The 144,179-nt window shown below is 41.9% G+C and overlaps 3 protein-coding genes and 3 non-coding genes across 10 annotated transcripts; 4 read left to right on the forward strand and 2 right to left on the reverse strand.

Moving 5' to 3' along the window:
• Window positions 1-658: 658 nt before the first annotated feature.
• KNL1 (kinetochore scaffold 1) lies at window positions 659-75,642 on the reverse strand. The gene is given in 27 exon segments (XM_021097610.2): window positions 659-858; window positions 860-956; window positions 1,696-1,818; window positions 2,729-2,847; window positions 3,134-3,243; window positions 4,409-4,477; window positions 7,554-7,654; window positions 8,674-8,775; window positions 12,383-12,422; window positions 12,589-12,666; window positions 16,880-16,967; window positions 18,903-19,019; window positions 20,362-20,452; window positions 23,062-23,177; window positions 33,187-33,285; window positions 34,029-34,096; window positions 34,770-34,908; window positions 38,016-43,073; window positions 44,620-44,672; window positions 48,811-48,848; window positions 52,508-52,541; window positions 52,784-52,836; window positions 59,181-59,242; window positions 65,772-65,831; window positions 69,188-69,227; window positions 70,554-70,606; window positions 75,585-75,642. Coding segments are annotated over 26 exon segments (7,011 nt in total). The 5' UTR covers window positions 70,589-70,606; window positions 75,585-75,642; the 3' UTR covers window positions 659-837.
• Window positions 75,643-75,969: 327 nt separating this feature from the next.
• On the forward strand, window positions 75,970-76,051 carry TRNAS-GCU (transfer RNA serine (anticodon GCU)). The gene has a single exon. It is a non-coding gene; the product is annotated as a tRNA-Ser (tRNA).
• A 4,398-nt stretch (window positions 76,052-80,449) lies between these two features.
• LOC146406398 (small nucleolar RNA SNORA26) lies at window positions 80,450-80,568 on the forward strand. The gene has a single exon (XR_014832422.1). It is a non-coding gene; the product is annotated as a small nucleolar RNA SNORA26 (small nucleolar RNA).
• Window positions 80,569-81,235: 667 nt separating this feature from the next.
• On the forward strand, window positions 81,236-81,371 carry LOC146406399 (small nucleolar RNA SNORA26). The gene has a single exon (XR_014832423.1). It is a non-coding gene; the product is annotated as a small nucleolar RNA SNORA26 (small nucleolar RNA).
• Window positions 81,372-87,132: 5,761 nt separating this feature from the next.
• RPUSD2 (RNA pseudouridine synthase domain containing 2) lies at window positions 87,133-93,824 on the reverse strand. 2 transcript variants are annotated; one of them, XM_084974240.1, is made up of 4 exons: window positions 93,200-93,824; window positions 91,192-91,488; window positions 88,898-88,987; window positions 87,133-87,981 (listed from the first exon to the last, which is right to left on the reverse strand). In XM_084974240.1, the coding sequence occupies exons 1-4, from the start codon at window positions 93,818-93,820 to the stop codon at window positions 87,964-87,966; spliced, it is 1,026 nt and encodes a 341-aa protein (XP_084830366.1). In that variant the 5' UTR covers window positions 93,821-93,824; the 3' UTR covers window positions 87,133-87,963. The 2 variants fall into 2 exon arrangements, with proteins under 2 accessions (XP_084830366.1, XP_020953272.2); XM_021097613.2 differs by lacking the exon at window positions 87,133-87,981 and having other exon boundaries at window positions 88,040-88,987.
• A 6,225-nt stretch (window positions 93,825-100,049) lies between these two features.
• On the forward strand, window positions 100,050-111,303 carry CCDC32 (coiled-coil domain containing 32). Of its 4 annotated transcripts, none has more exons than XM_021097621.2 (4): window positions 100,050-100,307; window positions 102,321-102,576; window positions 107,924-108,080; window positions 110,641-111,303. In XM_021097621.2, exons 2-4 carry the CDS (start codon window positions 102,333-102,335, stop codon window positions 110,777-110,779), a joined length of 540 nt encoding a protein of 179 aa, XP_020953280.1. In that variant the 5' UTR covers window positions 100,050-100,307; window positions 102,321-102,332; the 3' UTR covers window positions 110,780-111,303. The 4 variants fall into 4 exon arrangements, with proteins under 4 accessions (XP_020953280.1, XP_084830952.1, XP_020953278.1 ...); XM_084974826.1 differs by having other exon boundaries at window positions 102,326-102,576; XM_021097619.2 differs by having other exon boundaries at window positions 100,050-100,117.
• Window positions 111,304-144,179: the final 32,876 nt, after the last annotated feature.

The following is a 144,179-nucleotide window of genomic DNA, read 5'->3' on the forward strand; positions in this document are numbered from 1 at the left end:
CACTAATATTAAGTTCATTACCATTGCTAGAACTTGACACAACTGGTGTTTTGGGTGTGATATTGTTTGAAGTTGGTTATTAAATAAAAGGAGACTGAGAATCTTCCTGTAAAGCATCCTTCAGAAAGATGAAAACAGCCCAGGCAGAAGGGTATCTCTCTATACAACTCTATGTATTTCTATATATATTTCCTCACTGTATCACAAACACAACAATATGTATATTTACATGTACGTATTGGGCCAAAAATTAATTAACTTTCCCTCAAAATTATACTTATTAGGAAAATACTAATCGACACTATATAAGAAGGCAAGGCCCTCAAGAAAAGATCACAACCATTGCAACAGCCGAGCGCTATTGCTTTCTCTTAACAACATCTCTGGAATGGAGAAAAAGGAGGATAAATAGTTTGTAGATAGACATGTCTACCCCAGAAATACCTGGTAGGCAGAAGCCAGCAACCTAAAAGTCATAGACCTGTATATGGGAAAATGGCTAATGTTTCTGTCAGTGGTGATGCTTCCTGTTATACTTCGAAGTTACTCCTTAGGGCTTGTACTAAAGCAGACAACACAACTTTAGTTAGGAAAAATTTTCCCTAAGTGTTCTACTTCTTAAAACTTTGGTAGAAGGATGAGCAAGTTGATAGCAAGCTTTTTAAGGCCTTTCATCATTCCTGACTGCAGAGATTTAATAGTTACAAATTAACTATAACATTATCAAAAGGAATTTTACCAGGCTTCTGGAAACTAAAGATAAACAGCATGGCGACTCAGACTTAATATTCTTATCAAGTGTACTGTGCTTGATTGTTACAACTGTAGTCCACCGGTTTAGTGGTAGAAATGGCAATCAGTCCTGAAGCATACTTCGGTAAATTTCCTTGACTACATTCTTTAGGTAGTTGTCTTCCAGTGGCACTTTAGATAGAATGACAGCAATTTCATCTTGGCTGGAAAGAACAAAAGGTTAATTACTGTTTTTGGAAACTTGTCTTCATTTCAGTGGAATTCATGTTTTTGAGTATAGTCTCTGAGTCTCCTGGGAAGTACAAATAGGAATTTACGGAAATAATAAGGTTGTCCAGTTTCAACTGAGATTCTAAAAATAAGGCCTAAGAATCAATTCTGTGTGTAATTGTGAGATATCTTGACTTATCTGCTTTCTCTGGCTATAAAAATCTAAACTGTTGGTGTTTGCTGTGGATTTGAGGCAGGCATATTCTAACCTCTGTCATCTTGCAAACTGTCAGCAGTGTGTCCAAAAAGTCACAAACTATACAGTAAAAATTAAATATTTTTAGGTCTGTTTCCATAAACTAATTGAGAAAAGAATTACGACTGCATAGCTTTTTAAGTGATAATTCTGTTTTTAAGGCTATAAAACTTGTTCAAATATTTTTTGGACTAAGCACATGCAGAGTTTTTTTCCTTCTTAATTCCTCTTTTAGGTAGGAGTTTCAAAAAGTAGAGCAAGTATTAAAGAATAGACCAAAAGTCTCTAGCAGCCACTGGATATAGCAATGAAGGTCACTGATTTTAAAAGAACAAATTCTTCAAAATGAAGTCAGAGAGCGGTGACATTTTGCTTTCACTATGATATATCCATTTTCTAACCACTTTGTTATATCAAAAGATATAACAAAGGAAAAAAAGTGGTTGGAAACCCTTTCCTGAGGGTCCTTTACTCACCCAATGTTTCCAAGGTGATTTTGAATAGAGAAAGATAATGGGACAGATGGATAATGGGCCGAAAGAGACAACGTTATCTCAAACTTGGCAAATGCTGCTGAGCTGGAGAATAAAAGCCTCAATCTGTAAAAAGACAAGATCCTCAATTAAAAATACAAAATGAAATTAGAATGAAATACAAATAGTTTCCTTTTATACTAGGTTGGGTTGTGAAACTTTGGTATACATCATTTCTTGTCCTTATCAAATGAAGAGAGGGTAAAACATCTGGAACAAGGTATGATGATGGTTGTACTTTCATTATTAGCAATGAAACTCATTAATAAAATAATTTTAATATGTTTTTGACTAATTACTTACTGTTATAGGTTGATTTGTGTCCCCTAAATATTCATGCGTGGAAGCCCTAACTTGCAGTTCCTCAGAATGTGACCTAATTTGTGAGTAGAGTTATTACAGATTTAATTAGTTAAGATGAGGTCCTTCTGGAGTAGAGTGGGCCCCTAATCCAAAATGACTGGTGTTCTAATAAAGAGGGGATATTTATTTATTTTTTTCCTTAGGCCACACCTGCAGCATGTAGAAGTTCCCGGAGCTAGGGGTCACACTGGAGCTGCAGCTGTCAGCCTACACCACAGCCACAGCAACGCCAGATCCCCGACCCACTGGGCAAGGCCAGGGATCGAACCTCTATCTTCCTGGATACTAGTCAGGTTCTTAACCCACTGAGCCACAGCGGGAACTTCAAAGGGGAAATTTGGACACAGACATGCACTCAGGAAGAACATCATGTGAAGATGAAAGGAGCTATTGGGATTATATATTTACAACCAAGGAATGCCAAAGACTGCCAGCAAATGAGCAGCAGTTAGGAGAGAGGCATAAAACAGATTCTCTTTCACAGCCATCAGAAGGAATTGATCCGCAAACAGCTTGATCTCAGACGTCCAACTCCAGAACTGTGAGACGAGAAATTTCTGTTGTCAGCCACCCAGTTTGTGTTATTTTGTTATAGCAGCCCTAATATACTTACTCAGTGTTGTTCACTTCTATGTTCATCAGGTTATAATTTGGTCCCCATCGTTTTAAAAACTCAATTTCTTCTCCAAGGAGTTTGCAATGGCTTACTACCTGTGAGATTTCTTGAAGCATCTGGGAAGAATTGAAAAAAGAAAAAAAAAAAAAAAAAGTAAAAGATACAGCAGAAATTGGTACAACATTGAAAATCAACTATACTTTAAGAAAAAAAAGAAAAAGAAAAAAGATGAAAGTATGAAAACATTTAACTGGCTCTTTCATCCATGAAGAACCTCTAAAAGTTAAACAGTTTAATATGTTTATCATTTCAGGATCTACCATTACTTATATAAAATTTCATTTCTACATTTTTTGAGACAGTTAACATAATTTTCCTTTAAATATTTCAGTCAGCATTTACCTTGGGTACCTGATGCTGTGTTGAACATTTCTTCTTCCAGGATTCCTGTTGATCAATATACTGGAAAATAAGGTTATGAACTAAAAGGGAGGAAGGTGGAGCTTTATCCCCTAAGGAAAGGGAAAAAAAATCAAAAGGAGGGTATTACTTATTATTCATATATTTTATATACATATAGAAATATTAATGAGAAATACCTTCAAAGTACTAGATGTATAAGCATACACTCCATTTTATTTTTAAACACAATAAATCAACATATATAGTGAACACAAGAAGTTCTGATATAAACTCAAGCTTTCATCGCATACAGAATAGAAGTTAGTTAAAAGTATAGGCTTCAATGTGACATAATCCTGAGTTTAAATTCCAGCTTTCCTTACTTCCTGAGTGATCCTAAGCACAACACTTACTTTGCTCTTTTTTTTTCTCTTTTTCCCTTTTCTAGGGCAGCTCCCGAGGCATATGGAGGTTCCCAGACTAGGGGTCGAATCAGAGCCATAGCCACCGGCCTATGCCAGAGCCACGGCAACGCAGGATCCGAGCCACGTCTGCAACCTACACCACAGCTCAACCTAACCCACTGAGCAAGGCCAGGGATCCAACCCGCAACCTCATGGTTCCTAGTCGGATTCGTTAAGCAATGAGCCACGATGGGAACTCCAACAGTTACTTCTTTTACGCTTTAGTTCCCTAACTATAAAAAGGGGAGTAGTGTTGATATAAATAATATACACACCTGATACAGAGTAAGTACTCATAATGATAAATTTTTGGGGGGTCTTTTTAGGGCTGCACCTGTGGCATATGGAAGTTCCCAGGCTAGGGGTCAAATAGGAGCTGTAGCTGCCGGCCTGTACCACAGCCACAGCAACTTGGGATCTGAGCCAAGTCTGTGACCTACACCACAGCTCATAGCAACGCTAGATCCTTAATCCACTGAGTGAAGCCAAGGATTCAACCTCCACCCTCATGGATACTATTTGGGTTTTTTACCACTGAGCCATGATGAGAACTCTGGTAATTCTTAAAGTATAGAAATAGCTATTATTAATCATTGCTCAAGATCTAGTAATAACTTTAAAAAATTTTCTGTTAAAACCCACCCAATATTTGGAATAATTTTCAAGTAGTTTTAGGTCTAATACACATTTCTAAGAATAAATTATTAATGTTGTTTTTGTTTATATTTAATTTAGTATGTAAAAGAGTTCTCAAGGAGCAATTTGTACTTATAATTTCCAATAAAGATTAGATTAAATGTTTGGAACTTACCATCTAACAGAGATTGAAAATGCAGGTCAACAATCTTCCTATAAGCTTTGTCCAGGAAAGGAAGACCAACTAGGAAGAACCAGAATTACCAGAATTATTGTCTGATTTATTATTCTCTGTATTTTAGAATCCTACTCTTTCTGGGTAGTAGTTTTTTCACAGGCAGTTGGAAGTTTATCCTTGAATTATTTTATTCTCTGTGTATGGTAATGTCTCCCCTAAGAATGCTGAACTACACTGAACTACACACACACACACACACACACACACACACACACACACACACACACACACACAAATTTGGCCATGCCCATGGCATTTGTAAGTTCCTGGCCCAGGGAGCAAACCTGAGCCACAGCAGGGACCTAAGTCACAGCAGTGGCAACGCTGGATCCTTAATAGGAACTATAGGGGGGACTCTCTGAACTATATTAACTGGTAGGCCTTTAAAGGAACTTTAAGGTGTGGTACATACTTTGTAAATTTATCAGGGCCTCCTTCTTTGACCCCTAACTTCTCTCTCTCTCTCTCTCTCTTTTTTTTTTTTTTTTTTTGTCTTTTTAGGGCAGCACCCACGGCATATGGAGATTCCCAGGCTAGGGGTAGAATCAGAGCTGTAGCTGCCAGCCTACACCACAGCCACAGCAACACTAGATGGAAGCTGCATCTGAGACCTTCACTGTAGCTCATGGCAATGCCAGATCCTTAACCCACTGTGCAAGGCCAGGAATCGAACCTGTGTCCTCATGGATAATAGATTCATTTCCTCTGAGCCATAATGGGAACTCCTGACCCCTAACTTCTATGCAAAGATAATATTATTTTCAGGAACCATATAAAGGAAATGACTATGACTTCCCCATACCTATTACAAATACAGTGAAAATGATTTATGCTTCCAGCATTACAGTAATAAGTTTTAGGTAGCCCGGAGGGCTGATTGTTCTCCCAGACACCAGAGTTATCTCTTGTCTCTCAAATTCTGATTCTTTTCACTTGGTTGAATATTTGCTATTTGGCACTATGGATACAATAGTGAAACAGACATAATCAATCTACGTTCTCAAGAAGTGTACAGCTCAGGGGGACATACAGATAATTGCACTAATAAACACACCAAGAAGTACAAAGTGTAATAAGTGCTATTAGGAAAACTGTAGGAAGAAATGAGAACATAAATTAGGAGTTCCCTTCATGGCTCAGCGGTTAACAAACCCAACTAGGATCCATGAGGATATGGGTTCAATCCCTGGCCTCGCTCAGTGGGTTAAGGATCTGGCGTTGCTGTGAGCTATGGTGTAGGTTGCAGATGCCGCTCTGATTCTGAGTTGCTGTAGCCATGGCATAGGCTGGTGGTTGTAGCTTCAACTGGACCCCTAGCCTGGGAACTTCCACATGCTGCAAGTGTGGCCCTTAAAAAAAAAAACCCCAAAAAACTACCAGGAGAGGAAGCAGCAGAGGGAGTAAAAGGAGGGTCAGGGAAAACCTTCCTGAGAAAGTGATAATTTAGCTGAGCTTTTAAAGATTATTAGTAGACATTTATTTAGTGAAAAACAGGTGTTACGGTCTGAAAAGTCATATGCTGAAATCCTAATGTCCAATGCAATAGTATTGGGAGATGGGACTTTGGGGAGATGCTTAGATCATGAGGGTGAAACCCTCATGAATGGGATTAGTGCTCTTATAACAGAAACCCTAGAGAGGTAGCTAGGCCTTTGGTCATGTGAGGATACAATGAAAAGTGTGCAACCTCATAGAAGGCCCTCACCTGACCATGCTGGCATCATTACCTTGGACTTCTAATCTCCAGAACTGTGAGAAATCAATTTCTATTGTTTATAAGATACTCAATTTATGGTATTTTTTTTTTTTTAAATGCCAGCCTGGAAGGACTAAGACAGGAACAAGAACTTCCAGGCGTAAGAAACATCAGTATGAATGTCTTGAAGAGGATGGAATATGTCTGAGCATGAAAGACCATGATTTCTTAAAGAAATGAAATAAATCCACTGTGGCTGATATGCAGAGAACAGTATAAGATGAGGTAGGAAAAGGATGAAAAATTCAATTCATGCAGGGTCTTACAGGCTATATTAAGTATATTGATTATTAGTCTAAGAGTAGTAGGTGCATAATAAGATTTTCAATAATCACTATTGCTACAGGAAAGAAAAAGAACTGGAGAGGAAAAGGAGATGATTCAGAAAGACCAGCTAGAGTGTTACTGTAATCGTTTAGATTAGAGATGACTATTGACAGAGAGATACAAAAAAGCAGATGAGAGTTCCCCGGTGGCCTAGCAGTTAAGGATCTGGCCTTATCACTTCCATGGGTTGGGTCACTGATGTGGTACTTGTACAATCCCTGGCCCAGGAACTTCCATATGCCGCAGATATGGCCAAAGAGAAAAAGAAAGAAAAAAGTGGATGAATATTAAATCAAAATCAGTAAGTCTTATTTATGATTTAGATATGCTGGTGAGGAGGAAAGAGGTATAGAGTGATTCCTAAGTTTTAATTTTGGACTTGAATGGAAGTTAACGGTATTCATTTAGAAAAGGAACTTTTTTTTTTTTTGCCATTTCTTGGGCTGCTCCTGCGACATACGGAGGTTCCCAAGCTAGGGGTCTAATCGGAGCTTTAGCTGCCAGCTTACACCACAGCCACAGCAACGTGGGATCCAAGCCGCGTCTGCGACCCACACCACAGCTCACGGCAATGCCAGATCCTTAATCCACTAAGCAAGGGCAGGGATCGAACCCTCAACCTCATGGTTCCTAGTCGGATTCGTTAACCACTGCGCCACAACGGAAACTCCGGAACTTTTTTTTTTTTGGCTTCACCCGTGGCATGTGGGAGTTCCCAGGTCAGGAATTGTACAAGCACCACATCAGTGACCCAACCCATGGAAGTTACAATACCGGATCCTTAACCTGCTGTGCCATTAGGGAACCTCCTTATTTTACTTTTTATTTAAGAAAATAAAATTCCATTATCACTAATTATGGTTATTGCCTCTTTTAATATTTTCGGCAGTGCCTTCATTATGTCAATAGTTGTTATTATATTAAAATAAAGATATGAATCTTTAGTAAGTTTAGCCATACATTTATCTGCAGAGGAATTATTATACTCTTGCTACTCACCTGCTGGCTCTCCAAAGGTAATGGTGAGTTCTATTGTGTCATAAAGAAAGGTGAATATAGCTTGGTCATCACTCCACTCCATGATTTCCCATTCAGTCAAGCTGAAAAGAGATAAACAAGACAAAAAAACATTTTTTGAAATAAGAGGATTAACTTTTGATATCACCTGAACAGTAACATGAGCAGATGCTGGAGTTGTCTACTGGCTTAGGAAATAATCATTATTTTAATTCAAATATTGTGAATGTACAAACTTATGTGTTTGAAAGAAATAAGAACCGACTCAATCTTTGTTTGTATATCAGAGAAAAACCAAGAATAGGCAATATAAAATATTAAGTATTTTTAAATTATGATTCTTTTTTTTTTGGTCTTTTGTGTTTTTAGGGCCACACCCAAAGCATATGGAGGTTCCCAGGCTAGGGGTTCAATCGAAGCTGTATCTGCCAGCCTACGCCATAGCCACAGCAACGCAGGATCTCAGCCACATCTTCGACCTACACCACAGGTCACAGCAACGGTGGATCCTTAACCCACTGAACGAGGCTAGGGATGGAACCCGAAACCTCATGGTTCCTAGTAGGATTCATTTCCACTGCGCTACAATGGGAACTCCTAAATTACAATTCTATGGCTTTCCCACTTTGTATACTTTCAGCTCTTTCAGCTTAGTGTTGTGTATATTACCTCTTTTTTTTTTTTGTCTTTTGTCTTTTTGTTGTTGTTGTTGTTGTTGTTGCTATTTCTTGGGCCGCTCCCACGGCATATGGAGGTTCCCAGGCTAGGGGTTGAATTGGAGCTGTAGCCACCAGCCTACGCCAGAGCCACAGCAACGCGGGATCCGAGCCGCATCTGCAACCTACACCGCAGCTCACGGCAACGCCGGATCGTTAACCCACTGAGCAAGGGCAGGGACCGAACCCGCAACCTCATGGTTCCTAGTCGGATTCGTTAACCACTGCGCCATGACGGGAACTCCTTTTTTTCTTTTTGAGGATGCATTGTATTATAGGTTAAAAAATGATACACTTTATAAATACATGTCTATTGCACTAGTGGATTTACACAACCATGAAGGCACAGGATAAAACACAAATTAATGCCACCTGCTTTTCCTTACCTCAACTGATCCAGTAGCTCTTCAGTTCTGCTTATTTGTTTTTGCACAAAGTCTATTTGAGTAAGTGTCTGCTCTTTCTGTATCTCCAGTTCTAACAGATTTCTGCAAATCAAACCAGGTATTTACAGAAAGATAGAGCCATTGTTAGAAAATTCAGACTTCATTAAAATAAAAGCTTATGACAAACACTTGGAGTTCCCACTATGGCACAGTGGGTTAATGATCTGGCTTGTCCAGGAACTTCCAAGGGCAGCAAGGGCAACAGAAAAAAGAAAAGAAAAAGAAAAAAGAGAAAAAAGGAGCTGAGGTTAAAATCTTGTGCTAAATGGCTTCCTAGTGAGGTGAATGCAATCCATTTTGCATTGTTTGTTTGTTGATAAGCATTAAATTAGAAGTATGGGCCTAATTAGGAAAGGCCTAAATCTCAAATTGGGGTCCATAAAGATATCCTCAGGGGTTTATATTTCCTTTAAGATTATTATTAGACTTCCTGTGTGGCTCACAACATAACTACTCAGTGTTGCTTCTACAGTGGCTGTGGCTCCACCCCTGGCTCAGGAACTTCCATATGCCACAGGTGTGGCCACTTGCTTCAGATTCAATGAAATCCCTATCAAATTACCAAGAACATTTTTCACAGAACTAGAACAAAATATTTTAAAGTTTGTTTGGAAGCACAAAAGACCCAGAATAGCCAAAGACATTCTCAAAAAGAAAAATGGAGCTGGACGAATCAGGCTTCCTGACTTCAGACTCTACTACAAAGCAACAGTCCTCAAAACTGTATGGTACTGGCACAAAGACAGAAATATAGATCAGTGAAACAGGATAGAAAGCCCATAATTAAACCCATGCACCTACAATCAACTAATCTGTGACAAAGGAGGCAAGAATATACAATGGAGAAAAGACAGCTTGTTCAGTAAGTGGTGCTGGGAAAACTGGACAGTCACATGGAAAAGAATGAAATTAGAACACCATACACAAAAATAAACTCAAAATGGATTAGAGACCTAGATATAAGACCAGACACTATAAAACCCTTAGAGGAAAACATAGGCCAAACACTCTCTGACATAAACAACAGTAAACATCTTCTCAAATCCACCTCTTAGAGTAATGACAGTAAAAATAAAAATAAATGGGATCTAATCAAACTTAAAAGTTTCTGCACAGCAAAGGAAACCCTAAACAAAACGAAAAGAAAACCCACAGAATGGGAGAAAATATTTGCAATGAATCAACTGACAAGGGATTCATCTCCAAAATTTATAAACACCTCCTATAGCTCAATACCAAAAAAATGAACAACCCCATCAAAAAAACGGGCAGAAGATCTAAACAGACAATTCTCCAAAGATGACACACGGATGGCCAAAAAACACATGAAAAAATGTTCAACATCACTCATTATTAGAGAAATGCACATCAAAACCACTATGAGGTACCACCTTACACCAGCCAGCATGGTCATCATCAAAATGTCTACAAACAATAAGTGCTGGAGAGGGTGTGGAGAAAAAGGAACCCTAGTACACTGTTGGTGGGACTGTAAATTGGTGCAACCACTGTGAAAACAGGATGGAGATTCCTCAGAAAGCTAAAAATAGAACTACCATTTGATCCAGCAATCCCATTCCGGGGCATCTATACAGAGAAAACCATGACTCGCAAAGACACAGGTACTCTGATGTCCATTGCAGCACTACTTTGAATAGCCAAGACATGGAAACAACCTAAATGTCCATCGACAGAGGAGTGGATCAAGAAGATGTGGTACATATACACAATGGAATACTACTCAGCCATTAAAAGAAATGAAATAGCAGCATTTTTAGCAACATGGATGGACCTAGAAATTATCATGCTAAGTGAAGTCAGTCAAATATGAGACACCAACATCAAATGCTCTCACTAACATGTGGAATCTGAAAAAAGGACAGAATGAACTTCTTTGCAGAACAGATACTGACTCACAGACTTTGAAAAACCTATGGTTTCCAAAGGAGACAGGTTGGGGGTGGGGGGATGCACTGGGGTTGTAGGATGGAAATCCTATAAAACTGGGTTGTGATGATCATGGCACAACTATAAATGTAATAAATTCATCAAATAATAAAAAAAATTTTTAAAATAAGATTAAAATTTACATTTTCATTTTGATGTGAAAAATATAAGAATAATGTAGATGATAAGAATGTCCACTTTAAAACAGAAACATACCATAATTCTGGTGCCTGTATTTGGTTTTGTTTAGTTTACTAGAGCTAAGTAGTACTTTTATTTTGTTATTTTGTTAGCTTCAATTTAATTTTAGCCAAATCTTATCACCTGTCAAATAAATGTTGCCAGTTGGAATTTTTTTTTTTTCGGTCTTTTGTCTTTTTAGGGTCCCACCCACGGCATATGGAAGTTCCCAGGCTAGGGGTCCTATCAGAGATGTAGCCACTGGCCTACACCAGAGCCATAGCAACGCAGGATCGGAGTCATGTCTGTGACCTACACCACAGCTCATGGCAACACCAGATCCCCAACCCACTGAGAGAGGCCAGGGATCAAATCTGCGTCCTCATGGATGCTAGTTGGGTTTGTTAACAGCTGAGCCATGACGGAAACTCATGGAATTTTATTGGTTTTGCCATTATTTGTATTATCATTATCATTATTTGCTTTTTAGGGCAATACCCCCAGCATATGTAAGTTTCCAGGTTACGGGTCGAATTGAAGCTACAGCTGCCAGCCTACACCACAGCCACAGCAATACGGGACCTGAGCCATGTCTGTAACTTACATCACAGCTCACAGCAACCCCAGATCCTTAACCCACAACCTCATGGATCCTAGTCAGGTTCCTTAACCAGTGAGCCACAAAGGGTACTCCCTGTCATTATTTGTATCTGCTTTTAGTCTTATAGTTAAATAAGATCCATGAGTATATGAAATACATACTTCATTTTATATTTATTTATATATATATAATATTTATTTTTACCATGAAAACACAGTTTAATGCTAGGTTTATTTTCTTTGCTTTTCAGGGCTGAACCCTAGGCACATAGAAGTTCCCATGTTAGGGGCTGAAATGGAGCTAGAGCTGCTGGCCTATACCACAGCCACAGCAATGCAGGATCCAAGCTGCACCACAGCTCGAGGCAATGCCAGATCCCCAACCCACTGAGTGAGGCCAGGGATTGAACCCACATCCTCATGGATACTAGTTGAAATCGTTTCCACTGTGCCACAGTGGGAATTTCTAGGTTTATTTTAAGAAGCTCCTGATAGTATTCAAGTTTGAGACATAGTACCTTGGATTAATGTTCTGTAAACAATAGAAAATACTGTTGACTATATGGCTTCCAAGGTTAAGTTCAAAGTGGAACAGAAGCTCTGACTCACCCTTAGTCAATACTAATGTCCTCAATCTTATCAGTTTCTAGAGGTGGGAAGTCATTTATCCATGTAAAGCTTAGTACATTTTCTTTTCCTTTTTTTTTTTTAACAGCTGCACCTGGGACATATGGACATTCTGGGCTAGGGGTCAAACTGGAGCTGCAGCTGTGGCCTATTCCACAGCTTACAGCAATGCCAGATCCTTAACCCACTGAGTCAGGCCAGGAATCAAACCCACATGCTCAGAGAGACAACATTAACCTGGTGAGCCACAAGAGAACTGCTAGAATATTTTCTAACATTCAAACTGAAGGCTAACCTTTGAAGTTTTTCTTCCTCAGTTTTCAGCTGTCCCAGTTCTTTGAAAAAGAAAAAGAAAAACAAATCTATCAGAATGTACACATTAAAATATTGCTACAAAAATCACGTTTTATTGAAAAGTCTATCTCACTAATCTCACCTAAATAAACAAATTCAGAACAGAGAATTCACCCTCCCATTTATCTCCTTAATTAATTCAGTTACCTTTCTCGGCAGCTCTCACTTTAGAATCCCATTCTTCCATAGGAATGTTTTTCTGTTCATCCTCCAAACTCTTAGTTTCTAAAGTAGACAACATGCATTAGAATAACTCAGTCAAAAATAAACAACCAGAGATGAAAAGAAGAGATGGTCCCAAAATAAAGTGTTAAGAGTATTTTATAAACATTTGTCTTTTTCCACCTTTCCCTGACAAAAAAGCACTAAACTATAACAATAATACTTTCATATGAAGACCTGCTTATAGTGGCAGATTAAGAACTTTGAGCCATATGATGATCTCCAATAGTAGCTTCTCAGGGGACACTTTGAGATGGAAATTGTTTATATATAATTTACATATATCAAAGTTGTTAGGCAACCCCATGGACTAAGAAGGAACAGATACACATATACAATGTACACACACATTTAAATTTTTTAATTTGTTTCTGAAACCTCGAAATCATTCTTAAAAGCCCTATGTCTCTCTATATCCAAACCAAGTCTGGATTTTTACCACAAAAATATTTTCCAGATCTGGAGTTCTTGTTGTGACTCAGTGGGTTAAGAACCCAACTAGTATCCATGAGGATGTGGGTTCGATCCCTGACCTCACTCAGTGGGTTAAGGATCCAGTGCTGCCACAAGCATAGGTTGCAGATGTAGCTTGGATCTGGTGTTGCTGTGGCTGTGGTGGAAGCTGGCACCTGCAGCTCCAGTTCAACCCGTACTCAGGGAACTTCCGTATGCCGCAGGTGCAGCCCTAAAAAGGAAAAAGAAAAAAAATTTTCTGAATCTTTTTCTTCATCACCACCAGGCTCCCTTAATATAAGCTCTTGTCTTAAACATACTATTCCAATAACTATTTGCTCTTGATCTACTCAAATCCAGTATCTACACTGTAGCCAGTGCTTAACATCCTTCAAAGGATATTCCCTGTTCTTAGAAAAATTTAAACTCCTTAAGAGGTCCTCCTTGGCCTGGCCCCTAAAGCTAACATCTCCAGCTTTATCTCAGACTATATTCCCTTTCGTTCTCTCTATTCTAGACACATTGGCCTTATTTCAGACCCTTGTACTTGAAATAGTCTTTCCCACAAAAGGGCTTCTGCATGTGCTATTCATAGTGAACAGTCTGCTTTCTGCTTCCTTATACTGAATAGTCTGCTCTCCTGTTGATTCTTACTTTAAGATTCTTACTCAGTCTTCAGATCTTAGCTGAAATGCCATTTCCTCAGAGGGAAGCCTCTCTTGACCTAATTAGGCCAGATTTCTGTACCAGGAACTTAGAGTACCCCATGTATCCACTCTTCTACAGCAGTTAGCATAAAACTATGTATTTAATTCTTATAATCTTTTCTAGACTAGATGCTCCACAAGTGCATAAAGCTTTGTTTTTAAACACCGTAGTATTCTTAGCACTGGCACATAATGGGTACTCAATAATTTGCTCAAGGCACAATGAAGAAAGAAGAAAGAAATAGGAAGCCATTCAGTGGTACTCAGAGAAGGAGTGTGTTTTGGCTTTAGAAATTCCAGCCCTAATGGCTTCTATTATTTTAATTTTTTTATTACTTTAATTTATTTTATTTTTGTCTTTTTGCCTTTTTAGAGCTGCACTCTCAGCATATGAAGGTTCCCAGACTAGGGGGTCCAATCAGAGCTGTAGCTGCAGGCCTACACCACAGCCACAGCAACACCAGATCCAAGCTGCATCTGTGACACAGCTCATGGTAATGCCAGATCCTTAACTGAGCGAGGCCAGGGATCGAACCTGCAACCTCATGGATGCTAGTCAGGTTTGCTAACTCTTGAGCCACAATGGGAACTCCTATTATTTTTTCGTAAAGTGAAAAAGCAAGGTAATGAACAAAAGGATGGGACAGTTTAAGACTAAGGAATTCATATACTTATTACCAATTCAATGCAGAAAACATATACCAGGCACTTATTCTGTGCAAAGCATAGTGCTAAAAACTTTGAAGGACATGAGAAATAAAAGTGGATATTTCCCCCCATGTGGCTTACAATTTAATTAGGAAAATAAACTATACAAAGGTAACTATAATTACTTAATGTGATAGGTACTATAAGAAGTACTAACAAAATAGCCACAGTAGCTCAAGGGAGACAGGGAACACATCGTTTGGTAAAAAATAGAAGAATGCATGAGGCAAAGACAAAGTGGCAGGAATGCATAGAAATGACAAGATTTGGCTGAAATTAGTATGTGTAAGGGAATAATAGTATACCATGTAAGAAAGGAATATCTGAAAATGATTGTACAGAATGTTAAATGTCAAGCTCAGGAGTTTTGACTTTATTTTGTAATAAATGGAAAGACAGAAAAGTTTTCCAAGGGATAACAATGAAAACTGTCCTTCATAATTATTAATCTGGCAGAAATGTGCAGGTTGGACTGGAAAGACATAGAATGAAATTAAGAGTGTAGGAGTTCCCGTCGTGGCGCAGTGGTTAACGAATCCGACTAGGAACCATGAGGTTGCGGGTTCGGTCCCTGCCCTTGCTCAGTGGGTTAACGATCCGGCGTTGCCGTGAGCTGTGGTGTAGGTTGCAGATGCGGCTCGGATCCCGCGTTGCTGTGGCTCTGGCGTAGGCCGGTGGCTACAGCTCCGATACAGCCCCTAGCCTGGGAACCTCCATATGCCGCGGCAGCGGCCCAAGAAATAGCAACAACAACAACAACAACAACAAAAAAAAGACAAAAAGACCAAAAAAAAAAAAAAAAAAAAAAAAAGAGTGTAGAAAGATTAGAAGGCTTAAAATAGCACGTCAGAATTAATGACAACCTTAATGGGAATGGGAAAGAATACAGATGTTGAAGAAGCAGAAATGCAGAATTTGATATGAGAGACTCAAAAATAATAAAAGTTTTGAGCCTTTTACAATATACTAGAATGATGATGCCATTAATAAGGATGGAGAAACATCATAGAACTAGTTTTCCGATTTTATTTTGGAAATAGAAGACAATAAATTTAATTTTTTTTTTCACAAAATATTTAAGGTGCTTAAGGACATTTTTCTTTCTCGGCTTAGCTTGCAGCAACTTGATGTGGAATCTCAGCTCCCGCACCAGGGACTGAACCAGGGCTGCAGCCGTGAAAATGCTGAATCCTAACTATTAGACCACCAGGGAACTCCCCCTGCCCCCTTTTTTCCTTAAGAACATTTTTTTCTCACTTATGTCAATTTTTATTGTTATATATTCCAGATTATTCTATTTAGTTAACTTTTTAAAATCTTTTTTTTTTCATTATTATTTAAGTATAGTTGATTTACAATGTTGTGTCCTCTAAAAAAACATTTTTGCAGAGAGATTCAACAGGAAACTGGAAATGTTGTCTGGAACCAAAGATAAAGAGGCTAAAGACGCCCTCACCCAAAGTGACTGTGAGCCACTTAAGGGCAAAAATTTGTGTTATATAGTATCTTTTTTCTGATGCTAAGCATGGTTTCTGCCATGTGGTAGGTGCTCAACAAATGCTTGATGAATTTAACTAAATTTGGGCATTATTTATATAAACCTAATTGTTAAGGCAGATGAAAGCCTTAGGAGAGAGAATATAGAAATAAGTAGATGATAAAAATCTGTCCCCATACAAGGAGTTAGAGAAGGGCCAATAGACGAGCTAAAAGGTACAACCAGGAGAAAATAATAGGGTCAGGGAAGTGCATTATCATAGAGTTCAGGTAGAAGAAAGTGTCAGGAAAAAAAGAATAACCAGGGGGTTCCCTGGTAGTTTATCAGTTAAGGATCCTGCATTGTCACTGCTGTGGCTCAGGTCACTGCCATGGTGAGGGTTGATCCCAGGCGTGAGATGAATAACCAGCATTGTCAAACGCTAAAAGAGATCAACATGACTAAGGACTGAGAGCTATCAAATTTGATGATTATGTGAAACTTTATGATCTGTGAAAAAGCAGTTTCAGGACAATACTAACAAACTGGAATTATGGGAGGTCAAATTGAAAGGATAGATAATTTTCAAATAGAAATAAATTCATTTATTTAAAAAACAAATAAAAAAAAAACATAAAAACCCAACAACACAAGATTATGGTCTAGGTTATGAAGAGCTTTCCAAAGAGACTTATTCTCTTGGGCATCTCTTGTTGATTGTGATATGAATGACCACAGAAAAGGAGCTCTAATTTAATGTCTCAAACTGATACTACAAGCCTTCAGCATAGTACTACCAGCAATGTGTACTATAAGGAAGCATTTAGATACAATTAAATTTTCTTTTGGAAAAGTATTCAAGGTACTTTACCTATTTCCACCTCAGTGAGACAGTCATCCATCTTCTTAAGTATGTTGTCCATCTGGTCTATCCTTATCTGAAGTTTCTCCCTCTCATTCTAAACATACAATTTTACAGACTGTCAAGTTAAACCTCCAAACAAAACATTGTAACATTAAAAATGGTTCAAATTGCTAACATAACTGCTGTGTCTATATCATGAACAGACAAATCTTAAAATGAAGATCAAAGATTCAAGTCTGGTCTTAATTTTTTTTTTCTTTTATTTTTAAAAAAGGCTTCATAACAGATTGTGGGAGTTTCTGCTATGGCACAGTGGGTTAAGGATCTGGCATTAGTGCAGCTGTGGCATAGATCATAGGTCCAGCTCGGATTTGATCCCTAGCCTAGGAATTTCCACATGCCATGGGGACAGCCAAGAGGAAAAAAAGAGCCTTCATAACAGATTAATATAAATTCATTTTTGTACTTTCCTTTATTTCAGCATTTTCATGTAACATGAGCTGCTAATATACATTAATTAAAAAAAAAAAAAAAGATTTCAGAAGTCCCCATTGTGGCTCAGCAGAAATGAACCCAACTAGTATTCTTGAGGATGTGGCCCCATTCAGTGGGTTAAGGATCCAGCACTGCAGTGAACTGCAGTATAGGTTACAGGCAAGGCTTGGATCTGGAGTTGCTATGGCTATGGTGTAGGCCAGTGGCTGAGCTCTGATTTGACCCCTAGCCTGGGAACTTTCATATGCCACACCTGCACCACCTCCCCCTAAAAAAAAGATTTCATAAAAAATATTGTATGGCCAAACATGGGAAACACTGGTCAAATATAATTATAGCATTTTTTTCCTTTTAGACTAGAAAAAAAATTTTCCGACCTTAGATTATAATATGCTAGCTATTATATTTCTCCAAAAGGGGGACACACCATGTAATATTTCCCAGACTTATTTACCAATGTAAAGTTTTTTTTTTGGAGGAACTTTCTTAAAAGATGATCATTTTGGGAAATGCTACTTTATTTTTATTTCTTCTATTTATTATTTTTTCTGTGGCATGTGGAAGTCCCCAGGCCAAGGACTGAACCCTTGCCACAGCAGCAACCCAAGCCACTGTGGTGATAACGCCAGATCTCTAACCTGCTGCACTAGAAGAGAACTCCAGGAAATGTTACCTTAAATACATGAACACGCATACATAACCAAGTATGGACTATGAGGAAGATACTACTACACCATAGTCCTTAGCACTGGAATATCAAAATCGTATAGTTTTATTTCACTATGTAAAATATAGATAACAAATGAGATGAGGCGTAGAGCCATATTAGTAAATATATTGTAGAATTACTGAGGATGCCAGGATTTGCTACTTTTCATAAACTGAACCCCATGTCTAATGAATAATTTTTAAGTTTTTTGTTTATTTTTTTTATTTTTTGTTTTTCAGGGCCACAATTGCAGAATATATGTTTCTAGGCTAGGGGTTGAATTAAAGTTGTAGCTGCCGGCCTATGCCCGCAGCCATAGCAACGTAGTGTGTGAGCTGCATCTTCGACCTGCACCACAGCTCACGTAACACAGATCGAGGCAAGGAATCAAACCCACGTCCTCATGGATACTAGTCAGGTTCGTTACCACCACGTCACCATGGGAACTCCATTTTTTTTTTTTTTTTTTTGCTTTTTAGGGTCGCACCCGCAGAATATGGAGGTTCCCAGGCTAGGGGTCCAATTGGAACTACAGCTGCCGCCTACACCACAGCCACAGTAATAGAGGATCCAAACCACATCTTCGACCTACACCACAGCTCATAGCAATACCAGATCCTTAACCCACTGAGAAAGGGCAGGGATCGAACCCACAACCTCATGGTTACTAGTTGTTTCCACTGCGCCACGATGGCAACTCCGGGAACTCTAATTTTTAAGTTTTGGCCCAACTCTCATTCACATGTCTCCTAAGGAACATTCATCATATTCCACAACCACTATGAAGTAATTATAGTAGCTAAGCTCTTAAGTGTCTCGAATTACCTGAGCCGATTGTACCAGCTTGCTGTATAGAGCCACTTTTCCTTGATGAGTGAAGATTTTAGTTATCTTGGTAAAACGCGATTTTATTTTGTTCAGGTGAGTGCCAAAGGCCTTGAGCTGTAAGGCAAAGTTAAAGACTATAATTCATTAAAACAAATGAGTTAGAAAAGGCAAATAGTCTGAGAAGGCTGGTTGAACTGCCACATGCTAAGCTATGCCCATTCTAGACTGTGATTCTTTTTTTTTTTTTTGTCTTTTTGCCATTTCTTGGGCCGCTCCTGCAGCATATGGAGTTTCCCAGGCTAGGGGTCTAATCAGAGCTGTAGCTGCCAGCCTAAGCCAGAGCCACAGCAACGCTGGATCCGAGCCGCGTCTGTGACCTACACCACAGCTCACGGCAACGCCGGATCCTTAACCCACTGAGCAGGGCCAGGGATTGAACCCACAGCCTCATGGTTCCTAGTCGGATTCATTAACCACTGCGCCACGACGGGAACTCCTAGACTCTGATTCTTAAGGCTTCTAATTTGGCAATTTAATTCCATTGAATAATTAAAGAAGAGAAACAAAGATTTCAATTTTGATTTTTTTTTTTTTTTTTTTTTGGTCTTTTTGTCTTTTCTAGGGCCGCACCTGAGGCATATGGAGGTTCCCAGGCTAGGGCTCTAATCAGAGCTACAGCTGCCAGCCACACCACAGCCACAGCAATGCCAGATCCTTAACCCACTGAGTGAGGCCAGGGATTGAACCTGCAACTTCATGGTTCCTAGTTGGATTCATTAACCACTGAACCATGACAGGAACTCCTGATTCCTTCTTTTAATTAATTTATATTACAAATTAGAAAATGACAGGTTTTTAGCTAATAAAACCTTTGCATATATTAGGATAAATATAAATTGAGTTCCTTATTATTTAATTAATTAATCTATCCTCCATCTATCTAAGTGAAAGGCAAATAAGAATGAGGGAACTCTAAATAAATTTCAGGAGTTCCCGTCGTGGCACAGTGGTTAATGAATCCGACTAGGAACCATGAGGTTGCGGGTTCGGTCCCTGCCCTTGCTCAGTGGGTTAATGATCCGGCGTTGCCGTGAGCTGTGGTGTAGGTTGCAGATGCGGCTTGGATCCTGCGTTGCTGTGGCTCTGGCGTAGGCCAGCGGCTACAGCTCCAATTGGACCCCTAGCCTGGGAACCTCCATATACCGCGGGAGCGGCCCAAGAAATAGCAAAAAATACAAAAAAAAAAAAAAAAAAATTCAAATATATTTCATATATTAAATTGATCACTTAGTGTTTGAAAAGATTATATATTAACAATGACTCGTATATAATAAAACCTAGTTAACATATTACATCTGAGAAGTAAATTAAATACTCATCACTAATTACTAGTTTCACAATAAACATTGTTCAAAATGTCTACACTGATTCCATTCAGAAAATGAAACAAAAGTACCTCCTCATCAGAGCAGTGTCTCATTCTTTCCCACAGGTTCCTATTTACATCAGTCAACAGTTTATCTTGGTTCAGTGCAGAAAGCTTTAATCTGAAATACAGAAAAGTTAATTAGCATGGAGCTCAGAATTTAGCTATAATGAATCAACTTGGATCTGTAGGCGTACTTAATTTAATTTTTCCTAGTTCTTTTCTACATAAAGTAGGGAATTCACTCAGAAACAGTAGCCAGCCTGATTTGTTCTTTTTCTTTTTTTCACTTTTTTTTTTTTGAGGGCCCCACCAGCAGCATATGGAAGGTCCCAGGCTAGGGGTCTAATTGGAGCTACAGCTGCCAGCCTACACCCCACAGCCACAGCAAACAGGGATCCGAGGTTCGTCTTCGACCTACACCACAGCTTACAGCAATGTCAGATCCTTAACCCACTGAGCAAGGCCAGGGATTGAACCCATATCCTCATGGATCCTAGTTGGGTTCATTAACTGCTGAGCTGTGAAGAGAACTCCCGTGCCAGCCTGATTATTTCAACACTTGTAGAACAGTTCTAGGATGTTATGATTCAAAAATGTCTCTGCCAAATAGAAATCTCATCCTCCAAAATGAAAAAAAATTGTCTTTTTTGGGGCCACAACTGAGGCATATGGAAGTTCCCAAGCTAAGGGTTGAATCAGAGCTACAGCTGCCGGCCTACACCACAGCAACTCAGGATCCAAGCTGCGTCTGCAACCTACACCACAGCTCATGGCCACAATGGATCCTTAACCGACTGAGCAAGGCCAGGGATCGAACCCAGGTCCTCATGGATACCAGTTGGGTTCGGTAACCACTGAACCATGATGGGAACTCCAAAGTGAAAATATGTTGCTTATAAAGAATCCTCAGAGTTCCCATCGTGGCGCAATGGTTAACGAATCCGACTAGGAACCATGAGGTTGCGGGTTTGGTCTCTGGCCTTGCTCAGTTGGTTGGGGATATGGCATTGCCGTGAGCTGTGGTGTAGGTCACAGACGCGGCTCGGATTCCGCGTTGCTGTGGCTCTGGTGTAGGCTGGTGGCTACAGCTCTGATTGGACCCTTAGCCTGGGAATCTCCATATGCCGTGGGAGCGGCCCAAGAAAAGGCAAAAAGGCAAAAAGACAAAAAAAAAAAAAAAAAGAGAATCCTCAAGGCCTGCGAATGCATAATTATTCAAAGTTGTAGCTTTTATTTTAAGTAAAAGTTCCAATTCAGTTCAAAGTCTTATCTCACCTTTATAAGAATAGCATTTAAAAAAAGCAGCAATGCTATTTATTAGTCTCTTGTTAATAAGCAGAGGAAATAAATTTTTATCAGATGATCTTATATTCATGCACATAGGTGCAAAATCAAACAGTAGAGCACATTTAACAGACCTCATTGTATGCAAGATCTACTTATTCAAAACAAAACATTCTCAGACAAATCTTGAGACATCCAACTCTTTTAAACAACATGAAGATAAGAAATCTGTCTTGTTCATGATGAACCTCAGGACTTAGTACAGAGGCACATAGTAGGTGCTCCATATTTATTTCTTTAATAAACAAACCAGAATCAGGCAAATCAAATCTTCAGGACTTTAACAGCATCATAAATTTCTAGTTTTAAAGCTACTTAACTCCTTTAATTTTAATTTTTAATTTTTTAAATTTTTTGTCTTTTTGCCATTTCTTGGGCCACTTCTGTGGCATATGGAGGTTCCCAGGCTAGGGGTCGAATCAGAGCTGTAGCCACTGTCCCACGCCAGAGCCACAGCAACGTGGGATCTGAGCCGCGTCTGTGACCTACACCACAGCTCACAGCAACGCCGGATCCTCAACCCGCTGAGCAAGGCCAGGGATCGAACCAGAAACCTCATGGTTCCTAGTCGGATTCATTAACCACTGTGCCACGACGGGAACTCCATCCTTTTAACTTAATTTATTGAGGTAACAATGGCTTATAATATGTAAGTTTCATGTGTACATTATATTTTGATATTGCTCACCACCAAAAGCTTTAAAAATGATTCTTAAGAGTTATTCTATTTATTTTCAGTTTGTAAGATTCAACTTTAGTTCAGCAATTCTAGGTAAGTATGATATAAACATTATTTTGGGTTGCAAGTTCTGATTTACCTGCGAGAATCTGGATATATCTAATTTGTACTCTGCAGCATCTACTTATACCAAACCACTAAGCTTAGTCTGAGTAAACCATATACTTTTATAAATGTAAATTAAGGGCAAATGTGATAAAATCATGAACTCAAAGGCAATCATGAGTTTAGGCACATATAAATCTCTAACGGGTACTATCTTCTTTTAAAGATTTTTTTTTTTGCAATCAGTTTGTTATCATAACCTAATAATTATTGTTTATTAAGGACCTACTCTTTGCTAAGAATGGCATGAAAACTTTCATATACACTATTTCTACTGCTCATTTCTCCCTACTGAGTAGCTATTAATACCCTCAATTCACAGATGTGGAAATGAGGGTTAAATGACTTACATAAGGTTATACAGCTAATGCTATCCAAGAATGAACTTTCATCTGACTACAAAGCTCTTTCCCACATTCCATATGACACTGCCAATTAATGCTGTCAGTTTTTCCTATGCCAGTGTTACTCTAGTCAAACCCCGGCACACAAATTATTCACCCATCCAACAAAACATAAAAAAATGAAAACTTTCATACTCTTCAATCTTCTGGCGAAGAGCTTCACAATCTTCTCTATAAATCTGTATTTTGGGCCGGTAAACACATTGACTTAACATCAGGTCTTCTGGAGTAGGTGGTGTGTTTACAGTAAACTGGAAAAAAAAAAAAAATTCCCTCAAAAGCAGTATTTTGAGGACAAAACCATGCTCAAGAACTGTTTCAAGTCTGAGTGCCTATTTTTATTTATTTATTTATTTATTTATTTTTCTTCTTAAGGCTGCAGCTACAGCATATGGAGGTTCCCAGGCTAGGGGTCGAATCAGAGCCGCAGCTGCCAGACTACACCACTACCACAGCAACGCAGGATCCAAGGTGCGTCTGCAACCCACACCACAGCTCGTGGTAACACTGAATGCTTAACCCACTGAGCAAGGCCAGGGATTGAACACATGTCCTCATTGATACTAGTCAGGTTTGTCAACCACTGAATCCTTATGGGAACTCCTCAGAGTGCCTATCTGTAAAAATTATGCAGGAATTCTGTAGTGGCGTAGCAGAAATGAATCCAACTAGGAACCATGAGGTTTCAGATTCGATCCCTAGCCTCGCTCAGAGGGTTAAGAATCTGGCGTTGGAGTTCCTGTCGTGGCTCAGTGGTTAACGAATCCGACTAGGAACCATGAGGTCGCGGGTTCGGTCCCTGCCCTTGCTCAGTGGGTTAACGATCCGGCGTTGCTGTGAGCTGTGGTGTAGGTTGCAGACGCGGCTCGGATCCCGAGTTGCTGTGGCTCTGGCGTAGGCCGGTGGCTACAGCTCCGATACAACCCCTAGCCTGGGAACCTCCATATGCCGCGGGAGCGGCCCAAGAGATAGCAACAACAACAACAACAAAAAGACTAAAGACCAAAAAAAAAAAAAAATCTGGCGTTGCTATGAACTGTGGTGTAAGTCACAGACTCGACTCGGATCTGGTGTTGCTGGGGCGCTGGTGTAGGCCAGCAGCAACAGCTCCGACTGGATCCTTAGCCTGGGAACCTTCATATGCCCCAGGTGCAGTCCTAAAAACACAAAAGAAAAAAATAAATTAAAAAAATAATAATAAATAAATAATATACAAAGAAAAATTGGAAAAATTCCAATTTTTTTGTTTTTACGTTTTTTTTACAGATGAACCAGAAGCATATGGAAGTTCCCAGGCTAGGGGCTGAACTGGACCTGCAGCTGCAGGCCTACGGCAAGGCAGGATTCAAGCCTCATCTGCAACCTACAGTGCAGCTTTCGGCAATGCCATATCCTTAACCCACTGAGCAAGGCCAGGGATTGAACATGTGTCCTCACAGAGACAACATCAGGTCCTAATTAACCTGCTGAGCCATAATGGACACTCCCAAAAACTGTTAAGCTACTAGTTGGAAACTGAAATCAAGTCTCTGAGGTCAAAGTCCATTTCTTTTTCTCTCCCTCTCTCTCTCTTTTTTTTTTTTTTTTTGTCTTTTTGCCATTTCTTTGGCCGCTCCCGGGACATGTGGAGGTTCCCAGGCTAGGGGTCTAATTGGAGCTGTAGCCGCCAGCCTACACCAGAGCCACAGCAACGCGGGATCCGAGCCGAGTTTGCAACCTACACCAGAGCTCACGGCAACGCCGGATCCCCAACCCACTGAGCAAGGCCAGGGACTGAACCCGCAACTTCATGGTTCCTAGTCGGATTCGTTAACCACTGCACCAAGACGGAAACTCCCCAAAGTCCATTTCTCATAGATGTTGACAGAAACTGGATGTTTCACACAAAGTACTGAAAATGATTTGAAAATGACTACATGTTAACTTGTCAATTATACTTTGATAAAGCTGGGGAAGGGGGAGGAAAATGGCTACATAATATTCTTATAATATCAATACCTGAAAATTCAAATTTACCAGGAGCCTCTTCATTAAAGGAAAGAAAAAAGATGCCAATTTCCCAGATTATCCTTTTCTATTCTCTTTCTCTATTCCTGATCCTTACTTCTATCCTAGGTTGTACTCAAACTTTTCTGGCATATGTAAAGTAAGACAGTAAAAATTTGGTTATTTTTAAAAAGTCTTGGAGTTCCCATCATGGTGCAGCAAAATGAATCCAACTGGGAACCATGAGGTTGCAGGTTCGATCCCTGGCCTTGCTCAGTGGGTTAAGGATCCAGCGTTACATGAGCTGTGTGGTGTTGCAGACGTGGCTCGGATCTGGTGGTGTTGTGGCTCTGGCATAGGCTGACAGCCACAGCTCTGATTAGACCCCAGCCTGGAAACCTCCATATGTTGCAGGTGGGGCCCTAAAAAAGACAAAAGACAAACAAACAAACAAACAAACTATATATATATATATATATATATATATATATATATATATATATATTCATTTATAAAGGTCTTATAGCTCTAATACTATCACTTTTGGATGTCCTTGAAGCAACTGCAAAAACCAAGTCAGCTCATTCCAAATAAAAATCAAACTAAACAGGAGTTCCTGTCGTGGCACAGTGGTTAATGAATCTGACTACGAACTATGAGGTTGAGAGTTCGATCCCCAGCCTTGCTCAGCGGGTTAAGGATCTGGCGTTGCCATGAGCTGTGGTGTAGGTTGCAGACATGGCTCAGATCCCACGTTGCTGTGGCTCTGGTGTAGGCTGAAGACTACAGCTCCGATTCAACCTCTAGCCTGGGAACCTCCATATGCCGTGGGAAGTGGCCTTGGAAAAGGCAAAAAGACAACAACAACAACAAGTCAAACTAAACAATATCCCACAACTGTCCATTATTCATAGGCAGTGTGGCACGGAACAAATTGTTTTACCACTATGCTTTGGTCTTCTTATCTATAACATGGGCACAAAATTAACCAACCTATTAAGATTAAAGTAAAAACTGTATTTATTTTATTTATTTTCTTTTTTCGTCTTTTGTCTTTTTAGGGCCGCACCTGTGGCACATGGAGGTTCCCAGGCTAAGGGTTGAATCGGAGCTATGGCTTCGGGCCTACATCACAGCCACAGCAACGTAGGATCCAAGCTGCGTCTGAGACCTACACCACAGCTCACGGCAACGCCGGATCCTTAACCCACTGAGCAAGGCCAGGGATCAAACTTGCAACCTCATGGTTCCTAGTCAGATTCATTAACCACTGTGCCTAGACGGGAACTCCAAGTTGTATTTATTTTAAAGGTACCAAAGCTCAGGGCCTGCTAAAGTAATATAACAAATGTTAGTTTCCTTTTATTCTCCCTTTTTAGTTGATAAAATAAAAGGAAATACGAATGAAGTTTTAATCTGCTTTCTCTATCTATAACAAGCTTTCCAACAGATGTGCTAAGAAAGTATAAAGTGCTAAAAGCAAAACAAACAAAAAAAGTGCTAAGAGCAACTATAATTGAAGTATTTTTTAGGCAAAATTTATAAGCAAAAATCAAAGCTCAATGCTTCTCAAAAAGAAATGGCCAACAACTGGAGTTCCCATTGTGGCGCATTGGAAACAAATCCAACTAGCATCAATGAGAAAGCGGGTTCAATCCCTGGCCTTGCTCAGTGGGTTGAAGGGTCTGGCATTGCCGTGAGCTGTGGTTTAGGTCGCAGACATGGCTCAGATCCTTTGTTGCTGTGGCTATGGCGTAGACCAGAAGCTGTAATTTTAATTTTGACATTAGCTTGAGAACTTCCATATGCTGCAGATATGGCCCTAAAAAGCCAAAAAAAAAAAAAAAAAAAAAAAAAAAAAGAACAAAAGAAAGAAATGGCAACACTAGATTTCTTTCTTTCTTTCTTTTTTGATCTGAGGCATGTAGAAGCTCCCAGGCCAGGGATTAAACCTATGTCATAGCAGTGACAACACCAAATCCTTAACCACTAGGCCACCAGAGAACTCCAGATTTTCTCAAAGAAATCAAGCCTCCTTGGGAAATTGTCTGATTGTCCTTCATAGAGGAGCCAAATACTTGATAAAGGAGTATTTCTCTTTATATTAGTATTTGGACAAGAAATGAAAAAAACTAAGAAAACTAGGATATCATTATTTCACAAGTCCCAATGAATTACTGGATAGTGATCTTTTTTTGCCACACCTGCACCCTGCAGAAATTCCCAGCAACAGCAGTGACAACATCATATCCTCAACATGTAGAGACACTGGAGAACTCACAGGTAATGATTATTAATGGATGATCATCACATCATCACCAGATATTATCTCCTGATGGAAGTACAGATATAAAGTAAACTTGAAAAACAAATCATCTGATAAAGCCTCTACCAATTACAAAAAATACAAAAGACAGAGGAATGCATTGAAATGAAAGTTTAAGCAACAACAACAACAGCAGCAAAAAGACAAAAGCAAAAAAAAAAAAAAAAAAAAAAAGAAATGAAAGTTTGAATATGCACAATGGACAAAATTTGTACTTACCACTGGATAGAAAACCTGGTTTCAACATTAAAAAAAAAAGAGAGAGAGAAAGAGAAATACAGAAGAGGACCTTATACTTTAAAAGACAATTGAGAGAGAAAGCTATCAACTGTTTAAAATGTTTGGACTTCACTCAAAAAGATACATGTGCCCCAATGTTCATTGGAGCACTATATACAATAGCCAAGACATGGAAGCAACCTAAATATCCATCGACAGAGGAGTGGATGAAGAAGATGTAGTACATATACATATAGAATATTACTCAGCCACAAAAGGAATGAAATAATGGCATTTGCAGCAATGTGGATGGACCTAGAAATTAGCATGCTAAGTGAAGTTAGTCAGTCACAAACATCATATCCTATCACATGCGGAATCTAAAAAAAGGATATGATGAACTTATTTCCAGAATAGAAACAGACTCACAGACTTTGAAAAACTTATGGTTACCAAGGGAGATAGGTTGGGGGTGAGGGATGGAAATGTTCTAAAATTAGGTTGTGATCATGGCTGTACAGGTATAAAAATAATAAAACTCACTGAATTAAAAAATGTCGGGGAGTCCCTGTCATAGTGCAGTGGAAACGAATCCGACTAGGAACCATGAGGTTGCGAGTTCAAGCCCTGGCCTCGCACAGTAGGTTAAGGACCCAGCATTGCCGTGAGCTGAGGTGTAGGTCACAGATGTGGCTTGGATCTGGCATTGCTGTGGCTGTGGCATAGGCCAGCGGCTACAGCTCCAATTAGACTCCTAGGCTGGGAACCTCCATGTGCCACGGGTATGGCTCTAGAAAAGACAAACAAAAAAAAAAAAAAAAAAAAATTAAAGAAATAGAAAAAAATTTTCCCCTGTGATGAGAACTCTTGGATTTGCTCTTATAACAACTTTCTTATATGACATACAACAGTTTTAATTATATTTATCAAGTTGTACCTTCTATCCCTAGTACTTATTTATCTTACAATTGGAAGTTTGTATCTTTTCACTGCCTTGATCCAATTCCCCTTCTTTTCACCCATCCCCTTACCCCGCCCCTGGTAACTCCAAATCTGATCTCTTTCTTTCTTTCTTTTTTTTTTTTTTTAATTATCTTTTTGCCCTTTCTAGGGCCACTTCCTGTGGTATATGGAGGTTCCCAGGCTAGGGGTCTAATCGGAGCTGTAGCTGCCGGCCTACGCCAGAGCCACAGCAACACCAGATCCAAGCCACGTCTGCGACCTACACCACAACTTGGCAACGCCGGATCCTTAACCCACTGAGTGAGGCCAGGGATTGAACCTGCAACCTTATGGTTCCTAGTCAGATTCGTTTCCGTGTGCCACGACGGGAACTCCCTGATCTCTTTTATGAGTTTATTTTTGAAATAAAATTGACCTACAACACTATTATTAGTTCTTATTACACAATACAGTGATTTGATATTTCTATATAGAACCTTTGCTGGTGCTGCCAGCCCAGCTCCCGCAAACACACATATGGGTGCTGTACATTTGTCTATGAGGGCTGCTACTCATCCCCCACCTGTCTCAAGAAGACTATCCCCAGTTCTCCTCTAAAAGAAACTCACAGGAGTTCCCACTGTGGCTCAGCAGACTCTGACTAGTATCCATCAGAACGTCGGTTTGATCCCTGGCCTCGCTTGGTGGGTTAAGGTACTGGTGTTGTCATGAGATGCAGTGTAGGTCACAGATGCATTTCAGATCCCGCGTTGCTGTGGCTGCAGCATAGTCTGGTGGCTACAGTTCCAATTTGACCCCTAGCCTGGGAACCTCCACATGCCATAGGTGTGGACCTTTGGAAAAAAAAAAAAAAAATTTAAAGGAGAGTCCGTCATGGCTAAGCAGTTAACGAACCTTACTAGCATCCATGAGGATCCAGGTTTGAAATCTGGCCTCCCTCAGTGGGTCAAGGATCCGGTGCTGCCATGAGCTGTGGTGTAGGTTGCAGACATGGCTCGGATCTGGCGTTGCTGTGGCTGTGGAGGAGGCCAACAGCTGTAGCTCCGATTTGACCCCTAGCCTGGGAATCTCCATGTGCCTTGGGTGTGGCTCTAGAATGCCTACACGCATACACACACATAAATAAATAAAAAATTTTAAAAATTAAAAAAAAAAAAAAAAAAAAAAGACTCACAGTCATCCAAGTCCTGGAACAGATAGAGAAGCCCATAGCTGTGAACCTCATTTTCTATGACCCATGCATACTCCATTTCTTTGTCCTTTCTCTACTTTGGGATTTTAAAATTTCTTTCCTGATACAGCATGAACTCCCTTATCATCTTGATGGGTCTGCTCCCAGAAGTACTCCCCTAGCACTGCCTCCTCCTGAACTCTGCAAGGCCTGAGACGAAAGAGGAAAACTCATACCCTTAAAGATTAGCCCTCTTCTGGAGTTCCTGTCGTGGGTCAGTGGTTAACAAATCCAACTAGGAACCATGAGGTTGTGGGTTCAATCCCTGGCCTTGCTCAGGGGGTTAAGGATCTGGCATTGCCATGAGCTGTGGTGTAGGTCGCGGCGGCAGCAGCTCCAATCCGGCATTGCTATGGCTGTGGTATAGGCTGGCGGCTAGAGCTCCAATTGGACCCTAGCCTGGGAACCTCCATATGCTGTGGGAGTGGCCCTAGAAAAGGCAAAAAAAAGACAAAAAAAAAAGATTAGCCCTCTTCCACTCTACCAGCATCCTCTTTGTTCCTCCTTTTCCCCTGTGCTTTCTCTGGTCCTTAGGTTACTCTTTCTGCTTTTCCTAAGAAGGGTGTAGACTCTAAATGCATATCAAGGCACCTTTCTACTCCCCATCTACAGCTGAGGCAAGGAGATGCTAGTGAGAAGCGGCACTATGTTGATAAGAATGATGAGGTTGGAGTCCCCGTCGTGGCAAAGTGGTTAACGAATCTGACTAGGAACCATTCGGCTATGGGTTCAATCCCTGGCCCTGCTCAGTGGGTTAAGGATCCGGCGTTGCCGTGAGCTGTGGTGTAGGTCACAGATGCGGCTTGGATCTGGTGTTGCTGTGGCTCTGGTGTAGACAAGTGGCTACAGCTCCAATTTGACCCCTAGCTTGGGAACCTCCATATGCCGCAGGAAGTGGCCCTAGAAAAGGCAAAAAGACCAAAAAAAAAGAATGATGAGGTTGGGGATGCATGACTATCTTCCCAGTTTCCATCTTTGACTTACTTCTCATATTTAGATACATAATCCTCCTGCAACTGATTTTTCTCTAAACAGCTTTATTGAGATCTAATTTATACATCCTATAATTCACCCACTGAAATATACAACTAAACGATTTAAAAATATATTAACAGGGTTGTACGACATCAATCAAAAGCTAATTTTAGAGCATTTTCATTCCCCTAAAAGAAATTTGATACCAATTATCTGTCATTTTCCATTCTCCTCCAGTCCCATCCCAGCCCCAAGTAACCATTAAGCAGTTCACTTTCTGGCTATTAATAATGCTCGTGTACAAGTTTTTGTGAGGATATATGTATTCAGTTCTTTTGGGTATATGCCTTGAAGCAGAACTGCTGGATCATATAATAATTTTATGTTTAACTTTTTCAGGAAATATCCAACTGTTTTCTAAAGTGGCTACATCATTTTCAGTCCTACCAGCGATATATGAAAATTCCAATTTCTCCACATCCTTGCCAATACTTATTTTCTATCTTTCTGACTACAGTTATCCTATCAGGTGTGAAACAGTAACTATTTCATTTCATTTTTTTATTTTTAGGGCCACACGTGTGGCATATGGAGGTCCCCAGGCTAGGGGGTCAAATTGGAGCTGCAGCTGCTGACCTATGCCACAGCAACGCAGGATCCAAGCTGTATCTGTGACCTGCACGATAGCTCACGGCAATGGTGGATCCTTAACCCACAAAATGAGGCCAGGGATAGAACCCAAATCCTCATGGATGCTAGTAGGGATACTAACTTGTTACTGCTGAGCCATAAAAGGAACTCCTCAACTCATTTTAATTTGCATTTTCTTAATGACTAATGATGCTGAATATGATTTGTTTTTTGGTCATATGCATATTTTCTTTTTTTTTAATTTTTATTTACTTATTTACTTATTTTTGCTTTTTAGGGCCACATCTGCAGCATATGGAGGTTCCCAGGCTAGGGGTCCAATCAGAGGTACAACTGCCAGCCTACACCACAGCCACAGCAATGCAGGATCTGAGCCGCATCTGTGACCTACACCACAGCTCACAGCAACACCAGATCCTTAACCCACTGAGCAAGGCCAGGAATCAAACCCACAACCTCATGGTTTCTTGATTCGTTTCTGCTCCACGATGAGAATTTCCATTCGCATATTTTCTTTGGAGAGATGTCTATTCTGATACTTTGAATATTTTTTATTTTTACTGATTTTTGTTTTCTCTTCAGGACCACACCTCTGGCATATGAAAGTTCCTGGGCCAAGGAGTTCCCACTGTGGCTCAGTGGAAGCAAATTTGACTGGTTTCTATGAGGATGCAGGTTCAATCCCTGGCCTTGCTCAGTGGGTTGAGAATCTACTGTTGCCATGAGCTTTGGTGTAGGGCGCAGACACAGCTCAAATCTCACATTGCTGTGGCTGTGGCCTACATCAGTAGCTCCGATTCCACCCCTAGCCTGGGAACTTCCTTATGCCACAAGTGTGGGCCTAAAAAAGCAAAAAAAAAAAAAAAAAAAAAAGAAAGTTCCCAGGTAGACGTTGAATCAGAGCTGTAGTTGCTGGCCTATGCCATGACCACAGTAACGCCAGATCCAAGCCACATCTGTGATCTACACAGCAGCTCATGGCACCACCAGATCCTTAACCCAAGTCCTCATGGATACTAGTTCAGTGTTACTGCTGAGCTACAACAGGAACTCTGTATATATCTTTATTTTGAAAAATGTTTATTAAAAACTTCTGCTATAGTTGTTTTTTTTTGTGTTTGTCTTTTCTTTTTAGGGCCGCACCCACAGCATACGGAGGTTCCCACACTAGGGGTCAAATCGGAGCTGTAGCTGCTGGTCTATGACACAGCAATGCCAGATCTGAGCCTCATCTGCGACTTATACCACAGCTCACAGCAATCCTGGATCCTTAACCCACTAAGCAAGGCCAGGGATCAAACCCATATCCGACATGGATACTAGTTTGTTAACCATTGAGCCATCGTGACAAAAACTCCAGGTTTTTATAATAGGAAAATAATAGGAAAAAGCATGCATTCAGGAAAATGTATAAAAAACAAAATAGACGGCAAGAAATGACAACAAAAATTCACTTTTCAAAATTTGTGATTTTTTTTTTTTTCTTGCTTTTTAGGGTCTGCATATGGAAGTTCCCAGACTAGGGGTTGAACTGGAGCTACAGCTGCCGGCCTACCCCACAGCCACAGCAACATCAGGTCCAAGCGTCGTCTGCAGCCTACACCACAGCTCAGAGCAATGCCGGATCCTTGATCCACGGAGCAAGGCCAGGGATCGAACCCACTTCCTCATGGACACTAGTTGGGTTTGTTTCTGCTGTGCCACAATGGGAACTCCACATGCTATTTAAAAAAAATCAATTTTTATGCTAACTCCAAATGTATCTTCTGTAGGACACTTTCTGTAGGAATTATGTGCTTCCTTAGATTCTTTTTTTGTTTTTTAATAAATGCTTACTTTGATGTAGTTTAAAAAGCAAGTATAATATATTTTAACTAAGATAACTATTTTGCCAAGAAATTGAACTTACTTTGGCCGGGAGATTGCTCTGTCGGGGTTTCTGTATTAGAATGTGGACCTGAAGAAGTATGAAGAACTCCTTTATTGTTATTCTTCCATCTCTGAATTTCTGAGGAAAGAGAAAAAAAGTTTGCATTCAAGGTGAGGAGCTCATTTTGACTACAACCACTTCATTTGTTTCTAAATAGCTTAAAGTACTTTGCATATATTTGTGGAAATATTACCTAGAGAGTTGTAGGCTACAGTTGAGCAGATTTTATCTAATATTCTTTCTTTCTTTTCCGTTTTTTGCTTTTTAGGGCCACACTCGTGGCATATGGAGGTCCCTAGGGTAGGGTTTGAATTAGAGTTATACCCATCGGCCTACGCCACAGCCATAGCAACAGCAACTCAGGATCCAAGCCGCGTCTTCAAACCTACACCACAGTTAACCTCAACGCCAGATCCTTAACCCACTGAGAGAGGGCAGGGATCGAACCTATGTCCTCATGGACACTAGTCAGATTCATTTCTGTTGAGCATGACAGGAACTCCTAATATTATTTCTTAAGGTTATTCAGTAACAGTAGAATTGAGATCTCCCAATTGTGTTTTTTACTCCATATAATTAATTGCCATGTTGGGTCTTTATAAAAAAAAAAAAAAACCCTAAAAACTAGTTTTATGTATATTTGAAATATTTCATAGTTTAGTTCAGTGAAAAATGTCTTTGGTAATTTGATAGGGATTGCACTGAATACATAAATTGCCTTGGGTAGTATAGCCAAAAATATTTCACATTAAAAAAATTAAACAAGAGAAAATAAAATTAGGAAGTCAGTTGCATTAGAAATGAGAAATATTTTAACATACCTCCATCAAGCTCTGCTCACAAACAGTATCTCTGAGAAACTGTGATTCTATCTGAGTACTGGGGTGTGCTAAAAGTAAAGCAAATTCAGGTGAAGAACAAGTCAAAATTAAACTTAATTTTAGTTACCTTTTAGGTTTATGTATATTTCATGCTTTTTAAAAATTTTCTTTTTATGGCTGCACCTGCACCATATGAAAATTCCCGGGCTAGGGGTCAAATCAGAGCTGCAGCTGCTGGCCTCTGCCACAGCCACAGCAATGCCACATTGGAGCCACATCTGCAACCAAAGCCACTGCTCACGGCAACACTAGATCCTTAACCCACTGAGCAAGGCTAGGGATCAAACCTGCATCCTCACAGATACTATGTTGGATTCTTAACCCCCTGAGCCACAGTGGGAACTCCTGGTTTGTGTTCTTAAAGCTATCTACTAGGATCTTTTTGGAAAGACGGTTGTAAGACAGGGTGTATTACAGTTTGAAGGCTCAATTTAATGTTTCTATACTAATTCAAAGCTTCTTAAGAAAATCACTTCTATAATATGACACTTCTCAGTTTATTAAAATAACTAAGAATTAAAAATAAACTATCATTTTACTTATTGACTATTTATAACTCGTAAAAAGCTGTAACTTGTAAAAAGCTTATACAAATTTCAAATATCTCCTGAATTGAAATACATTTATTATTAGCCAGGTAAGCAGATGATTTCGATTATTTAGCCTTTTTGAAGGTCTTACTGCTAACGTCCAGAGAGGTCCCATCAGCTTTGATTGAATCCAGAGAACTGCTGCAACTAGATGGAGTCCTGCTCAGGCTTTTTATCAACACACTGTTAGCATTTTTATCTATATCCTCTTCAGCATGGTGATCAAAAATCTGAAATGATCAATAAATATCATAAGGATAAAGTCATAACACTGTATACTTATGATTAAATGTTTGTTGAATGCTAAGAGAAACACTTTTTTTTTTTTGTCTTTTTAGGGTCACACCTATGCGGCATATGGAAGTTCTCAGGCTAGGAGTCGAATCAGAGCTGTAGCTGCCAGCCTATATCACAGCCACAGCAACGCCAGCATCCAAGCTGCATCTGCGATCACACCACAGATCATGGCAGCACCAGATCCTTAACCCACTGAGCAAGGCCAGGGATTGAACCTGAGTCCTCTTGGGATCTTAGTCGGGTTCGTTACCCCTGAGCCATGACAGGAACTCCCAAGAGAAATACTTCTAACACAAAACTTATCCTCTGATCATATAAAATACCTTAGTAGAGAATTAGAATAAATTACAGCCAAATTATTAGGCTTTTAGAGTTTGAAGTAATTTTATTTAAAAATATATAGAAATAAATAGAGCTCCTTATAAAGAAACTGTCAAGAAAATGAATCTGACAGAATATTTAAAAACTTATTGATGTCTGATGGAAATTTCTGAAAAACACAATTTAGAGACAGTTCCATTAATACAGTATATACTTCCTCACAGTTTTCTATTTCCTTTGTTTTGTTTTTTTTATTTCCTTTGTTTTTAACCATCTTACAAAAATGTTCATTTAAAAGCACCCTAGCTCCTTAAGAGTTCTGTGGGATACTGGTTTTTTCTTTTTGAAGTGGTTTCATTTCACCAGTAACTAAAACTGGAGTAAACCAAAAGAAGTAGATTAGAAAAACACTCCTCAAAGCTGTTTCTCATGTCTTATTAGCAGAAAGTCTTCAAAACAGAATTCTTAAATTTTCCAGTAGATATTGAATTCACTGAGATACTCAAAGGAAATGAAACTTATTAACGTCAACAAAGCTTCATTAATTCACTTTCATGTATTTGCCATTAAATCAATTTATTATTTAAATATATATATATAGTAATAACTTCAGGCATTATACTGCATAAGCAAATGGTTTCTCAGAGGTATTTAGGTTACAGCCAGATCCTATGAGCTACCAAATGTTGACCCATTCAATTACTCAACTACTGGCCACCAGGGTCAGGGCTACCACACTGCAAAAAACCAGAACAGAATAATGGTTGTATATGGTGGCCTGTCTAGAATATAGAGAAGAAACTTATTCCCAGGCTTTAGTACTTCCTTCCCCAAGGGATCAAGATTCCTTTGGCTGAAGTCAAATAAGTCATATGGTCCCTATCATTTTAACCAATTGACTTTATAGGCCGTATTTATCTGCCTTCTTACGTTTTTAAGGACAATATAGTCTAGGATGCATGCTCCATGAGAATAGATTTTTGTTTGTAAATTCCCACTGGTGCATTCCCAGGACTTAAACAGAACCTAGGACATATTAGACCCTCAAAAAAATTTATTAAACAAAATAATACAATAATAATAATAATAAATATTTATTATACAAAATAATAAAATTATATCTATGAAATAATTTTCATAGAAGCTACTCAGTTATCAATTTCATATTACCGATACTACTTTCAAAGTTTCACAGATGAACCATTTCCTCAGGGCCTCACCTTATGGAACCACTGAAATCATCTTCTAAGCTTACTTGGTTCTCAAAAGTGTTTAAACTTTGTCTATGAACTTATGATACTTCCTAATCTTTATTTCTCCACCCTATAAAACAGTTTGAGTGATAGGTTGTATTCTCCCCAAGTTATCCAAATCATAGTGTTCCCTCAACATTAAAATTTTTTTTTTTTTTTTTTTTTTTTTTGTCTTTTTGCCTTTTCTAGGGCCGTTCCCGCAGTATATGGAGGTTCCCAGGCTACGGGTCCAGTTGGAGCCGGCCTACGCCACAGTCATAGCAACTCGGGATCCAAGCTGCATCTGCAACTTATACCACAGCTCACAGCAATGCTGGATCCTTAACCCACTGAGCAAGGCCAGGGATTGAACCTGCAACCTCATGGTTCCCAGTCAGATTCATTCATCACTGAGCCATGTCGGGAATTCCTATGTCTTTTTAAATAAACACAAAATCTCATTTACTTCACTTTGAGATACTGGGCTTGGTCTAGGCATTCTCCCTTCCTCAAAAGAAATGGACTCTCCCAGCTTCTATGTATCCTCATTAGCCAAGAAAATTCAGTCCAGCTTTTCTTTATGAAATTCACATCTTTACCCTCCAAATATTTTAACACTGAAGATGACTTTTGGAACTACACATACAATGCCTAGAGATTATCATATGCAAAGCAACAATAACAAATCATTAGAAGTGATAGAATATTTAGAATTACACAATTTCAACACTAATTTTTGTACTACTTTCCGTGTCATTTTTTTGTGCCCATCTGTCACTTCAAATTGTGTTTAAGTCTAGCTGCTGGTCAATTAATTTCTTAAGATTCTACATAGGGTATTTCTCTAGGCCTATAATTGAAAATGACCAATTCATACTTAACCAAGACTATAATTAAAATTCAATACTCATAATTTTTTACTTTTTTTTTTTTTAAGGGCTGCACCTTTGGCATATAGAAGTTCCCAGGCTAGGAGTCTAATGGGAGCTACAGCTGTGGTCACCACCACAGCCACAGCAATTCAGGATCTGAGCCGCACCTGTCATCTACACCACAGCTCAAGGCAACGCCAGATCCCCAACCCACCAAGTGAGGCCAGGGACTGAACCTGCATCCTCATGGAGCTTAGCTGGATTTGTTACCACTGAGCCACAAAGGAACCAATGCTCACAATTTTTTTTTTTTTTTTTTTTTTTTGCCTTTTCTAGGGCTGCTTCCTATGGCATGCGGAGGTTCCTAGGCTAGGGGTCTAATCAGAGCTGTAGCCGCTGGCCTGAGCCTGAGCCACAGAAACACGGGATCTGAGCCACGTCTGTGACCTACACCACAGCTCACAGCAATGCTGGATCCTTAACCCACTGAGCAAGGCCAGGGATCGAACCCGCAACCTAGTGGTTCCTAGTCAGATTCATTAATTACTGCGACGATGGGAACTCCACATAATTTTTTTAAAAAAGAACATTTCTTAGTTTTAAGACAGAGCTCACCTCCTGATCTTGTGCAGTATCATTAAACCTAATCTCACTTTTTCTGATTTTTTTCTCATTCTGAATATCATCTTCTTCTTCTTGTACCCAGGTTCTTTTCTGGCTATTGCAGCCTTCTTCCATTTTATTTTCAGATGGTGAAATCTCTTTTTGGTATGTCTCAGTCAAGGCGTTTTCCTCAGTATCTATGCTAATAGAATCTGACAAATTAATCTCACCAGGATATATAGGGAGATTTTCCTTATTTATATATTGAGAGGGACTTAAGTCCAGTTTAGCTGCAACAAATCCAGTGCCTGAATCCTTACTGGAGACTGGCTGAGTTTCCAAGTGATTTAAATCAGTTGTTTCTGCTGGAATCTGCTTCAGGTCATCAATACCGGTGACACTACAATTTCTCTTGTTTGGCAGTCTGGGCAAAAATATACCCAAAGAACATCTCTTCACTTTATCTTTTACAACTGTCATTGACGGTACAGAATTAGTTTCAGCTCTATTATGAGAAATTTTATTTTCTTCATCTCTATCATCTTTAACATTGCTAGACACTATGTTAACATTATGTATTTCTGTAGCTTGCACTATACTTATATCACTGTGCGCCTTATTTACTAATTCAAGTAATTGTTCTGGAGAAGGTGGTATATGAACTGGTTGGAAATCTAAAAATTCTTCATTTTTTCCATTCAAATTATTCAGATTTGGTTTGACAGTACTAAAATTTGCAGCATTTGATACCATTACAGGATCTGATGTCTCTCTAGGATTGATAGGAGTTAGAACTTGCTTAGTCAAGTCTGAGTTACTATGGAAATCGATAACTACATTACATTTGGCAGTTTGAATATTTTTCTTCAGTTCTTTTTCTGAAATAAACTGTTTCTCATTATTGAGCATTTTAGAGTCATTTTCACATGAAAGTACAGAAGAATTTCCTCTAACAATATTTACATTCTTATTTCCAGCTTTAGACAAAACTGATTCATCTTTATTGACAATCCTCTGTTCTTGTTGAGGTGAAGGAGGTAACTGGGTTGACCGATGCTGCTGAGAAGCAACACAAATATCATCAACAAAGGCCTCCATCTGATCCCTTGAAAACTTAAAAGATACTCGCTTTGAGTTAAGTTTAGTCATCTCCCCCAAATCTTCACCACCAAGTAAAGTTTCATTAGCTGGTAGATTTGAGGGCTCCTTAATCAGATCTTGATCTTTGAGCACTGTTATGACACGGTCTAACTGTCCTTGGGTATTAGTTTGAACAACTTTTTCCTTCTCTAACAAAGAACAGGGAGCAGAAAGAGGCAGTCCATCAGATTTCAAATAATGTTCACTGGCCAAATTAGTTGCACAAGCAAGATCATTTTGCACCGGGCAATAACTGGCTTTTACATTTTTATCACATAAGGACATGGCATTCCCCTCCAAATTATCAAAAAGGGAAGTAACATTAGGTAAACAGGAATAATTATCACCAGATCCAAAAATAGAAGCTGCAGGACTGTTTGTAAAATCCACATTTCTTCTATCTCTACTATTTAAGTGACAGCTTTCAATTTTGGGTTTTTCTAGTGTACAGGCCTGGCCTGCAACTTTCATGACCTTTTCATTGATAGCAGTGCTATGGAATTTGATTTCTGTTTCACATTGACCTCCAGACAATGTATTAGTAGGAACACAGGTTATCACATGATGCTTTTGCTCAGGGTGGAGAACAATTTTGTTTCCTACAGCCAATGTTTGTTCTTTAGTGATTTCTTGAACAGAGCTATCATCCTTGGGAAAAGAAACACCCAAGGTTTTTTCTTTTGCTGTTCCAAATTTAGGGCACTCTTGAAGTATTTTCTCTGTGGCTTGGCAATCAATGAAAACAGTGTGGGACTTAGTACCTTCCAGATCACTGTGATTATCTACAAACATTACAGTTTTGTCTGCAGGCCTAGTGGTTATTTTATCTGGTGAGACAGTTTTACATTCTAAGACAGTTGTGTGACTTCTGGTGATCTCCATGTCATCCTGCCCACATGTATACAAAACAGTTTTGGAAGTTCCTTCCAAAGGCACCAAACGGGAGTCCTCTCTATCTTCAGGAACACATTTGTTATTTATTTCCGTTGTACAACTCTGGATGACATCCATATCATTTTCATCATTCTTTGAAAATGCTATGGTCTTGTCATTCTTGAGGCTAAGGCTTTTCCTTCTCTGACTTTTGTCTGACAGGTGTTCATTCTGAAATCCAGACTGTTGTACATTTTTGTCATTTTTCCAAATGGCTGATTTATTAGATACTTCCACGTTATCATCAGCTATAAATGCTACAGCTTTCTCTAAAGGATGACTATTAGACCATTCCCCTGGTAGTAGCTGGATGACTTTTGCTACTGAACAATCATTTTCATCATTCTCTGGAAAGAAAACTCTCCCCTCAGCAGAAGTTGGCGTCACTTTTGATTTTCCTAGGCTTTTTCTTTTGGATAGTTCAAAGTTAGGTTGGTCTGGAAGCAAAGTTCTCCCCTTTGCTTGGTAGTCGATGAAAACAGTGTGGGATTTTGTCATTTCTAGTTCTTCATGATTATCTACAAACACTACAGTTTTGTCTATAGGCCTAGTGGTTATTTTATCTGGTGAGACAGGTTTACATTCTATGGCAGTTGTGTGGCTTCTGGTGATCTCCATGTCATTCTGCCCACATGTATACAAAACAGTTTTAGAAGTTCCTCCCAAAGGCACCAAATGGGAATCATGTTCATCCAATAAAGGTCTATGGTTTATTTCTACTGTATAACTCTGGGTGATATCCATATCATTCTCATCTCCCTCTGAAAATACAATAGTCTTATCAATTTTTAGTCTGCCAAGACTTTTCCTTCCACAAATTTTGATGTCTTGCTTTTCATTCAGAATTCCAGTTTTCTGTCTATTTTTGCCCTCAGATAAATCCATGGTATCATTAGAAATAAATACTCTTGTTTTTTCTATAGGACTTTCATTACATTTTTCAACTTTCACAGCTATCTGCCTATTTACTGTTGTTAGCTGATTGTTAGTGTCTTCTAAATTAGTCTTACCCAGTTCTAGAACTTCAGAAGGACCAAATCCAATGAAACCAGTGTGACTTTTGATTAAATCTATATTTTGCCCCTTCTTTGAACAAATAATTATCTCATTGTGAGAACAGTCAGGCATGGAATTGCCTACACTTTTCCTCAGTGACTCAGGCAGTTCAGAATTCTGGCCTGATACAGATTCCACTGTTTGATTGTTAACAGCAATATTATGACTTCTCATGGCAGACTGTCCTTTGGATGAAAATAATGGCTTTGTAGTAGGAAACAAAGATTGCTCACAAGAAATAGTATTTCTGTTATTTCCCAGTTGTACTTGTTTATCAAGACCTCCACCAGAGTATACTATACTATGGCTCACTGCTATGTCCTGGTGCATATCAGGTGACTGAGGAGAATTTTTATCAAGACAGGGTGCAATCTTCAAAACTTGATCTTTTTCCTTGTCCCAGGTATCAGTTGGTATGTTTTTAGATATTATGTTTGTTTTCTGAGATAATTCAATATGACCTTTGGTCATTTCTTCCCATTCATCGGAAGGACTTTTGCTATGAAAGTGAGATTTACTGACATTCACAGATGCCAAACTGTAAGAGGCAAGAGGTGACTGACTTCCTAAATTAGCTGTGTGACTTTTAGTCAACTCCATATCTTTATCTGTGAAGATTTCAGTCTTTTTGTCAGTCAATGAAATAAATAAAGGATTTTCCAAGCTCTGCTGCAATCTTTCCTTAGATACAAGGGGCTTTGAGCTACAATTTACTTTCATTTCCCCATCCTCCGACATAATTATATGATCTGGGGGCACCATTTCTTTTTCAGATACTGATGCAGCTGCTCTCTGTACATTTGTCTCATCTTGTTTAAAAATTTGATTGTCTATTGCAACTGTGTGACTCTTGGTAATGTCCATGCTATCCTCTCCTGAATAAACAGTTTTCTCTCTGAGAAGAGAGAAGGCATCTGGACTGGGATATATTTTAGAATAATTACTGTCATGCTTTAGCAATTTTTTTTCCTCCCTCATACTTGAGAGACACTTGGTTAGTTCCATTGCATCATTACAAGTAGAATAGAAACATGTCTTAGAATCTTGAATAGCTGGACTGGAACATATAGATCCTGGGATCATGTCCAATGTTCTGATATCTTGGTTGGATGTCTGTGTAACTGTCTGAATTTCTATCCCTGTAATATGACTTCTGGTAATACGTATTTCACCATTAGGGTTTAAGGAAGGGTCTTGAAAAGCATCATTCAGTTTATCCTTAAAGGCTATCTTCTGTCCTGGGGCTTTAGTTCCATAACCTGTTGAAACATCCATCATGACATTCTGAGTTTGATTTTCTATATCAGACAGATTACGTGTTGAAGGTAACTTCTGTATAGTGTGGTTAACTGTCAAGTCCATTAAGTCATTGCCATAAATTGTACCATCATCACCTTTAAATTCCCTTACACTGGCCTCACTTGATGTGGGAACCAAAGTCTGAATATTGGCTGTATGACAATGGGTAAAATTCATCTCATCATCTTGTTCTCTAAAGAATCTAGTCATATTATTGCTATTTTCATCTACACTAAGAGATACATGCATTTGATGTATAGAGGAGGCCCCATTTGAGTCTTTGGAATGAAAATCCATCTCAGAATTTTCTTTATCAGGTCCTGTAAAAGGAGAAGCATTCAATTTTCCTATTTTCAATTTTTTTACAAAATCATTGAAATTTCTTTTCTTTTCTGAGGAAGAGTTTCGATCCATGGGAAATTTTAATTCTTCCTTCATTTTTGAATCCTCGGTGTGGAGCTTTAAGTTAGCCAGAAATGATGTGGTATCTATCTTGGTGGACTTTTCACTTTTCGTACAATCTAAAAGGCCTTTGGTAATCATCACAGTGTGACTTGCTGTCATGTCCATTTGGTTTTCATCTGAAAAGATGACTGTCTGGTCATTTGCATGTTTCCTTTCATGGCTGTATTCTGTTAAAATCTACAACAAAAGCAACATATATCAGATCAAATGCTAAGTTCTAAAAAGGTATTTTACAACATGTACCATGTAGAGAGTATTATATAAATAATTCAAAATAATGGTTTCATAATACATTGGTTAGTTTGAATCAATGGTGTGGTGTATAGCAAATAATTTTTTTTTTCTTTTTCGAGGGCTGCACACACAGCATATGGAGTTTCCCAGGCTAGGGGTCTAATCGGAGCTATAGCCGCCAGCCTATGCCAGAGCCACAGCAACGCGGGATCCAAGCCTCATCTGCAACCTACACCACAGCTCACGGCACCGCTGGATCATTAACCCACTGAACAAGGCCAGGGATCGAACACACAATCGCATGGTTCCTAGTTGGATTTGTTAACCACTGAGCCATGACAGGAACTCCTATTTTTAGTGTTTTTACACAAATAAAAAGTTAAATTATATACCCATTAGAATGACTAAAAAATAAAAAGACTGACAGTAGCAAATGTAATTATAATGAAAATTCTGATTACTGTATTAGGTCATTCTCATTCTAAGTAGAAAAGACTTGGGGAGTGCCAGTCATGGCTGAGTGGTAATAAACCTGAGGATGTGGGTTCAAGCCCTGGCCTAGCTCGGTGGGTTAAGGGTCTGACATTGCTGTGAGCTGTGGTGTACATCATAGACATGGCTTGGATCTGGCATTGCTGTGGCACAGGCCAATAGTTATAGCTCCAATTCAACCCCTAGCCTGGGAACTTCCATATGCCGCAGATGTGGCCCTAAAAAAAAGAAAAAGACTTGGAAGGAATAAGTGCATGATGGCTAATTTAGAATATACTCTATACTCTTAGGGATTGGGTTTTCCTGGAAGATAGTGGTTTTAACTGTAAGGACATGATCTAACTCTTTGCTACTCAAAGTATGGTCTGTGGACCAATGCACTAGTATCACCTAGGAGACTGTTAGACGTATAGAACCTCAGGACCTATCCCAGATCTGCTAGATAAGAATCTATATTTTAACAAAATCCTGAGATGATTCATATGCCCATTAAAGTCTGAGAAGTCCTGATAAATTAAATATATTTCCCTATTATTTAAACTAGCAGTGATTTAATTATGCTTAGTTAACTAGAAAGCTGGGTAGTTTTTCTAACCTATGCTGGTCCACATTGGTAAGTAATCCCTAAATCATGTCATTACCTTTAATTTTTTTCTGTCTTAAGTTTTACTTTTTTATTTTTTGTCTTTTTTCTTTTGCCTTTTCTAGGGCCACTCCCGCAGCATATTGAGGTTCCCAGGCTAGGGGTCCAATTGGAGCTATAGTTGCCAGCCTACGCCAGAGCCACAGCAATGCAGGATCCGAGCCACGTCTGCGACCTACACCACAGCTCACGGCAACACCGGATCTTTAACCCACTGAGCAAGGCCAGGGATCGAACCGAAACCTCATGGTTCTTAGTTGGATTCGTTAACCACTGAGCCATGATGGGAACTCCTGTCTTAAGTTTTAACCATCAAGGAAGATTAAAATATGAAGCACTTGCATGAACTCATACCTCTTTCTGCTGCATCTGGGTCTGAATGGGAGCACAAAGCAATGTATTCATCCCTATTGAGTAAAAAGAAAAACAGTGGGTCAATGACAAAAATATGTATCACCAAGAGCCTGATTTTCCTTTTCTTGGGTGCTTCATCAGTTGTAAGTATTAACTAAAGTTTTTTTAGTTGCTACATCCTTCCTAAGGACTAAGGTATTAAATTTCACTAAGACTTTTAATTGTCCCATTTTAGAAACAGAGAGATCAATGATTACTGTATTTTCTGTGTGACTGAAATATTTTCAGAATGTGGTAGAGATTTTGAAAGGTGAGATTCTAAAGGTGGAAAGTATAAACTACTTATTTTCTTCCTTCACTTTTCCATTTATTTTCTGAACAGAAGTTACATAGTAAAGAGTACCGATAAGATTGAAATGTTAAGACTAAATTTTTGAAGTATCTTTTATACTATGTAAGGACTCTTGATGTTCCCTTTGTAAAATGAGATGTGCATTTTACAAAAATAATTCAAGAGAAAGACAAGAAGATAGATTCAAGAGAAGATGAACCAATGAGGAAGCTACTCTAACTGTACAGATACAACATGTTCAAAGTTTATGTTAACGCAAGAGACAATAAGAATGGAAATAAGAAATTATATTCAAGATACTTTTTCTTTTTTTGGCCACCTCTCGACATATGGAGTTCCTGCACCAGGGATTAGACACAAGCCACAGTTGCAACAACACCAGATCCTTTTAAACCACTGTTCTGGGTCAGGAATTGAACCTGCATCCGGCACTGCAGAGATGCCACTGATCCCGCTGCACCACAGCAGGAACCCAAGACATTTTAGATGTGAAATATAAAGGTTTAGGTGATGGGACTTTGGAAATAAGGAAGGGTCTGAAGATGCTATAATAAAATAAGAAATACATGCAAAATAAAGTTTAAAAGCAAATCTTCAGAGTATTTTAAAGAGTTTATGGAAAACTCAACTGAATATGATGAATTATAGGCTTTGAGTTTTTTTTGGCTTTTTAGTGCCGCACCTGTGGCATACAGAGGTTCCCAGGCAAGGGGTTGCTTCGGAGCTATAACTGCCAGCTTACACCACAGTCACAGCAACACAGGATCTGAGATGCGTCTGCAACCTACACCACAGCTTACAGCAACGCCGGATCCTTAACCCACTGAGCAAGACCAGGGATTGAACCTTCATCCTCATGGATGCTAGTCAAATTCATAAACTGCTGAGCCACGACAGGAACTCCCAAATTATAGGCTTTTTATTAAACATCTCCAGAGTTCCTGCTGTGACTCAGAGGGTTAAGAATCTGACATAGCGTCTATAAGGATGCAAGTTCAACACCTGGTCCCACTCAGTGCATTACGGATCTGGCATTGCTGTAAGCTGCAGCATAGGTCACAGGTTTGGCTCAGATCTGGCGCTGCCATGGCCATGGAGCAGGCCAGCAACCCCTAGCCTGGGATCTTCAATACACTGCAGGTATGGCCATAAAAAGAAAATGTCATATTTATAAATCAAGCTTCCCCTCAATTATTTAACAAATATTGATTCAGAATCTGTTATGTGTCCCCAAATTCAACTATATACTAAACCACAAAGAACAAAATTTCTAGACTTAAAAGAGTTCATAGTTTAATAAGAGAGCCAAAAGTAAATACCTAAAATATAGTATAATAAATGCTACAATAGACTGAGAAATAAAAGGGGTGTTGTGCGAGCATAAAACAGAGCGACTAACTCCGTGGTTTTATTTAGCAAAGGCTCAATTTAACCCAATACTACTTAATGTATGATGCGAGTCTGTGAACCACTTATAAGATAAGGAGCTTGAAGCTGATATAAAATTCCTTTCATGGAGTTCCCATGTGGCTCAGTGGTTAACAAATCTGACTAGGAACCATGAGGTTGCGGGTTCGATCCCTAGCCTTGCTCAATGGGTGGAGGATCCGGCATTGCCGTGAGCTATGGTGTAGGTTGCAGACGCGGCTCGGATCCCGAGTTGCTGTGGCTCTGGTGTAGGTGGGCAGCTACAGCTCCGATTAGATCCCTAGCCTGGGAACCTCCATATGCCATGGGAGTGGCCCAAGAAAATGGCAAAAAGACCAAAAAAAAAAAAAAAAAAAAAAAAATTCCTTTCATAAGTAAAGTTTTGCTAAAAAAAAAAAAAAAAAAAAAAAAGCCAGCTAACTAAACAGTAGCTTACTGTCTAGTGGATTTACATTCTAGTACAGCTCATTTTCTGTCATGGACCATAAGTTTGTGGACTGGCTACTTTGAATAGCACTAAAGTTAGAAGTGAAAACTGGAGTTCCCGTCGTGGCGCAGTGGTTAAAGAATCCGACTAGGAACCATGAGGTTGCGGGTTCAGTCCTTGGCCTTGCTCAGTGGGTTAACCATCCGGCGTTGCCGTGAGCTGTGGTGTAGGTTGCAGACACGGCTCGGATCCCGCGTTGCTGTGGCTCTGGTGTAGGCCGGTGGCTATAGCTCTGATTCAACCCCTAGCCTGGGAACCTCCATATGCCGCGGGAGCGGCCCAAGAAATAGCAACAACAACAACAACAACAAAAAAAAAAAGAAGTGAAAACTAAGCGAAAGATGAGAAGACTGTTAGACAAACTGGATTAGGAAGATCACTTTAGGTAGAGGAAATAGTATTTACAAATGGATACAAGCAGAAGAAAAGTCTACATGGGCATCTGCAAGCAGGTATTCATGGGCTAGAGCACAGGATACTTACATAAGACTAGAGATAAGGCTGGAGAAGAAAACAAGCCAAATTATTAAACGCTTTCTCAGTTTATGCTAATGAGTTTTGGTTTTAACCTGTAAGCAAAAAAGTGTCACTGAAGAACTTTAAGCTGGGAGGTAATATAATCAGATTCAGAAATATGTCAAATACATTAGAAGGATAAGAAACTAAATACAATAGCCCAAGAAAGAAGAGTGAGAACTTGAATTCAAATACTGACAGAAGGAACAGAGAATAAGTAACATAGGTGCAAGATATTTAGGAGACAGAATTGAAACAGAGTAGGGGCAAATGGATAGCAGAAAGAAAAAAAAATTCTTGACTTGAGTTAACGACTGAGCTAGTGGGAGTTCAAGACAGAGGACAAGAGGAACAGCAGGTGTGAGAGAAATATAAGTAAGTTTGTGACATTTTAAATTACAGATTTTGTATAAATATCAACACTCTTTCCATATATTTTGCTCATGGTTGTCTTACATATCACTTTTCAAGGAATCTAGATGAAGAAAAATATGTATGATAAGAAAATATTCTGATGGCCAACAAACACATGAAAAAATGCTCAACATCGTTGATCATAAGAGAAATGCAAATCAAAACTACCATGAGATACCACCTCACACCAGTCAGAATGGCCATCATTAATAAATCCACAAATAACAAGTGCTGGAGGGGCTGTGGAGAAAAGGGAACCCTCCTGCACTGCTGATGGGAATGTAAACTGGTACAGTCACTATGAAGAACCGTTTGGAGATACCTTAGAAATCTATACATAGAACTTCCATATGACCCCACAATCCCACTCTTGGGCATCTATCCGGACAAAACTCTACTCAAAAGAGACATATGCACCCGCATGTTCATTGCAGCACTATTCACAATAGCCAGGACATGGAAACAACCCAAATGTCCATCGACAGATGACTGGATTCGGAAGATGTGGTATATATACACAATGGAATACTACTCAGCCATAAAAAAGGATGACATCATGCCATTTGCAGCAACATGGATGGAACTAGAGAATCTCATACTGAGTGAAATGAGCCAGAAAGACAAAGACAAATACCATATGATATCACTCATAACTGGAATCTAATATCCAGCACAAATGAACATCTCCTCAGAAAAGAAAATCATGGACTTGGAGAAGAGACTTATGGTTGCCTGATGGGAGGGGGAGGGAGTGGAAGGGATCGGGAGCTTGGGCTTATCAGACACAACCTAGAATAGATTTACAAGGAGATCCTGCTGAATAGCATTGAGAACTATGTCTAGATACTCATGTTGCAACAGAAGAAAGGGTGGGGGAAAAAACTGTAACTGCAATGTATACATCTAAGGATAACCTGACCCCCTTGCTGTACAGTGGGAAAATAAAAAAAAAAAAAAAAAAAAAAAGAAAAGAAAATATTCTGATCATACTCACCAGTAATTTCACAATGATTTTCTTCTGGGTTGTTATTCCTAAAAATTGAAAAGTAATCTCAAAATCTCTAATTTGGATAATTATCAAGAATCACAACAGCTAAAAGTGTAGGGAAGGTTTTCACAGGGTGACTGGTAGACAACTCCAAAAATATCTTTAAAAAAAAGACTCATCTAGGAGTTTCCATTGTGGCTCAGGAGGTTAAGGACCTGGTATTCTCTCTGTGAGGATGTGGGTTTGATCCCTGGCCTTGCTCAGTGGGTTAAGGATGAGGCATTGCTCCGAGCTGTGGTATAGGTCACAGATGTGACTCAGATCCTATGTTGCTGTGGCTGTGGTGTAGGCCTTAGCTGCAGCTCTGATTCAGCCCCTGGCCCAGGAACTCCCACAGGCAGAAAAAGACTCATCTAATACTAACAGAAAAAAAATTACAAAACAATTAAAGGACCTTACCATTAAATTTTTTCAGAAATCAAAGTTGCAAGAATATTATAAAAAATGCCTAATACACATCCTGTTTATTGTCTTAAAATGGCCTATTAAGCAACTCATTTTCTAGAAATTTAGCTTTTAAAAAAAGGTAAGTAAAAGGAAACAACCTAAATATCCATCAATGGGGAGCTGACTAAATTGCTGGTGCAGACAAACAACAGATTGTAATAGATTGAGGACAGATCTGTATGTAACAACATTAACAAAGTGGTGTTGCCACAGCTGAGGTGCAGGCTGCAATTGCAGTGTAGGTTCGATCCCTGGCCAGGGAATTTCAACATGCCAGAGCTATAGCCAAAAAAAAAAAAAAAAAGGCTAAAGATAAATATGCACTTGGATAGGCATTCCTGTCGTGGAGCAGCAGAAGCATTTCAAATCTGACTAGGAACCATGAGGTTTGATCCCTGGCCTCGCTCAGTGGGGCTGAAGATCTGACATTGCCGTGAGCTGTGGTGTAGGTCAAAGACTCGGCTCGGATCCTGAGTTGCTGTGGCTGTGGCATAGGCCAGCAGCTGTAGCTCCAATTGGACCCCTAGCCTGGGAACCTCCATATGTCACGGGTGCAGCCCTAAAATGCAAAATAAATAAATAAAGACATAAAAAAATATACACTTGGATATACGTAAAAGCTATAATCCAATATAAACTAAAAATTAAGTGGAAAAAAGATAAACATGCACTTGGATATACAAACAAAATTTCTGCGTAGTTTCTGTCATAGCTCAGTGCAAACGAATCTGACTAGCATCCATGAGGATGCAGGTTCCATCTCTGGTCTCACTCATGGGGTTAAGGATCCAGCATTGCCATGAGCTTTAGTGTAGGTCGAAGACGTGGCTCAGATCTGGTGGCTGCTGTGCCTGTGGAGTAGGCTGATGGCTAAAGCACCGATTTGACCCCTAGCCTAAGAATCTCCATATGTCACAGGTGCAGCCCAAAAAAAGCAAAAAAAAAAAAAAAAAAAAGCAAAAAAAAAAGAAATCTGCAGGGACATCCAAGATACAGCAGTGGCTATCTATGAGGAGCCTAAGCAATATGACTTAGAGATCCTTCTGTATCAGCATATGAAGAGCATCTTTTTTTTTTTTTTTTTCAGCTCAAAACTAGTCAATAAGATGGAAAAATTGTTATTTATTTAACCAGTCCCTTACTGATGGGCCTTTAGAATCTTTCACATCTTTTACTATTAAAATAAACATTGCAGTGAATAACTTTATTTTTTTATTTTTTTTGTCTTTTTGCTATTTCTTGGGCCGCTCCCACGGCATATGGAGGTTCCCAGGCTAGGGGTTGAATCAGAGCTATAGCCACCGGCCTACACCAGAGCCACAGCAACGCGGGATCCAAGCCGTGTCTGCAACCTACACCACAGCTCACGGCAACGCCGGATGGTTAACCCACTGAGCAAGGCCAAGGACTGAACCTGCAACCTCATGGTTCCTAGTCGGATTCTTTAACCACTGCGCCACGACGGGAACTCCTGCAATGAATAACTTTATATACTCATCATTTAAAACACTTACGAGCATATTGGTAGGATAAATTCTGAGACATGACATTGCTAAGCCAAAGGGTATGTGCATTTAAAACTTTGAATGATACTGCCAACTGCTTTCTACAATTTATACCCACTAATTGCCAAACGCCTTCTATAATTTATACCTATATTCTTAACTGATTAGACAAAAAATTATATCTGAATATACTTAAGTTTGTATTTTCCTTATGATGAAGAAACTTGCTAAAAAAATTATTATACTGTATTTACAATGTTCTCTCAATTTCTGCTGTACAGCAAAGTGACCCAATTATATGTGTGTGTTTATATATATATATATACACATTCTTTTTTTCACATAAGCATCTTTTCATTTGTACAAGCCCTACTGCTATTTAATTTTTGTATTAACTTTATAATAAGAAAAAACTAATTCAATGAGAAAAATATGAAGACTTGGTATTTATCATTTTGTACTACCTGATGCATTTATTTATTTATTTGTTTTTGTTTTGTTTTGTTTTGTTTTGTTTTAGGGTCACACATGTGGCATATGGAAGTTCCCAGACTAGGGGTCAAATCACAGCTGCATCTGCAACCTACACCCCAAATCACAGCAGCACCAGATCATTAACCTACTGAGCAGGACCAGGGATTAAACCCAAATTCTCATGGATACTAGTTGGGTTTGCTACCCCTGAGCCACAACAGGGGCACCTAATGTATTTAAGGATTTACATGTGAAAGTAGAGTAATTCATCACTCTTAAAAGAATATACTGAATAATACACATACTTATCAGCTATAGCAGTATATTAAACTACACAAAGAATTTGCTTTCTTTTTTTGTGTGTGTGTATGTATGTCTTTTTGCCTTTTCTTGGGCCGCTCCCGCGGCATATGGAGGTTCCCAGGCTAGGGGTCGAATCGGAGCTGTAGCCACCAGCCTATGCCAGAGTCACAGCAACGCAGGATCCGAGCCATGTCTGCGACCTACACCACAGCTCATGGCAACGCCGGATCGTTAACCCACTGAGCAAGGGCAGGGATCGAACCTGCAACCTCATAGTTCCTAGTCGGATTCGTTAACCACTGCACCACGATGGGAACTCCAGAATTTGCTTTCTGAATTAATCCTAAGTCTCCCACATAAAGGAGATGAAAATAAAAAATAAAAATAATATAACCTTAAAAAACACTTCAAAAAGAGGAATACATAATTTCTTTCTTTTTTTTTTTTTTTTTGCTGTGCCTACAGCATGCAGAAATTTCCAGGCCAGGGATCAAACCTATGCCAGAGCAGTGACCCAAATCATTGTAGTGACAATGCCAGATCCTTAACCCACTAGACCACAAGAGAACTCTGGAACGTACAATATTTTTTTTTTTTTTTTGTCTTTTGTTGTTGTTGTTGCTATTTCTTGGGCCGCTCCCACGGCATATGGAGGTTCCCAGGCTAGGGGTCTAATCAGAGCTGTAGCCACCAGCCTACGCCAGAGCCACAGCAACTCGGGATCGGAGCCACGTCTGCAACCTACACCACAGCTCACAGCAACGCCGGATCGTTAACCCACTGAGCAAGGGCAGGGACCGAACCCGCAACCTCATGGTTCTTAGTCGGATTCGTTAACCACTGCGCCACGACAGGAACTCCCAAGGAACGTACAATTTTTAAAGAATAATTTGTATCACATTTTTCTTACTTACTGTATAATTAGAATATTTCCTCCTGTTTCTGTTTCTACAAATAAAGAAAAGATTAAAGGTTTTCAATAACACACCAATAGAGCATTAGAAAAATTCCTTAAAGACATTAACAACAATAAAGGAAATCACTAACTATGCACCTTACTTTCTGGCCTCCATGGCTCAAGTTACACTTTTTTAAGCAATAAGATGGATATTAAGTTATACCAATTATCTGCTTAGCCACTCATGATTATGCAGAAAACAGATTTAGCAGGATTATAGTAACAAACTTACCTGCAATTTCTGACTTTTTCACCATTTTCATGTGAGATTCTGTCTGGAAAACCCTAGAAAAAAATAGATTACTAAAGGAGTTCTTGCTGTGGCACAGTGGGTTAAGACTCCGACTACAGTGGCTCAGGTCTCTGCAGAGACATGGGTTCAATCCCCAGCCCAATGCAGTGGGTTAAAGAGCCAGTGGTGCCACAGCCATGGCTTAGGTGGCAGCTGCAGCTCAGATTCAATCCCTGGCCCAGGAACTTCCATATGCTGCAGGTATAACCAAAAAAGAAAAAAAGGGGGTGGGGGTGGAGGCAGATCTAAATAGACATTTCTCCAAAGAAGAAACAGATAGGAGGTCCTGTCATGGCTCAGTGGTTAATGAATCCAACGAGGAACCATGAGGTTTAGGATTCGATCCCTGGCCTTGCTCAGTGGGTTAAGGATCTGGCATTGCCATGAGTGTGATGTAGGTTGCAGACATGGCTCAGATCTTGCATTGCTGTGGCTCTGGCGTAGGCCAGCAGCTGTAGCTCTGATTAGACCCCTAGACTGGGAACCTCTATATACGGCAGGTGAGGCTCTAGAAAAAGACAAAAATAAAAAATAAAAAAAAGGAGAAATAGGTAGCCAAAAGGCACATGGAAAGATGCTCAACATCACTAATTATTAGAGAAGTGCAAATCAAAACTATAAGAGGTATCAGCTCATACTGGTCAGCATGGCCACTATCAAAAAGTCCACCAATGATAAATGTTGGGAGAGAGTTTGGAGATAAAGGAACCCTCTTATGCTGTGGTTAGAATATAATAAAGCCACTATGGAAAACAGTATGGAACTTCCTTAAAAAACTATAATCAGAATTACTATATGACCATGCAATCCCACTCCTGGGCATATATTCAAAGAAAACCTTATTTTGAAAAGTTGCATGTAACCCAATGTTCACTGCAGCACTATTTACAACAGCCAAGACGTGGAAGCAACCTAAATGTCCACTGACAGATAAATGGATAAAGAAGATGTGGTACATATATACAATGGAATACTACTCAGCCATAAGAAAGGATAAAATAATGCCATTTGCAGCAACATGGTGGCTAGAGATTATCATACTAAGTGAAGTAAGCCAAAGACAAACATCATACATTTGGAATCTCAAAAAAGTGATACAAATGAACTTATATACAAAACACAAATAGACCCACAGACACAGAAAACAAAAAAAAATTTTAAAGGCTATTGAGAGAGTTTCCATCCTGGCTCAGCGGAAATGAATCTGACTAGCATCCATGAGGATGCAGGTTCGATCCCTGGCCTCACTCAGTGGGTTAAGGACCCATCGAAGCTGTGAGCTGTGGTATAGGTCACAGACTTGGCTTGGATCTGAAATTGCTGTGGCTGTGGTATAGCCCAGCGGCTACAGCTCCAATTGGACCCCCAGCCTGAGATACTCTATGTTGCAGGTGTGGCCCTACAAATACAAAAAAAAATTTTTTTTAATTAAAAATTTAAAAATTAAAAAGTAAAAGTCTTCACAGCTAAAAAGTTATCTATGAACAAACAAGAGAAAAGCAAAGATAATTATAAAGTTATCCAACATATTAAGTTTCACAGCAAAAAAGTATTAAAACTAAAAAAGGTTGCTACGACACAATAAGAGGGAAGTTACCAATGAAAACTAATAATAACCCAAATTACATGTAAAGAAAAAACACAGAGGAAAAAAAAAAACGAAAGCAATATAAAGAAGGAAATGTGGAAATACATATATAGATGACTTAAGATCTAAATTTTAGAACACTACATATTAGGTAGGCAAAGAGGAAATTACAAATGTATACAATTTAATTAAAAAACATACTCAAAAAGACCAAAAAAAAAGAGTTCCTGTCGTGGCTCATTGGTTAACGAATCTGACTAGGAACCATGAGGTTGTGGGTTCAATCCCTAACCTCCCTCAGTGGGTTAAGCATCCAGAGTTGCTGTGAGCTGTGGTGTGGGTTGCAGATGCGGCTCGGATCCCGAGTTGCTGTGGCTCTGGCGTAGGCTGGCGTCTACAGCTCTGATTAGACCCCTAGCCTGGGAACCTACCTCTATATGCCACGGGAACAGCCCTAGAAAAGGCAAAAAGACAAAAAAAAAAAAAAAAAAAAAAGCTAGGGAGCTCCTGTTGTGGCTCAGCAGTAATGAACCTAAGGATGTATCCATGAGGATGCATGCTTGATCCCTGGCCCTGCTCAGCGGGTTAAGGATCCGGTGTTGCCATGAACTGTGGTGTAGGTGCAGACAAGGCTCAGATACAGTGGCATTGCTGTGGCTGTGGTGTAGGCCAGCAGCTGCAGCTCTGATTTGACCCCTGGGAACCTCCATGTGCTGAAGAGCAAAAAATAATAATAATACTAAATTTAAAAAATAAAAAGCATATTTAGGAAACATATGAAGACAACTAATGGAAAGGGCAAAATAATTCTTTCATTTTTCTGTAAATTTATCTTTATTATGGTTGTTCCTTATATTCTCACTTTTTTTTTTTTTTTGGCTTTTTTTCTAGAGCCGCATTCGTGGCACATGAAGTTCCCAGGCTAGGGGTCAAATCGGAGCTGCAACTGCCAGCCTACACCACAGCCATAGCAATGCAGGATCCAAGCTACATCTGCAATTTAAACCACAGCTCGAAGCAACCCTGGATCCCTGACCCACTGAGGATGGTCAGGTATTGAACCGGCATCCTTGTGGATACTAGTCAGATTTGTTTCCGCTGCAGCACAATGGGAACTCCCTTTGCACTCTAATTTTTTTTTTTTCATCCTACACAGTATTTACAATGTAAGGAAAGCATACAAAGGTATAATCTGTTACAAAAATTATTTATGAACTTAGAAAGACTTATGCTTTAATAACCCAAAATTTAAAGGGTTCGACCACACAAAAACTTTAAAATATTTTCTTCCATATTGCCTAGGTAGATGAGAAAATTTTTTAAAAAAATTCAAAATGAGAAGAAAAAAGCATACATGAAAAAAATACAGAAAAATAGTGATGACGGAGTACAAATTAAAATGACTAAGTCAAGGAACATTAATCAGCCATTAAAAAGAATGAAATACCCGCAGTTTTAGCAATTACCATGCTAAGTGAGGTCAGCCATACAATGAGACACCAACATCAAATGCTTTCACTGACATGTGGAATCTGAAAAAAGGACAGACTGAACTTTGCAGAACAGATGCTGACTCACAGACATTGAAAACCTTATGGTCTCGGAGGAGACAGTTTGGGGATGGGGGGATGTACTTGGGTTGTGGGATGGAAATCCTGTGAAATTAGATTGTTATGATCATTATTATACAACTACAGATGTGATAAATTCATTTGAGTAATAAATAAATTTTTAAAAAATTTAAAAATACAATGACTAAATAAAAAATCAATTAAGTCAGCTAAAAATAAGTGCTAAAATCTAATCTTTATATAGTGTCTTAGGAAAAAAGGTACATTAGTAGAAGTACTAAAACCAATAACAAAAATGTAATAATGACTACATAACTACCACTTTTTTTTTTTTTTTTTAAGACTGCACATACAGGATCTGAGTCTTGTCTGTGTCCTACACCACAGCTCAAGACAACAGCAGATCCTTAACTCACTGAGTGAGCCCTGGGATCAAACCCGAGTCCTCATGGATACTAGCTGGGTTCATTACCACTGAGCCACAACAAGAACTCCACAACTACGTCTTTTAAGCCTGGCTATTCTACTTTGGGGAATATAACCTAAAAAAAGTAACTCAAAAGAAAAAAATAATTTTTTTTTTTTTTTGTCTTTTTAGGGCCACACTTGTGGTATATGGAAGTTCCCAGGCTAGGAGTTCTATTGGAGCTGTAGCTCCAGCCTACACCAGAGCCACAGCTACTCCAGATCAGAGCCGTGTCTGTGACCTACACTATAGCTCAAGGCAATGCCAGATACTTAACCCACTGAACAAGGCCAGGGATCAAACCCAAGTCCTCATGGATGCTAGTCAGGTTCGTTAACCACTGAGCCAAGACAGGAATTCCTGAAAAAAAAAAAAAATTTACATAAAAATATCTAACACACCACAGGAAATAATCAAATCTTAACAAAAATTAAAAATTGTTATTTTTACCTTAACATTATTTCTAAAGCAAGCATATTTAAGAAAAGTCAGTCTGAAACAAATGGGAGAACAAATGAGTTATGACATCAAACCTCTGCCACACCTGTTCAAGGAGTACACAGAAACATTCAAGGCTTGCAATAGGTGTATGGATATACTGTGGAGATGGATTCATTAGGTTTCATAGCATGGTGCCATTAAACATTCTGAATCATTCGAGTAACTAATGGTTCAGATTCCATGATCAGAAAGCCATATTTACATTATAGTTTGTTTGTTTGTTTGTTTGTTTGTTTTTTTGCCATTTCTAGGGCCGCTCCTGCAGCATATGGAGGTTCCCAGGCTAGGGGTCGAATTGGAGCTGCAGCCACCAGCCTACGCCAGAGCCACAGCAACATGGGATCCGAGCTGCGTCTGCAACCTGCACCACAGCTCACGGCAATGCCGGATCCCCAACCCACTGAGTAAGGCCAGGGATCGAACCTGCAACCTCATGGTTCCTAGTCGGATTTGTTAACCACTGAGCCACGACAGGAACTCCTATAATTACTTCTTCAGTAAAAATGCTTATAAGGAATGCCTTGATCTTATAAGGAATGTCTTTTGATTTGCTCTTATTCATTTGATTTTTTTCTCACAAAATATTTAGTAGCAGCATTCTTATTTACACACAAATCTCTAGTGAACCTGTTTAGTTTTAAAGCCTATCTCTAAGAGATCAACCCATTTCTTGGAGGTCCCATTGTGGCTCTGCAGGTTAAAGACCAGACACTGTCTCTAAAGGATGCACATTCCATGCTTGGCCTCACTGAGTGGGTTAAGGATCCAACAGGGCCACAAGCTTCAGCACAGGTTGCAGATGTGGCTCAGAACCTGCACTGCTATGGCTTCAGTGTAGGCTGGCCACTGCAGCTCCTTTTCGACCCCTAACCCAGGAACTTTCATATGCTACAGATGTGGCCCTAAAAAGAAAAATAGTAATAATAATTTAAAAAACTACATATAGAACAATCATATGATCCAGCAATCCCACTCCTTAGCACATACCTGGACTATAATTCTATAATTCTTTTTTTTTGGCTACACCCACAGCATGTGGAGTTCCCCAGCCAGAGGTTGAACCCATGCTGCAAATGAGACCTGTGCCATAGCTGTAGCAACACTGGATCCTTAATGTGCTATGCCATGAAAGAACTTGCTATACAATTCTTTATTTTTATTTTTAGGGCCACACCTGCGGCATATGGAGTTCCCAGGCTAGGGGTCCAAACAGAGCCACAGCTGCCAGCCACAGCCACATGGGACCTGAGCCAAGTCTGTGACCTACACCACAGCTCAAGGCAACACAGGATCCTTAACCCACTAAGTGAGGCCAGGGATCGAACCTGCAACCTCATGGTTCCTAGTCAGATTTGTTTCCACTGTGCCACGATAGGAATGCCTCTTTATTTATTTATTTTTAATTAATAATATTTTTTTTGACAATTCTTAATTTAGCATCCTTCAGTAATGTTTTATTTTTTATACACTATTAATTAATTTACAGCAATAAAATATAACACAATGGAAAAAAGAATATTTCTCTGGTTATTATTTTTATATAGAAAATAAATTAATTTCCACATATTAATTGTGTATCTTACTACTTACTGTTAATAGAGCTATTTCAATTGATACTCTAGGAATTCCCTAATATTTAATCATTCAATCTGCAAAGGTAATAGATTTATCCCCATCTTTCCAATTTTTATAACTCCATTTTCTCTGTCTAGTATTTTTGTTGGTTAGCACTTCCAATAAGATGATAAGTAACAGCTGTCATGATTTTATAGGGGATGCTTTCCATGTTTCTCTTTTCAGTATAATGCTAAATAAAAGCCTTTTTTTTTTTGTCTTTTTCTTGAGCCGCTCCCTCGGCATATGGAGGTTCCCAGGCTAGGGGTCGAATTGGAGCTGTAGTCACCAGTCTACACACCAGAACAACAGCAACGCGAAATCCGAGCCGCATCTGCAACCTACACCACAGCTCACGGCAACGCCAGATCCTTTTACCCACTGAGCAAGGGCAGGGATCGAACCCACAGCCTCATGGCTCCTAGTCGGATTCGTTAACCACTGCGCCACGACGGGAACTCCAATAAAAGCCTTTTAAACAATAATTTTCTAATGTTTATCTAATAGAAACACAAATTATCTAAATCAGTTAGTACCAGCATATTTGGTATAACATAAAAAAAATTATCTGTAACATTATTTCTCATTTCAACTTACTTTATAGTATCTGCAAAGCTGACTCGACGAGAATTTTTCTTATTTCTGAAAGCATTGGATTCCTAAGGGCAGAGAACAGACGGTATGATTCTTAATGAAACCAGTCTCCAGAGTACTACAGACAGAGATCAGGTCTTATTCTAATTATTATGTTATTAATTTTGATAATTAATTTTATTCTCAAAAAAAACTCCATTATAGAAGCACTTAACATGAATATGATTTTCAGTGTGAATGATAATAAGCCCACTGACACAAACAACATATATTTAAGGAAGGTGATGACTATCTTTATTTTTCCTTTTTGGCCGCCCACAGGCATATGGAGTTCCTACGCCAGGGATCAAATCCAAGCCTCAATTTCAACCTAAGCCACAGCTGTGGCAACGCTGTATCCTTAACCCACTGTGTGGGGCCAAGAATTGAACCTGCATCCCAGAGCTCCCAAGATGCCACTGATATTATTGGACCACATCTGGAACTCGGAATTACTGTCTTTTTACTTACCTTTTCTCTTTACCATTTCTTTAAATGACTGGTTACTTTGCTATAAAATAGAAGAAAGACTGGAGACAAAACAAGCAATATATTACCTAATATGGTAAACTTACTACACTATTTTTAAGATTAAAAAAATTTTTAGGAGTTTCTGTTGTGGCTCAGCGGGTTATGAACCTAACTAGCGTCCATGAGGATGCAGGTTCGATCACTGGCCTCACTCTGTCAGTTAAGGATCCAGCACTGCCCTGAGCTCTGGCGTAGGTCACAGACATGGCTCGGATCTGGGGTTGCTGTGGCTGTGGCCTAGACTGGCAGCTGCAGCTCAGATTCAACCCCTAGCCCAGAAACTTCCATATGCTGAGGTTGCACCTATAATTAAAAAAAAAAATTATATTGTGGTAAAACACAATTAATATGAAATTTGCCATCTTAACCATGGTTTTTTGGTAGTATTTTTACTTTTTCTATTATAGTTGATTTACAATGTCCTATCAATTTCTGCTGTACAGCAAACTGACCCAATCATACATTAACCACATTTTAAGTTTATTTATTTTTTATTTTTTGGCCACATCCAAAGCATGTGGAAGTTCCCAGGTCAGGAACTGAACCCATGCCACAGCAGTGATCCAGGCCACCATAGTGACAACATCAGACCCTTAACCTGATGCATCAAAAAGAAATTCCGTTAACTATATTTTAAATTTTAAATTTTTATTTTATTAGGGTAAGAACACTTAACAAGATCTACCCTCTTAGGAGTTCCCTCTGTGGTGCCGTGAGATAAAGATCTGGCATTGCTACAGCTACAGCATAGGTCACAGCTGTAGCTTGTATCTGATCCCTGGCCAGAGAACTTCCATACACCATGGGTACAGTCAAAAAAGAGAAGCCAGAAAAAAAAAAAAAAAAAAAACCTACCCCACTTAACATATTTTTAAGTGTACAATATTGTTAACTATAGGAACAATGTTGTATAGCAGATCTCTAGAACTTATTCATCCTGCACAGGTGAATCTTTGTACCTGTTGATGAACAACTCCCCATTTTTCCCTCCTCTCTGCCCCTGGCAAACACTATTCTCCTTACTTTCTTTTCTTTTTCTTTTTTTGTCTTTTTAGGGCCACACCCATGGCACTTGCTATTTTCTGTTTTTTTGGTTTTTTTTAATAGTCCATCCTAATGGATACAAGTCGCTATCTCACTATGGTTTTGACTTGCGTTTCTGCAATGATTAGTGATGCATCTTTTCCTTATAATATGCTATTTTTATTTTCCCTCATCTTAACAAGGAAAAACTTTTTTTTTTTTTTTTTTTTAGGGCTGCACCTTTGGCATATGGAAGTTCCCAGGCTATGAGTTGAATTGGAGCTGCAGCTGCTGGCCTACACCATAGCCACAAAGGATCTAAGCTGCATCTGCAAACTACACCGCAGCTCACGGCAACACTGGATCCTTAACCCACTTAGCAATGCCAGGGATCAAATACCTATACGAATTGGATTCACAACTGCTGAGCCAATATGGAAGCTCCACAAACATTTTTATTCACATAGATATTAAATACAAAAAGCAAAAGATGAGGAATCCCTCCATGGCCCAGTGGCTTAAGAATCCGACTGCAAGGGCTTGGGGTGCTGCAGAGATGGAGGTTTGATCCCCAGCCAGGTGCAGTGGGTTAAAGGATCTGACATTGCTGCACCTGCAGCAGAGGTTACCACTATGGCTTAGATTCAATCCCTGGCCTGGGAACTCCTATATGCCTCAGGTACGGCCATAAAAATTTTAGCCCCCCCCCCAAAAAAAATCCATAGGGAATTTTACAGTGTTAGTTTGGGATAACTAAGCATAAGTTTTATCATAACAAAGAATCAGGAATGTTCATCATCTCTGTTAAGATCCTGGCAGACAATACAGGCAGCATTAAACCTAATAATAATAGGCTGAAATTTGTGTGGTATATTGGAAAAGAGCACTGAGTTTGAAATTAGGAGATTAGAGCTTCAATTTAAAGTCTGCACTAACTAGCTACGTGAGCTTAGACAAAATATGTAACCTCTCTGGACCTCATATTTCTCTTCTATATAATGAAGGAATTAGTTCCAAAATTACTATTGAGATTCTGTTAGTTTTAAAGCTCTATGGAGTTCCCGTGGTGGCTCAGTGGTTAACAAACCCGACTAGCATCCATGAGGACACAGGGTCAATCCCTGGCCTCACTCAGTGGATTAAGGATCCGGTATTGTCGTAAGCTGTGGTGTAGGTTGCAGACATGGCTGAGATCTGGTGTTGCTGTGGCTGTGGTGTAGACCGGCACCTGTAGCTCTGATTGGACCCCTAGCCTGGGAACCTCTATATGCTATGGGTGCAGCCCTAAAAAAAAAAAAAAAAAAAAAAGGAATCAATTAAATAAGCCAGTATACAGAAATAAAAGGGGGAAAATAAGTCTATTGTAAAAGCAACTACGAACACAAGGAACAGCAAAAGGTCAAACATGAAGAATGAAGATGTTTAAAAAGGACTTCAAAATCATAAAATATGGGGAAGGAAAGAAAATCTAGACTCTTTTTTTTAAGATTAAAAAAAGCCTATATGACTATCAGGCTAAAGCAAGCAGATATAGGAAAGCATTAACATACAGGGCAACCACAAATCAAAACAAAATATTACATCCACAAAATCTAAAAAGGACACAAGCATAAAACAAAATCATCCAACCAAAAAAAGGAGAAACACAGAATCAACTGGAAAACAAGGTTTAAAATGGCAATAAATATATATTTATCAATAATTACCTTAAATGTCAATAGACTGATCCAATCAAAAGACATACAATGGAGTTCCTGTCGCAGCCCAGTGGTTAACAAATCTGACAAGGAACCATGAGGTTGCGGGTTCGATCCCTGGCCTCACTCAGTGGGTTAAGGATCCGGCATTCCCATGAGCTGTGGTGTAGGTCGCAGACATGGCTCGGATCCCACATTGCTGTGGCGTAGGCCGGCAGCTACAGCTCTGATTCGACCCCTAGCCTGGGAACATCCATATGCTGCTACAGCGGCCCAAGAAATGGCAAAAAGACAAAAACAAACAAACAAACAAATAAACAAAAAACAGACATACAGTGACAGACTGGATAAAAAAAACAAAAGCCTACAATATGATGTCTACAAGAGATGTAACTTAGGGCAAAGGATACATAAACTGCAAGTGAGAGGATGGGAAAAGGTATTTCATGCAAATGGAAAAGACAGCAAGGCAGGAGTTGCAATACTCATATCAGACAAAATAGACTTTAAAACTAAGGCCATAAAGAAAGACAAAGAAGGACACTATTTAATGAGAAAAGGATCCATTAAAGAAGAGGATATTATAATCATCAATACATATGTCCCTAATATAGGAGCACTCAGATACATACAACAACTACTAACAGACATAAAAGGAGAAATTTATGGGAATACAATAACAGTAGGAGATTTTAACACCCCATTCACATCAATGGCAAAATCCTCTAGATGGAAGATCAATAAGGCAACAGAAATCCTAAATGACACAACAGAAAAGTTAGACTTAATGGAATTTTTAGGACATTACATCCAAAAAAATCAGAATATACCTTCTTTTCAAGTGCACATGGAACATTCTCAAGGATTGACCACATACTGACGCACAAAACTAACCTAAACAAATTTAAGAGTACGGAAATTATTTCAAGTATCTTCTCTAACCACAATGGCATGAAACTAGAAATCAACCACAAGAAAAGAAATGAGAAGAAAAAAAAAAAAAAAGGAGTTCCAGTCGTGGCGCAGTGGTTAACGAATCCTACTAGGAACCATGAGGTTGCGGGTTCAATCCCTGCCCTTGCTCAGTGGGTTAACGATCTGGTGTTGCTGTGAGCTGTGGTGTAGGTTGCAGACGCGGCTCGGATCTGGTGTTGCTGTGCCTGTGGCAAAGGCTGGCGGCTACAGCTCCAATTCAACTCCTAGCCTGGGAACCTCCATATGCCGCTGAAAGTGGCCCTAGAAAAGGCAAAAAGACAAAAAATAAATAAATTAATTAAAAAAAAAGAAATGAGAAAAAACTGACTACATGGAGACTTAAGGACATGCTACTAAAAAAACAATGAGTCAACTTGGAAATCAATGAGAAATTAAAAAATACCTCAAGACAGGAGTTCCCACTGTGGCACAGCAGAAACAAATCCGAAGAGGAACCATGAGGTTATGAGTCTGATCCCTGGCCTTGCTCAGTGGGTTAAGGATCTGGTGTTGCCATAAGCCTCTGGTATACGTCACAGACGCAGCTTGGATTCTGCATTGCTGTGGCTGTAGCTGTGGCTGTGGCCAGCAGTTGTAGCTCCAAATGGATCCCTAGCCTGGGAACCTCCATATGCCACAGGAGATGCCCTAAAAAAAAAAGGAGTTCCCGTCGTGGTGCAGTGGTTAACGAATCCGACTAGGAACCATGAGGTTGCAGGTTCGGTCCCTGCCCTTGCTCAGTGGGTTAACAATCCGGCATTGCCGTGAGCTGTGGTGTAGGTTGCAGATGTGGCTCGGATCCCGCGTTGCTGTGGCTCTGGCATAGGCCGGTGGCTACAGCTCCAATTAGACCCCTAGCCTGGGAACCTCCATATGCCATGGGAGTGGCCCAAGAAATAGCAAAAAGACAAAAATAAATAAATAAATAAATCAGTGCACTCACTAAAAAACAAAAAAACAAAAAAAAAACTCAAGACAAATGATAATGAAAACACACCCATTCAAAATCTATGGGATGCCACAAAAGCAATGCTTAGTGGGAAGTTCATAGCAATGGAGGCCTTCCTCAAAAAAGAAGAAAAATCTCAAATCAACAACTTAACCCACCACCTAAAAGAATTAGAAAAAGAAAAACAAACAAAACTTAACGTCAGCAGAAAGAAGGAAATCACAAAGATCAAAGGAGAAGCAATAAACATTGTGACACTTGAAAAAAATAAATAAATAAAAATAAAGATCAGAGAAGAAATCAATAAAATAGATATTCAAAATACAACAGGAAAAAAATCAATAAAACCAAGAGCTGGTTGAGAGAGTAAACAAAATTGAAAATAAACAAAATAAGAAATGAAAAAAAAAAAAAATGAAAAAAAAAAAGGAGTTCCCGTCGTGGCTCAGTGGTTAACGAATCCGACTAGGAACCATGAGGTTGCGGGTTCGGTCCCTGCCCTTGCTCAGTGGGTTAACGATCCGGCGTTGCCGTGAGCTGTGGTGTAGGTTGCAGACGCGGCTTGGATCCCGCGTTGCTGTGGCTCTGACGTAGGCCGGTGGCACAGCTCTGATTCAACCCCTAGCCTGGGAACCTCCATATGCCGTGGGAGCGGCCCAAGAAATAGCAACAACAACAACAACAACAACAACAACAAAAATAAAAAAATAAAAAATAAATAAAAATAAATAAAAAAAAAAAGAAATGAAGATGGAGAAATCTTAACAAACACTGCAGAAATAAAAAAAAACCATAGGAGAGTACTATGAACAATTATATGCCAACAAATTTGACAACCTAGAAGAAATGGACAACCTTCTAGAGACTTACAGCCTGCCAAAACTGAATCAAGAAGAAGTAGATCAACTGAACAGACTGATCACTAGAAATGAAACTGAATATGTCATGAAAACACTCCCTACAGAAGTTCCCGTTATGGCTCAGTGATTAACAAATCCGACTAAATCTAGTCACTTGCGATGGAACATGATGGAGGATAATGTGAAAAAAAGAATGCATGTGCACATACATACATACACACACACACACACACACACACACACACACACACACACACACACACACATATATGAATGACTGGGTCACTTTGCTATACAGCAGAAGTTGACAGAACAACGTAAATAAACCGTAATAGAAAAAATTAAAAAAAAAAAAGGATCCTGCCTTGTCGCAGCTTGGATTTGATCCCTAGTCTGGGAACACCATGTGCTGCTGGGTGGCCAAAAAAAAAAAAAAAAAAAGAGTAAAAATAAATTAAATCAATCAATCAATCAATTACTGAAAACAGTCATCTATAAGGCACTTGTACTTGAGACTTACCTGAATAGTTTCATTCCCACTTCTGAGGTCCTGAAGAGGGCTCCTTGGGGGTTTCAAAATCTAGAAGTAAGAAAATTATTCAAGAAAACCTGCCATATCTATTAATAGTCACCTCATTTCAAGTTATACCATGAGTAGAAAGGTAGAGATGCTACAATTCATGTAAAAACCTCTAAAACTCGTTATATTCATATTGCTCAGTGCTACACTTTGTGGCTAATTTAAATATTCCCTTCTTCTTTCCCACATTCCCCAATTACTTTGCCTACTCTCATTCTATGTAGTTGGGGTAAACCTCTACCCCAACTGTAGGGTTCAACAGTTAGCCCTGGCCAAGAAAAATCTGCACATGATATTCTGTGCTCAACAGTGACTGGTTTAGTAATGAGGACTTGACCCATATCAAGATAATTGAGCCAACACAATGCAGTCCTGAGTATTATGGGTTTTTCTTTTATCTTGAGGAAATACACACTATTTTTCATATAGAACTTAAAAGTTGGGCGAGCTAGATATACTGTAGTAATCACAGGCAGAAAGCCTGGAGTTCCTGTTATGGTGCAGTAGAAATGAACCTGACTAGAACCCATGAGGATGAGGGTTTGATCCCTGGCCTCACTCAGCGGGGTGGGGATCTGATGTTGTTGTGACCTGTGGTGTAGGTTGCAGATGTGGCCTGGATCCTGTGTTGCTGTGGCTGTAGTATAGGCTGGCAACTACAGCCCTGATTTAACTGCTAGCCTGGGAACTTCCATATGCTGTGGGTGCAGCCCTAAGAAGCAAAAAAAAAAAAAAGGTGGGGAGTTCCCGTCGTGGCGCAGTGGTTAACGAATCCAACTAGGAACCATGAGGTCGCGGGTTCGGTCCCTGCCCTTGCTCAGTGGGTTAATGATCCGGCGTTGCTGTGAGCTATGGTGTAGGTTGCAGACGCGGCTCGGATCCTGCGTTGCTGTGGCTCTGGCGTAGGCCGGTGGCTACAGCTCCGATTCAACCCCTAGCCTGGGAATCTCCATATGCTGAGGGAGCGGCCCAAGAAACAGCAACAACAACAAAAGACAAAAAAAAAAAAAAAAAAAAAAAAAAAAGGTGGGGAGAAAGCCTGTCAGATAATAGATTACCCAGAGAAAGTGATCAGAGTATAAAAAATAAATAAAAGGAGGAGTTCCTGTCATGGTGCAGCAGAAATGAATCCGACAAGGAACCACAAGGTTGTGGATTCAATCCCTGGCCTTGGAGTTACTGTTGTGGTGCAGCAGAAATGAATCCAACTAGGAACCATGAGGTTGCGGGTTCGATTCCTGGCCTTGCTCAGTGGGTTAAGGATCCGGCGTTGCCGTGAGCTGTGGTGTAGGCTGCAGATGTGACTTGGATCTGGCATTGCTATGGCTCTGGCCAGCGGCTACAGCTCCGATTAGACCCCTAACCTGGGAACCACCATATGCCTCGGGTGTGGCCCTAAAAGGACGAAAGGACAAACAAACAAGCAAAAAATCCCTGGCCTTACTCAGTGTGTTAAAGATCCAGTGTTGCCGTGAGCTATGGCTGCAGACTCAGCTCGGATGTGGTGTTGCTGTGGTGTAGGCCAACAGCTACAGCTCTGATTAGACCCCTAGCCTGGGAACCTCCATATGCCGCAGGTGCAGCCCTAGAAAGCCAAAAAAAATCAAAGGAAATCCCAGTATTGGTGATCATGTCCAGCACTTTCACTGTAAGTTATCTCCGTGACAGACATCTTCAGGGCAAACATTTTCACTGCATAACTAATTGCCCTATAGCAATTTTGCAATAAAAGAGGATATAAATAAAAGGATATAATGAGGAGTTTCCATGTGGCTCAGTGGGTTGGGGATCCCATGTTGTGATCACTGCAGTGGTTGGGGTTGCTGCTGTGGCACAGGTTTGATCTGTGGCCCAGGAACTTCCATATGCCACAGGTTTAGCCATAAAAAGAAAAAAAATTTGTTTAAATAAAAAAGAAAAATTTGGAGTTCCCATCGTGGCTCAGTGGTTAACGAATCTGACTAGCATCCATGAAGATGCAGGTTCAATCCCTGGCCTTGCTCAGTGGGTTAAGGATCCAGTGTTGCCATGAGCTGTGGTGTAGGTCGAAGACACAGCATGGATCTGGCATTGTTATGGCTGTTGTGCAGGCCGGCGGCTACAGTTTCAATTCAAACCCTAGCCTGGAACCCTCTATATGCTGCGGATGTGGCCCTAAAAATCAAAAATAAATAAATAAATAAATAAGAAAAATTTTAAAAAGAGAAAGGAAAGAATGTGTGATTCATGGCAATACTACACAAATAATTTATTTTATTTTGTGGGTTGTATTTAAGCACTTGTTTCTGTCTTTTGCTCACAGTATTTTATATGTTTTTAATTTACTGATTCATTCATTTTCTTCATTTGGCATCACACTTTTTCTTTTTCACTAAAACTTCTCCCTTCATTAAGACAGGTTATCACTTTCCAAATACTAGGATGCATATTTGTAACTAAGCTTTGTATTGCATTGTGAAAGCCTTCAACAATGCAGTTTGTTCTTGGCATACTGTTATATGTCTGTTGAGAGAGATTCCAAAATTCTATGGGAAATGTGGGTTCAACTCTGCTTTGGAGACCCTTGGCCTCTCTCAGATTCACGTAATATAAAAATGAAAGTATTGCATCAATGAAGAAATGAAACCAAACTGTCAATTAGTTACTTAACCTTAATGGCAAAATTGCACTATTGCCAATTAATTATGTGGCAAAAAAGCTTTGTGGCAAAGATGCTTACGAACAACAATAGTTAGAACCATTAGTGCTATTGTTGGAACACCTGGTCAGTTATGTTGTGCCTAACAACATCCCTATCTTTGGATTTTTTTTTAGTTTCTAACAATAAATTTTGTGCTTAAATCAGTTTGAATTATATTATTTTGTATCCTGCTACAGCTTTGTACACAAGTTCAAATATACATATATTATATGTATATATATATATATATATTTGTGCCACAGCAAGAATTCCAATGTTTGAGTCTTTATCCAGAGAGCAAGAGAAGCCAGTGGGGTTGGGATGGTGATACCACAGTCAGAATTACTGGGGTATAGGAGTTCTCGTGGTGGCTCAGTGGTTAACGAACCTAAGAACCCCGAGGTTGCAGGTTCGATCCCTGGTCTCGCTCAGCAAGTTAAGTATCCAGCATTGCCATGAACTATGGTGTAGGTCACAGGGGGGGCTCGGATCCTGCATTGCTGTGGCTGTGGCGTAGGCTGGCAGCTACAGCTCTGATTAGACCCCTAGCCTAACCTCCATATGCCATGGGTGCCGCCCTAAAAAGCAAAAAAAATATATGCATATATATTACTGGCATATATACTCATCATTAGATAAAAAGTAACAATTATTAGTTTAAATAAGTATTTCTTACTGAGGAATGTCGTCTTCTAACAGGTCTTTCAACACTGTCACTGAAAGAGGAAAAAAAATTTACATATACATCAGTAAAAGACTGAATTTCTAAAACTCATCATTACAACATCCCTTACACGCTTTTAAACTGGTCATCACTTTCATTTAATAAAATGTGAAAAGTTTACAGACTTAAACTCAGTATTTAGAAAGTCAATGTTTTAAAATACATATGGGGAGTTGCCGTCGTGGTGCAGTGGTTAACGAATCCAACTAGGAACCATGAGGTTGCGGGTTCGGTCCCTGCCCTTGCTCAGTGGGTTAACGATCCGGCGTTGCCATGAGCTGTGGTGTAGGTCGCAGACGCGGCTCGGATCCTGCGTTGCTGTGGCTCTGGCGTAGGCTGGCAGCTACAGCTCCGATTAGACCCCTAGCCTGGGAACCTCCATGTGCCGCAGGAGCGGCCCAAGAAATGGCAAAAAGACAAAAAATAAATAAATAAATAAAAATTAAATAAATAAATAAATAAAATACATATGGTATACCACTAGTACAATACTATTTACCTATTGATAAAAGTAAAATTATAAGATAAATAGACCATAAATCAAGAGACTATAAGCTCTAGTTTGACAACTGTGTGATTTTTAGACTGGGTTTGAATATTCAAATGGCAAAGAAGGGCCAAACAGATAATTTAGCAGCTGCAAGAAAAATAAGTGATGTTCATACTATAAAGGTCTGACCATCATGCTATGTTATTCCACTCAGGTTAACTGCTGCCAAGAAATAACATGAGCCCAGTAAAACTGTGGGCTGAACAGCCACCAGTTTGTAATGCCAACTTTAGGCAAATCATTTAATTTCCTTGGCCCTCAATTTTCTCATCCTTAAATTGAAGAGATGGGAGGTGGTCTCTAAAGTCCCTCTCAGATTTGACTCTAGATGAGTTTATATAAAGATATGGCAAGGAGTGCTGTTACTTTGTAATACTTACTTCTTTTCCCTGGAACAGAATGGGAAAAGGTTTCAGAAGTTATCAACATGTCTTACTAATTGAGAAGGTATCTTGGATAAAGAGTTTAAGGAGTTCCCATCGTGGCACAGTGATTAACGAATCCGACCAGAAACCATGAGGTTGCGGGTTCGATCCCTGGCCTTGCTCAGTGGGTTGAGGATCTGGCATTGCCATGAGCTGTGGTGTAGACTGCAGACACGGCTCGGATCCCGAGTTGCTGTGACTCTGACGTAGGCCGGTGGCTACAGCTCTGATTCGACCCCTAGCCTGGGAACTTCCATATGCTGCAGGAGCAGCCCAAGAAATGGCAAAAAGACAAAAAAAAAAAAAAGAATTTAATATTTTTAGCTGCATATCATGCACTTACTTTTCTTCATTAGCCTCTGAAGACATCCCATCCATTTCTGAAGAAAAATTTTTCTGTAACAAATAAACAGTATGAGAAAACGTGAAAAAAAAAATGAAAGAGAAATGATAAACTATGAAGAGATTAAGAGCAGAGTTGTGATTTCAGGATTACGTTCTGTGGGAAGGCCAAAAAAAGGAAGGAAGGAAAAACTTCACTATGGGGCTATGAAATGAGAAATTCTGAGTAGTTTAAAGCACTCTGTTACGGAGTTCCCATTTATGGCTCAGCAGTTAACGAACCTGACTAGTATCCATGAGGACATGGATTTGACCCCTGGCCTCGCTCAGTGATGGCTGGGATCCTGAGTTGCTGTGGCTGTGGTAGGCTGGCAGCTACAGCTCTGATTCAACCCCCAGCCTGGGAACTTCCATATCCTGTGGGTGCAGTCCTAAAAAGACAAAACAAACAAACAAACAAAAAAAACCTACTCTGGGAGTTCCCGTCGAGGTGCAGTGGCTAACGAATCCGACTAGGAACCATGAGGTTGCGGGTTCGGTCCCTGCCCTTGCTCAGTGGGTTAACGATCCGGCGTTGCCGTGAGCTGTGGTGTAGGTTGCAGACGAGGCTCGGATCCTGCGTTGCTGTGGCTCTGGTGTAAGCCAGGGGCTACAGCTCCGATTCGACCCCTAGCTTGGGAACCTCCATATGCCGCGGGAGCAGCCCAAAGAAATAGCAAAAAAAACCCAAAAAAACCTACTCTGTTATAATTACCACTTCTGGAAAAATTCTTATATTCAAGATGAAATCAGTGACTATTTCCAATTGTGAGGATAGGGATTTCAGTGGTTCAAATCAAAATTTGCCCAACTTTATAAGAGTTATGGATTATATAATAATTCAATCTCAAAATATAATCAATCAAGCATCAAAATAATGGATTTGCATAAAACGCAAATTTATGAAAATTTAACTTTACTCAGCAAAAAAAATTTTAAGACATAAAAATAACATTTTAAATAGCAGAGTTGATTATACTTACAATCCCAAAGCATATGGAAGTTTGAGGGTAGGGGTGGAAAAGGAGCTACAGCTGGCTGCCTACACCACAGCCATAGCAATGTGGGATCCGCGTTGTTGCTGTTAAGTCTGCATTGTTTTAAGTCCGAGTTGTTGTTGTAAGTCTGCAACCTATACCACAGCTCATGGCAACACCAGATCCTTAACCCACTGAGCGAGGCCAGAGATCAAACCCGCATCCTCATGGATCCTAGCTGAATTCATTTCCGCTGCCCCACAAAACTTCATTTGTAAAATGCTGTTATAGTTGAACTTTTGATCACTGCCACATTATCTGATTATTGACTGGTTCCAAAATTGTGCACCTGGCGCACAGGGAGGGGAGCTATAGCAGATTCACAAAGTATTCCGGGATATTTTAAATTTTTGAGATTAACAACAATTCTCAATATCTATCCAGCACTACTAGCTCAAAACAGTACTCATTCATATTACATTAGTTTTCATAACATACTATTGCAAAGCTAGATTTTTGGCAGTTGCTGTAATATAGAGCAAGTACATTTTACCAGTGAGGTACAGGAAATGAGGGTGGCGGTATCCAATCTGATTCTAAGATTTAAAAGCTGTTCAACAGACACACATAACCAATAATAAATAATTGAATAAAATAAAATACTATCTTTCCCTTAAATTTATGTGTAGTTTCAAATGGCTACCAAATGATTAGGATTGCCTAATAAAATTTTTTTTTTTGCTATCCCGGTGGCATATGGAAGTTTCCAGGCTAGGGATTGAACCTGTGTCACAGCAGCAACCCAAGCTACTGCAGTGACAACGCTGGATCCTTAATCTGCTGCATCACAATGAAATAAGAGTTTTAACTAAAGAACAACCCCCCCTTGGCTAAAGAGGCAGCTGCAAGCCTTTCCAGCTATGCTTCTCACTATACCACCCTCCTAGTAACAATGTAACAACTGTGTGCCCTATGTCCAAGCCAGCAGCACTGCTAATCATGTACCCAGCATTGCTTATCAGTTCTGCTTCTGCACCTTGCTTGCTCAATTTCTTAGGGAGGAACACTGTCTGCTTGGGGATGGGGGGAGGTCTGGGATGCTTACATGGGAAAATGAAGACCCTGTAGTGTATAAAAGTTAATGAGAACAAAGACCTGGTGCTCAGACTCTGGAGGTGACTCCTCTGAGCCCGCACCAGTGCTGAATAAACCTTGCTTTTCCATATCTCTGAGTGCTGTTTGTCTCCTTCCACTGCCACGGTTTTTGTGGTTTCCACAACAACAAGAGAATTTCAATAACAACTTTTAAAATTGTGTGGACTAGAGTTCCCATTGTGGCTCAGCAATTCCAAACCCGACTAGTACACATGAGGATTCCGGTTTGATCCCTGGCCTCCCTCAGTGGGTTAAGAATCCAGTGTTTCTATGAACTGTGGTATAGGTCAAAGACATGGCTCAGATCCCACGTTGCTGTGGCTGTGCTGTAGGCAGGCAGCTGCAGCTCTGATTCAGTCCCTAGCCTGGGAACTTGGGTGTGAAACTTAGCCTGCGGAACTTACGCCGCAGGTGTGGTCCTAAAAAGCAAAAAAAGCAAAAAAATAAAATAAAAGTAACAAATTTAAAAAATATAAAATTGTCTGGACTTAATCACTTAATAGATGCAACTGTTAAGTATTTCTTTTGGCCTAAGGGCACCGCGAGCCAAGAAAGTTTGGGAACTGTTAGTCTAAATAATCCAGAGGCCCACAAGCTGTAGCTGCTAGGTCAAATGTGCCCTTAACAGCAGCGTTTTACATTTTACATGGGTTGTAGACAACAAAATGAAAAGCAAAGAAAGAAGAAATGTGATGAGATCATGCAGACTACCGAGCCTGCAAAGCCTGAAATATTTACTAACTGGCTATCTGTCCACTCCTTCATTTACACTACCACTATCTAGAGACAATATGCTTCAGTGTCCAGTGATAGAGGCTCTAGACTTGTGGTGTTCAAAACAGTAAAACAGTAGCTATTAGCTATTTAAATTTAAATTAATTAAAAAGAAATAAAATTTAAAATACAGTTCTTCAGTCACAATAGCCACATTTCAGTTGCTCAACAGTAACATATGACTAATGTATAGTGCTGGACAGTACAGAAATAAAATATTACCATTAACATTGAAAGTTTTATTGGATAGCACTGTCCTACTATCAATTATCTAGAGTATCTTCTACTATCTCTTACTTAGCATTAAACACATCAACACTACCACTCCCACTCCAAACATTTTTACTCAGTTTACATCTACTTGTCATCTCATAAACATTTCCAGCCATTCAGAGTCAAGGAAAATCATATTGCTTTGAACCCAACCTTTAATTAGCAAAATCTTACAATGCATTAACTCCCCATCTCTATAAATCATTCTTCAAGTACCACCTCAAATGCCACTGTCTCAAGAAACCTCCTTTAGTCTCCAATGCCAAAAATCATCAAATAAGCTCCCCTATTCTGTGCTCCTATAATCCTTTAGAATATCCTACAATCCTTTACATAGTCTTGTCTTATAATTACTTGTGCATATTAATTCTTTGCTTTCTGAACTGTAAACTCTAGATGAGGGACTGAATCATCTGCTCCTGGCCCCAGTACAAGACAACAAGGAACCCAACGCATATCTGAGGAATTCGATTGCTCCAATTCAACTGAAAACTTCAATCTTAATAACTAAAGAAAGCTCTGCTTGGAGTTCCCATCGTTGCTCAGCGGTTAACGAATTCAACTAGAAACCAAGAGGTTGGCGGTTCGATCCCTGGCCTTGCTCAGTGGGTTAAGGATCCTGCGTTGCCATGAACTGTGGTGTAGGTTGCAGACTCGGCTTGGATCCCACGTTGCTGTGGCTCTGGTGTAGGCCGGTGGCTGGTGGCTGCAGCTCCGATTCGACCCCTAGCCTGGGAACCTCCATGTGCTGCGGGAGCGGCCCAAGAAATGGCAAAAAGACCAAAAATTAAAAAAATAAAGTAAGCTCTGCTTTTGTCTTCTCTGTCCCATTTCAATAAACCTCTTTTAAATTCCAATCGGCGGCGACAGCAGATGTAAAATGGATATACACAGAATGGATAAGGTCCTAGAGTGTAGCACAGGGAAATATATTGAGTAGCCTGTAATAAACTATTATGGAAAAGAATATTAAAAAGAATGTATATATTATATATATGTGTGTATATATATATATCTGAATCACTGTAAGTAGAAATTACACAACTTTGTAAGTCAACTATACCTCAATTTCTAAAAAATGCAAATAAATCATTTATGTAAAAAAAATTCCAATCAGCAATATATTTTTGCAGAACCTTTTTCTTCACTTCTAGTATTGAGATAAACAGCAAGAAAAGGTTCTTTAATTCTGGCCTAAAAGATATTTGTGGCGAACTAACACTGGCTTTATTAGTTAATGTTGTTCCATCCGAAGGAAACCAAAATTTGCTTAGTGCTGCTGTCACTCGGCTCAGACACTATAAATAAACTACAAGCGGGGAGTTTAAATTCACCTACTGCTGTCACTTCATTTACAGCCAAGAAAAGACTGAATACAAAATGCCAACAGCCGTGAGTTCCCTCGGGAAGAGAACTCAAGGGCGAAGAAGGGTCCCGAAGCCCTGACAGAAGATGGCGGGGCGGGGCAAGGCGCCGCGGACTAGCGACCTCGGGCGGCCCGAGGGGCCCAGGTGTAGATGGTGACTGCTAGGGAGGAGGGAGGAGGAAGGCGGCAAGACGTGCAGGCCGAGGTCAGAAAAGAAAGAGCCCAGCACCCGGGCAGAATCTTTTCTACTCAGCCGCGCGCGTTCCGAGGTAGCCTGGCTGTAGCAGCGTCCCCTACCTCCCACCCGGGAACCTTCCGACCGCACGTACAAAATCTAAGGTAACCCCTCCCCAGAAGTCCAGGACGAAACTTACCCGCTGCGGCCCAAGTGCTTGACAAAAATCCCAGACTTGTTTGGGGTCAGCACACTTCCCTAGAAGCTACTCACCGCCGCCTCAGGACATCACCTCACAACGCCCAGCAGCCTCAGCGCAGCATTCAAATCTAACCGCCTAGCTGAAGCGCATGCGCAAAGCCGCTCCACGCTTCGGCTCCGCCCCCTAGGCTCCAGAGCTTTTCTAAGACTCCTTTAATGAAACTTCCTTTCAAGCCAATTTTATTTCTTTCAGGGTTATCTCATTTTCTATCGAATCTTCCTTTGTCCTTCCCTACTGCAAATCCCGCACAGCATGGGAGCGGCCATCTTCTTTTTATTTCTTGCTGTAAAAAATTATCGGATCTTTGCTTCCGTACAAAATGGTGGCTTCCATTATATTACGTCACATCCCCCTCGTGTTACTCCCTATAGCTACCGGGAAGACTTAAGCTTCTGGGACGAGGTGGCCGAGTGGTTAAGGCGATGGACTGCTAATCCATTGTGCTCTGCACGCGTGGGTTCGAATCCCATCCTCGTCGAAAATAGCTTTTGCCTCTGAGATAAACTCAAATTTGCCTACAGAATGGAAACAGTTGAATATTCATTTCTGGTAGAATAAACTAGTCAATTTAGTACCTCCGGTTGGACTCTTTGAAAGACGGGTTTTGGAGCACTCTGACATCATAGATAAAGAAAATGGAGAGAAAGAGACTCTGGGAATTAGAGTTTAATTAAAAATGGATTTAATTTAATTTCTCATTTTCTTTTTTTTTTTTAATTCTGTTCTCTCCATCCTGAACAGCATTCTCCAGCCCCCCAACTCAATGACACCTTAGGATGCAGCCTGGGCATTACCTACTGAGGAACCCTTCCGGGCTTGGTGCCCCCATTTTTCCTCCCCAAATTTTCTGAACAATCATTTTCTGCAGTGTCTCACCTCCCTGACATACTAACAGCTCCTAGAGGGTGAGGGCATGTCTCTTTTCTCCACATCTCTACAACATAGCAAAAACTCTGCCACAAAACAGCATTTTAAAATATTTGCTGAGTAAATATATGTTTTTTAAGGGAGCAAGGAATTAGTCTGATTTTAAAAATAATAACCATGATGCTAAAAATATGTCTGGAAGAGACTAACAAGGTAGTTAGTCCCTCTTCAGTAAATGCATATCAGAGGCACCTTCTGAAAGCATGACAACTTTGCTTGACAGCCATCCTGGTGAAACTTGTAGCCTATGACTAACTAAGCAAGAGATTGTGTTTGAGGAGATGGGGGTGATCTGGATCCCCATGAAGCAGTGAGGCAGAAAGGGGCACAGGGAGAGAGCAGAAACAGAATAACCTGGGAATGACCTTACCACCTCCTATGAAGGGAGACATTTATCCAGAGGATTTTCATTTCTTGTTAATGAAGTACGCAACAGTGAGTAAAATTCTGCAATTATTCCTATTCTTGTATGTTCAATGGTCTGCTCCATATTAATTAACTCAGCCTCTGAATGAGGGACTTTGATTACTGTGGACTCTTACCCCAAGGTTTCCAATATCTGTCCTTACTATGAAATATCAGGTTTCACTTCCAAAGCTAGCAAGGGGCACTGTTCAGGATTTTCTTTCAGCCCCCAGCAGGCTGCAGGTACTTAAGAAAAGTATACAACATTAAAAAGATGTTGACAACACATGGAGACTTGGTAGTATCCAGGAGCCAGAGGCTGAAGACACAGCTGCCTTTCCAGAGGAGAAAGTTTTAATTCCTCTCTTGGATTTAAGCAGGGAGGGAAAAACAGGAAGTACAAAACGAACAGAGATTCTTCTCTTGAAAAGTCGTCAGGCATCATATTTAAAAACTTTCATTTATCCAGTACCACAATGAATTTCAGCACTTGAACTCACCATAACATTGTGATCATGATAGACATTTTTATTACCCCATTTTACAGATGAGGTCACTGAAAGATAAACTTACCCAAGGTTATAAAGCTTCTGAAATTGCAGAAAAGGCATTGTAACCCAAGTGTGTCAAACTCCGGTGGCTCTCAACCACCATCCTTTACTGTGCTGGAAATTAGGAAGTAGCACTCATCGATCTCTTGCAGTAATGGTTTACACATTCTCTCTGCACTGTATGGTACCCCAGAACCTGGCACCTGGCAAGTGTCTTCACCAAAGTTTTCAGTCCTGAAGGTGGAAGGCAGCTGCCACTGCTCGCAGGCTCCAGTGGCTCCTCCCTCATCAATCCAAATCTCTTAGGAACGTTGATACCTCCCCGGGCTGAGGGCTGAGGGCTGGGGGCATCTCAGCACCTGCCTTCAGCCTTGCTCTCCAATCCATTTGCCACCCTGCTAGGAAGGGTTTCTACTTGGATTCTACACATTCCCAAGGGGTCCATGGATAAAATGCAATTATTTTGGTGGGGAAAAAAATTGCAGGTTTATTTTCATTGAAAGCACTTCCTTCAATACAGGTAAGCAACAAACTACAGTAATATTAACCTTACCTGTGATTTTGTCACCAATAGAAAAAGCAGATGGAGTTCCCAACGTGGCGCAGTGGTTAAAGAATCTGACTAGGAACCATGAGGTTGTGAGTTCGATCCCTGGCCTTGCTCAGTGGGCTGATGATCCAGAGTTGCTGTGAGCTGTGGTGTAGGTTGCAGACCCGGCTCGGATCTGGTGTTGCTGTGCCTGAGCCATAGGCTGGCGGCTACAGCTCCAATTAGACCCCTAGCCTGGGAACCTCCATATGCCACAGGAGTGGCCCTAGAAAAGACAAAAAAAAAAAAAAAAAAAAAAGGAAATAACAGATATTATTATATCAGATCACTGTTATTGCTTAATGCTCATTGCTACTACTTCAAAATAATGGTAGTTATTAGATATGCCATCAGATCTTGTAATGCTATTCATTCATAAGGAAGTAACTGCATTATATTATTGTATCATAGATTTTTAAACTATTTTGATAGCTGTATTCCAACTTGGTTGACTTTATATCCAACAATTTTATGCATTTAGAAACAATATTCTGGAGTTCCTATTGTGGCGCAGCAGAAACGAATCTGACTAGTATACTTGAGGATGTGGGTTTGACCCTGACCTCACTCAGTGGGTCAGGGATCTAGTGTGGCTGTGAGCTATGGTTGTAGATGCAGCTCAGATCTTGCGTTGCTGTGGCTGTGGTGTAGGCCAGCGGCTGAAGCTAGGATTCTCCCCTAGCCTGTGAACTTCCATATGCCACAGGTGTGACCCAAAAAGCAAAAAACATAAAAAAAATATATTCTAAGAAGGGGCTCATAGGCTTCACCAGACTGCCAAAGGTCTATGTCACAAAAAAATTAAGAGCCCCTGAGGACTTTTCTAATGTGCCTTCAAGACATTGACCTTAACCTTAACTGCCCCCCCCCCCAACCAGGCCTTTTTCCAAGACCTTTGCAGATGCTTTACCACTTCCTCTCCCTGGATCATGCTTCTGCTGCCCCCCACAGCCCCTTTCCATCAACCCCTGCCTGGCTGGCGCCTGCTTCTCTCTCTCTCTCTTTTTTTTTTTTTTTTGTCTTTTTGCCTCTTCTAGGGCCACTCCCACAGCTAGGGCCACTCCCACAGCATATGGAGGTTCCCAGGCTAGGGGTCTAATCTGAGTTATAGCCACTGGCCTTCAACACAGGATCCAAACCACGTCTGCGACCCATACCACAGCTCATGGCAACGCTGGATCCTTAACCCCCTGAGCAAGGCCAGGGATCGAACCCTCAGCCTCTTGGTTCCTAGTTGGATTCGTCAGCCACCAAGCCATGACGGGAACTCCCTGCTTCTCTTTCTGATCTCAGCTTAAATGTTATCTCCATCAAGATTACCAGGAGCTCCCGTTGTGGTGCAGTGGTTAACGAATCCGACTAGGAACCATGAGGTTGAGGGTTTGGTCCCTGGCCTTGCTCAGTGGGTTAACGATCCGGCGTTGCCGTGAGCTGTGGTGTAGGTTGCCGTGACCTGTGGTGTAGGTTGCAGACGCGGCTCGGATCCTGTGTTGCTGTTGCTGTGGCTCTGGCATAGGCCAGTGGCTACAGCTCCTATTCAACCCCTAGGGAACCTCCATGTGCCGTGGGAGCGGCCCTAGAAGAGACAAAAAAGAAAAAAAAAAGATTCCCCTCGCCCTACAACCTGCAGCTCCTTAGGTTTCTCTCTCCTAGTCCAATGCTCTCTTGTTTCTGGGGCTTTGTACCCCTCATAGATGCTCCTGTAGCTTCCTGTGTTTCCCCAGCCCATTGCCAGAGTGTACTTAAATTGCCCAATGGTACTGCAGCCTCTCTAAAGGCTGGTAAGACTGCATCATTTTTCTGAGTTTTGTCTTCTTTTCACAGTGATGACTTCCTGGAAAATTGATAAGGTGTATCAATATGTCTAGTATCTATAAATAAAAAGTGTGTGGGGGGATTTCACATCATAGCTCAGTGGGAACGAATCTGACTTGTATCCATGAGGATACAGATTCAATCCCTGGCCTTGCTCACTGGGTTAAGGATCTGGTGTTACTGTGAACTGTGGTGTAAGTCGCAGAAATGGCTCGGATCTGGCATTGCTGTGGTGTAGGCTGGCAGCTGCAGCTATGACTTGACCCCTAGCCTGGGCACTTCCATATGCCATAGGTGTGGCCCTAAAAAAAGACTAAAAAAAAAGGCGAGTGGGTTATTTTCTCAAAGGAAAATCTTCAGCTATAGAGCTATAGAAGTTCTGAAAATATAAAGCACTGGAAGTGTCTAGAGGGAAAAAAAAGAAAAGAAATTGTGTGTAGAAGCTCAATTTTCTAGTCCTCAGTTTACATGTTTTTTCATGTATAGTTCATTTGCGGTTACTTTCATATGAAATTAGAACAAGTCCTGGCTCTGACAGTTTCCATTTTTGCATTTCTATGATCTTTGATGTATAAGAACTGTGTTTATTACCTCTTTCTAAGAGAATCAAAAGGATTAAGGCTAACACAGAGGGTGAAGTGAAGTCTCCATAAAACCCAGAGAAGAGATTGTAAAACTCATCTTTGGATCCTGTCTGGAGTCACAGCTGGGGAAAATAAGAAAGAAAGAAAGGGAAAAAAGGATTAACAACATGCCAGATTATTTAAAAGCCCCCAGGGATGGGATGGGGGGACAACACTTGCCTTAGTAGTGGAAAAAGGAATTTATAAGAATGGAAGGCAGTAAAAGAGTTAAAGGCGCCATCTACTGGAGAAGCTGCAACTGACGACTTGGACAAGATGGTTCTGTGGGAATGGCTGCTACATTTGGAAAGATCCCCATTACTCTCCCAAACTTGTCAACAAATTACAGCTCAAAGAGGTAGTTCTCCGTTAATATCAGGGTTCTTCACAAGTCCTATCCTGAACTACTGCAGACCCCTTGAAGACCACAAAAGAAAGAACCATTGCACAGCCAAATGCATTACCAAGATATTCCAGCTCTTTTACTACTTCAGTGCTAGGGAATGGGTTTTCATTCTCCAAGTCCAGCTTCAAGAAGACCCATTCTCTCTGGAGAATGAGGTGTTCTTGGAACTGTCCAGTGTTTGTTGATGATGCTCTGCCTCCTGGGCAAGGTCCTATGTGTCAGCAGCCCTCATGGACAAAGCTGACACATAAGGAAGAAGTAAAATCCAGTGAAGTGTGTGTGTGTGTGTGTGTGTGTGTGTGTGTGCGCGCGCACGCGCCCCCAGTTTCTTAAACCCATACCTAGAGTTTTTTTTTAAACCCAGACCTAGGGGTGCAAGACTTGCAAAGTTTGGTTTTGACAATGAAGTGAATTCAGTCTGTACCTGAAAACCCAGAGAAGAGATTGTAAAACTCATCTTTGGGTCCTGTCTTGTCACAGCTGGGGAAATGTCCCACTCACCATCTCTGGAAACAGTCATGACAAGACCTGGAGAGGTTCAAGAATGAATACGGGGAGTTCCCGTCGTGGCGCAGTGGTTAACGAATCCGACTAGGAACCATGAGGTTGCGGGTTCGGTCCCTGCCCTTGCTCAGTGGGTTAACGATCCGGCGTTGCCGTGAGCTGTGGTGTAGGTTGCAGACGCGGCTCGGATCCCACGTTGCTGTGGCTCTGGCGTAGGCTGGCGGCTACAGCTCCGATTAGACCCCTAGCCTGGGAATCTCCATATGCCGCGGGAGCGGCCCAAGAAATAGCAACAACAACAACAACAACAACAAAAAAAAGACAAAAAAAAAAAAAAAAAAGAATGAATACGGGCATTTGAGTCTGCAGCACCAACCCAAGTCATTCCCTGAGCTGCATGCTATTACAGGAAAACATCCACCTTGCTATAATAACTTCTAGGAATGCTTACTGAGCTGAAAATAAAACAATAGTTTCATACTGAAGATCAATAAAGGAAAAATTGAAAACTAGTTTATAGTAAACTTGCTTAGGAAAGACCAACTTAATGAATGCCAATAGACTAAGGGAAAGGGGGAATAACACTTGCTATATCCCATGCTTTCTCTCTTCTGCAAAGATTGTTCTGGATAGTTAAAAAGCAACAGTTACACCTTTCCCTCTCATCACAGTGAGGATGAGCAATGCCCCAGATTTCAAATTTCAAAATTTTTATTTGAAATCTCCAGAATGAAGTAAAACTAGGTCAAACCCAATTTCAGTGGGGGTAAAATCAATGGATGAAGGCAAGACCTGAGGACATGACTGATGAGTCCATGGTGTTAAAAACAGAAGCAATAACTCCTTTTCTGATTGTGGTACTGTGAAGGAATAAGTTTTTCATATTTCTCTTTGGACTGAATAAAAGGTCATTGACTGAGTACTTTTTTCCCCTCTTTCTCACAGTTCCTCTTTCTTGAATATTTCTATCTGAATCTTTTGATTTTGATTTGTATTTATCAATTCTAGATCAAATTCCTTCAGTAAATGCTTAGAAATGTTATAATGGATAAATGAAGGCAGTGCTTGTTCTGAACTATGACAACATACTGAGTGATAAAAATAGACCATGAATGATTCCAAGTCATCTAAATGATCAACTTCCTATTGGTTGCTAATATAGCCATAGATTTAAAATTCTGACTTAAAAAAACCTTTTTTTTTCTTTTTGGCTTTTTAGGGCCGCACCCACGACATATGGAGGTTCCCAGGCTAGGGGTCGAGTTGGACCTGTAGCCGGTGGCCTACGCCACAGCCACACCAGATCCAAGCTGCATCTGAGAACTACACCACAGCTCATGGCAATGCCAGAGCCTTAACCCACTGAGCAAGGCCAGGGATTGAAGTTGCTTCCTCATGGATACTAGTCGGATTCATTTCCTCTGAGCCGTGATAGCAACTACTTAAATTCTTGGATGATACATAAACTTGACATCTGAAAAAAGTTTTTTTTTTTTTCCTTTTAGCTTTTAGAAAATTAAAATAGCTCCTTGACAGTAGTTTCTGGGTACTCCCTAAAAGGATTACTTCAAATTAACTGTCCTTTCAATGACTATCGGTTATCATTTTTTGGTATAACCTAGCAAGGAACAGAGGCAACCTTTATTTTAGCCCATAATACAGGACTTAATTTTTTAACTTCTTTTGGCTTAAACAACAGATATTATCTCAGAGCTCTAAAGACTAGAAGTATGAGATCAAGGTGTCAGTGGGATTGGTTCCATCTATGGGCCACAAGAGTGAATCTGTTCCATGTCTCTTTTCTAGGTTATGGTGTTTTGCTGGCAATGTTTGACATTCCTTTGCTTGTAAAATTCTTTTTTTTTTTTTTTTTTTTTTTGGCTGTGCCCACCAACATGCAGTCCAGGGATTCAAACCCAAGCCACACCCACTATAAGTGCCAAATCTTTAACTTGCTAGACCACCAGGTAAATCCTAAAATTCTTAATCTTTATAATTTTGCCTCAATTCTGATTCGGGACAATTTAGCATTTAGGATGAAATATAAAACTATCCTTTTAAAAATTTTAACCTACCTTAACGCCAACATTTCAAATGTTGGAAGGTTTATAAGAAAAAAGAACCAGGGAGTTCCTGTTGTGGCGCAGTGGTTAACGAATCTGACTAGGAACCATGAGGTTGCGGGTTCGGTCCCTGCCCTTGCTCAGTGGCATTGCCGTGAGCTGTGGTGTAGGTTGCAGACGCGGCATTGCCGTGAGCTGTGGTGTAGGTTGCAGACGCGGCTGTGGTGTAGGTTGCAGGTTGCGGGTTCGGTCCCTGCCCTTGCTCAGTGGCATTGCCGTGAGCTGTGGTGTAGGTTGCAGACGCGGCATTGCCGTGAGCTGTGGTGTAGGTTGCAGACGCGGCTGTGGTGTAGGTTGCAGGTTGCGGGTTCGGTCCCTGCCCTTGCTCAGTGGCATTGCCGTGAGCTGTGGTGTAGGTTGCAGATCCGGCATTGCCATGAGCTGTGGTGTAGGTTGCAGACGCGGCTCGGATCCAGTGTTGCTGTGGCTCTGGCGTAGGCCAGTGGCTACAGCTCCGATGCAACCCCTAACCTGGGAACCTCCATATGCCGCAGCAGCGGCCCAAGAAATAGCAAAAAGACAAAAAAAAAAAAAAAAAAAAAAGAAAAAAGAACCAGAAAAATTTTATCACTTGTTTACCTACTGAAGTATTTTCAAGAATTTTGTGCCTAGGAGTTCCTGTCGTGGAGCAGTGGAAATGAATCCCACCAGGAACCATGAGGTTGCAGGTTCGATCCCCAGCCTCGCTCAGTGGGTTAAGGATCCGGTGTTGCAGTGAGCCGTGGTGTAGGCTGCAGCTCAGATCTGGCATTGCTATAGCTCTGGTATAGGCCGGCAGCTACAGCTCTGATTAGACCCCTAGCCTGGGAACCTCCATATGCTTCGGGTGTGGCCCTAAAAAAAGGACAAAAAGGCAAGAATTTTGTGTCTAGATGCCATATTAATCAAGTGTTAGAAAATGCAGTGCACAAGGCTCTCTGTGTCTAAAAGCATGTCAAAAATCTGGAATACCAGAACCATAAACTGCTTTTAGATCCCTCAGCTCTTTTAAAGCTATGATAAAGCAGCACTATTTGAATCTACTAAGGCATATTAAAGTGGTGAGTCACTTTTGCACATTATTGTATATTGTTTCTCATTACTGTCTCCAAAATCCTAGACAAAGGATGCTCTCTTTCCATCCCTGATGAAAATGACTCATGGTCTAGGGACTAGCTAGGTAAAGTAGATTTGGGAGTTGTGCAGTGGGTGAAGAGAGTCACTATTTCAGATATAACTAAAGGTTAAGAGAAGAGAGAGAGAGCTCTTTGAACACTTCTTATTTAAAAATTTTTATCTTGGAGTTCCCATGTTGGCTCAGTGGTAACAAACCTGACTAGTATCCAAGAGGATGCGGGCTCCATCCCTGGCCTTGCTCAGTGGGGTTAAGGATCCAGTGTTGCCGTGAACTGTGGAGTAGGTCGCAGACGTGGCTCAGATCCCAAGTTGCGGTACAGGCCGGCAGCTGTAACTACAATTGGACCCCTAGCCTGGGAACTTCCATATGCCATGGGAATGGCCCTAAAAAGACAAAAATAAGTAATTAAAAAAATTTTTATCTTGAAAGATATTACACATACAATGATATAATACATACATGTAATATATTGTGTATGTATAGTTTAAAAGAATAAAACCAATACAATGTATATCCAAGCCAGGTTAAGAAACAGAATTATTACCAGCAACTTTGAAGCTTCCTGTGTCCCTCTGCTGGTATCCTCTTGCCAAAGAGAAGACTACTTCACTAAATTTTATTTTTTTAATTTTATGACTGCGCCCACAGCATATGGAAGTTCCTACTCCTTTAACCCACTGCACTGGAGACAGACCCTGCACCTCCACAGCAACCCAGCAGTCAGATTCTTAACCCACTGTGCCATGGTGGGAACTCCCTAAATTGTGTTAATCACCTTTTTACTTTCCTTATATGTATATATATACATAAATGTTTGCCTGTTTTTGAATTTTATATAAATGGAATCATTTTTTTTTTAATTTTTAGTTTTTGTCTTTTCAGGGACTGGAATCTTTTTTTTTTTTTTTTTTTTTTGGTCTTTTCTGGGGCCACACCCATGGCATATGAAGGTTCCCAGGCTAGGGGTCTAATCAGAGCTGTAGCTGCCAGCCTACACCAGAGCCACAGCAACTCAGGATTCAAGCTGTGTCTGCGACCTACACCACAGCTCATGGCAACGCCAGATCCTTAACCCACAGAGCAAGGCCAGGGATCGAACCCACAAACCTCATGGTTCCTAGTCAGATTCATTTCCGCTGTGCCACGACGACTGAGAACTCCTAAATGGAATATTATTCATCTGTTACTTCTTTCACTCAACAGTTTTATCCATATAATTCATTCATTTGCACTGCTACTTAGTATATAATTGTCTGAATTCTTACAAACAGATATTTCAGTTGTTTCCAGTTTTTTGCTATTTTAAGAATGTTACTGTGAATGTTCTTATACATGTCTCCTGAGGTACATGTGTGTTTCTCTAGGTCTATAACCTGAAATGGAATCAATAGTAATGTGCATGTGCATGTTCAACTTTACTAGGCAATTCTTTTTTTTTTTTTTTAAGGGCTGCACCTGCAGCAGATGGAAGTTCCCAGGCTAGGGGTCGAATCCAAACTAGCTGCCAGCCTACGCCACAGCCACAGCAATGCCATTTGAGCCAAATCTGCAGTCTATGCCACATCTTGTGGCAATGCCAGGTCCTTAAAGAGGCCAAGAATTGAACCTATATCCTCATGGATACTAGCTGGGTTCTTAATCTGCTGAACCACAACAGGAACTCCAATTCTTAACTATTTTGGTGTGGTTAATGGTTGATAAAAATGTTGCCGTTTTGAAAACATGGACAAGTTTCACATGAAAGGAAGAGAGTACAAAAAGGGTTTGGAGGGTAGGAAAACAAGAATCATAATCATAGACAATATTGTTTGCCATGTGCAAAGCAGGTGTTCTAAGTAGAATGAGTTCCTTGGTGATGATAACTCTGACTGCAATAAACTTATCCATCCAAAATCTGGTCACATTCCTTAGGCTGTTCTGCTCCCATTTTTGGTTTTCAATAATCCTATGTTCTAAAAAATCCAGTCCTGAGGACCAGTGATCCAAAGCCTAAAGTGGCTCTGAAATGAGGCCATTTTCTCTAAAGCCTTCAGGAGCAAAACTGACCCAAGCAAACCTAGGTCATACATTGAGAGATGCAGACATTCCGGGAAACCCATGATTCCAACACACAGTTAGAACTAAAGCCAGCCTTGAAAATGCAGCTGCCTGACCAGCTCTTTCATAGTCACTATATTCAGCTGCTTCTGCCTCTCACACTACTTACTGATGGAAATTGGTATAATCTTTTTGGAGGGCAGTATGGTATTACCAGCAAATTCACTTCTGGGTATACATCTGAAGGAATTAAAATCAGCATCTCAAAATGGTATCTGTACCTCCTATTCATTGCAGCATTATTTACAATAGCCAAAACATCAAAACAACCTAAGCATCCAAAGATGGATGACTACAATGGAGTATTACTCAGCTAGAAAGAAGGAAATGAATGGAACTTGAGGGCATTATGCTAAGTGAAATAAGACAAAGAAAGATAAATACCATATGATCTCTCTTCTATGTGGAATCTAAATATATATTTATATAAATATATAAAAAAATCATATATTTGATAAGGGGTTAATACCCAGAATGTGTAAAGAATTCCTTCATTTCAACAACACAAAATCAAATAACCCAATTAAAAAATACAAAAAGAACTCAAATATGCTGCTGTGGAAAAGTTTGGTGACTCCTCAAAAAAATAAAAAGAATTACCATATGACCCAACAATTCCACTGCTTAGTATATAAAGAATGGAAAACATATTCAAACAAAAATTTGCACACAAATGTTCACAGCAGCACTATTCACAACAGCCAAAGGGTGGTTTGTAACACTGAAAACATGCTAAACAAAAGACAACAGATACAAAAGGTCATATATTATATGATTCCATTTGTATGAAATATCCAGAATAGGCATATCCATAGAGACAGAAAATTGACTACTTTTATCAAGGGCTGGGAGGAAGAAGAAACAGGGAATAGCTGTTTAATGAGTACAGGTTTCCTTTTGGGTGATGAATGTTTTGCAACTAGTTAAGAGGTGATGGCTGCACAACACTGTGAATGTATGAAATGCCACTAAACTGTCTATCTTAAAAGGTAATTGTGTTAAGTGACTTTTATCTCAATTAAGAAAACAAAAAGAGGAGTTCCCGTCTTGGCTCAGCGGAAATGAATCCAACTAGGAACCATGAGGTTTCGGGTTCGATCCCTGGCCTCGCTCAGCGCTCAGCAGGTTAGGATCTGGTGTTGCAGTGAGCTGTGGTGTAGTTGCAGATGCGGCTTGGACCTGGCATTGCTGTGGCTGTGGCATAGGCTGGCGGCTGCAGCTCAAATTAGATCCCTAGTCTAGGGTGCGGCCCTAAAAAAGACAGGAAAAAAAAAACAAAAAGAAACAAGCAGTAAGAAAACCAGACATATAAGGTGTTAGAAAAAAAAGAGATCTATTTACAAACCAAAAAAAGTCCCCAAACTGTAGCTGGAGGGAGAAGAAAGAAGGAGGTATGAGCAGTTCCTTTAAGAGCCCAACCTCACCCCTGAGAAACTGAGTACAGTGTATGTGGTCAGCTCCTACTACCCATGGCCTATCCCTCTTCCAACCCAAGAAGTAACCCCTCCATTGGTCACAGCCCTCAGCCCTCTTGCCAGTCATCCTGAGCCCAGGCAGGCATTGGTGAAAAGTACTCAAAGCCTGGCCCTTTATAGCAGAGAGCATGCAAGAACATCACAAGGTCCTGGGGCAAGGGGTCCTGTCGCACCAGCCGGCACTCTGCACAGAGTGGGTCTGTTTCTTGATTCACAACATCCATTTTGGCTGCCTTCCCTAGTGCCAAGGGCACTGTGTCCAGATCCTGAGGGGCTGCCTCAACTGCTCCATCCATCTTCTGGGCAGATGCAGCCAACTCTTCTACATGGTCCTTGCTCAGCTCTGAGGAGGGTGCTGTAGAGTCTATGAGACCAGGGGACAGGTCGCCCTCACAGAGATCTAGCACATCCAGGCTCTGTTTGGCCTGGTGCTCTGCCACAAGGTCCCGAAGTAGTTCCTCATCTGTCTTTGGAATGTGGCCGCCTCGGCCTCGGGAGGGGCCCCAGGCAACTGAGTTGTAGATGGGGTCATTGAGGATGGGATGGCCCAGGAACTGGAGGTGGACTCGGATCTGGTGCGTGCGGCCTGTGAGTGGCCGGCAGCGTACCACGCTGGAGCAGCCATTGTAGCTCAGTCGCTGGAACACTGTCTCACAGGGCTTGCCCCGAGGATCTACACGGCAGACCCCTACCTTGTAAGACACCACCAAGATGGGTTCCTTGCAGGTTACTTCTTCAGCAGGGAACTCCCCCTCCACCCGGCACACGTATTCCTTCTCCAGCTAAACAGGAAGAAAGAGGGAGCAAGTCAGCACAAAGCCTAAACTCATGAAGCCCAAACTCCCTACAGTGATAACGAATGTACCCATGTCAGACAGAAGAGGATTCAAACCCCAGCTCCACCACTGGCCAGCTGCACAATCCTAGGCACATTACTTAGCCTCTTTCTTTTTTGTGACTGTGCCTGTAGCATGTGGAAGCTCCTGGGCCAGGGGGTCAAACCCATGCCAGAGCCATGGCAGTAACAACCCTGGACCCTTAACTTGCTAAACCATGAGAGAATTCCTATTTAGCCTCTTTAAATCCCGTTAATTTGTCTAGAAAATATTTGATTAGAAAAGCATTTACTGGAGTTCCCATTGTGGCGCAGTGGTTAACGAATCCGACTAGGAACCATGAGGTTGCGGGTTCGGTCCCTGCCCTTGCTCAGTGGGTTAACGATCCGGCATTGCCGTGAGCTGTGGTGTAGGTCGCAGACGCGGCTCGGATCCCGCGTTGCTGTGGCTCTGGCGTAGGCCGGTGGCTCCAGCTCTGATTTGACTCCTAGCCTGGGAACCTCCATATGCCGCGGGAGCGGCCCAAAGAAATAGGAAAAAGACAAAAAAAATAAAAAATAAAAAATTGAAAAAAAAAAAAAAAGAAAAGAAAAGAAAAGCATTTACTGGGGTTCCCGACATGGCTCAGTGGAAACGGATCTGGCTAGTATCCATGAGGACACAGGTTTGATCCCCGGCCTTGCTCAGTGTGTTAAGGATACAGCATTGTCATGAACTTGGTGTAAGTCAAAGACACAGTTCGGATCCCATGTTGCTGTGGCTGTGGCGTAGGCCAGAGGCTACAACTCTGATTCGATCCCTAGCCTGGGAACCTCCACATGCCATGGAGGTTTTCCCCCCCAAAAAAAAGAAAGAAAAGCATTCATTTCAACAGGGCTGTTTTAAGGATTCAGTTAGCTGTGGTCTAATATACTTGGTGCTGAGCATGGTATAAACATATTATAGCCAGATCCAGAATTACAAGGCTCAAGACCACAATGACTACCATTTAACTTTTCTACCCAAGCTCTTCCACCTCCATCCAGAATCTTTCTACCAAGTAAGCTCTCCCTACATTCTTAAAAACCTTGCTCAGGAATTCCCTTGTGGCCAAGCAGTTAAAGGGTCCAGACTTGTCACTGCTGTGGTGAGGGTTTGATCCCCATTCTGGAAACTTCTGCATGTCAGACATGGCCAAAAAACCTTGCTCAGTCTGCCAACACTTTAAAACTTTAGGAGTTTCTGCTGTGGCACAGTGGGTTAGGAATCTGATTGCAGCAGCCTGCGTCACTGCATAGGCAAGGGTTTGATCCTTGGCCCAGCACAGTGGGTTAAGGATCCAGCATTGCCATAGCTGTGGTATGGGTCATCACAGATGTGGCTTGGATTCACTTCCTGGCCTAGGAACTTCTATATGCTTCGGGTATATCAAAAATAACAAACAAACAAACAAAACCACCTCAAAACAGCAAACTACTGGGAGTTCCCACTGTGGCTCAGAGGAAACAATCTGACTAGTACCCTTGAGGAAGTGGGTTCAATCCCTGGCCTCGCTCAGTGGGTCAGGGATCCGGTGTTGCCATAAACTGTGGTATAGATCGAAGATGTGGCTCGGATCCCATGTTTCTGTGGCTATGATGTAGGCCAACAGCTACAGCTCCATATGCCACAGATACAGCCCTAAAAAGCAAAAAAAAAAAAAAAACACAAAAAACGGCCAACTACCAAGAGAGGAGATATAAATCAACTCTATAAATATCTTGTGAAACACAAGAGATAATAACCTGTCTCTGGCAATGTAAGTGTTGTCTTTCCTGAAGATAGGAGGCTTGACCAGGCTCACTTCAGATCCAGAACTCAGTGACACTTTTTGTTTGTTTGTTTGTTTAGGGCCACACCCAGGCTAAGGGTCGATTTGGAGCTATAGCCACTGGCCTACGCCAGAGCCATAGCCATGCCAGATACCAGCTGCATCTGCAACGTACACCACAGCTCATGGCAACGCTGGATCCTTAAGCCACTGAGCGAGACCGGATTTCAAACCTGCTTCCTTATGGATACTAGTCAGATTTGTTTCGCTGTGCCACAACAGGAACTCCAGTGACATCTTTTCAACACAGAGCATTCATGAATGCAGGAAGTAACCTGAAGGAGGCAAAAGCTTGTCTCACCTGCCGGTCCCGAACCTGTTCATGAATTCTCTCTGAGACGGCCGCTGTCTTGGCAAACATGAGGACCCCGGACGTAAGGCGGTCAAGTCGATGCAATGGGTGTAGCTCTTTGAGTTGGTGCTCCTTGCCCAGGATAAAGATGACCGTGTTGTGTCGGAAGCGGCCACAGGGGTGGACAGGAATGGAAGAAGGCTTGTCTACAACTACCACATCTTCGTTCTCGGCCAGCAGGCGGACAGGTTCTGCTGTAACTGGTGGCTCATGCCTGTGCACTGTGTTCCGTAAGAAGTCATTGTCCTGCGAATGACATAAGGCAATTGGTCAGCCCAAGGGCCAGCCACATGTAATCAGTCGACTTTACAGTTTCCTCCCCTCTTCCTTACTGGCCTGGAAGAATGGTCACAGTACATCCTGAAGCAGAAAAAGCAGTGTGCACAGTGGATCCTCATTTTGTAAAATCACAGACACACAGGCAGATAGGCACTGAAAAAGTGCTAGAAGGACATTCATAAAATGTTAATGGTGACATTTTTGGGTGGTGGGGTATGCATTTTTTTTTGTTCTGCTCATTTGTATTTCTATACAACGGTTATAATTAAAAATTAAAATTTTCTAAAAGGAAAAACATTAATTTTTCTAAATTATTTTTCTAAAATTAAAATTTTCTAAAGTATCACTTATTGTGACTGTGAACAAACACCAAGCTCTAAGTCCAGAGATTTGGGCTCCAGACCTGAATTTGCCACAGGCTTACTACACACTTTTTTTTTTTTTTTGCTTTTTAGGGCCACATGTGCATATGGAAGTTCCCAGGCTATGGGTCAAATGGGAGCTATGGCTGACAGTCTACACCACAGCTACAGCAATGTGAGATCTGAGCCGTGTCTGCAACCTACACCACAGTTCATGGCAATACCAGATACTTAACCCACTGAGTGAAGCCAGGGATCGAACCTGTGTCCTCATGGATACTAGTTGGATTCATTTCTGCTGAGCCACAAGGGGAACTCTTTACTACACACTCCTACAAAAGCCACTTAGCTTTTCTAGGCCTCAGTTTCCTTATCTGTAAAATGTGAGGGTCAGTCCAGAACCGTGCTTCTCAAAATTGGGACAGAAGAAAGGATTCAAACCACTCATTCTACAAAAGAAAAAAGTGCCTTGTGAACTCCCACAACCTTGGAGAGCCACTTCTACTGACACAGGTGTCTGATATCTCTTAGCTGTGATGTAATTTTAAAGGATCAAAGCACTGGGCTAGACAATTCTAGTCTCTATTCCTCTCATTTCACAAGTTTATCACATCAGGCTGTACGATAAATGTAGAACTTGTAAGAACACAGGCATTGGGAGTTCCTGTCAAGGCTCAGCAGGTTAAGGATCTGGCATTGCTGCGAGCTGTGGCGTGGGTCAGAGGTGGCTTGGATCTGACCCCTAGCCTGGGAACTTCCATATGCCGCACCTGAAAAACAAAGACAAAACAAACAAAAAAAGAAAACAGGCATTGGAGGTGGCAGTGCTGCCTTACCTCTGTGAGGTTTACCTTAGTTTCCTCAGCTTCCTAACAGGTAAGAGGTGGCAGCATTATCCACTCCACAAGGCTGTCATTAGAATTAAATGTTAAAGTACATAAAATGCTTAACTTTGTGCCCAGCACAGAGTCAGGGAATAAAAATGATGGTCTCCGTTATTACTATTTGTACAGAGATCTACAATGCAAGGTGGAAAGTCATCTGGGCCAGTGCCACAAGGCTGCATAAAAGAAGCTATAAGAATTCCAACTCCTGGCAACACAGAAGCCCCCTTGATAGAAGGGATAAGTGGACTGAGTTCTGAAGCATACAGGCTGTCTACTTGCAAAAATGGGCACTAAAAGAGTGTTCCAAATGAAAACGAGAACGCTTCAGAATTACCCCTATTTTACCCCAATACTTATGCCCTGGTAACTGTGAAAAAAGCCTTGCCCCTTTCCTTGCCCGCTTCCGGGCAGGCCCCATCAAGACTCCACCTTGAGCACAATGCTGAGGTCCTTCACGGGCTCCTCATTGAGGTGCAGGCGGCCCGCCCTGACCGCTGCCTCGTAGTAGGCCAGGGGCTGGGCTCGGAACTCGGTGCTGAAGACGTGCAGCAAGCTGTGGCCCACCCAGCGGCCTTTGCAGTAAGTCTGAAAGTCAAAATAGTAGGGCCGCACTTTGCGCAGGCCGCCCTCGAAATAGTAGCTGGTCTCGGCAAAGTGCTCATCGCTGAAGCTAACCCCTGCCCGTCGCTTCTTCGGGGGCGGCACGACACGCTCTCCGGTTGCGCCCCGCCGCTTCTTCCGCTTGCCTGGGCCGGGGGCTACGACCGGGGCCTGCTCCTCGATCTCGGAGGCCTGCTTCGCGTCTCCCGGGGCCAGCTCCACTCCAGGGCCCGCAGGCTCCAGGCTCTCTTGCGGTTCCCTAGGTTCGCCACCCGCAACTCCGTTTTGCTGAGCCGGGGCCTCCAGCCCGCCCGCGGCCTCGGCCCGGGTCGAGAGTGTTTCCGCCATGGGGTCCCTGCGGTCACCCCAAGTCCTGGCAAAGGTGAGACGCCGGAGGTTGGAGCACACTTGCCTAAGAACCGGGAGCCACAAGCGGCCGCCCAGCCACATAACCACGTGGCCGCGGCTTCTGGGTCGCGATCTGAGGACGTCACTTGGCATCAACCAATCATTGAGGCCTCGTGCCGGGATGGGACTGAGAGGGGAGTAGGAGCGAAGGGGTGAGTTGAAAGAGTTGAGAGGCTAGGAGAATGACTCATTAAAAGTGGAGATAACGTATAGATATGCTCAAAGTCTTGCGTCTGGAAAAACTCTTGAAAGGAGTTATTTAAAACAAAATAAAATGAGGATTTCTAAACTCTGGATATACTAAGAATCACTGTGTTGTTTACTTTAAAAAGATGTGATAGTTTGTGACTTAACTCGGTAAATTTGATATATATATGTAATTAAACTCACACACCCCAGAAGCAATGTTTTTACACTTGTCGATCCCCCTAACATCATGAGAAAGATTAGAGATCTCCTAGTTGCTTCCCATATGCTCCTGTCCCGAGATTAAAACTGCAAGTGGATCAGAAGATGTATTTGTCAGAGTTCTTAAATGCAAAATACTGAAACCAAAATACTTAAATGCAAAATACTGAAACCAATAATTTTTAATTTATAAAAGAGGAAATTTATTATTATTATTATTTTTAATTTCTTAGGGTCACACCCGCGGCATATAGAGGTTCCCAGGCTAGGGGTCAATCAGAGCTATAGCTGCTGGCCTATGCCCCAGCCACGTCACGAAGATCCAAATTTAGGCTGGGACCACACCACAGATCATGGCAACGCCAGATCCTTAAACCACTGAGCAAGGCCAGGGATGGAACCTGAGGTCTCATGGATGCTAGTCGTATTCGTTAACCGCTGAGCCACAAAGGAAACTCCAAAGAGAAAATTATTGAAAGGATATTACTGCCTCATAGAATTCACAAGAGAAAATTTAAAAAGAGCAGAAAGATCAACTGTTGGTGGGATTGAAGGAAAAACTATACACCCATACATTACTGGTGGAATTGTGCATCTGTCACACTCTTCTCAGAAAGCAATATGGCGTTTAATGAAATTTAAAACCGTACACACACTCACATACTCTTTAACCTAGCTATGCCATTCATGAGAATCCGTCCCTGAGTAAGAAAAAAAAATGTAGGTAAGGGTATATATACAAAGGTGTTTACTGCAATGTTGCTTTTTAGTGACCAAAAAATGGAAGCAAAGCAATCGCCCACTAAAAGTCGAATGAATGGATACATCATTCTTCATCACAAAATTCTGTTCATAACCATTAAAAAGAATGAAATCAAGCAAGTGCGGTTGACATAGGTTTTGTGGAATGAAAATAATAACGATAATAGCAAGCACTCATATATAGTGCTATTTTAAGTGCTGTATGTATTTTAACGCAGTGAATTCTCATAATAACCCTATAAGTGCTACCATCATTTTCCAGATGAGGTCACTGAAGCCCAGAGAACCTACAGGCAAGTAAATGGCGAGAAAAATAAGAGCCAGAAATGTGTAACATGATATAGTCTTTGTAAAAAATCTATTTAAAAAATGTATATTGTGTAATTCATTTAAAAAAAAAAAAGAATTCACAAGAGAGTTGGCGAACAAACTCAGAAACAGCCAAATCAAGAGAAGCCAAGGCCTCTGAGAACCAGCCACATGACAAAAAGGTGAATTTCATGGAGTGTGAATTACATTTCAATAACTTTTTGTTTGTTTGTTTTTGGCTGTGCCTATGGCATACAAAAGTTCCTGAGACAGGGATCAAACCCAAGCCACAGCAGAGGCACAAGCCACTGCAGTGACAACGTGGGATCCTTAACCCAATGCACCATAAGGGAACTCCTAAAGTTGTTATTTAAAAAAACAAAAAAAAAAGAGGAGTTCCCGTTGTGGCTCAGTGGTTAACGAATCCAACTAGGAACCATGAGGTTGTGGGTTCAATCCCTGGCCTTGCTCAGTGGGTTAAGGATCCAGTGTTGCTGTGAGCTGTGGTGTAGGTTACAGATGCGGCTCAGATCTGGTGTTTCTATGGTTCTGGTATACACCGGCAGCTATAGCTCCGATTAGACCCCTAGCCTGGGAACCTCCATATGCCCCGGGAGTGACCCTAGAAAATGCAAAAAGACCGAAAAAAAAAAAAAAGAGTATTTTTCAGAACGTGTCTGAAGCACAGACAAGGAGAGATCTAGAGAATGAGACCCTGTACGATTGTATAAATTCTTGCTACGCCCATGTGGTTTATGGATTAGCAACGTGGGCAACATCTGGCAACTTGGAGCTGCAGAATATTTTTCCTCCTTCCCTCCAGACCTGCTGATTGAGAATCTGCATTTTTTTTTTCTTTTTAGGGCTGCACCCTCGGCAAATGTAAGTTCCCAGGCTAGGGATCACATTGGAGCTGTAGCCCCTGGCCTGCTCCACAGCAACTCGAGATCCAAGCCGTGTCTATGACCTACACCACGGCTCACAGCAATGTTGGATCCCTGACCCAGTAAGTGAGGCCGCATCCTCATGGATACTGGTTGGATTTGTTTCCGCTGAGCCACTACTCTGAGAATCTGCATCTTAACAAGATCCTCAGATGATTCATCTGCATATTAAAGTTTAAAAGGCTCTGCTATAGACCATGCTAAGTAGACTTCTGTCACACTCTTTGGAGATCGATGCTTTGGAGATCCAGCATCAAAGATCTTCTTTGTGTGGAGAATTTCCCAGATAAAGTACTGTCTCTAAGATGTGGAATCCAGAAACTGTCCTTCCTAGCCTCACTTGCAATTTCGTCATCCATCACCTGAGCTCTGATCAGGCAGGATCTTTTGTTCAGAGGCAAACAGCAGAGGAAACAGGCACAGTGTGGAATCCATATCTGACATGCTAGCATTGGTGGCATCTGGTTTGGGGGACGACAATGGGGGAGATTCTTGTGTCCAATGCCCTGATGCTGTGTCTATACTCAGTGGCATTGGGGTGCTCCCTGAGCAGTCCTTCAGTGATGTTTAGACACTGTTTCTGGCTGTATAGATCTCTAAGTCTGACTCTTTGGCCCATGTGAATTTCTTGATATCCTTTAATCCTGTAGTGTACAATAGAGAAGTCTTTAGCCCTGTGTGGCTATTTAAATTTAAATAAATTAAAATGAAAGAAAATTTAAAATTCAGTTCTTCAGTTGCACAAGCTGCATCTCAAGTGCTCGATAACAAGATGATGCTAGTGGCTACCTTATTGGACAGATTAGATACAGAACTTTCCTATGATCCTAGAAAGTTTATTGTACAGAGCAGCTTTAGTTAATTCCTTTTACTGCTTAACTGGCTAGAATGAGCTCTATTGTTTGAATTAAGAACTCCACCTAACTTACTATGATAAAGATTTAAGTCTTTAATTTTATTTATTTATTTATTTATTTATTTATTTATTTTTGGCCTCGCCTGCCTCACGTAGAAGTTCTGGGGACAAGGATGGAACCCACATCACAGCAGTAACCAGAGGCACAACAGTGACAGCTGCCAGATCCTTAACCTGCTGAGCTACCAGGATCTTAAGTCTTTCATTTAAGAGATGTGGGGGAAATCATCAAAGAGTTTCTGGGGTGTGTGTGTATGGATGCTTGTGACATGATCTCACCTCCATTCCAAAAAGATGACCCTGGTTGCAACATGGAGATGAGATTAGGTCTAGGCCCAGTTCGGTGTAGTCCTTGACCATGAAGGTTCTAATTTAAATATTCAGACACCATACAAATTTGAACATTTGCTAAACATCACTTGGCTCTAGACATACAGAGGTAAGAAAGACACAGTTCATGATTTCATTGAAGGCCTAGGCTGGAAGAGGATACAAATAAAAAAAAACATGTGTACAGGGAGTTCCAGTTGTGGCGCAGTGGTTAACGAATCCGACTAGGAACCATGAGGTTGCAGGTTCGGTCCCTGCCCTTGCTCAGTGGGTTAACGATCCGGCGTTGCCGTGAGCTGTGGTGTAGGTCGCAGACGTGGCTCAGATCCTGTGTTGCTGTGGCCCTGGTGTAGGCTGGCGGCTACAGCTCCGATTAGACCCCTAGCCTGGGAACCTCCCATATGCCGGGGGAGCGGCCCAAGAAATGGCAAAAAGACAAAAAAACAAAAAAACCCAAAAAACCATAAACATATGTACAGGAATTCCTGTCGTGGCACAGTAGTTATCGAATCCAACTAGGAACCATGAGGTTGCAGGTTCTATCCCTGGTCTTGCTCAGTGGGTTAAGGATCCGGTGTTGCTGTGAGCTGTGGTGTAAGTTGCAGACGCAGCTGGGATCCGCGTTGCTGTGGCTTTGGTGTAGGCTGGCGGCTACAGCTCTGATTAGCCCCCTAGCCTGGGAACCTCCATATGCTGTGGAAGCGGCCCTAGAAAAGGCAAAAAGACCAAAAAAAAAAAAAAGTGTACAAATCACATTGTGGTTATAGCTGAGTCTAGAATAGAGGGATGCTGACTGCCCTCATGTGGCTTCCCAGTGTGAGCAGTCCTTAGGTAGGGAGAGACCACCAGGGCCTATGGTTTCAGCTTTGCAAGTCCAGAATCTGGTTTGGATTTATTCAACACACACAGTAATTACGCTCAGAGGACATGGTAAGGATGACTATTTGCTAAATTATAACTGTAACTTTTTTTTTTTTTTTTTGGTCTTTTTAAGGCCGCACCCTTGGCATATGGAAGGTCCCAGACTAGGGGTTGAGTCAGAGCTGCAGCTGCTGGCCTATACCACAGCCACAGCAATGCAGGATCCGAGCTGCGTCTATAACCTACACCAGCTCATGGCAATGCCAGATGCTTAACTCACTGAGCAAGGCTAAGACTGAACCTGAATCCTTGTGGATGCTAGTAGGGTTCGTTACCTCTGAGCCACAACGGGAGCTCCATAACTGTAACTTTAAATTTTAAAAAAGTATTCAATTTTATACCAGTCACTATTTGTGCCTACTGTTAAAGTCATCCAAATCCTAGTATCAAGATATTTAAGAGGCCAAATTTGATCAAGAGTTTTTTGGGGGGTTTTTTGTTTGTTTTTTTGGTGAGCAGGAAATTAGAGAAAACTTCATAAGTTGAAAGACCATGAAGGAGCTCAATGAAGCACCAGTAAACCTATGACAATGATTCTTTTTATGAATCAGATACTGCCAAATTCATGTCACCAGGTTGGGTGGCAATTGGAAGACTCTGGGGATCCGCCCACTCTTGTATATTCCCTATGAATAAGCACTGCAAAATCTTGCCTATTATTTGCTCCTTTGTTTTCTAACCTTCTTGCTTTCCACTTCCTTCTGTTTGCCTGTTCTCTTTAAGAATGGTTATGTGAATAACAGGATACCTCATAGTTCCCTTCCACATGGTGGTGGTTATTACCACATAGCCACATTGATTGGCTTTGGACACATCTAGATACTATATCCTCAGTCATATTACTTCTATGGATAGTTGGCTGATGTCTTCCTCACATGTTTCTTTGGGAGAGAGAAACCAGCCCTGGAAATTGGGGATTGGGTTGGGAGGGTTGCATCTCAGCAAACTGATAACCCCTGAAGGATATCAAAGCCCATCTCCTTAAAAAAAAAAAGCCTTTTGATACATACCTTCCATGACCACTCTCTCCTTTATGTACTCTAGCCACAGTTCTATTTCTCTATAACTCTTTGCTGTTATTTATAAACATGCCTGTCTCCATGGCTCTTCATCCTAAACTGTAAAGCTGGGACCCATACCAAGTCTTAACTGTCTTCAATTCCCACTTAACACAATGCCTAGAACACAGCAGGAACTTGATGGCTAGTGACTAAATGAGAGAAAGTTTCGGTGAATGGGACATGGATCTCCCGTGATAGTAAGGAAAGTGATCCCCTCTATTCCCCAATCGAGGGGCAAAATTGCTCTAACTTGCCTATAGAAGGGCTCAAATTTTCGGAGACAAACACCAACTCAGAGAACTGCCGAGATTAACCTGCCCAGGGAATCAAGAAAAGTCAAGCCTTTGGAAACCGGGCTTCGCTATTCGAGCAGGAAACGTGGAATGCGCTGTCCTTGATTCTGGAAGGCACATATAAAAGCGGAATCAGCCCCGCCCCAGGAAAGACAGGGGCCCGGGGCGTGTTCTGCATCGTTTCCAGGCAACAACAGTCCCGCCCATCTGCTCTTCACTTCCTTACCCAGCGAGCTCCGCTCGACCAATAGACCAACAGAACATCGCCAGATTGGACGGTAGTTGGAGGACTCTGGGGGTCCGTCACCCCGGAGACTCCGCCCCCCCCATTTCTTCCCGGCTGCTAGAGACTGACCTGAGCTGAGCGTTTGCGGGTCGCTGGGCGGGTTGTTGCGGTAGGTGAAGAGGCGCGGGGGTGCCTATGGTTTTGTATCCCCGGCTCCGGCCGCATCCAGAGATACCACAGAGGGGCCGAGAGGCCTGACTCGTCCAGCCTTGCACGTCCTTCAGGCCGGAGTAAATGAGGCCCGGAATCTGGACACTAGAGTTCTCCGCATTGGTCTGGACCAGGAGACCCGGGCTCTGGTGCGAGCAAAGTTTTGGTTTGGGTGGGTTCAGACGACTTAGGGGTGGGGTTGGCGCTTCATTGTGGTCCTTGACATCAGTTCACCAGGACCTCCGTCACGTATTTGGCCCTTTTACTTCTGGGCCCTTGCGCTGGCAGGGCTCTCTCTCATGGAATTATTCAGACCTTTTTCCAGGCAGCCTTCCTAATCACAAAGGAGCCTCCAGAAAGCAAAGAAAAGAAAAGCGTCCGTTCATTCTACTAGACTAAATAGTTATGAAAGCCCCCAGGCTTTGTGGGTAACCCTTCCTACTTATCTCTGCTCAGGGTACTTTCAGTTAGTCCCCAACAGGCAGAGTGGGTAAAAACATGGCTTTTGGAGCCACACAGATCTAGTTTCCATTCAAGGATTCACTCTATCAGTAATGTGCCTTTGACAAGTTACCTTTCTGATCCTTAGTTTTTTCGTCTGTAAAATGATGAAAATATCTACCTCTTCGTCTTTCTTTCTTTGTCTTTTTAGGGCCCTACCCACAGCATATGGAGGTTCCCAGGCTAGGGGTACAATCGGAGGTGTAGTTGCTGGCCTACACCACAGCCAAAGAAACACCAGATCCAAGCCGAGTCTGTGACCTACACCACAGCTCAGGGCAACGCTGGATCCCACTGAGCAGGGACAGAGATGGAACCCCCAAGCCCATGGTTCCTAGTTGGATTTGTTTCTGTTATACCACCAGGGAGCTCCCTCTTTTTTGTATTTTTAGGGCCACACCCACAGCATATGGAAGTTCCCAGGCTAGGGGGAAAATTAGAGCTGCAGCTGTCAGCCTACACCACAGCTCACAGCAGTGCTGGATCCTTAACCCCTTGAGCAAGGCCACAGACCAAACCTGCATCCTCATGGACACTAGTTGGGTTTGTAACTCACTGAGCCACAAGGAGAACTCTTAAAATTTCCATTTTTATTATTTATTTATTTATTTATTTTTATCTTTTGTCTTTTTAGGGCCACACCCTCGGCATATGGAGGTTCCCTGGCTAGGGGTCCAATCAGAGCTACAGTTGCTGGCCTACGCCACAGCAACTTGGGATCCAAGCCACGTCTGTGACCTACATGACAGCCCATGGCAATGCTGGATCCTTAACCCACTGAGCAAGGCCAGGGATAGAACCGTCAACCTCCTGGTTCCTAGTCGGATTCGTTAACCACTGAGCCACTATGGGAACTTCCTAAAAGTTCCATTTTAAAAAGACAAACTTCATTATGAAAACAACTTGTGTGCAGAGCCAGAAGAGCAAACCCATTGAGCAAACCCATTACCCTTTTGTCTCCTTTTTATATATAACATAAGAATATGATAGAAGACATTTTAAATTTTGTTAAGAGAATTTTTTTTTTTTTTTTTTTTTTTTTTTTTTTTTTTTTTGCTTTTTAGGGCCACACCCACAGCATATGGAAGTTCCCAGGCTAGGGGTTGAATCAGAGCTACAGCTGCCATCCTACACCACAGCCACAGCAACTCAGGATCCAAGAAGAGTCTGCAACCTATACCACAGCTCACGGCAACACAGGATCCTCAACTCACTGAGCGAAGCCAGGGATTGAACCCACCTCCTCATGGATACTAAGTTGGGTTCATTACAGCTGTGCCACAACTGGGAACTCCAAGAGAGACATCTTTTTTTTTTTTTTTTTTTTTTTTGTCTTTTTGCCTTTTCCAGGGCCACTTCCTGCTGCATATGGAGGTTCCCAGGCTAAGGGTCCAATCAGAGCTGTAGCCACCGGCCTATGCCAGGGCCACAGCAACGGGGGGGGGAGATCCGAGCCGCATCTGCGACCTACACCATAACTCATGGCAACGCCGGATCTTTAGCCCACTGAGCAAGGCCAGGGATGGAACCCGTAACCTCATGGTTCTTAGTCGGATTCATTAACCACTTCGCCATGACAGGAACTCCAAGAGAGACTTCTTAAAACGCTATTAACTTCCTTCCTAAGCCAGTCCTTATTCAATTGAACATCTGTTTTTCAGCTCAGATTCCAAATGAAAATGTTTGAGAGCGTTGACTCCACAACCACAAGATCTGGCCCTGATCTTTGGGCTGAAATCTGTTCCTGTCTGCCACATCCTGACCAAGAGGATGGTGCCAGCAATGCCTTCTCAGACTCCTTTATGGATTCTTACCCTGTAGGCACAGGCCAGAGGGAAGCCCCACACTTTCCTGAGCAGCCAGCTATAAAGCCTTGGGCTCCCTTGCAGGATTCAGAAGTGTATTTAGCGTCTCTAGGTAAGTTAGATGGCTTTCTTTTCTTCTTTTTTTTTTTTAATCAGAATCTGGCGATTTTAAGGAAGCATGTTGAAGTTCTGTTACATCAAACCTTGTTTTCTGTTCTTAAATTTTCTTTTTTTTTTTTGGTCCTTAGCACATGTATTTGTCAGATGTAATTCTGGGGTGAGGGATTAGGTTGGTATTTGGGAAGGAGCCTCCCTTCCCTTGTACATCCCTTAAAACAGTCTTTGTCACCTCTTATCTCTGTTTTACTTAAATTTTTTTTTTTTTCTTTTTAGGACCACACCTCTGTGGCATGTAGAAGTTCCTGGGCTAGGGCTTGAATCAGAGCTGTAGCTGCTGGTCTATACCACAGCCACAGCAACTCGGGATCCGAGCTCAGTCAGCAACCTACACTCACAGCAACACTGGATTCTTAACCCACTGAGCGAGGCCAGGAATCAAACCTGCATCCTCATGGATACTTGTCGGGTTTGTTACCACTGAGCTACTACAGGAACTTCTGTTTTACCTAAATTCTGCTTCATTTATTCATTTATTCTATAGAATGCTCTTGTCAACTATTAGTCGCTCATATATTCAGATAACCCAAAAGTGTCAAACTTTAAGCCATTCTGAAAGAAAAGGTCATGACCCCAGAGCTACATGAGGATTTTTTTTTTTCTTTTTCGGCTGTACCCGAGGCATATGAAAGTTCCTGGGCTAGGGATCTAATCTGAGCCACAGCTGTGACACAATTCACAGCTGTAGCAATGCCTGATCCTATCCACAGCATTGGGCTGGGGATTGAACCAACGCCTCCACAGAGACAAGCTGGATCTCAACCCACTGTGCCACAGCTGGAACTCCTACATGAGGATTTTTGATGCTACATATGTAATAGATTGTTGGGATGGGAATATATTGAGAAAATTTATTCTGCCTCTTGTTAGCCATTTTACTTTTTAAATATTTCCTGAACACATTTCACTGTCCTGTCCTGCCCTTATGTGTAAGTATTTAGACTCCAAACACAGGAAAGAGATTTACATTGTCTCATGCTAGAGGAAAGAAAAATAGCAGTTTAGGGCCGTGATTGCCAGACTTCATTCCCATCATGGCTCAGCCATTTATAACCCGACTAGTATCCATGAGGATGCAGGTTCAATTCCTGGCCTTGCTCAGTGGGTTAAGGATCCGGCATTGCTGTCGCTGTAGTGTAGTTGGCAGCTGCAGCTCTGATTCAGCCCCTAGCCTGGGAACTTCCATATGCCACAGGTACAGCCCTAAAAAAATAAAATAAAAAATAAAAACATCTATTACAGAGAAAGACTAATATCATATCACTTATATGTGGAATCTAATAAAAATGATACAAAGAACTTATCTACAAATCAGAAACAGAATCACAGATTTTGAAATCAAACTTATGGTTCCCAAAGGGGAAACATGGGGGGGAAGGGATAAATTAGGAGTCTGGGATTAATATATACACATTACTATATATAAAACAGATTACAAACAAGGACCTACTGTGTAGCACAGGGAACTCTACTCAATATTCTGTAATAACCTGTATGGGAAAAGAATCTAAAAAAGAATGGGTATATGTATAACTGATTCACCTTGCTGTATACCTGAAACTAACACAACATTGTAAATCAACTATACTCTAATTAAAGTTTTAAAAAATCGATGGGATGCATTGGTGTGTCACAAAACAAACCTGGGAATAATTATTTGAGGAAGGAAAGGCAATTGAGGAAGAAGAAGCTTTTGAGGAAGAACAGAAAGAAGATTCAGAATAGAGTTTACATGATTGCCAAGACATTTCTTGGAAAAAACAAGAGGAATTTGGTTAATGATGTACTGGAGGAAAAAGTTATAAGAAAAACATAGGTGGAATGATGGAAAATGAGAAAGATGAAGGTGTGATATGAAATTTGTTGGGAAGCCATCAGAGATGGGATAGTAATACTTGCAGCAATGGCTGAGGAGGTTAACAATTCTGTTGTGGTAGTCAGAACATCTGTTTAATGATGTTAAGTAGAAGAGGCAACAGTTGGAGAAAGCTGGAGAACCAGATCCTTTGGCTTGTTGGTACTCTGTGCCCAGGGGTTATAAGAAGTTTTCATGGATTCGGTGATGTTTTTGATTGATGAAGACTGGTTCAGAAAGTTAAAATCCACTGATCCTTTCTAAAACCAGTTAAGGAGGTGATTAAAAAGTCCTTTCCTGAAGAAAATGAGAGCCATTTCTGTTGCCTCTGGCAGAGTCTGGGAGGGAGTGGCAGGCAGGTTTGGAGGATGCAAGGGTGTCAGTTCTGCCTGATCACACCTGGTCAAGGACCCAGCACACTCGGAGGGGAGAAAACCTTTTCCAGCTCCCAAGACTACTTCAAGGCCAATATAAAGATTGGGGGGGGGTTGTTTGTTTTTGTCTTTTTGCCTTTTCTAGGGCCACTCCCTCAGCATATGGAGGTTCCCAGGCTAGGGGTCTAATCCGAGCTGTTGATGCCAGTCTACGCCAGAGCCACAGCAACGCGTCTGCGACCTACAGCATAGCTCACAGCAATGCCAGATCCTTAACCCACTGAGCAAGGCCGGGGATCAAACCTGCAACCTCATGGTTCCTAGTCGGATTCGTTTCCACTTCGCCACGATGGGAACTCCTTGTTTGGCTTTTTCTTTTTTGGCCACACCTGCAGCATATGGAAGTTCCCAGGCCAGGGATCAAATCCAAGTCAGAGCTGCAACTTATGCCACAGCTGCAGCAATGCTGGATCCTTAACCTACTATGCCTGGGCTGGGCATTGAACCAGCACCTCCACAGAGACAAGCCAGATCATTAACCCACTGTTCCACAGCTGGAACTCCTGAAGATTGATTTTATTGCCAAATAAACTTATATTAGTGAATCCATTAAGAGCAACAATTAAAAACTTTTAGCCAGTTTAACATGAGATACACATAACCCTTTTCATATCCTCTGGGAAAAACTCAAGTATTAAACATTTATCAACTGCAGGGTGTTTTTTTTTTTGTTTTTTTTTTTAGGGGTGAACTTTTTTTTTTTTTTTTGGTTTTTTTTTTTGCTATTTCTTGGGCCGCTCCCGCGGCATATGGAAGTTCCCAGGCTAGGGGTCGAATCAGAGCCGTAGCCACTGGCCTACGCCAGAGCCACAGCAACGAGGGTTCTGAGCCGCGTCTGCAACCTACACCACAGCTCACGGCAACGCCAGATCATTAACCCACTGAGCAAGGGCAGGGACCGAACCCGCAACCTCATGGTTCCTAGTCGGATTCGTTAACCACTTCACCACGACAGGAACTCCTAGGGGTGAACTTTTGGTGGTAATATATAGCAACAAAAGGTGTTTGTTCTGATCAGTGGGTTCTAGCTGATGTAGCCTGTTTAGAAATGAAAACAAGATTACAAATCATAAGGATTCTATTGGTCCTGGGTTTGATGTCCACCCTTCCCCTCCAAAAAGTCATCATTTACCCTTTTATTATAGTTGAAGGCAAGACCAAATTAAAGCAGAAGGCAAATGGTTATACTTTTCTTGTCTTCTTCAAAATGCAAAGAGTGATTAAACAGCTATCATCAGGAAGCCATATGCACCACTCTCAAAGAGATTACAAGATTTTTTTGTATGTGTCTTGTTTTGTAGGGCCACACCCACGCATATGGAATTTCCCAGGCTAAGGGTCGAATCAGAGATACAGCTGTTGGCCTACATCACAGCCACAGCAATGTGGGATCCAAGCCACGTTTGCAACCTACACCATAGCTCACAGCAACATGGGATCCTTAACTCAGCAAGGCCAGGGATCGAACCCGTGTCTTCATGGGTACTAGTTGCATTCGTTACCACTAAGCCATGATGGGAACTCCAAGATGTTTGCTTTTATTAGGCTCCAATATCCAGGCCACAAGTAGAACAGCTTTTTAAAAATATGTATTGGGAGATTCCTTTTCTTTAACCAAGAATTTTTTTTTTTTTTTTGTCTTTTTAGGACCATACCTGCAGCATATGGATGTTCCCAGGCTAGGGATCCAATGGAGCTGTAGCCACTGGCCTATGCCAGAGCCACAGCAACGCAGGATCCAAGCGGCGTCTGTTACCTACACCACAGCTCATGGCAATGCCAAATCCTTAACCCACTGAGTGAGGCCAGGGATCAAACCTGCAACCTCATGGTCCCCAGTTGGATTTGTTTCTGCTGCGCCACCACAGGAACTCCAAAGAGCTCATTTTTCATGGAAGGCAAATAAAGGGAAATGTACCTTTTTCTTTTTCCTTCACAATGTCTTCATTCTCCATTGTATCAAAAAATGTTTAACCCCATAGGTTCTCATAAATAAATTGATGGCATGTTTTTCTTTGAAATCACAGAGGCCCAGCAGGTGCCTCTCTAAGGAATGCTTGTTTTTTTCTGGCTTGACATGTGTATACTATCTTTTTTTTTTTTCAACTCCTGAAAATAGTCTCTCTGAGGAGTAAATGGTTTTTCTTTTGGTTACAGTGTCATAAAGTGGTTTCCAAACGTCTTGAGAAAGAATTAGAGAAAATGAAGATCCAATGACCATTAGACATGATGATATTAGACACTAACATTGACTTGATGAGAACTCAATAATAAGAAACCTTTAAGATTTCTAAACTCGATAATAAGAAACCTTTAAGATTTCTATGTGTGATTAAAGCCTTGAATAGGGGAGTTCCCTTCATGGCTCAGCAGTTAACGAACATGACTAGCATCCATAAGGATGCAGGTTCGGGCCCTGGCCTCACTCAGTGGGTTAGGGATCTGGTGTTGCTGTGAGCTGTGGTGTAGGTGTCAGATGTGGCTCAGATCTGGTGCTGCTGTGACTGTGATGCAGGCTGGCGGCTGTAGCTCCAATTGGACCCTAACCTGGGAACTTCCATATGCCACACCCATGGCCCTAAAAAAAAAAAAAAAAAAGAGTTCTTGGAGTTCCTGTTGTGGCTCAGTAGTTAATAAACTCAACTAGTATCCATGAGGATTCGGGTTTGATCCCTGACCTTGTTCAGTGGGTGAAGAATCTGGCATTGCCGTGGGCTGTAGTGTAGGTTGCAGTTGAGGCTCAGATCCCAGGTTGCTATGGCTGTGGTGTAGGCCAGCACCTGTAGCTCCAATTCGACCCCTAGCCTGGAAATCTCCATATGCCATGGGTTTGGCCCTAAAGACAAAAAAAAAAAAAAAAAAAAAGGAGCTCTTTTTCAGGGAGTGTGCAGCTACTCATCATTGAGAGAATCTTTAAGTGGGCATTTTGTATTTTAGATTAGTTTTGTTCCATATTCACTTTCCTTGTTAAGCTCGACTTTCTCTCTCTTTAGAAAAGAAACTGAGAAAAATCAAAGGTTTAAATCAGGAAGTGACTTCCAAGGACATGCTTCGAACCCTGGCCCAAGCAAAGAAAGAATGCTGGGATCGGTTCCTCCAGGAGAAGTTAGCATCGGAGTTTTTCGTGGGTGGACTTGATTCTGATGAGAGGTAAATGGTTCCCAGTATAGTTCCAGGTGACAGTGTGTTTCATTGAAGGCATTTCTCTTCCTCTAAAGAATTCAGGGAGGAATTCTTATATCTGGGTTCAGATATAAGTTGATATCAACATCAGCTTTTCGGAGCTAAAATCATCTTTTGTAAGGTTGCTTTATTTGCTTTTAGCCCAGCAGCAGATTTTTGCGAATGAGTATTTTGGCCAAAAAGCGAATTTGTCACCTACATCTTGATCACAGATTGAGGAGAGTTGAGAATAAACCATCATCTTCATTTTTAAGCACATAGTGTGCTTGAGAAAGTAGTTATCGATCAACAGCTGGAACCATGTCTTTTTACCCTGACTCTCCATGGCCTCACAGAGTTTCTGTCATATTGTAGATACTGAAATTTGTGTAGATACAAACGAATGAATGAATTTCTTAAGCATCTGCTGTGTGGAGGCACTGTGCATGATATCAAAGGAGTAGAGAGATGTAAGGATGGTTTAGACAACCCTCCCCTTTCTGGGGGGGTCCTCAGGGAAAGATGACGTACATTGACATACCTAACAAAACAAAACAAGGCAGCATAAAAAAAGAGCAGATGAATGGAAGTAGCCTTGGGCTTTGGGAGTTGAGAGACCATTGAGCTCCCTCTGGGCTCTGGTTTTGGACCAGAGAAGGACAGTATCTGCAGGTGGGCTGGATGCAGAAAGGAGCAGAGGGCATTCTGCTACAAAGAGTAGGATGGTGCTCGACACCTGAGATAGTAACTCTGTCACTTATTTGTTGTATGTACCTGGGTAGTAACCTGTGTGTGCCTCAGGGTCCTGCTCAGTAAAGCAGGAATAGTAGCTCTTACCTCATACAGTTATTATGAGCACTAAATGAGTTACCATGTACAAAGCACTTAGAACAGCGTCTGGCACATAATCAGTTCTATGCTTGTTTTTTTTTTTTTTTCAGTTGCACTCAGGGCATTCAGAAGTTCCCAGGCCAGAGATCAAACCTGCACCACAGGAGTGACCTTAGTCACAGCAGTGACAACACCAGGTCCTTAACCTGCTCAGCCACCAGGGAACTCCAGCTATCCTTTTTTTTTTTTTTTTTTAAGAGCACACCCACAGCATATGGATGTTTCCAGGCTGGGGGTCAAATTGGAGCTACAGCTGCCCGCCTACACCACAACCACAGCTATGCCAGATCTGAGCCATGTCTGCAACCTACTCAACAGCTCATGGCAACGCCAGATCCTTAACCCTCTGAGCAAGGCCAGGGATCGAACCTGCAACATCATGGATACTAGTTGGGTTCATTACTGCTGAGCCACAGACAGGAACTCCCCAGCTATTTTTTTTTTTTGTCATTTTGCCATTTCTAGGGCCACTTCTGCAGCATATGGAGGTTCCCAGGCTAGGGGTCTAATCGGAGCTGTAGCCACTGGCCTACACCAGAGCCACAGCAATGCTGGATCCGAGCCACGTCTGCAACCCACACCACAGCTTACGGCAATGCCGGATCCTTAACCCACTGAGCAAGGCCAGGGATCGAACCCGCAACCTCATGGTTCCTAGTCAGATTTGTTAACCACTGAGCCATGACGGGAACTCCCTCCCCAGCTAGTCTTAATATTATTCTTCCTAACAGAACTTTAAAGTTTAATAAGAAATTATTCAAAATGAAAATCGGTGAGGGAAACATTTTGTAGTGAGACTGTGTGGTTCCTCATGTATGTGAAGGCCAGGTAGTTGACCCTCTCGTGGTATGCTTTTGGCAACGGAGTCATGGGCTGGGGAATCCTACTGTCTGCAACATAATCCCCCATTTTAGGTGTCAAAAATCTGCTGGTTATGGCTTTATTTCTTGGCTTATGACTTTTTGCTGTTAAAGAGCCTAGAATGAGGTTTACATTCTTTCTAGTCATTTGTATTTTACCATGACTGTCTAATAGCCTTAGAGTGGAAGAACATGGGTACTTAAGGAAGGTGAGAGGGGGACAAAAAAGAGCCCTCTGGCATAGTGGCCATTCCTTTGTGGGAGACATTGCTACTCAGGTGTTTCCTTGGCATCCTGCTGGAGAATGAACTAAATGAAAAATAGAAAAAATCGTGCTTAGCGCAACTAAGCACTGTATGTATAATTGAACCTCAGACTACCTCAGGTGTAAGAGATTTCAAGATGCTCTGGTTTCTGCCTCACTAATAATCTGGTATTTATTTGAATGTTTCCTCCCCTTGACAATTTCTCTTCTCTCCGGTTTTGAGTTAAAAAAGACAGGACTGAGGCATAAGCTGTTCAGCTATTCTCATCAAGCCTTCAGAGACTCAGCATTTGAAGGGGGCCGGGTGCTGCTTATCGCCCAAGTACCCACCAGGGGGTAAATTATGCCAGGAAGCTGCCAGGATGCACAGCTGTCAGAGGAGTAGCTGCGCTCCCCATGTTAGCCGTGAAAAGCAATCATAGGAAGAAATTGGTGGGGGGCAGGAAGGCAGTCTTTGAGTAACTGAGATCATCATTAAGTGATTAATCTGTAAGGTCTGATGCTGCCACCCCATTCTCCTGTTCTTTCCTAGCACCTTGGAACATTTCAAGAGGTGGCTCCAGCCAGATAAAGTAGCCATCAGTACGGAGGAGGTCCAGTATCTGATTCCTCCAGAGTCACAGGTGGAGAAGCCATCGGCCGGGGAGGAGCCAGCAGCGGCGGAACAGTAAATTACACACGCACACGCCAAGCAGCTGTCTTGGGTCCGGAGGGAACAGCAGAGAGCTTGGCGTCAGCAGCAGCAAGGAGAAATCTAGGGAGGGAAAAAGCCCAAGCCTTCCACTCTGCCAAGCAAGCAGCTGTGGGCCCCTGAGGACGTGCAGGGGTTGGCACATGTGACTGGTTTGAGCAAAGTGACTGACCCAGTGAGTGCTGGATCAAAATACCACCTCCCTCTCTGTCTCACAGCTTGCCTGAGCTCTGTTGCTGCAGGAGAGAAGTCTGCTAAGAATCTAGTGAAGGACCAAGTATGAAAGTATTTGGAGAAATTGATGCCCTTGTGTATAATGTATAAGTTAAATGAGCCATTTTTTTTTCTTGCCTCTGGATATTCCTGCCTGCGTCCCAAGCATTCCCTTGGTAAATTGTCAGGGGTGCCTTGGGCCAAAGAAAGTGAAGTCTGCCTCCTTGAATCCAGGCCCCACTGGGGCTTCTTTAACAAGTCCATAATAAATACAAGGACTTTAGGAAAGAAGCTAGGCTTTTCCTTCGTCTGATTTGTTCCTTGTGGGAAAAATGGACGAAAGAAGTGTGAAAATGTGGCTGTTTCTGTGTGTACATATACATTTTTTATTTCATGTGTGGTTTCTCCCCTAACTTCCTTCTGCACTTAAAAAGGGCCAGGTTCCAAAGTAGACTTGTAAATATGGTGATAGTGATATTGGAAACCACTCCTGAATATTTCCATGTCTGCTCCTTGTGGCAGCTTTCCTGGCTGAGCCTGTTTCCTTCCTTGTTTATGGTGTTCTTGTTCAGTTTGTATTGTCCATATAAAACTATTCTCATCAGAATAGCTGTGTGGGTGGTGCTATTGACCTGATTCCTCCCAGAGAGATGCTCCCAAGCCATGATGAGGTAAAGGCAAATGCATGTCAGCACAGAAGAGCTGGTAACCTTTGCCAGACTCCTGTTTTCATTTTTTGGGTTTTTTTGTTTGTTTGTTTGGTCTTTTTAGGGCTGCACTAGTGGCTTGTGGAAGTTTCCAGGCTAAGGGTTGAATCAGAGCTGCAGCTGCCAGACTACACCGCAGCCACAGCAACGCCAGATCTGAGCTGCATCTGTGATCTACAGTACAGCTTGAGGCAACACTGGATCCTTTAACCAACCGAGTGGAGCCAGGGATTGAACCTGCATCCTCATGGGTACTAGTCAGATTCTTAACCTGCTAAGCCACAATGGGAACGCCTCGATTCCTGGTTGTTTTTTTATTGGTCTTTTTACGGCCGAAGCCGAGGCACATGGAGGTTCCCAGGATAGGGGTTGAATCGGAGCTGTAGCTGCTGGCCTATGCCATAGCCACAGCAACTCGGGATCCAAGCCGCATCTGCGACTTAGACCACAGCTCACGGCAATGCTGGAGGTTGAACCCACGTCCTCATGGATATTAGTCAGGTTCGTTAACTGCTGAGCCATGATGGGAACTCCCCAGATACCTGTTTTTAACATGTGCCTTCTGATAAGCCAAGCCTTGGTGCTCTGAGGACAAGATTCTGAGGCCATGGCTCCAGTGGAGCTTGTTTCTGAGTTATAATTTCCAGATCGCTAATAATGAGCAGGGCAGCCATAAAAATCTTCAGAGAACATTTGTTCATTTCTAAATCAAATATTTGCCTTGTCCAAAAGCATGGGAACCAACTAGGTGATTCCATATACTTGCTTAATGTATGAATATTGTTGTTATAATAATTTCTAGATATATTTTCCTCTTTTTGCCATTGACTAACAGTGTTAAATTTATTCCTACAGCATTGTATTAGTAGGATACCTTTGATGTACATAGTGACCCTCTGTGTTCTCCTGACACTTTGAGGAAGCCATCCACTGACAATCATCTGGCCCTTCCCTCAGCTTGCAAAGGGGTTCTGCCTGGGATTGAGGTGCAGACCTCATTCTTCCTACAGAGCATCTAATGGCTTTGCAGGCAGTTTAATAAGGGAAAAAAAAAAATAGAAAAACTAAGATTTTTCTACTCCCAGCATGATAAACAAAATTATTCCTCTTTGGTAACAACAATTTAAGAAAAATAGCAATAAGATCCCCAAATACTCTCCCAAAGAGCAGCTGATCATAGATGGTTAGAGATTGTTTCTGAACCAGAAAATAGTGTTTCTATCATTCAGACAAGACTCTTGCCTTGCCTTTTCCCTACCTCCCATTTTCTATCTAAGAAACAGAAATCTCACTATGAGAAGGTGGGGAGTTGATTTAAAGGAGCTGAAAAGGAACTGTGGAACTGAAAGGTGTTTACCCTGGGGTATAAACCCAGGGGAGGTGTGGGGAGTAGGCGCCAGATCTCCGGCTACCTTCTCACTTCATTTGTCAACACTACTTAAGTGATGGCTCTAGGAAAAGAGTGAAACTCCACTTACTGAAAACAAATTTGATATTCGTTCCCAAAGCTAACTTTTTAATATAAATTTACAGCGGCTCGTTAGCTCAGTTGGTTAGAGCGTGGTGCTAATAATAATAACTTCTTAATATAAATTTAACCTAGGTGATGGAAGTAGTACTAAATTCTTTTTTCTTTTGCCTTTTAGGAAGTTCCCAGGCTAGGGGTCCAATCGAAGCTGCAGCTGCTGGCCTATATCACAGCCACAGCAATGCCAGATCTGAGCTGAGTCTGTGACCTACACCATAGCTCATGGCAGTGCCGGATCCTTTAACGCATTGAGCGAGGCTTGGGGTGGATGGAACATGTGTTCTCATGGATACTAGTTGGATTTGTTACCACTGAGCCATAAAGGGAACTCAAAGTAGTACTAAATTTGAAACCAAGAATCTTAGGTGCTATCTTTATCCATCCTGTGGCTTACTGTAGGGTCATAAATAAGTTAAATGACCTCTTTCTATTCCAGTTCCCTTTCTGAAATTGGACTAACCATAGCAAAAATCATATTGGGCAAAAATGCTGATCTGTTTCCTTTGACCCTAGAAACTCCTAAGGAACTCCAGTTAGGACTTCCTCAAAGCAGTAAAATTTATGAGTTGAGAGAGCCTTTCTTATCATGCTGAACTTTCTTCCTTCCTCATGTCCTTAGTGAAACAGACAGAAAATTAGCGCAAATGGAGCAATAGTTAGTGCTAAACCTTAAAGCCAGAGAAGGGCAGTTACCAACAGTAATGACTGGGAAAGTCCAGAGAAGGTTGGGTTGGAGCCTGAGAGATAAGGTATGCAAGTGCTGCCTTTCTCTCCTGGCACAGGGCTTGGCAACATCAGTGCTAGAATGGCATAGGCTTGTGTCCAGTACCTGCTCCAGAAATAGGCTCTGGATGTAGGCACAGCAAGTAAACAAAAGTCCCACCAGCTGTTGCTGAGGTATGTCTCTCTCAGGCAGGCCTGGCCACCAGGACTCTTACCAGAGGAGGGAAGACACCCTGGAGCCACTCCCTGGCCCTTCCTTGGTGTGAGTCCCCTAAAACCTCAGGAACAGCTCCAGCCACAAAACAGCCAATACTTCCCCCCAAATTCCATACTATCCCAACCAACTTTGGCCCTTCCTCAGTTACAAGACTCAAGACAGGTCACTGCCATGGCAATCTTAGGCTAGGGGGAGGGCTGTTAACTTGAACCCCGTAGGCTATTTAAGGCACAGGTCCATTCATCTAACCGATATTTGTTGAGCCCCTGCCATGCTGCAGACACTGCACATGGTGGTGAATAAAACAAAACTGCATCTTCCACTCAACATGGATTGATGGAGCTATGGCCTCATTAACTGGTGCTGTAATCACTAATGCTGCATAGCACATTGAGAGGATATGGGAAGAAGGTATGACAGCCTGAGGCCAGTAGGGTGGGAGGTGGGAGAGAGGCCGGGTTAGGGAAACGGAGTCCAGAAAAATGAGTGGCAGTTTGAGGGGATGGAGGGATAAGAGCGTGGGGGCAGAGAAACATCCTAGAAGAGGAAAACAGCAGTACAGAGGCCTAAAGCAAAAGAAAGTTTGGATACTGGAAAGTGGTCTAATCAGAGTGAAAGGGACAAAGGAGGAAGAATCAGAAAATGAGGTTAGAAATTAATAAATAAGGCACCGTGAAGGGCTTAATAAGCCATGTTAAGGAGTTTGGAATTTATTTGGGGGGCAACAGGGAGCCAAAGGATCATTTTAAGAGGGGCAGTAATGTGGAATTCCCACTGTGGTGCAGTGGGTTAAGGATCCATTTGCAGCTGCAGCTTGGATTTGATTCCTGGCCCAGGAACTTCCACAAGCCACAGATACAGCCAGAAAAAAACAAAAAAACAAAAACAACAACAACAAAAAAGCAAACAAGAGGGGCAGTGACAGGATCAGAACTGCATCTAGAAAGATGATTACAGCTGCCATGGATTTGACATGTTTAAATTGATGAGGGGAGCACAAATTCACACTGGGCAGTGATCTGTTTATGTGAAATAATGCAATCCGATGGCTTGTGGGTTTCCTTTGTTTTTATTTTCTGGCTTGATTTCTCTGAAGTTATTTTTCACTATTACAGAACACAGAGAATCACGTATGGCAGACTGTATTTTCCAAAGATGGCCACATCAATCCACCACATCCCACACTTTCATCTTACCGTGTGGTGTGGACACTCTTCCACTGAGCTGTTGGGTCAATACTCCCTCCCTGGGAACCTGGGTAGACCTATGTAACTGCTTTACTTACAGAGTACAGAACAAATAATATGACTTCTGAGGCTAGGTCATAAAAACATTCCACCTGGGACCTCTCTCTTTCTCAATATCCTCCTTGGTAGTTTGTTTGTTTTTGTCTTTTTGCCATTTCTAGGGCTGCTTCTGCAGCATGTGGAGGTTCCCAGGCTAGGGGTCGAATGGGAGCTGTAGTCGCCAGCCTATGCCACAGCCTGCAACCTACACCACAGCTCACGGCAATGCTGGATCCTTAACTTGCCAGATCCTTAACCTACTGAGCAAGGCCAGGGATCGAACCCGCAACCTCATGGTTCCTAGTCAGATTCGTTAACCATTGAGCAACGATGGGAACTCCCCTCCTTGGTAGTTCTGAGCCAACACCTAAGAGGTCTATCTACCTCAAAGCCTCCACATTAGAGAGGCCCCACCCAGAGCTAGAGAGGCTCCCGCAGTTCAGTCCCCAGCTCTTAGGGTCTTCCCATCCCAGCTGTCAGCCATACAAGTGATTCAAATGATTTCAGGCCTTCAAACCAGCCCAGCTGACACCAAATGGAACAGAGAGACAAGCTGTTCCTGCAAGCCCTAAAGATTTCACGAACTGAATACATGACATGGTTTAAGCCACTACGTTTTGGTTTGGTTTGTCACTCAGTGATAGATGACTGGCACACCATAACCTGGTTTTCAGATTTTATGTAGTTAATTTCAAATATTTTACTGCAAAGTCTCTTTTAATTTCTGATGGTTACAGAATTTTTTTTTTCCTTTTGCCCACACCCGAGGCATGTGGAAGTTCCCCGGCCAGGGATCAAACCCATGCCACAGCTATAACCAGAGCCACAGCAGTGACAATGCCAACATTCTAGCCACCAGGGAACTCCTGATGGTTACAGAATTTTAGTAGTTATGCTGAATGCAGTAGGAGGAGGACCAAAATTGGATGCAGAGACCAGCTGTGAGGTGGTTGCAGTTGCCTGAGAAAGAGGTGACAATGACCTGAGAACTTGTATTTCTAACAAGGATGTACAACAATGCAAGAAAATGTCACTCCCACCGTGATGAGAAATAGCCAGGTAATCTACAAAATCATAGCCTTTCTTTTCTTTTCTTTTTTTTTTTTTTTCCGTCTTTTTTACAGCCGCACCCATGGCATATGGCTAGGGCTCCAATCGGAACTACAGCTGCTGGCCTACACCACAGCCACAGCAACGCCAGATCCAAGCCACGTCTGCGACCTACACCACAGCTCACGGCAACACTGGATCCTTAACCCACTGAGCAAGGCCAGGGATAGAACCCATGACCTCATGGTTCCTAGTAGGATTCATTTCTGCTGCACCACGACGGGAATTCCTCATAGCCTTTCTTGAGCCCTCAGAATACTGAGGTCACGAGGCACCTAAGTAAGGCCTCTTCAAGGAGAGACACACAGGAACAGTTTTCAGCTTTAGCAGAGCAGACAGGGGTGGCTGTCCTATGAGCTGGCAAGACGAAACCAACGAAAATTTTAGCAAAAGTTTAAAGGCTGCACACGGGCTAGTGTGTCAGTTTAGAATAGCTGGAGACTATTTCAGACACAAGGGAGTTTATACTCAAGGCAAGTTTTCTCCACAGACCTACCCCCACCCCTAAGGCTCATGAGAAAAAGTGTGAGCAGCGCAGGAAATGGGAGGGAGCTTTCCTCCTTGGTGGCGCAAGCATGTAGGAGTTGATTAAGGCAGCTGCTGGAGGAAGACAAAAAGCCTCAGCTGCTTCCACAATCCTTCTCTCCAATAAGCAACTGCCTTAAGCCACTGAGGGAGGGGTGTTCGAGTCTTGCTTTAGGGGGAGGAGTAAAAGCAAAATTCAAAAAATTAATTTAAAAACAAGCAAAACTCATCTGCCTCTGGGTGAGGGATAAAAACCTTCTTGTCCTTTTTTTTTTTTTTTTTTTTTTTTTTAAGGGCCATACCTACAGCATATGGAAGTTCCCAGGCTAGGGATCGAATAGGAGCTGCAGCTGCCGGCCTACACCACAGCCACAGCCATGCCAGGCCAGAGACATGTCTGCAACCTACACCACAGCAACGCCACATCCTTAACCCACTGAGTGAGGCTGTCAAACCCGAATCCTCATGAATACTAGTCGGGTTGTTTCCACTGAGCCATAATGGGAACTCCCTTCTTGTCTTTCTTGAACACAGGTTAAAACCCCATTGCCTCTGGGGGAAGAAGAGAAGCAAAAGTCCTCTACCCCGAGGGGAGAAGCAGGAAACTGTTTTAGGCTGAAAATTCAAGCAATTGTCTGCTCTGTTGGGGGATAGGGCAAGAACATTTGGCCACCCCCAAACCAACCAAAGAAATGAGGCAGAAGTCAGTTGTTATTTGGAACAGGAGTACAGATACTGAGAAACCCCAGTCCTGAAACTCACACAGGACCTGCCTAAGGACCAAAGCTGAAACGGGATATCAGAGACCCTGTCCTGCCCTGCACCCCCTGAGTCTAGCACCAAATAGCTAGCAACACAGTCTCCTCTGGGTGGCAGGGCAGGCCTGCTGGGATGGCTGAAAAGGGGAGGACCAAGCAGGAACACAGGAAACCCTCTGACACCCTGGTCTCCACTCTAAGCAGCCCACCCCTTCAAAGTCTGTGATGCACTGAGATTATGACAACAACAACCAACCCCAAACCCTGCCTGACTCCTGTAGATTGACTCCACTGCCCCAGACCAACAGGCTGGTGGGAGAAGCATGCCCATTTCCAGGGATAAATACATTCACCTCAGTCTCTGCTGTTCCACACAGGATTAGCACTCAATTTACAAAACATGAAAAGTCAACAAAGAAAAAACCCCAATCCATTGCCAAAAGATTAAGAAATCAACAGAACCAGACTCACAGATGACATGGATGTGGGAACCACCAGATAGGGACTTTAAAATAAAGATTACTTACAGGGCAGTTTCCTTGGTGGTGCAATGGGTTGGGGATCTGGCAGTGTCACTGCCGTGACTTAGGTTTCTACTGTGGCATGGGTTTGATCCCTGGTCCTGGAACTTTTGCATGCTGTGGGTGGGGGCAAAAAAAAAAAAAAAAAAAGACTTGATATGCTAAAGGGCCTATTGGAAAAATGTTGGGCAACTTGGTTGAATGAAATGGGAATTTGGGCAGAAACATGGAAACAGTAAGAAAGCCAAATGGAAATGTTAGAAATAAAAATTGCATGCTATCAGAGACGAATTCCTTCAATAGGCTTTTCAATTGGCTAGGCACAGCTGGGGAAAGAATCAATGAACTTGAGAAAGGTTAATAGGAATTCTTCAAACTGAAACACAAGGACAAAAAAGAGAGGGGAGTGGGGGTGAGGGAGGGAAAAAACAAAGCCAAGCTTCCCAGAGCTGTGAGACAATATCAAACAGTCTAATTACATATAATTTGAGTCTCAGAAAATGAAGAGAGTGAGAGGGGCGGAAGAGATATTTGAAGAGATGATGGTTACATGAATGAGGATGCAGCAATGAGGTGAGAGAGAAGTGGATATGAAGAACCATTTAGGAGGAAGAATCTCTGGAACTTGGTAACTGAGTGGAATGAAGTGTGAGTGAGTGGGAAGAGTGGAGCCTGGCACCAGATAATACCCCAGGGTAGTGGTGGGTGGTTAGGAAGTGGTGCTCCAAGGACTAAGAACCAGGTCTAGCTCTCCCCAGACCCTGTACTCTCCATTACTGCCTCCTGGAGCACCACTGGGCCTCTGCTCCTTGATTTCCCCACCTTCTAGCGCCAGGCTTTACTAAGTTGTCCGAGTGTCAGTGAGCAGCTGAGACACTTACCTTCTTTCATTCTCCCCACCTCCCATTCCTCCCTGTGCTAAATAGCACAGACGGTTCTGAAGTAAAAGTTGCTTCTTCCCAGACTCTTTTCTGCCTTCATGCTACCCTTATCCACTTAAAAAGAAAAATTGGTTCTTTTGCAGATGAGATAAGTTGGGTGGGAGGCAGCAGAAATGAAGTTGGGGGACGGATGTGACTATGTGTGTACATGCATGTGTGCCCAGGAAGAGAGATGGATTACTGAGAGTTTCTGAGCACTTTTTTTTTCTTTTTCTTTTTAAGGCTGCACCTTTTTACGCTGGCATATGTAAGTTCCCAGGCTAGGGGTTGTTTTGGAGCTACAGCTGCCAGCCTATGCCACTGCCATGCCAAATATGGGACCTATGTTGCCACCTGAAGCAATGCCAGATCTTTTTTTTTTTTTTTTTTTTTTTTTTTTTTTAGGGCCACAGCCCGAAGCATATGGAGGTTCCCAGGCTAAGTGTTGATTCAGAGCTGTAGCTGCTGGCCTACGCCACGGACTCAGCGACATCAGATCTGAGCCATAACTGCGACCTACACCACAGCTTGCTGCAACGCCATATCCTCAACTCACTGAGCAGGGCCAGGGATTGAACCCACATCCTCATAGATACTAGTCAGGTTCTTAACCCACTGAGCCACAATAAGAACTCCAACACTGGATCCTTAACTCAGTGAGTGAGGCCAGGGGTCAAACCCACATCCTCTTAGACACCATGTCGGGCTCTTAACCTGCTAAATCACAATGAGAACTCCTCTGAGCACTTTTAAAGGCTAGAACTAATTTTGGGTTTTTAATTTTATGAACTTTTTGGATGTTATTATCAACATGTAGCTTGGCAGAATGCTGAGGTGTAGCATGGTCTCTGGAGTGGTGCCTGATCAAGTAAGAAGATCTAGGAGATAGGATGGAGGGTCTAGGCTGGATAAGAGTTGAATAGGTTCATGATTGTTTGAATAACCATCTCAAAAGTATACTCATTGTTTGATAAACTGACATGATGTTTTTTTCCTTTTCATTCTGCCCAACTCAACATTTTTATCAATGAGTTGGATAAACATCCTTATCAAAAGTGAAAAGAATAGATAATTGATTGAATCAGAATCAGAACTCTAATTTTTTTTGGTCTTTTTTTTGTATTTTTAGGGCCACACCCTTAGTATGTAGAGGTTCCCAGGTTAGGGGTCCAACTGGAGCTGGAGCTGCCGGCCTACACCACAGCCACATCAATGCAGGATACGAGCCGTGTCTGTGACCTACACCATGGCTCACGGAAACACTGGATCCTTAACCCACTGAGCGAGGCCAGGGATCGAACCCACATCCTCATGGATGCTACTCAGGTTCATTAACCACTGAGCCACAACAGGAACTCCTTATAATTTTTCTATAGACTGGAATGATGAGACAAAATATGAAACCTATGAGGAATAAATGTAATAACTTTCATTTATGATGGAAGAATTAACTACGCATTAGAGGACAGAGAACTGCGAATTTGTATTGGTGACAGAAGCTAGACTCAAGCTAGATTAAGTCGTAAAGGGACACTGGGAGGACAGAAGTAGAGATGGCCTCAAGGTCAGCTCGATCCAAGGACTCAAACTGTATCTTCATTTTTCTCTTTCCTTCACTATTGACTTTGATTACTGTGTTAGTATAGCACAGAGAGTTCTACACATCACCCCAGTTTAGCAAATTCAGAGGCAGAGCTCTCATTTCCAACTCCATATAATAAATCCCAGGGAAGGATTCTTATCAGTCTGTCTTGGGTCACATGCTCATCATTGAACCAATTATTGTGACCAGGAAAAGATACCCTTTTATTAACCAAGCCTAGGTGATAGGCCCAAATCTATGACTAGGTGTACACAGCTTGGGGGGTGGCAATCTCACCAGACACATTGAAGAATGGCAAGTAGGGGAGAGTTGCTGCTACTAGAAAAAAAGCAAAAGAGATGCTGTGAAGCCAAAAGCACAGATATTCAGTGTCTTCACAGTTCAATTGAGTTAATACCTGCAAAAAAAGCTAAAATTATAGAGATCTATAATGGAAAATGTAGTTCTCGTCATGGCTCAGTGGTTAATGAATCCAACTAGCATCCATGAGGATGTATGTTCGATCCCTGGCCTCAGTCATTGGGTTAAGGATCTGGCGTTGCCCTGAGCTGTGGCGTAGGTCGCAGATGTGGCTTGGATCCTGCATGGCTGTGGTGTAGGCCGGTGGCTACAGGTCCAACTGGACCCCTTGCCTGAGAACCTCCATATGCCATGCATGTGCCCTAAAAAGACAAAAAAAAAAAAAAAAGGAAAAGTATGTAGGGCCATAGAAGTGAAAAATATATTCTGCACGGTCATGCTACCCTGAAGTATATTTTGGGCACCACACTGAAAAGGAACACTGACAAACCACAGTGCTCCCTGGAAGAGGTCTGGGTTGAGGAAGCTCAGAAGACTGAATTATCTGAAGACCAAGGCAATAAGATTTTTGGCCTAGAGCAGAGAAGATGTAGTAGACACGTTTGGCCTTAAAATATTTGGAGCAGTCTTGGGTAGAAAGATGGGACATTGATGTACAACTGACAAACAAGTTCCACTGCAGGGAAGTTTCAGGGAAACCAGTTACATTTTGTTTTTCAGAACTGCACCAGTGGCATATGGAGGTTCCCAGGCTAGGGGACAATTCAGAGCTATAGCTGCCAGCCTATGCCACAGCCACAGCAATGCAGGATCCAAGCCATATTTTTGACCTATGCCACAGCTCAGAGCAATGCTAGACCCATGACCCACTGGGCAAGGCCAGGGATCAAACCCACATCTTCATGGATACTAGTTGGATTTGTTTCCACTGCACCATGATGGAAACTCCCCAGTTACCATTTAGTATAATGAGAATTTTCTAAGAGCTGTCCAAGAATGGACAGGGCTGTCTTATAAAAGGTAGTGAGTTCCCTATCACTGGAGGTGTTTAAGCAAGTGTCAGACAGGATGTAAAGGGGATTCCCGTATTGCACAGAAAGTTGGCTTAGGTGACCCCAAGGTCCTTTCCAGTTATGAGAGTTCATGGCTGTCCAGGGGAGACCCATGTCTAACTAAAAAGTTAGTGCTGGCCTCCCCAACATCTGGGAGGTAAAGCTGGTGAGCTCTTTTCCTTCCCTAGATGATAATGACCCCTTCCAACAAGTACCAGATCACATACCAACGAGCAGGCAGAGGCAGAGCCCTCTAACACTTGGTATCTTTGCTCAACCCCATGGGACAGACTCTGGCTCTGAAGATGCCAGAAAGACAGCCCTTATGCTACTTTATGTTCTCTGACCACACGTCATGAGACAAGGACTTGGATGTGGGCATTGTTTGAAGGGATGAACAGGAATGAGGGAGCAGTGAGACAGGGAAGTGAGCACTGAGGGGTCCACTGTGAGAAGTTACAGCTCAGTCCTCCTGGGATCAGTCTGAGCCAGAAGTCTGCAGATCCAAACTCCCCATGGAGTGATGAAGAAATCTGGGATGTAATTCCACCAGTGCCATGCCTTATGGGCTGAGGTCTGCCCTTTGGGAGAGCTAAGCTCCTGCTGCTCCCAGGCTGCCCTGCAGGGGCTGACGCAAGCCTCTGACAGAGAGGAGAGGATGTGTCAGAACTGTCCACTGCTGCTGCAGTTGGACTCAAAAACAGGCTGAAGGGATGCAAGGCACCAACAGCTCCTGCTGCAGCTCCTCTCCCAGGACCCACCTTCCCTGGCAGTGTGGGACCATTGCTTTGCCCATCCCGGCCTCTGTGGGGCAGAGTGCTCTCCAAGTTGGCTAATTCAGCACAGCCTTGTCTGAATGTCCACCCACAGCTCTCTTGGGCTCACCTCTTCCTTCTGGGCCCCCCTCCCTTACTGGGCTCTGGGCTGAGGACACGGGGCTGGGCCCGCCAAGCTGGCACCTGTTCTCTTCTCTACCCACATGTGAGCTGGGAATGTGGTGACATTAGGGACACTGGCTCCATTGTCCTTTCTATACTCTGCTCAAAGTCAGGACAGGTGAAAGGCTGGATGGGCTCCAAGTTTCTTCTGCTGATGGTCTCATTCTTTCTTTTTGTCTTCTTCTTTTTTCGGCCATGCCCATGGCATATGGAAGTTCCTGGGACTGAACACACACCCTAGCAGTGCCAATGTCGGATCCTTAACTGCTAGGTCACCAAGGAATTCTCCTCTCATTATTTCTTTTTTGTTTGTTTGTTTTTGTTTTTTAGGGCTGTAGGTGCGGCACATGGAGGTTCCCAGGCTAGGGGTCTAATCAGAACTACAGGTGCTGGCCTACACCACAGCCACAACAATGACAGATCTGAGCCATACCTGCAACTTAAACCACACCTCACGGCAACGCCAGATCTTTAACCCACTGAGTGAGGCCAGGGGTCAAACCTGTAACCTCATGTTTCCTAGTCGGATTCGTTTCCACTGTGCCATGATGGGAATATCCCTCTTGTTATTTCTTAAGAAGAAAAGGCTATAAATGACCAAGAACTCAAAGACCTGGAGAGATTGAACTCAAACCCATGGAGACCCTTGGAAGATGAAAAATCCTGGCCCTAATGTTGGAGTCAGGGTTCCTGGCCAGACCCAGAGGACAAGTCCAAGTTGGCCCATGACTCCTGTAACTTCTCTGGCCTGCTTTGGGCAGAGAACCTGTCTCTCTCTTCCTCCCGCCACCCCTTCTGCTCACCCTTCTACCCCCACTTTCCTGTTTGGTACTCATTGTCTTCCCAGCCCATCTTTTCTCTCTTCTTTCATATGAACTACTTTCCGGGGCTTCATCATGTCTAATGTTCACATTCATTACTCTCGAAAAAAAAAATGGGGGGGGGGGGCGCACCTGCAGCATGTGGAAGTTCTCAGCCAGGGATTGAACCTGAGCCACAGCAGTGACAATGCTGGAACCTTAACCACTAGGCCTACAGGGAACTCCCTGGCTTCATTTCTTACCATCCCTGCTCAGTTTTCTGATGCCTATTTCACTACCTGGGTGAGGTGAGTCTGAGGATAGGTATTTTATGCATTTGGGTTGTATGCAACCAAAGGCTTCCCAAAGGCAAGGATAGGGGTGTGTGTGTGTGTGTGTGTGTGGTGTGTGTGTGTGTGTGTGTGTGTGTGTTGGAGTGTAGTAGGGGTCAAGTTCACCATGTTAGCTTAGGACAAAATCCCTCCTCGAAGGTGGCATATGTTAGAGAAGAGCCAGAGAAAAGCCTGGCCAGCCGATCGGCTCAGACCCCACCTTGGAGAGGATGAGACAAAGAGAAATATCAGATCCAAGCCCTGCGCATAACAAGGTAATTTACTAGATGGGATTAGGCGGTGTGAGAGCTGAGTTCTCTCACTCCTCTTCCCTCCCCACCTCGGGGGCTGCTCCATTATCCTTTTAGTCTGGGGTTCTCTCTCCTTATGTTGTTGATGTCATCATGGATCCTCCATCCTCTCTTTGTCTTTTCTTATTTCCATCTCCGACGGTGTTTCACTTTATTTATCTCTCAGTCCCCTGTCAGGAGGCTCTGTCACCATCTCTTTTGCATCTTCACAGTCTCTGGGTTTCTAAGTCTGCTTATGTCTCTTTTGTCGCATCAGTGTGTGTGCCTTTGACTTGGTCTGTTTTTCTGTGTCTCTGTCTGTCTGTCCCAGAAGTCCCATATAATTCCAGAATGCCTGGCAGGAATGGCTTTTCTGAGAAGGGAGCCTGGGACAGCCACCCAATGTGCTGGGTAGAGGTGGCTAAGGACATTTCCAGCCCAGCAGTCGTCATGGTAACAGCCAGGGCGGGCCAGGCAGGGATGTGCTGAACCACGTGGGCTTGACCTTTCTGTGGGTGTCAGGTTTGAGCGGGAGCTGGGGAAAAACAGCAACAACTGCTTCCCTTTGGCCCAGCCTTCAGGCTTCTGGGCTGGGCTGAAAGGAGAGAGGGAGAGAGGAGAACTGGGACAGCTGGCAACAGAGTGAGAGGAGGGACAGAGGTTAGCCACAGCCTTCTAGAGAAACCACGGGAGAGAGGAATCGAGCGCAGGCATGCACATGCTCCCTCGGCCAGCACCACGTCTCCCATTGCGACTTGACCTGTGGAGGGCACCAGACCTCATTCCTGCAGGCTCATCTCACACTTCGCAGCCGGCACTCTGGGCGGGTAGTTACAAAAGGTCAGTTCCCCACACTCAGTGATTCCCCTCCGGACTCCTTCAGATCAAAGGTCACTTTTTCCATATTGCCAACGACGCCTTTATTGCTCCAAGGAAAAGATGCTAAAATAAAAGGAGCCAAATGATTCTTTCAAAAATAGAAATAGAAGATGAAAAAATGCAACAGTCCAAAGAGAGACACTCAAAATAAAAGGCATGTCTCAGTTTTCACGTCTGCCTCCCTTCTGGGAAGGAGGTGTGATTTCCGGAATGGACTGGGTTCTTTGGATCTGTGGATCTCCTGAGGATTGCTCCAGGAGGATTTGATATTGATGTTGGTCCTCATCTAGAGCAGACCCTTGGTGTCCCAGGCTCCATAAAGACAGTGGCGGACCTGCATGGGTAATGAGTACTTGTGTCAGCCTCCCCTTTCTTGCCAGACCTCAGCCCCACGGTGCTGTAGTGCCAGGCTGGTTGCAAGAGAGGGTGCTCCTCAACTATGACCAAACTAAAGCTTGGCCCATTGGCACCCCATGGGATGGAGCAGCAACCCCTGGCTGGCTCCTCCATCCCATGGTTTGCAAACTCCTTGCTGCACTAAACAGAGTGGGTTCAGAGTGGAAAGAGAGGGCCGGGGCCCTCCTTCCTGTCTTCCTCCTTCTCCCTCCTCCTGTCTGGCTGCAGCTGTGCTGTGTGATGTGGAGCTGAGCACAGTCTTAATTACCGCTTAGCCCTGCTCATTAGTGCCTCTGGAAGCCAGAGAAGACCTGAATTAGGAAGTCTTCCTCATAGTGCAGGCCTGGGCCCCAGATTTCCTGGGTGATTGCTAGATCCATTTCTGGTGGATTGGGTCTGTCTGACTTGGGCTCCCTTTGGGGGCCTCCAGGGGGTCCTGGGATGGGGGAAGGGCTGGAATTGGAGGGAGAAGAGGGAAGGCTAGGCCTCCTTGTGGGCTCTCACTTGTGTGTGCAGAGCATTAGGGGACAGCATATGGTGGAACATGCGAAACGCCACTGCAATCAGAGAAAGATGAACAGATGATTAAATAAACCAAATGAGCTCAAATCCAGCACACCGATCAATGGCTTACCTGCCTTAAGCGAGGAGACTGGTGCATTGTTCAGTCACTCATATATATATATATATATATATATATACATTTTTTTTTCAGTGAAATGGAATAAAGAACTATGGCATGCCTGAATATTGAACAAAAAAAGGATGCTGCGTGAAGAAGAGGAGGGGTGGGCCCTGGATATTATGAACCCATAGGCCTGGGTTGAATATATGGGAAACCTTCACACGATTAACTTATAAACACCCTAGAAGATCAAACGAGATAATGCACATGAAAGCACCTTTTTTAAACTGTAAATGGCTTTAGAAGTATAAGGTGTTGTTATGTAATCTTTCTGCTTGGTGCAGACTGTAAACCAGATGCTTAAGGGACGCTGGAGATTTATGATAATGGCTCATCACCCACAAGGTACTCACATATTTAGGCTGTTTCATTTAATTAATCATTACTTCTCATATAGACTACTGCAGAAACTGCCTTCTTTTTTTTTTTTTTTTTTGGGTCTTGTTTAGGGCTGAACCCGTGGCATATGGGGGTTCCTAGGCTAGGGGTCGAATTGGAGCTGTGATTAGCCACAGTGATGCCAGATCTGAGCTCTGTCTTTGACCTACACCACAGCTCACAGCAACACCACTGAGCGAGGCCAGGGATAGAACCTGCGTCCTCATGGATACTAGTCAGATTCGTTTCCACTGAGCCATGACGGTAACTCCAGAAGCCTTCTAAGAGGCTTCCTCACCTCTACCTTCTCACTCATTCTGTTCATCTTACTATTATTATTTTTTTGGCCACAGCTGTGGCGTGTGAAATTTCCTAGACTAGGAATCCAACCTCAGCCACAGTAATGACAATGCAGGATCCTTAACCCATTGAGCCACCAAGGAACTCTGGGTTAATATTACTGATGGGGAGCTCTGATCAAACATTTACAATGTACTTGCCAATTGCATTGAGCTTTTTCTCTTCTTTGGAAAAATTTCCTAAGGACAAATTCCCAGGAGTGGGATTACCAGGTCAAAAACAGTAATATTTTTAGAGTCTGGAGACCTTGGCTTAGCAGTCAAGATCCTCCATCATCTGGTCCCAGCCAACTTTCTCAGCCTGGTTTCCCTCCTTCCGTCCCGACAGACATAGGCTCAAGTCATTTATCCAAGACCACACAGATACTGAGTGGCTGATCCCCAAATCAAGCCCTCAAACCTCAGACACCTGACTCTAATAAAAGCACTGCTCTTTCGAGCCCATCACTTTTTTACTTTGATGAATATGGCTGCAATGAAGATCTTTCCACATTGAGCTTTTTCACTTATTTGGAAAAATTTCCTCAGGACAAATTCCCAGGAGTGGGATTACTAGGTTAAGAACAGTAATATTTTTATGGCTGCATGAATTGATACACACTTTGTAAAAGGGCCGAGCTGATTTATATTTCAGCCAGTGATATCAATACACATAGCTCTCACCAGACCCTCCTCTCCACTGGTGGTAACCTTTGAATACATTGCTTATTGAATAAGATATCTCTTTGTTTTACTTTGGCTATTGAGGTGGAATATTTTCCACACTTCAGTTAACTATGTGTATTTTATCCTGTGTAGATTATGTGTTCATATCTGTTGCTCGTGTAATTATAAAAATCTTCATGTTTCAGAAGCTGAAATTAAAAAAATAAAAGGAACTCTTGAAGAGCAGATATGGTGGACCCTGTGAAATCAGAAGTCCCTATCTGATAAAGGCACATAAATTCGCTGTATTTTGGAGTTCCTGCCATGGTGCAGTGGGTTAAAAATCAGACTGCAGCAGCTTGGGTTGATGCAGGGGTGTGTGTTCCATCTCTGGCCTGGCACAGTGGGTTAAAGGATCTGGTATTGCTATAGTTGCAGTGTAGCTTGCAGCTGTGGCTTGAAATCAATCCCTGGCTCAGGAGTTTCAATATGCCATGGGTGAGCCCATAAAATTAAAATAAATAATAAATCTTTAGGGATTAGGCATCAACACCTTTTTATTTTTTGCTATTTCTTGGGCCACTCCTGCGGCATATGGAGGTTCCCAGGCTAGGCGTTGGATTGGAGCTGTAGCCGCCGGCCTATGCCACAGCCACAGCAATGTGGGATCCTTAACCCACTGAGCAAGGCCAGGAATCGAACCCGAAACCTCATGGTTCCTAGTCGGATTCGTTAACCACTGAGCCATGACAGGAACTCCCATCAACATCTTAATTTGACTGTGGTACAAACATTCTGTCCATAACAGTGTCATTCTGTATTTACATCAACTAGAGCATGCATATGAACATAAATAAATAAGCTGTATTTTAAGTAAATCTTTTTTTTTTTTTTTTTTTTTTTTTTTCTTTTCAGGGCCGCACCTGTGGCATATGGAGGTTCCCAGGCTAGGGGTTGAATCAGAGCTAGAGCTACTGGCCTACACTGCAGATCTGAGCCACACCTGTGACCTACACCACAGTTCACGGCAACACCGACCTTAACCCACTGAGTGAGGCCAGGGATCAAACCTGAGTCCTCATAGATGCTAGTCAGATTTGTTTCTGCTGAACCACAACGGGAACTTCGTTACTTATATTCTTTTTTTTTTTTTTTTTGTCTTTTTTTGCTATTTCTTGGGCCGCTCCCGCGGCACATGGAGGTTCCCAGGCTAGGGGTCTAATCGGAGCCGTAGCCACCGGCCTACGCCAGAGCCACAGCAACGCGGGATCCGAGCCGTGTCTGCGACCTACACCACAGCTCACGGCAACGCCGGATCGTTAACTCACTGAGCAAGGGCAGGGACCGAACCCGCAACCTCATGGTTCCTAGTCGGATTCGTTAACCACTGCGCCACAACGGGAACTCCCTTACATTCTTTATCATACATCGCCCTCCCCCAGAATGTAAGCTTCGCTGTATACTGAATTGCTGACATGTCCCAAGAATCTAGAACACTGCCTGGGGCATACTAGGCCCTCCATAGATACAGGATTTGTTGAAAGAATAAGTGATGGGAGCTTCTGCTATATGCAAGGCACTGGGCTAAGCTTGTTGAGGTGAGTCTCTTCCAGAGATGAACATGCTGTTAACCTATCCTTAAAGAGTCCATAGTCCAACCTCAGAGTTGAGACATGGAATTAATAACAATATAACAGAAACTGCAGTACAGAAAAAGAGCTGTGAAAAAAAAAAAAAAGCTGCGAAGTTAGAGGAGGATAAAAAGAAAGCTTTTAGGTATGAAGAAAACTGAGGGACAGCACGAGCAGAGACACAGCGTGGGCTGAGGAGTCAGAGCCTGGAATTGTATCCTGGATCTTCCCTAGTTGAATGAGGTTGGCTTAGTATAAGCTCCTCATCCACACATCATGGGTAAAAATATTTATCTTAGTAGGATCGTGAGGGTTAAATAAGATAATGCTAAGCCTGTGGTGGATAGCACCTGGTACCAAGTTCATGCTGAGTTAATATCAATCCCCTTCTTCCTTTTGAGTGTCCATCAACAGGAGAATAGAAATTATGACACAAAGTGGAATGCTGGAAGTCATTAAAATTACACTTACAAGGAATGTGTACCAGATGTACAACAGGGTATAAAACGGATGTTCAGTTAAAAAAGACTATAAAATTGTCCTTGTAAAAATAATTCAGAATTTGCAGAGGTGAGGCATATATATATAAGCTTCTTAAGAATAAAGATATTCTTTTACATAACCACAGGATGGATGATTTCCTACTATTTTTACAAATAAGAAGGTTGAGAGACGACCTTCCTGAGATCCTGGGCCACATTCTCACTAGGTTCAGGGTCCAAGGCTCTTCTCTGCAGCCCTTGGGCCTCTCACATCTAAAAACACCAGCAAACTACCAGGTCAGCTATGATGCTAGCGGGCAGGCCCCCTTAACACACTTGGCAGAAAGAGAAGTATATCGTGCCCTTACCTCTGTTGTGTGGGAGAGGGGCTGTGTTCAAGGCCCAGCTCTCGAGGGCTCACTGAACCTCAGGTTTCAAACCTGTAAAAGAAGGAAAGTACTTCCCCTGTAGGGTTTTTAAAGGAGTAAATAAAATCATAGAATGTGTTGGGGAGGCGGGGGGTGTTGCCATTCTCAGCAGCAATGAATCTGACTAGTATCCATGACGACAAGGGTTTGATCCCTGGTGCTGCTCAGTGGGTTAAGGATCTGGTGTTGCTATGAGATATGGTGTAGGTCACAGACGTGGCTTGGATCCTGTGTTACTGTGGCTGTGGTATAGACCAGCAGCTGCAGCTCTGATTCAACCCCTAGTCTGGGAACTTCCATATGCCACAGGTGCAGCTCTAAAAAGACAAAGAGAGAAAAAAAAAAAAAAGAAAAAAAAGCACTGAGTTCTGAAGACCAGTCTACAAGAACCAGAAGTGGTTAAACAAGAGTCTGTCCTTGGAATTCCTAGACTTAGAGTCACTGTTACACAAGGGTTGTTCAAGGAGGTGCTTTTATTTGGAGGAGCCAGGTCTATCCTAAGGGCTTTGGGCAGTGACTGAGCAGCAGCCAGCTAGGAAGAGGTTTCCCCTGAGCTTGTAGACAAAGCCTGCACACATATAATCAACTCATACACACCTCTGCCGTCACCAGGGTAACAGTCCTCCCCACCCCTCCCTCAGTCCTTCTGAGTTACTGGACCCAGGCTATTCATCTCTTCACATTCACAACCTCTGCCTCCTGCCCAACCAGGACAGAGGTAGGCAGAACAGATCCCATACTCTGAAGCCCTGGAAAGGAATTTAGCATCATTTCTGGCTCCTACCCCCACCCTACTGATCTGTCCTTGAGGCCCAGGCCTGGTCCCACCCAAGCCCCATGGTTGCTAATGGCCTTGCCCTTGAAACTGCCCCTTCCTCCCTGGCTCTGTTACTTGTTAACTTTGCGATTTGGAGGCATCATCCTCCCTGGATCTGTTTCTTCTTCTATAAATGAGTTAATGACATTTACCTTAGAGGGGGGTGGGGAGGGAGAAAAGAAACCTTGCTTGCGAAAGCACATGGCTAACCAGAGCCAGTGTTAGTCAAACCTGAAGCTCACCCATGGGAGTGGCCAGAGTTTGACCTCTCTTAATTTATACTCTACAAGTGCCCTGTGTTGAAAGTCATAAACCGCTCAGTTAATATGAGGCTGATTCCTATTGAAAAGGTTATTGCCCATTTTCCTCTCGCAGGTTGACAAAATTACTTATAGACCTTGGGGAGCAGGGTCCTCCAACAGCAGTAGGAGAATAAATAGGCACAATCTTGATGCCTGGGAACAATGATTAGGACTATTCAGCACATTCCCTTTAATTAAGCAATTCCCCTAAGAGGAGTCTATCAGAAATATTTACAGGGAGTTCCCGTCGTGGTGCAGGGGTTAACGAATCCGACTAGGAACCATGAGGTTGCAGGTTCGATCCCTGGCCTTGCTCAGTGGGTTAACCATCAGGCGTTGCCGTGAGCTGTGGTGTAGGTTGCAGACGTGGCTCGGATCCAGTGTTGCTGTGACCCTGGTGTATGCCAGCGGCTTCAGCTCCAATTAGACCCCTAGCCTGGGAACCTCCATGTGCCATGGGAGCAGCCCAAGAAATGGCAAAAAGACAAAAAAAAAAAAAAAGAAATATTTACAAATGTGCACAAGATCATATGAGATAGGCACTCATTGCAGCACTACTTGTCATAAAAAATTATGTGGAGAGAATGTGTCTAAAATTAAGGAAACAGTTAAAGAAACTGTGGAGTTGTGATGCTACCATGCTGTGGGGTACTGTGCAGTGGTCAGAAATCTGAGGTCTGTGCCTGGTATGTGACCTACACCACAGCTCACGGCAACGCCGGATCCTCAACCTATGGAGAGAGGCCAGGGATCGAACCCACATCCTCATGGATGTTAGTTGGCTTTGTAACCTGCTGAGCCACAAAAGGAACTCTTACATCACACTTCTTGATTTAACATTTCATTACAAATCTATCATAACCAAAACAATATGGTATTGGCATTAAAAAAAAGACATATAGACCAATGGAGCAGAATAGAAAGCTCAAAGATAAACCCATGCACATAAAGTCAATTAATTAACGACAAAAGAGCCAAGAATATAAAATGGGGAAAATATAGCCTCTTCAGTAAATGGTGTTGGGAACACTGGACAGCCACACGCAAAAGGATGAAACTGGGCTGCTAAATTACACCATACACAAAATCAACTCAAAGTGGACTAAAACTTTTTTTTTTTTAATTTTCCCACTGTACAGCAAGGGGATCAAGTTATCCTTACATGTATACATTACAATTACATTTTTTTCCCCCACCCTTTGTTCTGTTGCAACATGAGTATCTAGACATAGTTCTCAATGCTATTCAGCAGGATCTCCTTGTAAATCTATTCTTTTTTTTTTTTGCTATTTCTTTGGGCCGCTCCCGCGGCATATGGAGGTTCCCAGGCTAGGGGTCTAATCGGAGCCGTAGCCACCGGCCTACGCCAGAGCCACAGCAACGCGGGATCCGAGCCGCGTCTGCGACACAGCTCACGGCAACGCCGGATCGTTAACCCACTGAGCAAGGGCAGGGACCGAACCCGTGACCTCATGGTTCCTAGTCGGATTCGTTAACCACTGCGCCACGACGGGAACTCCATTGTAAATCTATTCTAAGTTGTGTCTGATAAGCCCAAGCTCCCGATCCCTCCCACTCTCTCCCCCTCCCATCAGGCAGCCACAAGTCTTTTCTCCAAGTCCATGATTTTCTTTTCTGAGATGTTCATTTGTGCTGGATATTAGATTCCAGTTATAAGCGATATCATATGGTATTTGTCTTTGTCTTTCTGGCTCATTTCACTCAGTATGAGATTCTCTAGTTCCATCCATGTTGCTGCAAATGGAATTATGTCATCCTTTTTTATGGCTGAGTAGTATTCCATTGTGTATATATACCACCTCTTCCGAATCCAGTCATCTGTGGATGGACATTTGGGTTGTTTCCATGTCCTGGCTATTGTGAATAGTGCTGCAATGAACATGTGGGTGCATGTGTCTCTTTTAAGTAGAGTTTTGTCCGGATAGATGCCCAAGAGTGGGATTGCGGGGTCATATGGAAGTTCTATGTATAGATTTCTAAGGTTTCTCCAAACTGTTCTCCATAGTGGCTGTACCAGTTTACATTCCCACCAACAGTGCAGGAGGGTTCCCTTTTCTCCACAGCCCCTCCAGCACTTGTTTGTGGACTTATTAATGATGGCCATTCTGACTGGTGTGAGGTGGTATCTCATGGTAGTTTTGATTTGTATTTCTCTTATAATCAATGATGTTGAGCATTTTTTCATGTGTTTGCTGGCCATCTGTATACCTTCTTTGGAGGAATGTCTGTTCAGGTCTTTTGCCCATTTTTCCATTGATTGATTGGCTTTTTTGCTGTTGGGTTGTATAAGTTGTTTATATATTCTAGAGATTGAGCCCTTGTCGGTTGCATCATTTCAAACTATTTTCTCCCATTCTGTAAGTTGTCTTTTTGTTTTCTTTTGGGTTTCCTTTGCTGTGCAAAAGATTTTCAGTTTGATTAGGTCCCATGGGTTTATTTTTGCTCTAATTTCTATTGCTTTGGGAGAATGACCTGAGAAAATATTCATGATGTTGATGTCAGAGAGTGTTTTGCCTATGTTTTCTTCTAGGATTTTGATGGTGTCTTGTCGTATATTTAATTCTTTCAGCCATTTGGAGTTTATTTTTGTGCATGGTGTGAGGGTGTGTTCTAGTTTCATTGCTTTGCATGCAGCTGTCCAGGTTTCCCAGCAATGCTTGCTGAATAGACTTTCTTTTTCCCATTTTATGTTCTTGCCTCCCTTGTCAAAGATTAATTCAAAGTGGACTAAAACTTGAACATATGACCTGAAACCATAAAACTTGTAGAATAAAACATAGGTGGTAAGCTCCTTGACATTAGATGATATGGTTTGACTCCAAAAGCAAAGGCAATAAAAGCAAAAATAAACAAGTGGGACTACATCAAAAACTTCTGCACAGCAAAGAACACCATCCACAGAATGAAAAGGCAACCTAATGAATGAGGGAAACTATTTGCAAATCATATATCTAATAAGAGATTAATATCTAAAATATTACAAAGAACTCCTACAGCTGCCAAAAACCCCACAAAAACCCAATAATCCAATTAAATAAGGGCAGAGGAATTAATAGATATTTTCCAAAGGAGACATACAAATGGCCAACAGACACATTGAAAGATGTTCAACATCTGTAATCATCAGGGAAATGAAAATCTTTTTTTTTTTTTTTTTTTTTTTTTTTGCTTTTATGGCCACATGTGTGGCATATGGGAGTTCCCAGGCTAGGAAGTGATTCAGAGCTACAGTTGCCAGCCACAGCCACAGCCGCCAGCCACAGCCACAGCCACAGCAATGCCACCATTACATTCCTAAGCCCCATCTGTGACCTACACCACAGCTCATGGCAACATTGGATCCCCACCCACTGATCAAGGCCAGGGATTGAGCCCACATTCTCATGGATACTGTGTCAGGTTCTTAACCTGCTGAGCCACAATGGGAACTCCAGAGACAGTAGATCTTAATAATTCTCATCACAAGAAAAAATTTTAACTATTTGAGGTGATGGATCGCTAAACTTTTTGTGACGATCATGATATATATATATATCTCAAGTCATGTTATACACCTTAAACTAATACCATGATATATGATCATGATATGTACATATATATATGATCATGATATGTACATATCAAGTCATGTTGTGCACCTTAAACTAATACCATGTTATATGCCAACTATATTTCATTAAACCTGGAAAAAAATAAAATAAAACTCTAATCTTACCCCTGCTTAAAACACTGCAATTACTCCCACAAGTCTTTGCACGGCCTCCAAAATCCCAGGTGCTCAGGGCTCATCTTACTTCTCCAGCCCTATCTTGCCCTGCACTTGTCCTCCAATTATATCAAATTCCTTCAGTATCAGCTATCACAATAATGTAGATCATAAGTGGTTATACTGACCTAACAGATCCACAGTAGAAAGCAAAACTGAAAAATGTATTTTAACCCATTTGAGAAAAAGATCTTATGACTTAAGTCCATAACCCATGCTGTTGCCTAATTCCCTAATCTTAGGGAAGGTGCTCATTGCATCCCACCCTATGCTGGTGATCGAAAGAGCTGTAGGTTCCTCTGTCAATTCCATATTTATCAGAGCATAAAATACATCGAAGTGATAAGTGCAGTAATGTTTTACAATGATGAAAAGATGACAGATTTTTATAAATGTAATAAACTTCATTATCTATTTATCCTCCCTCTATCTATCTATCTATCTATCTATCTATCTATCTATCTATCTATCTATCTATCTATCTCTATATTTTCTTCGCTTTTTAGGGCTGAACCTACAGCATAGGGAAGTTCCCATCCCAGGCTAAGGATTGAATTGGAGCTACAGCTGCTGGCCTACACACAGCCATAGCAACAAAGGATCTGAGCTGCATCTGCGACCTATACCACAGCTCACGTCAATGCCAGATCCTTAACCCACTGGGCAAGGCCAAGGATCGAACCCACGTTCTCATGGATACTAGTAAGATTCATTTCCACTGCACCACAATGGGAACTCCCAGATTATTATATATTGACACAGAATGATTTTATGCTTTTAGGCAAAACTGCAAGTTGCAGAATGATTTTGATTTTCAATGATTCCAAAGTGCCTAGCCTATAGTAGATAATCAATAAATACTTGTTGAATTGAAAGATAATGACCCTAGTCTTTTTATTTCCTTATTCTTATTTTATTTTGTTTTTTTAGGGCCACACCTTGACATATGGAAGTTCCCAGGCTAGGGGTAGAATCAGAGCTGCAGCTGTCGGCCTACACCACAGCCACAGCAATGCTAGATCCAAGCTGCCTCTGTGACCTATGCTGCAGCTATGCTGGATCCTTAACCCACTGAGTGAGGCCAGGGGTTAAACCCGTGTCCTCAAGGATGCTAGTTGGATTTGTTTCCACTGCGAGACAATGGGAATTCATTTTTTCTTTTTTTTAATTACCACCCAACACACACTTAAAAACAAGCCAGTATATTTTCATATACTAAAAAAGTTCTGGAGGGACAGTGACCACCGTTGACTGTGTTTACCCCTAGGGTATGAGCAGCTTTAACCTTCCCTGACTGTGGTACACAGAGCCCACATTGTGTGAGGTGAGGCTGCAGGGAGCAGCCCATGTTCCACCAGGTAGCTCAGAGGAGTCGTTGTTGGACGGGATCGTCAGTCCTGCTCTCTTAGTACAAAAGAACAGTACAGCCCAACTGCTTCCAACCAAGACTCAGGTTAACTTCTAGGGTCAGGGAGAAAAAAGCCAAGGACAAGATGTGCAATTATTCAGGACACTGTTTTATTTATAATATCTAAGGAAAGACAGAGTATGAACACCTGGGGGCCTGGGCCATGGGTGGGGCCAGATATTGTTGGGGGGTTACCTGGAGGTGACTGTATGTAAGCTAAGATCCTGGCAGGAGGACAGCTGGAGGGAACTCTCAAGCATTTTTTTTTCTCTTTTCTTTTATTGCTTTTTTTAGGGCACGCCCAAGGCATATGGAAGTTTCCAGGCTAGGGGTCCAATTGGAGCTGCAGCTGCCAGCCTACACCACAGCCACAGCAATGCCAGATCCAAGCCATGTCTGCAACCTGCACCACAGCTCATGGCAAAGCCAGATCCTTAACCCACTGAGCAAGGCCAGGGATCAAACCTGCATCCTCATGGATACTAGTTGTGTTTGTTATACTGAGCCATATTGGGAACTCCCATTTCTTTCTTTCTTTTTTTTTTTGGCAAAGCTGAGGTATATGAAATTTCCTGGACCAGGTACCGCATCCTCACCACAGCACCAACCTGAGCCACTGCAGTGACAATGCTGCATCCTTAAACTGTTGAGCCACAGGGAACTCTCTCTCAGGCATTTAGGTCAGGATTGTGGAGAGTTGGAAAAGCTGGAAGCCTAGGGGATCTCTGACCTACAAGCCAAGGCTTACTTGTAAAGCCCATCAAAGCTATACTTACATACGTTATCACATTTGATCTGTGCAACAATACTGAGGGAAGCATTTTTTTTTTTTTTTGTCTTTTGTCTTTTAGGGCTGCACCCGCAGCATATGGAGGTTCCCAGGCTAGGGGTCTAATCGGAGTTATAGCCACCAGCCTATGCCACAGCCACAGCAATGCCAGATCCGAGCCGAATCTGTGACCTACACCACAGCTCATGGCAATACTGGATCCTTAACCCACTGAGTAAGGCCAGGGATCAAACCCGCAACCTCATGGTCCCTAGTCGGATTCATTTCCACTGCGCCATGATGGGAACTCCAACATTTATTAATTTATTGACCGATAAGTATTTTCACCAAGGAAAACCCATTTGGAACATTTATTATGATAAGTAATGAAGCACCTGATACAGATAAGATAGAGAGGTAGCTGGAGCAGTTGTAGTAGCCAAATCCCAAGTGTGGATTTTTTTTTTTTTAGGGCCTCACCCGTGGCATATGGAGGTTCCCAGGCTAGGGGTCCAATCGGAGCTACAGCTGCTGGCCTACACCACAGCCACAGCAATGCAGGATCCTTAACCCACTGAGTGAGGCAAGGGATCGAACCCAAACCTCACAGTTCCTAGTTGGATTCACTTCTGCTCTGCCACAATGGGAAGTCTAGTGTGGACGTATTTATTTATTTATTGGTCTTTTTGTCTTTTTAGGGTCCCACCCACAGCATATGGAGGTTCCCAGTCTAGGGGGTCAAGTCTGAGCTGTAGCTGCTGACCTATGCCACAGCCATGGCAACTCGGGATCCAAGCCGCATCTGTGACCTACACCACAGCTCACAGCAACAGGATCCTTAACCCACTGAGCGAGGCCAGGGATGGAACCCATGTCCTCATGGATGCTAGTCGGGTTCGCTAACCACTGAGCAACAATGGGAACTCCTGGTGTGGACTTATTTATTTATTTATTTATTTTGTCTTTTTAGGTCCACACCCTTGGCATATGAAAGTTCCCAGGCTAGGGGTAGAATTGGAGCTATAGCCACCAGCCTACCCCACAGCCACAGCAATGCTAGATCCAAGCCGTGTCTGTGACCTATACCACAGCTCTCGGCAACACCAGATCCTTGACCCACTGAGCAAGGCCAGGGATTGAACCCACAACCTCATGGTTCCTAGATGGATTTGTTAACCACTGAGCCATGACGGGAACTCCCATGGACTTATTCTGAATCAACCTTATTGAGGTATGATTTACATATAATAAAATGTACCCATTTTAAGTATATTAATTTTAAAATACATCAGATGAACTAAAAGCAGCTCAATGAGTTTTTTGAAAGCTATAAACTATATAAGCCCCCTTCAATGAAGACAGAGCACTTCCATCATCTCAGGGACTGTTATCCAAAAGGTGTCCTAAATGACACTCACCTGCTTAGTAGGCTTTATTCAAGGTACTCAGATATTTGAGAGTGAACCAGAACCATCTGATATTTTAGCTTCCTGCCAGTGAAAATAAAGAATCAGATGTGTACCTAATTAATAGTTATCCTACATTTATGAAACAGAGAACTTAATACGGTTAAGATGCCAATGCTCCTAAAATTGATCTACAGATTCAATATAATCTGCCTAAGACTCCTAGCTGGATATTTTCCTAGAAACTGACAGGCTAATTCAAGATTCATATGGAAATTCCAGGGACCCAGAGTTGCCAAAATCATCTTGAAAGAGAACAAAGTTGAGGAGCTCCCATTGTGGCTCAGCAGAAATGAGCCTGACTAGTATCCATGAGGATGCGGGTTTGATCCCTGGCCTCACTCTGAGTTAAGGATCCAGCATTGCTGTGAGCTGTGGTGTAGGTCACAGACGCGGCTTGTATCCTGAATTGCTGTGGCCGTGCTGTAGGCTGGTGGCTACAGCTCCGATTGGACTCCAAGCCTGAGGGAACTCCATATGTCGCAGGTGCAGCCCTAAGAAGTAAAAAAAAAGAGAGAGAGAAAGAGAACAAAGTTGAAAGATTCGCATTTCCCAATTTCAAAACCTGATACAAATTCACAGTAATCAGGACAGTATGGTACTGGTATAAAGATAAATATGGAACAACCAGATACAATTGAGAGTTAGAAATAAATCTTTTTTTTGGGGGGGGGGTTGCTCTTTAGGGCCTCACCTTTGGCATTTGGAAATTCCCAGGCTAGGGTCAAATTGGAGCTACAGCTGCCAGTCTATACCACAGCCACAGCAATACAGGATCCGATCTGTGTCTGTGAACTACACCACAGCTTACAGCAATGCCGGATCCCCAACCACTGAGCAAGGCCAGGGATTGAACCTGTGTCCTCATGGATACTAGTCGGGTTTTTTACTGCTGAGCCACAACAGGAACTCCTAGAAATAAACTTTAACATTTACGATCAACTATTGTCAGTGAGGGTACCAAGATAATTCAATGAGGACAGTGTGGAAGGTAACACAATGTCTTTTCTATCAAAGGAAATCTTTTTTTTTTTTTTTTGTCTTTTGTCTGTTGTCTTTTTTGTTGTTGTTGTTGTTGTTGCTATTTCTTGGGCCGCTCCTGCGGCATATGGAGGTTCCCAGGCTAGGGGTTGAATCGGAGCTGTAGCCACCGGCCTACGCCAGAGCCACAGCAACACGGGATCCGAGCTGCATCTGCAACCTATACCACAGCTCACGGCAACGCCGGATCGTTAACCCACTGAGCAAGTGCAGGGACCGAACCTGCAACCTCATGGTTCCTAGTCGGATTCGTTAACCACTGCGCCAAACGGGAACTCCGGAAATCTTGGTTACTCTGTTTTGCTCCCCTGTTTCCACTGAACACCTTCCCGTGACCCCCTACCCCTTTCCCTCTTCTCCCAGTAACAATTTGTTTCAAATTAGCCAACCAAGAAGAATGTGCACCCTGACCCGACAAATGGGAAAGGGGACAGGTATATCACCTGTGTTAGGGATAAATAGGGAGGGTCTTTTCTTCTTTGCACATGCTTTTTGAGCACCCGTGCCCTTCTGCAGAAGTAAAGAGCCTTGTCGAGATCTCGCCGTGTTCATGTGTCTCATTTTCCGACACTGATGATCCGAACCATGTCCCTAACAAAATAACAGTCTTTTCAACCAATGGTGCTGGGACAACTGGATATCCAATTGTAAAGGAATGAAGTTGGACTCCTACCTCAAACCATAAACACCATGTATTTCTTAGAAGAAATATAGAAACTGTAGGCATAAATCTTTGTGACCTCAGGATGGGCAAAACACAAGTGACAGAAGAAAAAATAGATAAATTGAATTTCATCAAAATTAAAAAATTTGTGCTTCAGAGAATAAACACTATCAGGAAAGTAAAAAGACAACTCACACAACGAGATAAAATATTTGCAAAAATATTTGCAAGTCAGATGTCTGATAAGGTGATTTTATCTAGCATATATAAATTACTCTTACAATAATAAAGCGACAAATAATACCTTAAAAAATGAGCAAAGAATCTTAATAGACTTTTCTCCAGAGCAGATATGCAATACTACCCAAAGCAATCTATAGATTTAATGCAATCTCTATCAAATTATCCATGACATTTTTCACAGAACTAGAACAAATAATCCTAAAATTTATGTGGAACCATAAAAGACTCAGAATTACCAAAGCAATCCTGAGAAAAAAGAACAAAGCAAGAGGCATAACCCTTCCAAACTTCAGACAATACTACAAAGCTATAGTAATCAAAACAGCATGGCAGTGGCACCAAAACAGACATACAGACCAATGGAACAGAACAGTCAGCCCAGAAATAAACCCATCACCTATGGCCAGTTAATCTTCAACAAAGGAGACAAGAATATACAATAGAGAAAAGACAGTCTCTACGGCAAGTGGTGTTGGGAAAGCTGGACAACCGCATGTAAATCAATGAAGTTAGAACACACCATCACCATGCATAAAAATAAGCTCAAAATAACTTAAAGACTTAAATTTAAGACATGACACCATAAAACATCTAGAAGAGAACATAGGCAAAACATTCTCTGACACAAATTGTACCAATGTTTTCTTAGGTCAGTCTCCCAAGGCAATAGAAATAAAAGCAAAATAAACAAATCAGACCTAATTAAACCTATATACTTTGTCACAGCAAAAGAAACCGTAAACAAAACAAAAAGGCAACCTATAGGAGAAAATATTCACAAATAATGGGACTGACAAGGGCTTAATTTTCAAAATATACAAATAGCTCATAAAATTCAAAACCAACCAAACAACAACAACAAAAAAACAACAAAAAACAAAACCCCAAGCAACCCAATAAGAAAATGGGAGAAGACCTCAATAGACATCATTTCTCCAAAGAAGGCCTACACATGGCCAAGAGGCCCATGAAAAGATGCTTAAATTTGCTTATTAATAGAGAAATGCAAAGCAACACTACAGTGAGGTACTGCCTCTCACACCAATCAGAATGGCCATAATTAAAAAGTCCACAAACAATAAATGCTGGAGAGAGGGTGGAGAAAAGAGAGCCCTCTTACACTGTTGGTGGGAATGTAAATTGGTGGAGCCACTATGGAGAACAGCATAGAGGTTCCCTAAAAAACTAAAAATAGAATTGCCATATAATCCAGCAATCCCACTCCTGGGCATGTATCTGGACAAAACCATATTTCAAAAAGATACATGCACCCCTATGTTCATAGCAGCACTATTTACAATAGCCAAGACATGGAAGCAAGTAAATGTCTCTGGAGAGATGAATGGATAAAAATGTAGTATGTCTTTACAATGGAATTCTACTCAGTCATAAAAAAGAATAAAATAATGCCATTCACAGCAACATGAATGGACCTAGAGATTATCACACTAAATGAAGCAAAAAGAGAAAGACAAATACCATATGATATCACTTACATGAGGAATCTAAAATATGACACAAATGAATTTATCTATGAAACAGAAACAGACCCACACACATAGAGAACAGACTTGTGGTTGCCAAGGGGGTGAGAGTGGGGGTAATCAGGGAGGGATGGACTGCGAGTTTGGGATTAGCAGATACAAACTATTATATATGTGTATAACTGAATCACTGTGCTGTATACCAGAAACTGACACAATATTATAAATCAACTATACTTCAATAAAATACATTTTTAAAAAATATGCAAATAACCAGCAGCCAGCAGGGAAATGCAAATCAAAAACACAATGACATATTATTTCATACCTGCCAGGATGACTATGACCAAAAAGATTATAAAAAGCACTGTCAGAGTTCCATCCTGGTGCAGCGCAAGTGAATCCAACTAGGAACCATGACGTTGCAGGTTCATTCCCTGGCCTTGCACAGTAGGTTAAAGACCTGGCGTTGCCGTGAGCTGTGGTGTAGGTCGCAAACTCGGCTCAGATCTGGCATTGCTGTGGTTCTGCCGTAGACTGGCAGCTGTAGCTCTGATTAGACCCCTAGCCTCGGAACCTCCATATGCTGAGGGTGCGGCCCTAAAAAGATGAAAGACAAAAAAAGAAAAAAACAAAGGCACTAGATGTGGAGAAACAGGAACTTACAATACATTACTACTGGAAAATGGCCTGGTAGTTCCTCAAGAGTTAAACATAGAGTTATAGAAGTACATTCGTAGGAGAAATGAAAACATATATCCACACAAAAACTTGTATGTGAATATTCATAACAGCTTTATTCATAACCACCCCAAAGTGGAAACAACCCAAATATCCATCAACTTTTGAATGAATAAGTAAAATTCTATACAATGGATTATTATTTAGCAATAAGAAGGGCTTTTTTTTTTTTTTTTTTTTTTTTTTTTTTTGTCTTTTTAGGGCCACACCTGCAGCATATGGAAGTTTCCAGGTTAGAGGGTGAAACAGATCTGCAGCTGCCAGACTACATACTTGCAACAGCCACAGCAACGCAGGATCTGCACCATCTGCACCGTGTCTATGACTTACAACTCACAGCAACACGAGATCCTTGACCCACTGAGCGAGACCAGGGATCGAAGTTGCATCCTCATTGGATACTAGTGAGTTTCATGACCCGCTGAGCCACAACTCCTAGAACTTAATTACTGATTGATACACATGACAGCATAGAGGAACCTTGAAAATATTATGCCAAATCAGTCACAAAAGACTATATTATTGTCTGATTTCAATTGCATGTAATGTCCAGAACAGGCAAATGTATAGACAGCAGATTAGTGTTTGCTTAGGGAGATAATGGTGGGAAATGGGAATGACTACTAATGAATACAGAGTTTCTTTGGGGGATGATAAAAAAAAATATATCCTAAAATTGATTGTTGTGAATGTTGCAGAACTCTGTGAATATACTAAAAAAAAAAAAAAGGGAGTTCCCATCGTGGCTCAGTGGTTAACGAATCTGACTAGGAACCATGAGGTTGCAGGTTCTATCCCTGGCCTTGCTCAGCGGGTTAATGGTCTGGCATTGCCTGGACCTGTGGTATAGGCCGAAGATGCGGCTGGGATCCCAAGTTGCTGTGGCTGTGGGGTAGGCCAGCAGCTACAGCTCTGATTAGACCCTAGCCTGGAAACCTCCATATGCTGTGGG

This window comes from Sus scrofa, chromosome 1 (assembly GCF_054392235.1).
Source record: "Sus scrofa isolate SSC_HxYL_T2T_F1_AM1 chromosome 1, Sscrofa_HxYL_maternal_Yorkshire_Landrace_v2.0, whole genome shotgun sequence".
Lineage (NCBI taxonomy): Eukaryota > Metazoa > Chordata > Mammalia > Artiodactyla > Suidae > Sus > Sus scrofa.

Coding starts and splice junctions, on each gene's coding strand:
- CCDC32 (XM_021097621.2), top strand. CDS start 102,333: ATGAAAATGTTTGAGAGCGTTGACTCCACAACCACAAGATCTGGCCCT. Junction 102,577..107,923: donor AGTGTATTTAGCGTCTCTAG/GTAAGTTAGATG, acceptor CTCTCTCTTTAG/AAAAGAAACTGAGAAAAATC. Junction 108,081..110,640: donor GGACTTGATTCTGATGAGAG/GTAAATGGTTCC, acceptor GTTCTTTCCTAG/CACCTTGGAACATTTCAAGA.
- RPUSD2 (XM_021097613.2), bottom strand. CDS start 93,820: ATGTGGCTGGGCGGCCGCTTGTGGCTCCCGGTTCTTAGGCAAGTGTGC. Junction 91,489..93,199: donor ACCTCAGCATTGTGCTCAAG/GTGGAGTCTTGA, acceptor TGTCATTCGCAG/GACAATGACTTCTTACGGAA. Junction 88,988..91,191: donor AACAGGTTCGGGACCGGCAG/GTGAGACAAGCT, acceptor CTTCCTGTTTAG/CTGGAGAAGGAATACGTGTG.